Below are 144179 nucleotides of genomic sequence, written 5' to 3'. Positions count from 1 at the left end.
GAAGTCTCAGCGAGCACTCTCTATCTTCTGTGTGTACAGTACAGAGTCATCTCCCTGCTCTCACACATAGCAGAAAGTGCTCGCTAGGAATTCCTGTGCTTGCTGGAGACTAATTAGCATATGAATAAAAACGGGCTCATTAAAAAATTAATTAACATACAAAAGGTATGTGTGAAATAGCCTTTCTAAAGGCTATGCAAGTATGTGCTTAGTTAAAAATTACTTTTCCCAATGATAGAGCCCCTTTAAGGGCTGTAAAAGTCAAGATGAATGCTGCCAAAGCTTGCATAGAAAATAGAAGTCTAAAACTTTTTTCAGAGACTATACCGATACCTAATACCTAATAAGCACAGTCACAGTCTCCTATGTGGATGCTAGAGAGAAACCTGGAGTTCTTTTTTAACTTTCCTTTGTATTTTGTGTTGCACTGAACTGCTAACTATTTTCTATTATATTAGAATCAGAGTCTCCCTATATGTAAACAATTACATATAGTGATGTTCAGACGTAAAACCTGTTTTTGCACATTTACTTTCCCTTCCCTGGTTTCTGCAAGTGCATATTTTCTCTCTCCATGCTAGTAAAGTGAGCCATTTCATCTAAGTGTCATGTCATAACCACGCTGTTCTCTAAGCTTGTTAACTCTGTCACCCCTACTGCTCCTCTCCTCTAATGTCCCCCTAGCGCTAAGTTTGAAGCTGCAGCAGTGCCCCCTTGCATACTCCTTTCCTTATCCTTTTCCTCTATTTGCAGTTTAAAATGAGATTTTTTTTCATGACCAGGGAGGTCCCCTCACATTTACGGAGATCCGGCAGGCAAGGAGAGTTTACAAAGGTTAAAAATAGCTCTAACACACACACACACACACACACACACACACACACACACACACATACACACACACACACACACACACACACACACACACACACATACATATATAGATATATATGCTGTATGCTATATATATGCTGTATGTATATATATATATATATATATATATATATATATATATGCTATATATATATATACACACACACTGTATATATCTATTGTACAATATGAAATGTACAATTAATAATACTCATACAATATAACGTCACTATGTTTTGGTTACATATAAAGGGATGCTGAGAATGTATTTTTTCATGCTATAAAGATAGTGCACAACTGTGTAATTAATTGTTACAAACCATGCAAGTCAGACTACAGCCTGACATCAGTCAGTAGTTACTGATTGACAGCCTTCTCTCCATCAATATGCATATGAAGATGGCAGTGAAAAATTGGTGGGAAGAAGATCTCTAGCTTTTGAATAAGATGGACATATGACTGGCAGCTAGTGAGTTTTCATTGCGCTCAAGGATTTGCAGGTTAAACAACTATGCTTTATCTTATTATTATAAAGAGTACACTTTGCTGTCTAGTGTCCATCCATCCTGGTATAAGTATACTGCCCACAGATAGGACAGCTTGTACAAAGTGATAGATCTACTTTAAGATGACATTTGTTTCTGTAGGCGACAATATAAATCAGAGTAAGACATGTCTGTTTTCCTAGTACAGTGGACAAACAACAGTATCATTTTATTTTTTGGTGTGGACTAAGTTCTTGTGCCTCCTGGTAAGGGTTCTAATATTGCATTCATAGGGGGTACATGGGGCCTATACTGAAATTGAATATGCCTCTAACATTGAAGGGTAACTCTTTAGACGCTGCACTCAACCGAGTCTGACATAGCTGGACACAGGCTATGTGCACACAGGTCTTCTGTTAGCATCTAGCTTAATTCTTTATAAAACATTATAACTTTATAAATCACCACCAGGCAGCTTTGGGCTAACACATGTATGGAGGAACAGAAACCTAAAGAAACCTAAAGAATATTATGTTATTTTTTATTTTTGAGCACATTTAAAGTTATACAATTATGCACTTACTTGAATCCTAACCAGGTGTAAACTACTTAGGAAATCTGATGCATGCTCCTAAAAGCATCTTGTCTGTAAAAAAGGTCTGTTTGGGGGCCATATTTTCCAGACTGAACTCAGTTATATGAATATACTGTATATAGTGAGATCTGATGCTGTGTGATCTTGAATAGTTGATGTGCTGCTGTACTGAACTGACAGCTTTATGTTCCATTACGATCCATCAGTTTCGGACCTTAATGGGTCACTTTTGCCAATATATATGTTAAAACTTCCAGCACTCTGCTACAACAAGATGAAGGGATGAAGATCAGGTCTCTCATTCAGATTACCTAGGCACTATTGAAAGCCTTGTCTGTACAAGTCCCCTTCGTTCAGTTTCTGCATTAAATTTACAACTTTTATCTTTCATACTTTCCATCTTGTGGTCCAGTGCTGCACATACCATCATCCCGAATAGTTACCCACTGTGTCTGAGTCAGACACAATTATTAAAAGCTTTCATGTATTTGTTTCCATGTACCGAACACTTCTCTGGAGGAGTTATGTTACATATTGTGCTCTCAAGTATTTTATAATAGTGAGGACTTTTTTTTATTGGAACAAATATGTTCTAATTTCACAGGATATTAAATATGTTGCGCTATTATTTTCATAGAGTTAAACAAAATTAGATATTAGGCAATAGGTAACACTGTTTGTAGATTATCATTTTTTGGAGGGAACCTCTCATTTTTACAGTAGCCTTTACAAAAGCTACTTTCCTTACACACTGCAAAGACAAACTGAGGCCTGGTTCACATCTGTGTTCGGTATTCCATTCAGGGAGTCCTCTTTGGGACCCCGCAAACAGAATACCGAATGCATTAAAAAGCGGCCAGCAGAGAAACCACACAGACCCCATAGATTATAATGGGGTCCATGTGTTTTCCGCGCAGTGTCCACAGGCAACACTTTTCTCTCCGCATGATTCGTGTGCAAACCACGCAAAAACACGGACCCCATTATAGTCTATGGGGTTTGTGTGCTTTCTTAGCTAACTGCTTTTTAATGCATTCAGTATTCCATTTGGGGGCCCCCAAGCGGACTCCCTGAATGGAATACCAAACGCAGATGTGAACCAGGTCTGATAAGGAATTTGCATTGTGAGACCTACTTGGAACAGTATCTGTAAATTGCTTTGGAACATAATGGAGCTATATAAGTAAGCAAAACAAAATAAACACCCCTATTCTAAAACTAGAGACAGATACTGTAACTCTGGAAGTTTATGTTAACATTATATGACAGGGCAGCTCCTCCTTTCCCTCCAAATCACTGAGCGTACTTAAAGAGGACCTTTCACCACTTTTGGGCACATGCAGTGTTATATACTGCTGGAAAGCTGACAGTGCGCTGAATTCAGCGCACTGTCGGCTTTCCCGATCTGTGCCCGGTGTAAAGAGCTTACGGTGCCGGTACTGTAGCGCTTTACAGTCAGAAGGGCGTTTCTGACCATTAGCCAGGAACGTCCTTCTGCCTCGCGGCGCCAATCGCGCTGTGCTGTGGAGCGGGGAGGAACGCCCCCTCCCTCTGCTCACACAGCTCGTCCATAGACCAGCATTATCAGGAGCGGGAGGGGGGAGTTCCTCCCCGCTCCACAGCACAGCGTGATTGGCGCCGTGAGGCAGAAGGACGTCTCTGGCTAATGGTCAGAAACGCCCTTCTGACCATAGAGAACTACGGTACCGGCACCGTAAGCTCTTTACACCGGGCACAGATCGGGAAAGCCGACAGTGCGCTGAATTTCTTTCTGGCAGTATATAACACTGCATGTGCCCAGATATGGTGAAAGGTCCTCTTTAAAGCAAGCTTCAATAAAAGTCAATCACAGATTCTGTCTATGAAGAACATTTCTGGAATACCAATTACAGAACATCAATTAATATGGTTATCTCATAATTAGGTAAAGAATATAGAGTAACAAATATATAATCATAAATAAAGAACACATTACAAAAATGTATAAAAAGAAATGGATGCATTACCTTTAAAGATGAAAGTAATGCAGCAACAGCTGCTGCCTTACACTAAATATATAAATACTGTATATAGGATACTACTAATATTATTACAATTCTATGACAAGGTACAAGTATCATCTTTCATTGGTATTAAAAATCAGGTACAACTGTTTAACACATCGTAAAATAAACTCCTCTGTACGATATCTTCTTGTTGTCTTCATCATCTTGTCTAAGCTCATGGAAAAGTGATATGTGGCATTAGCTTATTCTGTGCACGGACAGCTACATGACATACCATATTAAGTTGTTACATTCTGCAGATGAGAGCTGGTTTTAAGCAAATCTCTAGTCATCCAAAACCAGTCGTTTATTGACCTTGTGAGCTGTATTTGTTTAAAGTTAATTTAATTCCCATTTCTGGATCTTTGTTATCATTGTCTCTACGGGTCATTGCTTTAAAGATGTTGCGATGAATTTTAACTGAATGATTGTTTTTTATGGTCTGGCTTTAACATTTCTTTTCGCAGACGTGCTGAATTTAATGTTGTATTTGCTTTATGGTGGAAAGAGTTAAATTTGTTTCTACATTGTTCTGTCTATAAAAAACAGTCCTTTCTCTGCCTCCTGGCACAAACACATTGTAGATATAATTATTGGGCATATGCTATATATGCCACATTGCAAATGACAACATTTCATTATGTGGCTTTCGTCCCAGGGCTGCTTCTTATTAATACATCCACTGTATAATATATGACGCTACATAAAAAAAGGAAATTATAAGCTCTGTTCTATAAAAATACAATTTTACAGAAAATGTTTTATTTTGCCACTGCAAGTCATTTTGAAAACTGATCACAATGAAGCAATAGAAAAAAGGGTGCAGCCAAATATCTTGAAAACAAGGAACTTTTCAACTGTTCTTGTTGCAGATTTTGATTCATTTTTTGACCCAAAGCCAAGAATGGCTTCAAAAGGAAGAATTATGAAGAAAGCTCTTATACTTTTACCTTCTGCTCAATCTATACCTGGCTATGGTTAAAAAAAAAAAAACCCAGAAAAATCTGCAACAAAAAAATCTGCATTTTCCCAACGTGGTTTCTCAGCCTTATGCCTCATTCACACTAGCACCTGCTGTCTGTATGTCGTTAATCCGCTGAAATTGCAGAAAAACTGATTGGGGACGGTTTGCAAATGGTCCACTTAGGGTCCATTCACACAGAGGAAAATGGTGACGAATTTGGTGTGGAATTTCAGCGCTGAAATATCTTTCATTCTGTCCCCTTCAGTGCTTGTGCTCCGCCTGCCTTCCTCCTCCCCGCATGCTGTGCCGCCCTCTTTTCTCCAATCTCGCTCTGGCAGTTCAAATTTTATGCCTACTGAGCAGTATGCTCAGTTCTCCAGTGAACTACACCAAAATGGCCGTCTGCGCATGTCTGACTTACTTCAGGATGTGGCTGAGTCTAATCTGTTTTCCTTGCATCAGGGACACTGTAAAGCTGAGGTATTCTGTTCTGAGTTTCGCAGATTATCCGTTGTGTCGCAGTGGAATGATTCAGCTCTCATTTGCTGTTTCCACAATGGACTCTCCAATTCCCTCAAAGATTTGTGGGTGAACTATCCACAACCAATCCCCTTGAATGAGTGTGTGAAGCTCGCCATATGTTTGGACAGACGCTTATGTGAGCATAATAGAGAGCGTTCGGTTACTGTTCCCATCTTCTCTCCAGTCTCCACTCCTGAACCCACTCTGGAGCCTATGCAACTCAGTTCTACTATGTCCCCTAAGGACAAATACAATTTCCAGAGACAGTGAGGCTTGTGATTCTACTGCGGGGAGGCTGAACATACGCTGTCTGTCCCAAACGCCCAGGGTTTGGGAAACTTCAGTGCCTAGATGGTTTTCGGAAAGACTGTCTAGCCAAACAGGTATTTCCAACCATTTCCCAGCAAAATGCCTTTGTTGCCTTTTAAAATCCTGTTTTCTGAACTTAGTTTCCAAGGTAATGCTTTCAATGACTGTGGGTCAGCCGCTAATTTTCTGGATTCACGAGTCACTCAAGAACTTTCCATTCCCTTGATTCCCCTTGTGAATCCAGTATCTGTGACGGCAAAATAACTCCACACCATTATCTCAACAGTCAGTAAAATTTGTTTCTCCTCTTATGACACTATTTATTGGTACTATGCACTCTGAATCTATATCTTTTTCGTCTTAGAGAATTTACTGACTGAAGTATTGTTGGGGTTGCCATAGTTACAGGTGTACAATCCTGGAGACTTAGAGATGTTGTTCAATGAAGTTCAGACTGCTTTAAATCCTGTATTTCTTTAAGTTTAGCTTTTGTGTTTCCTACTCTGTCTGGTTAAATTCAAGACTATTGTGCTGTATTTGTCGAGTCTGGATCAGATTTGCCTCATAGTCCTTATGATTGTGCATTCAATCTGATCCCAGGCTCAAAACTGCCCAAAGGTCATTTGTATAACCTTTAAACCTGAGAGACAGGCTATGAAGGACTTTGTGAGGGACTCACCTGATAAGGGTCACATTTGTCCTTCTGTGTCTCCTGCAGGAGCTGGTTTCCTTTTTGTGAAAAACAAAATTGGAGGTTTAAGACCCTGTATTGACTATTGTGGACTCAATAAGATCACAATTAAAAACCAATATCTCCTTCCACTCATCTCTGATCTTCTGAATCAGGTCTCGGCCGCAAAGTGGTTTTCTAAACTAGATTTGCGAGGGGCCTATAACCTGGTTGGGATTCGTAAAGGTGAGGAGTGGAAAATAGCCTTTAATACTCCAGAGGATCATTACGAGTATTTGGTAATGCCTTTTGGTTTAAGTAATGCACCTGCGGTTTTCCAGAACTTTGTAAATGATATTTTTTGTAGCTTCATGGGTCAGTTTGTAATTGTGTATTTGGATGACATTCTAATATTTGCCTCTGACTGGGACACTCACATCAAGCATGTCAGGTTTGCTCTTCAAGTTCTTCGAGAAAATCATTTATGTGCTAAATTGGAGAAATGCCTTTTTGTACTCCTCGGCCATCTTTATGGATCCTGCATTGGAGTCAAAATGTGGTCTTGTTCTTTGTAACACCGAAACTGTCCTTTACTGAAGCTCCTGAATTAGTTCAACCAGATCTCACTGGTTGATCACTGGTGCAGTGATTCGATTCTTGCTGTGTCAGTTTAGATTGTGCAGTATTTGTAGTTATTTGCCACGTCTTATTCGAAAAACATTCCTAATTTGATTTATCAGCAATGGATCGCTGGTTGAAGACTGGATCCTTCAGAAAAGCAGTTAATAACACTGACACAGACCCTCCAGTAGTAGCAGCGGCTTCAATATCCAACAGTCATGTTCAAATATTATGTTAAAAAGGTAAAATATGATTGCTGTGATTATCCAGAACCAGATTTGGGTGATACGACTTTTCAATTGCAGTGTTGAAGAGATTACTGATGCTGAAATACCCTGCTCAAAAAAATAAAGGGAACACTCAAATAACACATTCTAGATCTGAATGAATGAAATATTCTCATTGAATACTTTGTTCTGTACAAAGTTGAATGTGATGACAACAAAATCACACAAAAATCATCAATGGAAATCAAATTTATTAACCAATGGAGGCCTGGATCCAAAGGTGACTCCAAATCCAAGCCTCCATTGGTTAATCAATTTGATTTCCATTGATGATTTTTGTGTGATTTTGTTGTCATCACATTCAACTTTGTACAGAACAAAGTATTCATGAGAATATTTCTTTCATTCAGATCTAGGAGGTGTTATTGGAGGGTTCCCTTAAAATTTTTGAGCAGTGTAATTCAATTTAAGATATAGGATCCGTGTTTTCAGGATTTTTGTTGTAGCTCCTTATTTTTTAACTGACTGGAAAAGATAAAATTTTGAATAAAGTTATTAGAAAATGTAATATCTAATATCAATTTGTTAGTAATCCCCCCCACATCTTTAATCTCACTCATTATCTTTGGCACCTATTTAGGTTTTAGGTAAAATATGTTAAGTTCTCCCTACAGAATTTCTGGCCTGAATAGTGCTCCTCGACTCAAAAAGTTTGGGAAACGCTGGTCTAGAAGATAGTACTTGGGAACCTGCTCGGTCTGTTTATGCTCCGATTTTGGTCAGAAACTTCCATAGGAGATTTCCGTTTAAGCCCGGACCTGTCATTTTGGGTCCGGGGACCCCTAATAGAAGGAGGGGTACTGCTAGGGTTGTGAGGTCTGCTGTGGCCCCTTTAAGACTGCCAGTCCACAGAGATGACTTTGCCTTTATGTGTTAGGACAGTGCAGCAACTGCGGCCAAGGGGTCGGGTCGCAGCCCTTTCCTCTGTTATAGCATCTTGCCGGCTGTCACCCTTCCCCTGTTGCTGGCAGCCCTGCTTAGCAGGGGTTAATTCCTTTGAAGCTGGTGGGCGTGGTCGGTCTTTTGACTGACAGTAGTGTTAGCCAATAAGCACCTGACTTAGGCAGCTGGGCTGGCTGATTGGGACCGCCCTTCCTCCATTTAAGGAGGCAGGTTTGTCAGCCTCCCTAGCCTCATTTCTAAGTACATGACTGTGGATGCAGCACCGGTTCCTCAACCAGTAGTGTGTTTATGTGTTGTCTTCTAAGTTTGTGGAAGTGGGTCTCCCCAATTTAACCTTATCTCTTTGACTGTATGTGTGCCTGGCTAATTAAACAGTAGCAGATAGCTGCTGTTAGGTGCTGCTCAGTTTAAGAACTGAGGACACACAGTCTAGGTTGTCCCAGTCTAGCACAGGCGTTTTAGCTAGAATTTAATTCCTCTAATGGCTGCTCTGTGCTGCAGAGGCCATCTCTGTGTAATTAACAGGGAAAACTCGGATGGTACTGTAGCCCAGCAGTGACGCTAACTGTCAGGTCCGCTCACACCAGGGCAGCTCTGCGGTTCAGAGCCCAGTTGGGCTCCACAGGATATTGTTTATTTTTTTTTAAGATCCTGCTGATCATAACAGTATGCTTTAATTATTATGCCAGTCCAGGTCTTTATAATCCCCCTCCATTTGTCTCTTCCTTGCTTGCTGATGGTTTCACCCTGGTTTTGGATCTCCTTCCTGTTGCGTCCTGATCTTGTTTGTGTTTCTCTAGCTTTGATCTTTGGACCGTGTACCTGGACTTCTCTTTGGATCACGACTCTGATGTACTTACCCGTTCTGGTGTTAGACTCTGGTTATGTACATTGATCTCTCCTTCTGTCATTTGCTCCAGTACTTCACTGTTATCTCTGCTGTTGACCCTGCTCTGTGGTTTACTCTGTGTTTGCGATTCTGCTCTCTGGCTTCTGCTTGTGGCTAATCAATTTGTGGCACATTCCTCTGTGTTGTCAACTCTGGTCTGGGATTCTGCCAAGTCCATCAACACCACTAGGAGCTCTGGTGAAAACGTCCTGAGATTGGCTTTGGCTCATACTGAGTGTGTAGCAGTTCTGTTACGTTTTTTCCGCTAGCGGTCGTTAGGCTCGGTTCTTCTCCTTCTCTCTATTCTGACTACCCTATACCTGCATCTGAGCTCTTAACACCTGTTGGCCTTATGGGCTTGACTATAGATTGTTATGGTGGTCTAGGGTTGTTATCAGAAATCACCTCTTGAGAGTAGGTTGGTAGGTGACCATAACTTTTAATTATAAGTATTTATTATTGTTAAATATAAATAATATAAATTGACTTTTTGTTTAAAATGTTCCCTTTAAAATAAGTGACCTCTTTAGAACCTGTCAGGAATCTTCAAATCTGTCCTAGTTTAGGAGAACAGTCCTGAGCAATGCAAACAACACTCATGTTAATAAATCACTTTCTGCCAGCAAGTGAAATCAGCTCCAAAATAAAGTCTTCTTTATCTGTTAAAGGGAATCAAGGATATTGCATCCTTCTGTCTCCAGTATACTGAGCTCAGTAAAGAAGGACCATACTTTTAATCAGTGGGAACGTGCGCTGAAACACATCATGCTGATATGTCATTAGAAAGTGTAACACTAATTTTGTTTAAAAGAAATTCATAGAGGCAAGTAATTTAAAATGATAGAGAAAGTAATTGGTTCCAGAGGGGCTATTTTCTCATGGCTGAGTGTAAAGAGGTATCAAGCCGAATCACCTTGTCATTTTCTCTTTTCTCTGTCAGCTATTAGCAATGCACATCAGGTAAGGCAGAGACGATTACATGAATTCCAAGTAGTCTGAACCACTGAGTGCCTGGGAAATGGAAGCCATAAATCTGATGCCATGCAAATACTAAAAAGTTTAACCTACCAAGATACAGATTGTGTTCAAGAAATCATATACTAATTTGGAAAAGATATCTTGTTTTTAGGATGTTTTCCGTCATCAAATGGAAATATTATTTCTTAGCTTATTTCTGATTGGGATAAAATAATAGCTGATCCTTATTATTTCAATGTTCTTTATTGCTTGGTTGTCTAGGGATGTGGCCCAGAAAGTAAATATATTCATGTTTTTTTTCACCTATTGAGAAGTTCCTAAAGTTAAAAAATTCATGTTTCATAGTATCAAACCGCTAGGCAATATGCATATTAATACTACTAGGTCAGATTTACAAAGGGCACTTTAATATCATTTTTAAGCAAGTGAAATGAGTACATCCTAAAGGACACAAAAGTATGAAAAGACTTCTGCCCATTTTCAACTCTTTTAGTGTCTTACACAAGAAAACTTATTTTGGCAGAGGGTTCCATAGTCTCATACAATCATTGGTGGAGAAGAGCAATGAGCCTCATCACCACCATTTGTAAGGTCGCTCTCTATAGATTGATACATGGTTTTCCAAGAAACCTAAGGGTATAATCTGGGAATAATAGCCAAGACTGAATAATTCCTCCTAAAGCAGGAGGGTCACATCTGCAGACAGCTGTTTCAAGGTTGTTGCTTCTCATCAATGCAAAGCAGGGTACTGTCTGGCTGTGTGAGAGGTCTAGATGTAGGTCAGAAGGGGTAACATGTCTCATTAGGGAGAGATGGCACAGACTTATAAGTGCATGTTCTGCTAAGAATTCTGGGTAAGGAATATGAAAATAAGACATTGTAGCATTATAGAAAAGAGGAATGAACTCCAGAACTTTGGAAGGTAACTCCCTATAGATTAATGTAGATTAAAGTTTTTCAAGGGAACCTAAAGGCATAATCTAGGAATAGCTGGAGCTCATTCCTCTTTTCTTTTTTTTAAAAAAAATCCCTTTCCTTTCTGTGCCATACTATTACATCACACTGAGCATATAGTTAATACTCAGCGCTGTAACAGTAAATGTGCCTGGTATTCTGGTATTAACTCTAAGACTAGCTTCCGGATTTGGAAGATACTCAGACACCAGCAGATTAACTCCTGGAATCTCTGTATACCCCCTGCTTCTCCACTCTCTTCTGCAATGAAATCACAGGTAATAAATCACTCCCATATCCGAGGTCACATGCTTCTGTGATGTTTCAATTTCAAGCTCACCCTCCCCTCCTGTAGCAGCAGAGTGAGAGCAGGCAGATGAATCATGGGGAATGTAGTTTGTCCCCAGATTCACTGCATATAAATAACAGTGATACAAGGAGTAGTAATTAAAGTCCATTTTCCTTCATGTTAATGGACCCTTAGGCTAAAGCCCCACATTGCGGAAATGCAGTTTTTTTTGTTGCAGATTTTGCTGCGGTTTTTTTAAGCTAAAACCAGGAGTGGATTGAGCAGATGGTAGAAGTATAAGGGCTTCCTATATATTCCCCATTTCTTGTGTAGCCATTGTTGGCTATGGCTCAAAAAAGTGCAAAAAAAACCCTGCAACAAAAAAGCTGCATTAACGCAATGTGGGGCTTCAGCCTTAGACAGACAAGTGTGAGTAACTGCAAATACGTCTTCTTTGTATTTCCTGGTCAAACATGTGGCAACCATTTTATTGTAACACAGCTATTTTGGTTCATCCAAAACAAATCACTATTTGATTGGTTTCATAAAACGTTGAACAATTTGGTATATTCGGGACAAACTTGGCTCATTACGAACCAATTTGACAATTTTTAATAGGGAGTACAGACCAAAATCACACAGATAAGAAGTAAAGACAGGAGCAATAGCAATAGCAAAAATACAGGCACTTTTCTTTAGTTATAGTAAGTATATTTCATTTCACCTACATTAATGACAAAAAAAAAAAAAAAAAAAAAATAAAAGTTTTCTTATGCTTTACAGCACAATCCATTCCAATATTTTCTTTTAGATATAATTAACAAAAAGAATGCTCAGTCATCATATCCTTTCCTTGTTATTCAGTCTATTGAAGCCTCCCACTCATGTTTCCATTAAGCAAGTGCCATATCTGAAATCTGTGTGTGTCTAACTATCTTATGTTATTTAGTGATATGGCATACATTTTACTATTTAAATAAGCATTTTATTGGAAAGAGATTTCCATTAGAAAAATATCAATGCTATGGCTGAAGTGAAAATTAAACATTGCTGTAAGGGAATTGCTAGAGCAGCAATTCACCAGTAGCTGGTGGTGAACCTTGGGGGGGGAGGGGCACAATAGACAGTGAGACCTAAGCTGAATCCCCCTGCTGTCCCTACCTGCTTGCTGGTCCTATCCTAAGCAATAGGTGACAACTGTTCGACAAAGCCCTTCCTGTATAGGTGAGTCTGAAGTTGTTATAATTATGTCCTGTATATTTCTTTCTTCTTTACTTATTTTGCTTTGTCTGCCTAGCAACAGTGAGGTAGTAATGGAGGAAGAGCTGAGCTTGGAGGGAGGAGTTGCCAGCCATGATGGAAGCATGGAATAAAGTGTTCTGATCTACAAAACTAACTATCACATGGTGGACTTATTCCAGAAGACCTGCATCCTCATTACAACACTATAGTGACAACACAGAATGCAGTCAAGACAAGCAACACAAAAGGGAGGTCAGCTAGCCAAGGGTCCAGTAACAGTCGAGCAAAGCAGTACAGAATTGTAATCCAAGAAAATAATCAAGAGGGAAGCCAAGAGTCAAAGATCAGTAATACAAATAGTAGCAGAAGAGGCGTTTAGCAGAGACAAAGTCTAAGGACAAAGTCACAATAGCCTGCAAGCCTGTGTGGGAGGATGGCATGTATATAGAAAGCCCAGTACCAGCCCTAGATTTGATTGTAAGACAGGCTGGCTAGAATTAACCATTTGATGAACAGAGAGAAACAAGGCGCAGGAGATGGGTGTGGTGGAAATTCAATTACAGAGGATAGATACTAGAGCAGTGTTCACATAGTGCAATGAAAAACTCTAAGCAAAGAGTCAAACAGTACATGCCTCCTGCGCTGCAGCATGCGACCGGAGGATGGCGCAGAGACCTTACAATTGCTCTGCAAGAAGATCTTCTCATGAACATGCCTCCATGATTTGAATGGTATGATTGATGTCAACTATTGCCATCATGCCATCAATGCTGGAACAGTTACCTCACCAGATTAAACACAGTGGTATTGCAACTGTACTGTATACTATACTGCAAGAACTTGTAAACTACTAAGGAAATAGTACTTTAACAGCAAATCTTTTGTATTACTTAGTAATTTAAGGGATTCCTTCCAACAAAATGAGCAAAAAGTATGCAGACAAAGACCAGCCCCTAAACTATAGTGTTCTGCCACTTTGATATCATAAAAGTGCACCCTTACAAAAATATATTCCTTTCTATACGTTCCAGGGTACATTGACACCTATGATCAGGGGACCTAACTATCATAAAGGTAGAAAAAACAAGAGTGTCTACAATCCAGAACACCCAAGCATGGCCCAAACACAGTAATGAAGGGGTCCAAGGGACTCCATGAAAAAATGAATGATTCAGAAAAACACCACATATAAGGAAAGCATCATTTTAGCTAGACTAACTTATGGTAAATGGCAGTAGCCTCTTGGCCCCTTTATGATAGTTAGGTCTCCTGATGATAGATGCCAACGTACCCTGAAACGCATAGCCACTGTAAGGGATATATTTTTGTGAGGGTGCAATTTGTCTAAAAGTAGACCTATTGATTTCTATTGGGTGTATGTGTCCATCAAAATGGATGAATATAGAATACACTCATTCACTATTATAGCTTTAAAATCTGTTGTGATGGCCATTTTTCATGTAAGTACCCTATTTTCCAGTGTATAAGACAACTGGGTGTATAACATGACCTTTTCCAGTTAAATATAGAGTTTGGGATATACTCGCCATATAAGACTACCCCTCTTCTGCGGGGTACCTCTTCTTAATGCACACTTACCCCTTAGCATACTCTTTAATGCTTTTTTATTTGATTTCCAGTCTTGAACCTTCTTTTCTGTAAAGGAGGGTTCACACTACCGCTGCTGTCCATCCCAGGGTTTCCTTCTTAAAGCCTGTAGAAACTGGACAGGCGAGGGTTTGCTGGCGGTCTGCTTTACAACCCATTCATTTGAATGGGTTGCAGGAAGCCAGTGGCGACAGGAGCGTTACGATCCCACTCCTCCACCCCCTGCCCCACCGTATACTCGGCATATAAGACGACCCCCAACTCTCCAGAAAAGATTTCGGGGTTAAAAGTCATCTTATATGCCAGAAATATGGTACTAATTCTTCCAAAAGAAAGAGGACCCCTCTGCTGACATTTTTTTTGTCTCTAATCAGTATAGGTCAGGTTAGTATCTTGTCACCTCTTCCAGCCATTAGTAGGTGAGCAAGTGACCTGTATATAAAAATAACCAAAAAGGAAAATTATAGAGAATTTATTGACTATACTACATCTCATATATCTACAGCTGCATAAAGAGGAGGATATTTCTAGTTCATAAAATGCCTATAAAGATCAATTTCATGGTAAATCAACAACTAAATAGCAAAAACCTATATTTCATTTTTGTGTGCTTATTTGCTATGTATATTAGGTAGTAAATAGGATCAGTGTTATTATTATTTTGTGTACGTGGAACAGATAACGTACATCACACAAGATGATTGCATCTATTTGATATCTATTTCTTCCTGATTATGTAAAGGCTCTTGGGCATAATCATTATCTGCACCTTCATAGAAACAATTATACATAGGGAAAGCAGGCCTGTAGAAATGTCATTAAACTGTTTTGCTACTATGATTAAATATGCTTGAACAATAATAGGAACATGTTAAAATGTAATTAAACATAGGAAACTAAACAGCTTCTACTACCAAATCAGCATTCTGCTTTTGGATTGCGCCTGTCAAAGAAAATTGAATCAAGCAAGCAGCGGGTAATTATACTTGAAGACCTGGATCATAGAGTTTGCCTGCGTATCGTTTACTTGGGAGACAGAATTCTGCAGCAATACCAGTTTATCCACGAGCAATATTTCAATGTTCGAAACACAATAGCTGAACAACATCAACTCGAAAAAACCTTTGTCTGTTGTTTTGGTCTCAAACTCTCCGAACAAAGCGAGCACATGACAGGCAAGGAGAGCTTCAGAGCTGTCAAGGCAGACACTTTAAAACTGGAAACTGAAACCAGTGATCATACATCCTGCTAAGCTACCAATTGATTTTAGAGGTCAACATTTAAGCAATCCACAGGATGCACAAGTATCCATTAAATGGAAGCTGACGAAAAAAGCAGAAATGTTTCACAGCATGGGTTTCAAATGTCTTGCAGTCTCAGACGTTGTAGTATGGTTTGGGGATTAACCCTTATTATTGTTATCCATTGTCACTGGTCTCAGACAGGGTGGATTACAGATTAACCTCTCCTGTGGTATACTGCAAACATGAAAGACCTTTGGGACAATATGTCATATTTGCCTTTGGCATTTGCTTTTGAAGGACAATATCCATGGTCTAACTTTCCTAGTTTTTGTTGTGGCAATGTACTGGCAGAACATTTTCTTAGTAATACAAGCAGCCGTTAAATAAACACAAAAGTACAAAAGCTCAAAGTCTGGATTTTTGATCTAGTCGTGTTGAGATTTTTTTCTTTGAAAGTGCTGCGCTCTGTATATAAAAAATTACAAAAAATCCAGTAAAGTTCCAGTTCAGTGATGCAAGACTACTGGAAGGTTAAAAGTGAATTGGTTATAGTCAGAAAAATAGACAGTGATAGGTTTTTTTTTTTTTAATGCAATGAGTTGTTTTTATCCATAACTGCCGCAGGATAGGTCATCAGTAAGAAAGCATGGCCACTAAGAAACAGATGGCATGCAATGTTAACAGTAAAGAGGTCACAACACATGCTGTGAGCCTTTCAAACAGCTGATGGGGGGATCAATTAGGCCTTCAGTATAAAGGAGTTGGAGGTTTTCTTTAAAGTAATATAAAAAGTTTTATTGTAAAGATTGAATAAAGGTTTGTCCCACGAAGTAAAATCTGCAGGACCTTTGTCCGACCACACTCAACCTGAGCACAGGACTGGTAGTGGTCAGCGCACCCATTCCCTTAAATGGGAGCTTTGGAGACAAGTACAGCATTCAGCTACCTCCAGCTCTCCCATTGAAGTAAATGGGAGTGCCGACTGCCACCAGTCCCGTCCACATTCACCCTAGCTCTATTCTGCTCCAGGATGCCTATTTCTCTTTGTTTTTATTTCACTATTCTCCCTCCTCCCCTCACCATAACTTTCTCTGAAGTTCAGCCTGCTTTCAGTGAAAAGGTTTAGCAGATAGGAGAGAAGCTGCTAAAAGACAATTATACAGTCCTATGAAAAAGTTTGGGCACCCCTATTAATCTTAATCATTTTTAGTTCTAAATATTTTGGTATTTGCAACAGCCATTTCAGTTTGATATATCTAATAACTGATGGACACAGTAATATTTCAGGATTGAAATGAGGTTTATTGTAGTAACAGAAAATGTGCAATATGCATTAAACCAAAATTTGACCGGTGCAAAAGTATGGGCACCTCAACAGAAAAGTGACATTAATATTTAGTAGATCCTCCTTTTGCAAAGATAACAGCCTCTAGTCGCTTTCTGTAGCTTTTAATCAGTTCCTGGATCCTGGATAAAGGTATTTTGGACAAACAATTCAAGTTCAGTTAAGTTAGATGGTCGCCGAGCATGGACAGCCCGCTTCAAATCATCCCACAGATGTTCAATGATATTCAGGTCTGGGGACTGGGATGGCCATTCCAGAACATTGTAATTGTTCCTCTGCATGAATGCCTGAGTCAATTTGGAGCGGTGTTTTGGATCATTGTCTTGCTGAAATATCCATCCCCGGCGTAACTTCAACTTCGTCACTGATTCTTGAACATTATTCTCAAGAATCTGCTGATACTGAGCGGAATCCATGCGACCCTCAACTGTAACAAGATTCCCGGTGTCGGCAGTGGCCACACAGTCCCAAAGCATGATGGAACCTCTACCAAATTTTACAGTGGGTAGCAAGTGTTTTTCTTGGAATGCTGTTTCTTTTTGGACGCCATGCATAACGCCTTTTTTTATAACCAAACAACTCAATCTTTGTTTCCAAAATGAAGTTGGCTTCTCCAAATGTGCTTTTGCATACCTCAGGCAACTCTATTTGTGGCGTACGTGCAGAAACGGCTTCTTTCTCATCACTCTCCCATACAGCTTCTCCTTGTGCAAAGTGCGCTGTATTGCTGACTGATGCACAGTGACACCATCTGCAGCAAGATGATGCTGCAGCTCTTTGGAGGTGGTCTGTGGATTGTCCTTGACTGTTCTCACCATTCTTCTTCTCTGCCTTTCTGATATTTTTCTTGGCCTGCCACTTCTGGGCTTAACAAGAACTGTCCCTGTGGTCTTCCATTTCCTTACTATGTTCCTCACAGTGGAAACTGACAGGTTAAATCTCTGAGACAACGTTTTGTATCCTTCCCCTGAACAACTATGTTGAACAATCTTTGTTTTCAGATCATTTGAGAGCGGGCTGTCCATGTTCGGCGACCATCAAACTTAACTGAACTTGAATTGTTTTGTAGAAAGAAATGGTCCAAAATACCTTCATCCAGGATCCAGGAACTGATTAAAAGCTACAGGAAGCGACTAGAGGCTGTTATCTTTGCAAAAGGAGGATGTACTAAATATTAATGTCACTTTTCTGTTGAGGTGCCCATATTTTTGCACCGGTCAAATTTTGGTTTAATGCATATTGCGCATTTTCTGTTAGTACAATAAACCTCATTTCAATCCTGAAATATTACTGTGTCCATCAGTTATTAGATATATCAAACTGAAATGGCTGTTGCAAACACCAAAATATTTAGAACTAAAAATGATTAAGATTAATAGGGGTGCCCAAACTTTTTCATAGGACTGTATATTGCAAAATTTCGTATATGACCTATTACTTTACAAAAAAATTGAAAGTTACTACTTAAGACAAAACCTGACGCCTTTCCTAATTCATTTTCTTTGGTCCATGTTGTGCCACAACAACAGAACCTTTCTCCAAACTCAGTTTAGGGCTCTACAATGATCTCTATTAGATTCAGTTGAACCAAAGGAGGTCAGGGTTGTATGGCAGTTATTCAGATGATAAAATGTTCCCAAATTATGGCCCTGAAAAAGCAATTTTCAATGTATAAACTATATTATATCCAGTGGCGTAACTAGGAATGGCGGGGCCCCGTGGCAAACTTTTGACATGGCCCCCCCCCATTCCTGACCGACACCGAAGACCTTGACCGACCGCCCCCCCCCCCCCAAACACCGCATTCCTGCACGCACTATTATGTCCCTCAGTGGCCTCTGCACACAGTATAACACCCCATTGTGGCCCCTGCACACGGGATTATGCCCCATAATGAACACCTATGAGCAATCATTATACTCTGGGGTATTTTCAGACCCCAGAGTATAATAATCAGAGACCGAGGGGAGATACAGACATAAAAAAAAAGTTACTTATCTGTCTCCGGTTCCGCTGCAATCTTTGCTGGTGTTGGCCATCTTTAATAATGCACGGATATCACATGACATTTCATGCCCTCCCTCTATCTGCCCCCAGTTTCTTGCACCCCTCATCTCTACCCCCATTTTCATGTCCTCCCCTCCATCTCTGCCCCTAGGTTACTGTTGCTTCTCAATTGCTCCACACCACACATACATACACACTCACACTCTCCATTCTGCATCTCACATCCCCCTCCCCTTCAGTACTATACAATGCAATACACAGAGCGCCCCCTGACTACTATTAGACAGTAATTAGTAACAGCAACTGCAGGCAAGTCTGAATACAAACAATGTGTAAATTACTGATCCATCTACTGACACTGACCTCCCCCTCCTCCTAATACACAGATATCAGGACACTGTCCTCTCCCCAGCGCCGCACCTCCCATGAGGCGACCTGAAGCGACCGCTTCAGGCGGCGCTATGCCAGGGCCCCGGGGACGGCGGCATTTTTGCTGACCTAAGCCAGTCCAGGACAAGCTGTCCTGGAATGGCTTAGGGTCACCGTCACTGAGCGGTTGATTGGGGAGGCCGCCCCTCACGCTCAGGCAGAGAGCAGATCCTCTCCGTGCCTGCTCTCTGCCTGCTAAAGACTATCGCTCGGCTCGGCCCCGCACCTCCATGCGGCCCTGCCCCCTTCTGCTCGGCTCCGCCCCTCCTCCAGGAGGGGGACGACTTTCTGACATCTGCCTCAGGTGGCAGAACCCCATGGTTCACCCCTGCCTCTCCCCTCCTCCAGACCACACATACACACTCACTACATACTATACACACTCACACACAGACACACACACATTCTCCATTCTGCATCTCACATTACCCCTCCCCCTCAGTACCTATCACCACATCTCTCCTTCTCTTCATCTCTTGCAGGACTGCACGGACTATAAAGACACACCCACCTAGTCATGTGACAGCTGACGTCACACAAGGTCCTTCATCTACAGGTCCTACAAGCTTTCCCCCGATCTTATCGCAGTTACAACAGTTTGTCTGTGATAAGAGCAGGGTTAGCAGGGGTAGCGGTCCCTAATGTCCCAGGCCCTTTGGCAGCTGCCTCTGCTGCTATGGTGGTAGTTACGCCACTGATTATATCATATTATACAAATTTGCTCTCCTCCAAAAGAACAAAAGCAATGTCATACCGGAAACACCTCCAAAAGTAAGTGAGGAACTGTATCCAGGCAAACAGTACCGTGTTCTGATGAAAAATATTCCAAATTGCTATAGTATGAAAGTAACTGTGAGAACAATCAGTATATAAATGTTGCAAGAGCTTCTTAAATCCCCTTAGAACACAATGTAATATATACAAGTTCTTATGCTGTATTGCATAACAGGGGATTGGTCAACTTTAAAACCATAGAACATTTGTGAATATTAGCATTTTTTAGCACAGCATGCTTCACTTATTCTTTCCTAACTTTTTATTACCAGAACACATTTTCCTCAAATGTATATATGCTTTCTGCAATTGCTGGAACAATATTGTTTTAGCTTCAAACACCCGAGTGCAACTGTGAACAGTATGAGTGTGAATGAGCGTGTACCGGGATACGTCTGCTTGCATATATTTATACCAATGAATAGAAAAAGTCAGAATTCTGTTTCCATTGCACTACATTCCCTGCAAAGTGAAACCACTATAGGCAAATCTCATAATAAAAATCAACATTTCACAATATGGTTAATCCAATGCATGGCAACCAAAGTTCATGCAAGGTATTATGATAACTCAGATCTTCAGCCTTCTAAATAAGGGTCATTCGAGGTTGCTTTTGATGATTTTAGTAGTATGAGACGAAACACTCTTCTGATAGTAAATGTTATTTTTTCTGCAATTACTGTAGAACTTTAACTTCTGCATTTTGAAAAGTGGTTGTGTAGGCTAGAAAAGCAAAATTGAACTTTAGATAGATGGAGCACATGTTTATTTGCTGCATTGTGTGAATTCATAATGGGGAAGTGCTAGTGATGTTGATTTCCTTCATAAATGCTCTATTAGACCATTTGTGTGGGAATTGAGTTTACTTAGACTAGCTGTGCATAGTTAGAAAAAAACATATAAAAATACATTTCAAACATTTGAAGATATGTCTGTGGAAAACAAGTTTTGAATTTTTTTTTAGGATGCATCAAGAAAGGAATTGATGCTTATAGGGACATCGTTTCTCCTCCATACATCGTTGATCAGATCATGCTTAGCAAATTGAGATAGATTTGGCTCAACATGACGCTTATGTTGTGCATCTAGTTTGGGCTAAAATTTGTCAACTTGCTAGACATGTGATTGTGGATTCTCCAAAAAAATGGTTATGGCTTAAATGACCCATGATACACCAAAAATGCATCCAAAATGTGGCTCAAAGTAAGTCAACTAAAAGATAATATAAACTGGGATAGTTAATGTGGGGTAATTAGTAGAATCAGTGGTGCAGACCCAAACAGTCAAGACATGGACACAAAATATGCATTTAGAAAAAAAAAACAGAAAATAAATAAATAAACCTTGACTTCAGGCACAAAATGAGCAAAATAAAATACAGCCTTAACTTCAGGCAAAAACAACATAAAATCCTGCTCGTCTGAGCCATTAACTAAACAGAATGGATAACCTAACTATATGTGTGGCTTACTACCACCCACAAAAAGAAGCGCAAGATTGTCTCACTGGACTCAGGGTTACAGGACAGAACCATACACTTCCTTTTACCTCATGGGACTGCACTGCAATGCAAGAGCTGCAGCCTTTTTTTATGGCCCAGTAATGAGCCAAGGACTCACACCTGGGATGAGGACTACTCCAGATCCGCCTTGGACCACACATGTCAGAAACCTGGGGCTGAAATATCCAGTACTCTGCCTGTCAACTTCTCACAAAACATAGACTAGACAGTTTAAAGATATGTCAGATTTAACATTAGCGACTGTGATAAATCTCAGTTTATACTGTCTAGCTATTAGTAATTCTGGACCACTATGTACAATATTGTACACCTAACTATAAGAAAAACACATAGTTCATCTAGAGTATAAGTAGAGGAGGACATCCAAGGTACAGTAATAACTCCTTTCCGCTTAGCACCATGCTATTATGTCACACTGAGCATATAGTTAGCATTAAAGTATGGTGCTAGGATGTGGTAATTGCACAAGCAGTGTCTGTTACATTGTAGTTATTGTTTGGACTGTATTAGATATACATAAAATTCCAATTCTGGCAGAATAACATCTTACAATAGGGCTCACACTAGAATTTGTCTCTCCGTCTTTTGGGTCCACATGGGGATTCAAAAATGGAGAGCCCATCCACTTAAAAAGCGGTTACTTGCGGACACCATAGACTGTAATTTGTTCCCCCAGTTGTCTGTTGGGTTTCTCCCCATTTTATGCTGGAAATCCAGTGGTCACGTATGAGGAGATCGTTCAAGTTTTTTTCACACATCTCACCTCTGTAAAATTAAAAATAAGTATGCAAAAAGTTGCATGTGCCCCAAAAAAGACAGGACTTTAAGGCCCGAACTAGACTGTGAGAATGGATGGATCAGAGCAGGTTGTCTGACTGTTGAAGTGATGAGTAAACATGGTTTCTGAACGTTTCTCTGCAAGTACGTGTTTTGTAAATTTATTTACAGAAGACAATAATCATAGAGAATCTTTGTTGGCAACCGTCCATATTTTACATGTTCTACATTTCCTATAAGTCCTCATTCTTGTTTGGTGGAGTCAGCAGGACAAGTATACCTGCCTTGATATGGCAACTCCCTGGTGCTCAGAAACAGCATATTCATCCTGTGTTCTTATGGGGCATTTCTCACTACCGTTACTAAAGCCTGTTGCTGTCTTCCGTCATAGGATGACAGCAACGGACTTTAGTTGTCACAGAGAATGGTCACAGACTGATTCTGTGTCCGTTCCCATTGACACTAATGTAAACAACATGATGGAAGTTAAAGTAACAGAAGTTACATTACATTACAGTCTCTTCGTTGACAAAGCTTTCCAGAGACTGTAATAGTAATGCCATATTGTTAGGATAGGCTATTAGTATTTGATTGGAACATAAAGCTCAGCACTGTTCTGCTAAATGAAGCTACTACTGTGTATGTACTGCTGTGGGAGTCATATCTTGAAGATAGGACATCAATATACAATCCCAGAAATCCCTTTCTGTTTGTTTTAGAACTGATTAGTGCAAGAGGACAATGATCCCAAGCAAACCAGCAAATCTACAATGTAATGGCTTGGAAAGGAAAGAATTAAGGTTTTGTATTGGCCCAGTTTATGTCCAGACCTCAACCCAATTAAGATGCTGTGGAAGGACCGAATTTGGAGGAAACTTGAGCACCAAGGACAGATGAGTATGTTTAAAACCTACCAGTTTAAAATAATAAAATTTAAGCATGGACAACCTCTTTAAGGAGCTGTGTATCAACAAATGCCTTCAAACCTCAATGCTCTGAAGCTACATTACAAAGAAGAGTGGGCCAAAATTCCACCAGAACAATGTGAGAGACTGATATCATACAGAAAACCATTGATTCAAGTTATTATTACTAAAGGTGGATCTACAAGATACCGATTCATGGGATGTTTTCACACATGGCTTTTCCATTTTTACTTTAAAGGGGCTCTATCACTGGGAAAAGTCATTTTTAACTAATCACACACTTGCATAGCATTTAGAAAGGCTATTCCATACATACCTTTTGTATGTAAATTGCCTCAATAGGGTTTTAATAAGTCTGTTTTCATTCATTTTATTCAGCTAGCTCTCCTCTCTCTGCTGTGTGCTGTGTATGAGAGCAGGGAGGAGGAGTCAGCAGCAGCAGCCTGTGCTGTATACTCAGAAGACAGTGCACGAAGACACTTCCGGGGTGCACGGAGAAGCTAATTAGCATATGAATAAAAACAGACTTACTCAGAAACCACTGAGGCAATTTACATACAAAAGGTAGGTGTGGAATAGCCTTTCTAAAGACTATGCAAGGATTTCCAATGATAGAGTCCCTTTAAGTAATGAAGCAGTGGAATCTGTTGTGTATCGCTGTTCATCTGAGGTTGTATTTACCTACTTTGATGACCTTCTAAGGACCATATGGTTTTTCATTACGTCCTGATATATAAAGCAGTAGAATTAAAAAAAAATATTCTCATGACTCTTTTACATTCTTAAAATAGCAAGCAGATTTGTCCTTGCTTTGCTATTTCTTAATGATAACGAGAACAAGTTTTTGGAATGTACCCAATATGTTTTCACACCCCTCAGAGAAATTTTAAACTTCCTGACCTATAGCTAGTGCTTGAGATTGTGAATACCAAGTGAACTCCCTTCCTGTGGGCAGAAAGATAATGAACTTATTTTGGCAGAAGAGATACATTGTTCTAGTCTGAATGAAAACAGTATAAATGTTGATGTTTTGCTTTTTAACAGGGTATATTATACAAGAGGAAGATTATTTTTTTAACGTTTGAGCTTGAAACTCAGGGGCATTGCTGCGAGAGGGGAAAATGGAAGACATGCCACAACGCAGTGAGCAGGGGTGCTCTACACTACACAGGTTGTTTCAGTCAGTGACTAAGACAGTCAGTAAGTAGCTGATGACTTATAATGGTGTGAAGCAGTCTGCTCACTGGTTGACCCAGCTATATCTGCCCAGCAGCCTCATCTCATTTCTCCCCTCCCTTCTCTATTTGTTCCACCACTGCTCAGTCAGTATGAGCAGTTAATAAGGGCGATTTTCACTTCCCTGATCGTTGTTGTCTCCGTAATAGTGTCTTAGTGCAGGGTAGGATTCTTGTATAGTGTGTATATCTACGAAAGCTGACCCTGAGCTAAATGGTTATTATGGACTTCGGTGCTCAGGAAAAATTAAATCACTGTCTGTAACTGTTCCCTTCCTTACCACTGCTATCATCCTGTGCAGTACTGCTATTAATGTGGACAAATGTGTACAAATGATAGAAAATACAATATAACTACTTTTAAGCTAGGGACACACTGGGAGAGATCGCAGGAGATTAGCTGCCACAAACTTGTCAGCTACTAACCATTTGTAAGCCCTTTGTGATTTACAGTAGCAGCATTGTGGATGAGATCTATACAAATCTTATCCACATGCTGGGAATAAAGCTATGGGTACATGTTGTGCAACAAAAAATTGTAATTTAGCTGGAAAAACACAGTCAAGTCATAGACATGTCACAAACGAATCACAGACACATGCAACTTCCTTTGAAGTTTATAGTAAGAAGGTTGCATGCGACTTGCAACCAAAAATCAACAGGTTTGCATTTTCTGTGACTTGCTTGATGTCACAGTGCAACACCATTGTGTTATAACGAAAATTTTGTTGCTCGACTTTGGTATGAATTTTTGTTGCGGGACACATGTTGCCATGTAGCTTTAGCTGATGTCTTAACATTTTAGTTTTCCTTCTACCATGCTTGTTTGTATATTGTATTTTGCATGTAGCTTTAGCCTAAATTTGATGACCAAAGATCACTAAGCCAACACTAAGCCATCTGTGATTCCTTCAGGGTGCTCAATTTTTATGTCATTAGAAATCGCAGTTGCATTACATTGGTGAAGGAGACTGACTGGCCAGCAAAAACGCATTTCGATTATTTCATAAATAAAGAGCTTCCTGTACCAACACTGGACGGGCACAGCACAGGGGTCAGGAGAGAGTGCAGGACTGCAAACTGCCCCTTTGGATCCCAACAGTGGCGTAAATACCAGGGTAGCCGTGGGAGTAAGGCCGCAGGCCCTACAAAAACTGCTATCACTATGCTCTAGGGTCTTTTCAGACCAACATGTATAATGATCGGCGGCCCAGCGGAGGTGAGGCAACATAAAAAACACTGTTACTTACCTCACCTGCACTCCAGCAGGCTTCAGGCCTCCTTGGTGACGTGGACATGGCCGACGCCATTATGCGCTGCGCTTCATGCCTGGCTCACGTAACTTCTGGTCCAACATTGAGTTAGGCTGAAAGTAGCGGGGAGTATGATGGAGCCAGGGAGAGGAAAGTAACACAGTTCTTTATGTTTGTATCTTCTCCTAGGACTCCGATCATTATACTCTGGGGTCTGAAAAGACCCCAAAGTATAATAATTGCTCATGGGCAGTCTACAAGTGTGTACAGGGGCTACTATGGGGTATAACAGTGTGTGCAGGAATGTGGTTTGTGTGGAAAGGAGGGGGGGGACATGTCAAATGTTCGCCTGGGGCCCAGGCATCCTAGTTGTGCCTCTGGATCCCAGTACTTGCTTTTAGCATTCAATTAACTTTTAACACTTTTAAATAAAATTATTTAAATGAAATTAACTTTTAACACTAACTTCTTGCAGGTTTATGTCTTTACGACTAGTTGTCCCAGATGGAAACCAGGCAAGCATATGAGAGGGGGGTGACCTCAGATCTCTGTGACACCGAGCTCTACTGGATGGAGAAGGAACAGTTCATTTCCCAGCTTTCCAAGATGCAGAAAGAAGGGGGGCACCCTGGCAGGTGGCATGGCTAAGCACTAGCCAGGGGCTTCACTTACAAAAATAATGGGGATGTCTTAGAACTTTGTCACACTTTGAGAATGAGCAAACAAGCTGAGTTTAGGCCATATTTATTTCTTCTTCAAGCTCCATGGCAACAGAAAGACTCTAAGGTACAAGGCTCTTCTGTTTTTCTCCTATTTCTAAAAACTATTTTGGTTGTCTTGTCTATTATTTGTCCTTTTTTATATATAGCACTGAACCCCTTGGGTATCAATATGTTAAATTGAATGGTACTGTGTGTTTGCTCTATGCACCCATTACCCTTTTAAACTGTGTTTGCGTCTGACTGTTGGAGAGACGCCTGCATAGATGAGTGTCATGTACTAGAACGGTCTGGATGAGACAAGTTCTGTGGAATCTGAGCCCCTCAGAAGGACCAGGCAGTGCAAAGATGATTAAGAAATATACCAAAGGGGAGCTGACACTTGTCCAGGGAGTGAGGAAAGGTGAGCGGAGCTCTCTCAGTCACTTGTTCATGTGAAGCAGGGTACTGGTCAGCATATGGAATTTATGTCATGCTTATCAGGGATCCTAATGGATAAAATAACTATACAGTTGTGCCAGATGTTTATGTCACAAAACACATTTATTGCCTCTCTCTATCCTAGGGAATAAATGTGTTCAGTGGCACAAAATCTCTATTCTGCTTAACAACCAGTGAAAGCAATAAGAGTGACAGCCAGCATTACCTAGCTTTCCTAGAATTCTGAATGGCTATTGTCAGTAGATGTATATACAGTTGCATGACTACAATATATGTAATTGGATGCAGAGTTTTACTCTGGGAAAGCTAGGATGCAACATATATCCTTTATGGAGGAAATGAATGTATAACATAATATCAGCTTCAGTGTTCGGTCATTCAGCTTTCCTAGACTGCTGATGAGCATATATGATGTGTTATGCAGTGCTCATGGGGATGTATCACTACATCAGTAGCCAAATTTCCAGTTTGAATCTGGGAAAGCTGGGTGGCAGGAAGAAATGTATGCTGTAGTGACAAATAGTCAAATACAGTATTCCTGTAATAATCCTGCAGAGCTGGCAGGTATAATTGAAACTTCCTGCTGCTTCTCTGTAGAGGCCACTATCTGCAGGCTTACTATTGTTATGTTTGAATACATACATCACATCATTTGGGTGTGAAATGGCATTGAATTCTGCTCTCTTTTGATTCAAATCAGAATCCAAATCAATAATGATACATAATTTAGTCATGACACTTTATATAAACCAAACCCTCTTGCAACAGCCAATCCCTATTTAAGAATCATTGTAATGCAATTGTCATTTAAGAAGTTGATGTAGTGGAATTTCTTTGATAATTAAATGCTATTCCCTTTAACCAGTCCAATGCTGGGCTCTTTTCCTCTGTTTATGAGAGACACTTTTTTCAGGTGTACACATATTTGAAAGATATAACAATTTTTTCATTCACATATTCACAATTTTTGAATCTCTATTTGGTGATAAATAGAGCTTTACTGTTATGCATTTTTTTTTTAATTTTAATAATATCTGTGTAAAAGTTTGTGACATCACATCAGCAGTTTTACTTTGAGAAGACACCGGATCAGCAGAACTAGACCACGCTGGGAGGACACCAGAGCATTTTTATTAGGTTTGTAACAATATAACAGAACATGCCAAGACAACAGGGTAATAAACGCTAGCAAAAGTTAGTAATGTAGAACAAAATACATCAAAACAGGGAGACATAAAGGACAATAGACTGTAAGAGAACTTGCGTAATTCAGTAAGTATTAGAGATGAGCGAACAGTGAAATATTTGAGATTCGATATTCGTTTCTAGTAGAGCCTAAATGTTCGACTACTCGATCGAATATCGAATCCCATTATAGTCTATGGGAAAGAATTCTCATTTCAGGGGAAACCACTATTCGACTAAAGGAGAGTCACCAAGTCCACGAGTAGCAGGAGGAGAGTGTTTAGCAGGAGCACTGTGCAGTTAAAGGTCACAGACCCCATTATAGTCTATGGGGTCTGTGCGCTTTAACTGCACAGTGCTTGCAGTTGCGCTGATAAAAAGTCAGCTCCCTCATAACAGCAAGCTGCCAGCTCTCCTGACTAGCAAGAACCAGCGTTGATTTGCTGCAGGCTCATCCTTGCTAGTCAGGAGAGCTGGCAGCTTGCGGTTACAAGGGAGCTGAATTTTTCTCATAGGAATGAATTGACCAGCGTTGATTGGCTAGTGTACAGCATTCGGCCAATCAACGCTGGTTCTGCCGGAGGCTCATCTGTGAGGAGGCAGAGTCTAAGATCAGACCACAGCAGTCTCCATTGTGGTCCGATCTTAGACTCTGCTCCCTCATAACAGCAATCTGACAGCTCTCCCGACTAGTAAAGATGAGCCTGTGGCAAATCAACGCTGGTTCTGCAGCAGGCTCGTCCTTGCTAGTCAGGAGAGCTGGCAGCTTGCTGTTACGAGCGAGCTTACTTTTTCTCATAGGAATGAATTGACCAGTGTTGATTGGCCAGTGTATAGCATTCGGCCAATCAACGCTGGTCCTGCCGGAGGCTCGTCTGTGAGGAGGCAGAGTCTAAAATCGGACCACAATGGAGACTGCTGTGGTCCGATCTTAGACTCCGCCTCCTCACAGATGAGCCTCCGGCAGAACCAGCGTTGATTGGACGAATGCTGTACACTGGCCAATCAATCCTGGTTAATTCATTCCTATGAGAAGTCAGCTCCCTCGTAACAGCAAGCTGCCAGCTCTCCTGACTAGCAAGGATGAGCCTGCTGCAGAACCAGCGTTGATTTGCCGAATGCTATACACTGTATAGCATTTGGCCAATCAATGCTGGCTCTGAATCGAATATTTACTGTGAATAGCTAGTAGTATTCGATCGAGTACGAATATTTTGAATACCGTATTATTCGATTGAATACCTACTCGATCGAATACTACTCGCTCATCTCTAGTATGTATCCCAGTGGGACCAGATTACAACAAAGGCCTTCACTTTATGGTTGAGGGAGGCGGTTAGGTATTCCAGGCTGTGAACGCCCTTCATCTGTGCTATCAACTTGGGAGCCATGGGGGGCTGTTCCCTCTGCCAGTGTAAGGCAATAAGTGACTTAGCTGCTGTGCATAAATGAAGAAATAACCTAGAATGTCACACATGAAGAGTATTTTATAAGCACTACAATAAAGGTATAAACAGGGATGATTCATGGCAGTGGGTCACAGGCAGTGTATGAGGTCCTGTTGAAGTGACACCCCAAGAATTACTTTCTCTGGTGGGCCCTTGGTAGTCCAGTTCAACACAAAATGGACCTGGTTATATCATTAGGCATATAAACAAGAAAATGTATATGCAGATGTATGCACAGATATAAGCATATGCTGACGTGAAATCACATTTTGCGTCTCATGTTTTGTCACCAATAACCTTTCTACTGCTTAAGTGCTCTATTTTACATGACCTGATCTACATTTTAAAGTCAAACAGAAATACTTCTCATAATTCTCCTGCCTCGTGTAATAACAGTGATCAAGATATCAAATTTACAAGTTCTGCTAAAATCGTATTAAAATATGATTCTGTCATGTTGTTCCTGCAATAATAAAAACCTCTACTGTTTTTTTCATTTTTTGCAAAATTTATATTGAGTCTCTTAAGAATTTTATGGCTTATCAGCATAATACTTTAGATAAACATGAGTACCAAGTGTCATGCAGGATAGAAAGTCAGTCGAAACAGAATAGACAGAATAGTCTTTTTCAAGGGGCACTGCTCATTGATCTTGTTGTGTGTGCATAAGTACATATATAATGGATTTCTTTTTTTAAGGTTAGCGCAGGCTACACTGTATATTTGGGTGAACAAGATGAAATCACTTGCATATAACAAAGTTGTTTGTTTTTTAAGATTAGCACAGACTAGACTGTAAATTGGGTGAACAACAAGCAGTTTCTTGTATATAACAAGAGTTATTTGTTTTTTCCTACTTGTTTTTATAAGTTTTACTATTGCTGGAATTTTTGAATTTTATGAACTGTGCTCCCTTTATCCTAACTATGATGCAGTGAGATCGATCACAGGTCTGTTTACATGTCCAGCAACTGAAGGCTGATCTCTAGTGTTTAAGCTTTTATACACCATATGTCATCAGCACTGTAAGGCCCACCTATCACTGTCTATTAGCTGAGAGACTGTCAGACGTTATTTCCACATCACAGATATGTGATCACTACACAGATTGTCTGGTCTGTATTTCCTTGTCAAATCTGTCACAGTTGCCATTTTCTCGTATTTGTATTCAATTGAAGTGAATTGTCATTTGTTTGGTTTCATTAAAAAACTAACAATTTGGAAAATTGCTACAAACCAATTCGGCCAGCAGTATCTACTCACTCTATGCGGACATGATTCGTGTGGGCAGTGCGCGGCAAGCACATGGACCCCATTATAGTCTATGGGGTCCGTGCGCTTTGACAGCACAGCGCTTGCAATTGCGATTGTATTCTGTCCGGGGGGGGGGAATCTCCATGCGGACTCTCCCTAGACGGAATACATACGCTAATGTGAACCGACCCTTAGAGAACACTAGTAAATAAACAGCATCATGAAGATTAAGGAACTCACCAGACAGGTCAGAGATAAAGTTGTGGAGAAGTTTAAATCAGGGTTAGGTTATAAAAACATATTCTAAGCTTTGAGTATCCCAAGGAAATTTTTCAAGCCACTGTACATATATATAACAAACAATACAGAGAAATAAAAAGTCCTACATGAACGCAGTAGAATCTCTAGCCTGACCCATTTATTTCTGTGGGTCCATGCACATGACTGTGAATTACGTGGTCCCATGTTCGGGCCAACAGTCTAGGCCACAAAATATGGAACAAGTCCTATTCCTGTCAGATTTTGTGGCAGTACTTCTACGGGGCCACAGAAGCGTGGCTGGTGCATGGGTGGCACATAGATGACATCGTGTATCATCTATGTGCCGGATGTGCCATTCACAGCTGTCAGCTGTCACCATTTTATTGTAGATTTTGAATTTATGGCTCTAATAAATATTACTGTCACATAACTCCTGTGCATTATCTGCATTTTAACCCTTTAGCGATTTAACACATTTTAGCCTTGAACCAGTAACCTTATATCTCTTTCTGCGTTCCCACATTCATAACTTCTGACATTATATTTCAACGTCCGATTCAGATGTCAATTCTGACATCTGAATTGTAATGTTTTTGGCATTTATTTATTTATTTATTTTATGTAGAATAGATAATGTACTAATTTTATTTGGTGGATGTGGTGATACCAATTGTGCATTTTTTTTAATTGTTTTTTCATTAACAAGGGGAAAGTCTATTTTTACTTTTGTTCTGTAAAAATGACTTAGGTGCTGCTGTCATTATTGAGTGTAGTATATAACCACATTACGGAAGCACAGCTTCTATTGTTGCAGATTTTTCCACAGTGGAAATGTTGCAATATCAAAACTATACAAAAACATAGGTATAATAGAGACAGAAAGTCAGCAGAGAGAAACTCTTATTTTTATTGCAGCAATTCTCTGCGTAGTGCCTTAGCATTAAGGGATTTTCTGGGCCAATAGAATAGCTGTGCATATAAGGCTTGCTTGACACCTCTTTGATCTTTTTATTGCAGTATACAGTTTCTATTCTTTTCTTTTTTCCACAATGCAGCTACATGTCTGTAATTTTAGTATTATGTGTGGAAGGCAAGTACAACAGGAAGCTAGGCTTATAGCTGAAGTGCAAGAAATGATTTTCCTATGGTGTTAAGAATCAGTCGTATGCAGAACAACTTTTTAACATTCATTTAAGAAATAAGAGTGAAAGAATCAGGCTAGGTTTACACTTGTGTCGGGCTCTCTGTCATTCTGGTCCACTAGGTAACTGAACAATAGCGAGCCCATCTGCTAAAACAGCGGTTACCATCGGACTTCATAGACTATGATGGGGTCTGATGGGTGTCCATCGGGTTTGCGTCATTTTATACCGAAACACACGTTGATTTTCAGTTAAATCTACAATGTAGTCTCCTACGAGGACTCTGACACAGATGTGATCCGAGCCTTAACAATTTTGGTATGTCACAATTCCAGGTTTTCTTTACTAATGATAAACATTTACTCTGATTTTCATTGTAAAACCCAAATTTCTACAAATCTCTTTATATTGAGCAATACATAATTAAAGGAATTCTATCATTAGATTTAGGCAAATTTGCCTAAGGACATGTTGCAATCGCCTATAGAAAGGCTATTCAATCCCTATTTGTCTCTTTAGCTTTTATCCACAACTGTTTCTGAAATACAGACTTTATTCTTATATGCTAATTCTGTGCACGGAGTACAAGGGGCGTTCCTCCTGTACTCCAAGCACAGCACTGTCGTATCCAGTTTCCTGCCTCCTATGACTGCTACACGACCCTTCATATGTAGATATTCTTCTCTTTTTATTCTTCACTACGTTTGCAGCAGCACTTCTCACTCCAGTGCATGCAAATCTTGTGCATGCGCTGTAGTGAGAAGTGCTGCTTCCTCCGAAGCAAAGAAGAAGAGAAGGATCTTTACACATAAAGGGGCGTGTAGTGGACAGAGGAAGCGGGACACTGGATATGATGGTGCTGTGCTCGGAGAACAGGAGGAACGCCCCCTGTACTCCGTGCACAGAATTAGCATATAAGAATAAAGTCTGTATTTTAAAAACAGTGTCAGATAAAAGCTAAAGAGAAAGGTAGGGATAGAATAGCCTTTCTAAAGGATATTCCAACATGTTGGCAGTCAAATTTGCCTAAATCTAATGATAGAATCCTTTTAAAAGATGATATTTGCTAAAACTATGCAGTATGATATCAACTTTACCAGCTAATTTATTTTTCACATATACCACAGCTTTTTCTTTGCACGTATAAATTGCAAATGTCAAAAGTTATGTATTATTAGATTATTATTTTTGTTTATATGCATGTATCAGTATACTTATTTATTCACTCATCATAAACCATGTAAAAATGAGATGATTATTTACTATGGGAAACATTGTAAACTAATATAATTGGTCTTAATGAGACTTATTAAGAATGACTGTTTGTTAAATGTCTCTAGAAAACTAATTGTGCTATGAAAAATCATTTGTGAATATGTAATTGCAAAAAAACCAGAGTACTAATTTAAATAGCTACAATAAATAATGGACATTCTTTGCTAAATAAAATATACTATTTCAATACTGGAGCAGCCAGTGCATCTGTTTCAATGACGATTTAACTTGTTTTTCTCTGCTATAAGCAAGTCTATGAGAATAAATTTGTGTTAATATAGTTTACAGATTCAGAATCACAACAGAATCTCAATAATATAATACTGTGAAAAGAAAGTAATAGGTAAAGAAATGTAACTACATATATTAATAATCAATCATGTGACTTAAAGTGGCCATCCCTTTACCCCTGACAAACAGCTATGTAACCCCATTACATTCATATTAAAATTGCAAAAAGCCTCCTGAAACTGTCACCTTTTTATTGTAGATTTTGAATGTATGGTTCTGATAAATATTACTGTCACATAACTCCTGTGCATTATCTGCAAATTAACCCTTTAGCGATCTAACACATTTTAGCCTTAAACAGGTACCTTATATCTCTCTGTGCGTTCCCACATTTATAACATTATATTTCAATGTACGAGAGGTGCATAGAGAGGTGAGATGATCAGAAAACATTAATTCTGACATCTGAATTTTAATGAGTATGGTGTTTATTATGTAGAACAGATAATGTACTAATTTTATTTGGAGGATGTGGTGATACCAATTGTGCATTTTTTAAATAGTTTTTTTTAATTAACAAGGGGAAAAAGTCTATTTTTACTTTTCTGTAAAACAACTTAGGTTCTGCTGTCATTATTGACTGTAGTATATAATTGGTTAAATGGCAAGTATTCTTCTGCTTGATAACAGGGTGATGATAACATGAACAAAGTCAATGGTACCCCCTCTCCATTGGTCACGTGAGGTGAGGGGGGTAATCAGTGGCATAACTAGGAATGGTGGGGCCCCGTGGCGAACTTTTGAACTCCCTCCCTGATCAATGCCGAAGACCCCCTTGACCCCCCCCCCCGCATTCCTGCGTGCACTATTATACCCCATAGTAGCCCCTGCACACAGTATTTGTCAGGATACGGAGTTGCCGCGATCTCCTTGCTGCGCGGCACCTCCCAGGGAGACGTGTTAAGAGTTCTATTGGTTGTGCTTAGGTGATTAAGGGTTAATCTTTTCCTTGCTCTCAGTTCTCCATGCCATTAGCCATCATAGGTGTTGTGGGTGTGTTTTCTCTGCTGCTATTTAAACCCCACTCAGGCATGGATCCTTGCCAGCTTACTTAGTGTTTCCTGGTCTCCTGCTCTGTCAGTTATGCTGTCTGAGTGTCTTTCGGTCTGTGTTTTTGGTTATTGTATACTTGGCTTGTATTTGACTATTCCTTGTCTTCTGATTTGTTACTTAACTCTTATCTCCTGGCTTGACCTCTTGCTCGTCCGACCTCGCTTTCTCTACTGTGTTTTTGCTGGGACTTGTTGTCCTCCCTTGTTCCATGCTATTTTGTCTTTGGTTTTGCATTGCATTTTACACTGTGCTTTCTGTTTAGGTGTGACCCCGTGACTCCAGTCCCTAGCACTTTCAGAGCCTCCTCTTCCCTTACATTAGCCGCCTGGACAGTAGTGTAGGAGTCGTGGCAGGCGCACTTCAATTAGGAAGTGCATTGGTCTGCCTCATCTCAGATCTACAGCATAGTTCTAGCCTCAGGGCCTACGACCCCTTTTGTCATTAGTTGCACAGTGTTGCTTTCCCAGCTGTGTCACTTTGCACTGCTTAACCCTGACTCCGGTCCTTACAGTATTATACCCCATAGTAGCCTCTGCACACAGTATTATGCCCCATAGTAGCCCCTGCACACAGTATTATGCCCCATAGTGGCTCCTGCACATACTATTATGCCCCATAGTGGCCCCTGCACATACTATTATGCCCCATAGTGGCCACTGCACACACTATTTTGGCCCATTGTGAACACCATAAACAATTATTATACTCTGGGTTCTTTTCAGACCCCAGAGTATAATAATCGGAGACTGGGATGGGATACCAACGTAAAAACACTGTTACTTACCTGTTCCTGGCTCCGCTGCAGTCCTCGGTGATGATGGCGATCTTCAATGATGTCCAGGATGTCAAATGATCCAGGACGCAGGCTCTGGTCATGTAACATTAGGGATTCCACGGAAGTAGGCCCGAAGCCTGTCTAGAACCTGGAGAGGTAAGTAACACTATTTTGTATGTTCTCTTACCTCTGCTGGGCCTCCGATCATTATACTCAGGGGTCTGAAAAGACCCCCGAGTACAATAATAGTGTTTGTGGGGCCCACGGCGTCACTTACTGATCCCGGTCCCTGCCAGGATAAGTAGGTAAATAGGGCTCGTTTCCAGCTGGAGTAACTCCAGTCGGTAATGGCCTATTAAGGAAAAGAAAAACGCAACGGTAGCGGCTATCGCCAGGCCCCTAATGTCCCTGGCCCTGTGGCAGCTGCTACCCCGGTAGTTACGCCCCTGAGGGTAATGTGATCAATAAAAGTTCATGGTACCCCCTCCCCATGGGTCACATAAAGTGAGGGGTGGTAATGTCATGAACAAAAGTTCATGGTACCCCCCATGGGTCACCTGAAGTGACAGAGACAGGAAAATAATAAAATCATTTTCTCCTCTCCCTGCTCTGTTAGCTGCACGGATTCTCCTGCAAACTGGTTAAACTGAAAGTGTGAGCTTATGAACCTCTGTTTTAAACAGTGATATCTCTAAATCTATGGGGGCTACAGACATGATCTTAGTCTTGGTTTCAATGGCCATAGCCCCTTCAGCTCCAGAGTTAGATCTATTTAAAGTTACAGTATCATTAAACGTGCTCTTCATGGGGTGAACAGTAATGCACTTAGCTCAAGCCCCGAGTTCTGCTTGTTCAAAATTGCAGGGGGGTTAAAGGGGCTTTGACGTCTTTAGTACTCATTCTTGCAAAATGTCTGTAATGGCTGTGCATTGAAGTGACCCTTGGATTACTACTGAACTCTGTTCAGACCAATCATGCAATGATGCAGACCAAGTCACGCATAAATGTCCAATCAAGACAGACTCCTTACTGTGGATCATTTTAAGCTCCTGTTGAAACTTGGCTCACCTAACTCTATGGCAGTTTCCTCTCTGCTACATCAATGCTGGTTCATCTTAGTATGGCTGTTGCTGGATTCTCTCCAGCTCAAGTCAAGACTATGTGCAACTTGTTGGAGGAAGTCAGGAGTACGAGTACTTGCAATGGTTAGGTGGTTAAAAACTTGTCAAATTCCTTCAGCTCTCCTCCTAGGCTGGAGCAGGGCTGAGGGGATCTGCAGGGTACCTGATGGTTTTTATAATGTTTTTCCTGGAGTATGTCCTAGTTGTTGGAGCTTTTATAATCTATACATATTTATACGCCATGTCAATTTGATTTATTGTGGGTCACGTTTGATCACTATTAGATGTATGAATTGTATGTTTTTAAGTGTATACACAATGTGCTATGGTATAATGGTGAGAGGAGTTGTGACATAGATCCCCTATATAGGGGCATGATTTATTTTGTGATGTTTCTCCTTGCCTACTGTACACCTGATGAAGGGATGTGCTTACCCCAAAACGTGTTGTGACAAGAGTGGCTCAATAAAGGATTGTCTACAAGAATACCTCTGCTAAGCGTGGATATTTTCTAAAAAATACTGGAATCTTTGGTCCATTGTTTTATACATGTCCTAGTTGTTGTCAGCCTTCCTGAACTCAGAGGTTGAAGTGCCCATGATGGGCATGAAGGAATAAGATGCAGGGAAACAAAGGTTAACTAAGTATATTACAAAAATGTTCACCAAACAAGCCCTAACACTGAAAAAAAAAATGTAGAGTATTTATATGTGAGTGGTTCCTCTCTTGCTCTGCAAGGACATACCTTTAGGCCTTGCAGTTTTAAGCAGCTGCATGAAATCATTCTACTACTGCTGGAGCTCCTGTAGAGAAAGCAGGGACTGTTTATTACTGCCCCTGCCTTCCTGATCGCTGTATACACAGCAGTCAATGAACATTATATACACAGATATAGCACTTTGTGCTATTAAAGAAAACCAACTAAAAACGTGAAAAACAGACACGTTTTCTCTCCTCTTTTGTTTATATTTTCCTGGATATAACAAAAATAATCCAACTGATGAAAATCTTATAGCCCTCAAAACCACAAGTATGAAGGAAAACAAAAAATTAAGTCTGGTCCAGAACCAGATAAACTGATCCAGCACTGAAGTGGTTAACCTACCCTCCTTCAAATTAGCTTTGCCCTTTAGATTTTATTATAAATTGCAAATAACCTAGACAAATGCTACCGGATACTTCAAAACATAAAATAACTTTCTCCATTTCTTCATAGAGAAAAATTTTCTTGACGTTTAACACCTAAGGAAAATATAAAACCAACATTTAGCCCTGACCCTTGTAAGACTTTTCTGTCATTTCTTCACAAAAGTCATTAAATGACTTGTTTTGTTGGTTCTATTAGAAAGCGCTCCTCATGTAAGCACTTGACAGGTAGTCAAGAGAACACTACTATACTGACAGACATTTCAGAATTCTTGCTACAGTAACTCTCCTATTGACATGCAGCTCTCTTTGAGTTGGCAGATATTCTGGGCCAATACTGTGTGGCGACAGAGGTCAATAAGCTTGACTGATGAGGCAGAAGCTTGGTCAACGTCTGTATAGCCGAGTGGAGAAATTCTTGTATTGCATATGCTTCACAGTGGTTGTTGGCAGCCAAGAATCATTTAAGTGCCAGTCTAGTGCAGACAAGGACATTATGGCTTGATTTAAGTATTGTGAATGATTGTGTTCCTGTACAGTGTCTTTTTACAGAGATCTGCCTTTAGACTTCTTTTTAGGCAGCACACGTATATGACAAGCACATTCAACTTGTACAAAGATCTGGAATATTAAAGACACAAAATGTCTTAAAGAAACAACCGTAGGATTTTCATGGTTTCACATTCAGCATTGCCTGTGTTTTCACCTCCATACATTCAGCTTACTATACTCGCCCACAAGCCTTTATTAATACAGAATTTTAGCACTTGGGAACATAAGATAAAGAACAAAATACAAAACGCTGTTGTACATTTTCTCAGACTAGTTTAATCTGTTTTGGTCCATTCCGTCTGTTAATGAATTAGTACTATGAGTTGTTGATTCCACACATGCACATATCTTTCCAATGTGAATAGACTACTGTATACAAAATGAGGAAGGATAGGTAACACTAAGAACAAGAGCCTTAATAATAAGCAGCTCCAATACAAATGAATATCAAGTTATTAACTAATATGCAATATTATAAAATACATATGTGAAATTTTTAAACCCCAAAGTCACAGCAGAAAATACCACCCCTGATGAATCTTGTCATCCTTTGGGTATAAAAGTTCTGCTTCTTCACTACAAATTTACAGCCTCCTTCATAAATGCCATTCCATTGTATCAATGAGTGGGAAAGACACTACTCTTTCAGACTCGGACTAGCCAGTCAGAGTGCTGATGGATCCTTCAGTGGGCTCCTTTACCTCTCAATGCTGATGCCAAAGACCCATTGTGTGACCAATCCAGTTTGTCTAAGTGTCCCCCAGTCTTCACCCTTTAATCCCCGCATGGGGATCTGGAATTCATTACTTCTTGCAGTGGTCCTTATGTTTGACAGCTGACTAGGCAGGTCAGAGACTATAGTGCATTGTACCAAGGGATCAGGTAAAAGCACTGTGTGAATACAATCTGAGATCAGCAACAGTTATAAGGAGATCCACTTTCAGCACTGTATAAAGTAAAGCTTTTCCTGATTATCGCAGGTAAGTATATTTATTATAAACTCAAGGCAATGCATTTCAAGCTTGAACAAAGTTGTTTAACAATCCAATATTTGTACAACGCAAAATGTGGATCTCCAAGTTTTTATGTAACTGCTGTAGATTATCCTAACATAAGAGAACTGAGAATACTCAACAAGTGATCATATAACTTGTGCTTATTATATCTCCCTTAGGTGATCAGAATACTTTGTTTTATACCACTATATTGTAAGTGATGAACCTCCAAGTGATTGCAATTTCTCTTGCCCGTATTTTCTTTTTTGTTAAGGGCTGGCAGCACAGGTTCAATAGTCAGGAACAGGCCAAGGTCAAGCATAGATATCCAGCAGAATATAGACAGTAGGCAGAAAGAAGGACAACTAACAAGCCAAGGTTAACACAGAAATGATCAACAAATATAATACCTTTGCAGCACACTAGTGAATAGGAACTTAATTGCTCAGGTTGTGTGTGAGGGGTGAAGCAGACTTTTACATCTGCAGACTGAAAGAAATATGCTGGTGAAGATTTACTGGCACATGCGCTGACCCTTAAAGCAGAAAGGAAGCATGCATGCATCCACCAGCAGAAAAATCAGAAAGTGGATGTGCATGGTATTGTAGAGGAGCAGAGAATGGCCAGTGTGCAGAAAAGGTCATTTGTTGGTCATGCCTGTTGAGAGATGTAGTATGATGGTGGGTGTAGACCCCTGACGTTACAGGGGAGGTTCCAGCTATTGCTCTAGAATTCCCTTCCTTCTTAATTTGAATCTAATTTTGATCTTTTCTTCTTCCTTATGCATTTCTTCCATAATTTTTCTTTCCTTACTTTTTTCATACCCTTATATTTATTTTCAATATAGTATTCATTTTTCGATAACACATAAAAGAAAACTTGTCAAAGAGGATTCTTCTTCTTCCTGGCTCCAGCCTTCTTTGTTTCAACTAGGATGTGATAAAACAGTAAAACAGTGACATTGTTCTCTTATGTAGCTCTACATGCATGCTACAGGTCGGACATCACTTGCTATCAACTGTTAAATAGCACTTTCCTAACGTAGATCTGTATGTCGGAAATTTCACTGTTAATTTTCTGAACTAGCTGCTTAGGCAGTGTGATCTCATTGGAATGTGGTTTTAACACTTCCTTTTCCAGAACACACCTCACAGAAATATCACTGTTACATGTGGTTGTGATCAAAGAAGCCTATGTATTATTGTGTATGTGTTATTACTTAATCATAATATATAGTGAGAAAGTGACAGACAGAGTACTAGAGTCACAGTATATCTCCCCAGTCTGGTGAGACGATACTGTACTACTGTTTTGGTTGATTCGTGCAGCAGCTAGTAAGCCACATGTACAGTTAGTATTTTCTGTTTAGTTAGTGCTCAGACGAGCAGGTTTTGTTTTGCCCTTTTGCCTGAAGTTAAGGCTGTATTTTATTTTGCTTTTCCTGTGCTTGACATAAAGGCTTATTTATTTTGCTGTTTATTAATAAGTTGTTTTTTCTGCAAGATTTGTGTCTCTATCTCTGACTTGTTGGGTCCGCACCACTGCTTCTACCGATCTATCCTTAAGAGCCCAACAGAAACATATCTCCACGTGCTATGGCGGTTCATGTGTGTCAGTGTTATGATAAGTAAGATTAATAGTACAAAAAGAAAAGAATGTGTGCAAACAATTCAGTATTCAACAGCATTCTATTTTCATGTATATACATCAAACAAACTTAAAACCTTAAATGTCACTGACTCAGGAATAGCTTCTTATTCAGTGACTAGTCAGACACCTGTTACTTTCTATTCCTGGTCTGCATACTGATGTTGTACCGCACGTTTCCTGTCACAATACTTATTAGTTGCTATACACACCCACGTATTTAACCTGTTAATGGTTAGTAACCAGAGAAAACTTAAAGAATTGTATTATGTGCTATTTGAACAAGTAACATTGGAAACAACTGTGGAAGGTATAATTTATTGTGGCAAATCTAGTTTCCCTGAGGGTAATATGTTATATGGCATATTATTTTACTTTTTCCAACTAGGGGAAATGGCAAACATGTAGTATGAAGAGAAAATCAGAATTGTGAGTATATATTGTCCCAATGTTATTACGCCTTATATGCCTTGTATGAGCGGACTGAGGCAGCTTCAAGTGAAGACTACTTTAGCATTCTTGGCTTGATGGCTACGTGTGGTAACAATAGGTCATTCCTCATGTTGATAGCGGAAAGCTAGGCTGTATGTACAGTTTATGCTGCCTTAGCCATTGAGACTCATTACACACAACTTTAACCAATTAACTACAGCAGTTTTTATTGTAATTATTTTGTAATTGCATCAATTTGCTGCCATATCTGAAATCAGTAAAAGGCTGTGATGGCCTTGTGCAGTAGAGTGGACCTCATTCTTCAATAGATCTGCATCTGTTGGGTCAAACTATCCTGCTTGCTTGGATTGTCATGCAACTGTTCCAGTATATACAGTATATACAGTGCAATCACTAACCCACTTGTGCTTGGGTTTCTGTTCTTCAGGTCCACTTAGGGACAAAGGAGCACTCTAGGCAGAGGGAGTGCACCTTTGTCTTTTAAGCAGAATTTACATGGCACAACTTTCCCCATATTTCTTTATAGGCCATTTATATATGTGTAAAGGTTTATCAAATCTCCCCTTAAACACCTCTCCTCCATATTAAACAAATTTAACTCCTTTAGACTAAGGCCCAACGTAGTGAGCTGCAGCCAAAAAGAGTTCTGCTCTGCAGACTTTTTGTCCCTATTATATCTACATGGAAAATGCTAGCATTTCCATAGGTATAATTCATATGCTGCGATATACAAAATCGCAATGGTAAACAAAATGGTAGTACAGTGGAATTCCCTGACATGTAACCTCATTTTGGAAACTACACAATGAATTTATTCCAGGGTACAGTGAACGTTTTTACCCCCCAAGTGTTGCATTAATTTATTTTCCATAAATGAATGCACCATCAGAAGCACAAGGTGAAAATGAAAACTTTTCCAGGAATATGTTATTTCAGTGCCCAATGTGTTGTGCCTTGCTTGTGTCAGCCTGCAAAGAATACCAAGGATAACCTGCTTAGCAGTTTTTGGAGTGTATGTCTCTTCTGTCACATGCATATATCAGCCACTGAAATGGTGTACCCCTGAAAAAATTGCTATTTTAACTATTCAATGTACATTTATTTCTAGAAATTAAATTAATGCAATACTCAAGAGGTAAAAATGCTTGCTATGCCTCTTAATATATTTCTTGAGGGAAATAATTTCTAAAATAGAGGTCCATTTTTTTATTTTGTGCAATAATTCTGACGAAACCTGATGGCGTATGGACATATGTCAGCAGTATAGCATTCCTGGTTAACTGTGCAACCAAAATGACATGTCACCTGTATTCTAAGGGTTGGTGTGATTCTGGGGATAACAAATATTTTAAGTTTTATTTGCAATTTAACCCTTTAAAAAAGGCAAACTGCATAAAATAAAAAATTTCTAGGATTTGCCATATTTTGACACCGAAAACTATATTTTATTTCTGTGTATGGGGATGCATATGCATTTTTTTTCTGGCCAAATGTACTTTATTGTTCTACTATTTTGGGCAATGTCTACTGCTTTTATTTTTATTCACATTTTAATAGAGGTGAAATAGCGATATACAGCTCGGCACTTCAGCTCTTTTGAATTACAGGCTGCGGCAATCACTGTATGGGTAAATTTTATTGTAGACTGGGCACTTTTGGACACAGAAATGCCTAATGTGCTTCACTTTTCTTCTACTTTTATGTTTTTTAAGGAAAGATTAGGGTTGAGCGATCGTGTTCGGAAAAGATCGGATTCCGATCGGCGATCGAGAAATTTCACGATCGCGATCGGAGTTCCGAACACGATCTATTTAGGTGGGATCGAGATCGAGGATTATTTCCCCTTTTTTTTTTTTTTTTTAAATGTAGATTGTGAGCCCCACATGGAGCTCACAATGTACATTTTTTTTCTCCTATCAGTATGTCTTTTTGGAATATGGGATGGAAATCCATGCAAACACGGGGAGAACATACAAACTCCTTGCAGATGTTTTTTTGCCCTTGGCGGGATTTGAACACCAGGACCCAGCGCTGCAAGGCTGCAGTGCTAACCACTGAGCCACTGTGTGGCCCCTGATTATTTCCCCTTAGCCTTCACACTGAATATATAGTGTATACTCAGTGTGAAGGCTCCGCTGTGGTTCCATAGGAATGAATGGAAGCAGCCGGCACACAGCCTTAACCCCCTGCATGCCGGCTGCCTTCATTCATTCTAAAGGGAGACTAAACTAACAGGTCAGACACTCTGTACCGGCTCCCACCATCAGGGACCGGGAAATGCGGTTTTAACCGCAACTACATCTTTATTATTTTTTTTGATTGTTACATCCTCTCCTGATGATAAGTTTAACTTTGAAACGCGTTGAGAGATTCTATTATGCGCATCTTAAACCTGGATACCTGTAGTTTATCTTGAACAGGCAGGGACATAGTGAAAGTGCATAAATGTGAGAGATTCTATTATGCGCATCTTAAACCTGGATACCTGTAGTTTATTTTGAACAGGCAGGGACATAGTGAAAGAGCATAAATGTCAGTAAATTACTAAGACCAGCATCTGGTATGCACACTTAATCTGTAAAAAAGCCGCACCTAGCTTACATAGGGTGGCATGTGTGTAAGTGTGCATGAGTGTCAATAGGCTCCAGGGCTCTATGCAAGATATCAGAGCAGGGTAATGGGGGGATGATTATCCTATACAGCTACGGCAGCAGCTAGAGTAACAACCTCTTATTCTTGAACCTATAAAGTGGTGTTTACTAGCATGTGCCAGAGAGTTAGTTTACTATTCCCTGGATGCTCATTTAAATCAATATAATTGCGCCAGCAGTCTGTGGGGACACATACTGAAAGAGTGTATTGGGAGTTGCCCTAATCACGTCTGCTGGTGTGTTTGTTATTTGTTTGTTTTATTAGCCCTGGCTATATTATTTTTAGCTGATCAAAATAAAAGTTATATTTTATGCTAGTTAGAATTCGTAAACTAACATGTCTTGTAGCTACTTACCTCCAGGGATGGTTGCTCCGGTGTTCTTCTCGCTGCCACTCCACGCTGCAGTCTTCTTCGCCTCACTGCCCCGCCTCCCAGGTTAGTGTTTAAAGAGCTAGGAAGGCGGGGCTTGTGGCTTAGGAGAGTGTGGGCGGGTACAGAGTGGGGAGATGTGACGTCTCCCCTCCCAGTACCTGCCCACACTCTCCTAACCTGGGAGGCAGGGAGCAGCGAGGCAAAGAAGACTGCAGCATGGAGTGGCACCGAGAAAGACACCGGAGCAGCGGAGCAGCCATCTCGGGAGGTAAGTGGACACCAGGGGGGCTAAGTAGCCAGAGGATTAAAAAAAAATCCTCTGGCTACTTAGTGATTCATTACACAGCATGGAATCTAACAATTAAAGCGTTCAATTGTTAGATTCCATGCTGTATAGTGAATAGGATTGCTTTTAAAATCCGATCTCCGATTAATAAAAAAAATCCCATTGACTTGCATTGGGATCGGAATTGGGATCGAGATCGGGTTCGAATGAAAAATGATCGGAAATCCGATTTTAAAATCGATCCTGAAAAGTCAAGATCGGCTCAACCCTAGCGGTGATACAAATTGTTTTTTTGTTTCAATTTTTTTTTTCTGTAATTATTTTGTACTGTAATACTTTTGAACCCCAGAGGGGTCTGATCACTAATGCAATGCATTGTGATGCTAAATCATTGAAATGCATTACATTCATTAGCACTGTGTCTTTGCTGTATAATACATCAGAGACCCAGCAGCTATTGCAGCCGCTCAGCTCCTGAGTGATCACCATAGTTAAATACCTGACATCTTCCATAATAGTACGTCAGATGTCAGGAGTGGGATAAAGTGAAGCTTGGAATTTAATATAGCTGTAGTAAGTTTGTAGCTGCAGTAGTTTGCTTGCCATATGAAATAATCCTCCTATTCTTTATACATCTTTTCCATGACCTGTTTGATAAGACAGGACAAATAACATCAGTCACTGCTTTCTGGGGAAAATCAAGGGCAGCACACTGAACACGGTTGTGTTCAAGAGGCTTTATGTACAGTGCCACCTGCAGGACAATCAGTTCCGCTAATTGCAGCTTGCTGATAAAAGCTCTGGGAGTCTTGTCTGTTATCTCTCTCTGTAAACTCAAAGATAATAGAGTACATTCTCTAGAAGCATGGTAATTGTTTTATACAAACCTGTGTAATGTAATATACATTTACTGTACATATTATTCGATCCACATTTATATTAGATCTCTAGTAATCATAAAAAATTATCTCTAATGGTAAAGGCAAATTCTAAACTGTGATATCTCATAGTATCTTGTTCATCAAACTATCAAAGCTGCTCCCCGAGCTTGCTGAATAATAGAGGAAGTGAGAATAAAAAGTCAGTGGGCAAAGCTCCCGAGAGTGAAAGATGGGAAAACCCATTTAATGTATTAAGAAACTTATTTAAAAAAATATTTGTGGGGTGGAAAGTAAAAATAGCAATTCTATTGCAGTATTTTTTTGGTTTTGTATTATAAGTGTTCACTGGGCAGTAAAAATTGCACAATGGCACTCAATGACCCTGCCTTTTATCTTTATGTGGTCTGCCACTTCATGGTTGAGTTACCGTGATTCCTGAATGCTTCAGTTTTTCAATAATACCACTCACAACTGACAGTGGAATATCTAGGAGGAAAGAACTTTCATTAAATGACTGTAGCAATGGTGGCATACTATCACAATACCACATTGGAATTTACTGAGCTCTTTAGATGGACCCATTCATTTACAGATGTTTGTAAAGGAAGAGTAAATAAGTGGAAGCCAAATTTTATACACTGGTCACAATGGGCAGAATAAGGTTGGGTTTACACTGTGCTTTTTTTTTTTTTGCTGAAGAACTGTGTGCATTTTTTTAATTGCAATAAATGTGTAGAACATGTTACTATGCATGTCACCTGTATGGTAACAGCCTGTACACCAGAAGTTTTCAGTTTGCTGGTTGTTATCGTACAGTTGATGCTAGGTTCACACTAGCGTTTGGCAGTTTGTTCTGTGGTTTCCGTCTTCTGCATGCATAAGACCTGTCAGATCGGGTCTGGCCGTGAGTGGTGGTGAGCGTTTTATGCTCTCCACTGCAAAACCGTTTTTTAAAATCGGACACAGAATACTGCATGTCCGACTCTGTGTCCAGTTTAAAAAAAAACGGTTTCGCGGCGGAGAGCATAAAACGCTCACCGCTGCTCACAGCCGGACAGCTTTCAAGAGTCAAAGAGTCCTGCAGGTTTCCGTTTCCTGCCTCTGTTTTGTGCAGGAAACGGAAACCTGCAGAACAGAGACCGGACGCAGATGTGAACAAGCCCTAAGTAACATGTGTGCTACTCATTTCCCCAATTTAAAACTGCATGCAGTTCTTAAGCAAGTACCCACTGTGTAAACTGACCCTGAAATACCTGAATTCAATGATTAAGAGCTGTGCCCCATTAATATAATGTACATTTATAAACCTGGAGTCCATGCTCCATACTGGATATAACTTTATAAATCTCTCAGCTATAACATATATGGGTATATGCCCACACGGCAGAGTTTTTGTAGAAATTTCACCAACATCTGAATAGCTTTCTGCAAAAACAACTCCCTTCTGATGTATGAAACTGATTTTCAGATGCAGAAATTGTAGCTGGTGTACATTTGAGATTCTGGAATACAGAGGGCAGGAGATGTGCCTAATTTGTTATGAGACATGGGCCTCTTAGATCAGTACAGGGGAGATCAAGGCTGGCATAGGAAACGCCATTTTTGATAAATCTCCTACACTATATTTTGCATTTTCCATTTACTGTATTGTGCGTCTTCCTCAGCTGTCAGAGATCTCATATAAAATGGCACTTTCTTCTGTTCTCTATGGCACGTTGTACATTTTGTATCATCTAATTAAAATGCAAAATGTGTTGGTAGAATCAAACTGAAAAAGAGGAGAGTTTAAGCACTTACTGAAATTCTAAGTATATAGTATTTCATTTTGTGGATTTCTATTGTCTGCATCTACTACTGCGATTATTATTATCCTTATTACATATAATACAATTTCTTTATACAATTAAATATCTCAATAAATGTAGCTGTATTTCAGACTAAAAGGACCCCTTAAAAATAGGGAATTGTAGTAAACTAATCTGACACAAATGAAATAAGACATTGATCGAATAAACCTCACCACAGGAATAACAAACACTTCAATGAATTTTAATGCCAGAGCAGAAAATTAAATGGTACAAATGAGAAACTGCATTGCAAGTCCTGAATCCAAGAAAACCTCAGCTTTCTAAAGCTTTCATTCATAAAGTTCCTTAGATAAAGCAAAAATAATATTGTGCAGGAGCAGTAGGTAAAGATGTGAACTGGTCATGCAGGAGATAATGGGGTTTTGGGATAAAATGATTGATAACCTATAGGGTAGGCCATCAATATAAAATCGATGGTGGTCTGACACCCAGCACACTTTTCAATCCGCACCATCCACTTCAATCGGAGATAAGCCGCAGTGACTCAGTTTATCCACTACACAGGGAACTAAACTGTTTGCTTTGTGCTCCTTTCTCTGTGTATCAGATGATAAAAAAAAGCTGATCGGTAAAGGTGCTGGGTATGGTTGGGGCTGTCGAGGTATATAGAGTTGGGGGTCCGGTAACAATTTTTATCAAGTTTTGGATTTATTGGCTACAGTTGTATATGGGAAGACTTTTCCCTAAACTATATATGAGGGGGCCTTCTGTTACAGTTAGAGTTGACCGAGTACTGTTCGGATCAGCCGATCCGAACAGCACGCACGCATTGAAATGAATGGAAGCACCTGGTGCTTCCGGTTTGACGGCAGCTGGCCGCTTAACCCGCCGCGTGCCGGCTGCATGCATTGATTTCAATGCATGCGTGCTGTTCGGATCGGCTGATCCGAACAGTACTCGATCAACTCTAGTTACAGTCTATAGTAAGTCATATGGTTGTCACTGTATATTGGGGACTTCATGACTGTCAATGTTGGGTGGCCCTTTGTGTTGTATGGGAATTACACTGTATGGTAAAACTTGTCACTGTAAGAGCAGGTTCACACCAGCACCCGGTCTCTGCTTTCGGGTTTCCGTCTTCTGCCGAGAGAAACTGGACAGGAGACAGAAACCCGACGGTCAGTTTTTAAACCCATTCTCTTGAATAGGTTTGCAATGTGACTGCCCGTGAGTGTCTTCTACCTCTCCGCAGCGAAATAATTTTTTTTAACCAGAAACGAAGTCGGACATGCAGAATTTTGTGTCCAGTTAAAAAAAAAACAACTCTTTTGGCGCGGAGAGGCAGAAGACACTCACGGGCGGTCACTTTGCAAACCCCTTCAAGTGAATGGGTTTGAAAACTGACTGCCGGATTTCTGTTTCCTGCCCAGTTTCTCTCGGCCGAAGACGGAAACCCGAAAGCAGAGACTGGGCGCAGGTGTGAACCCGTCCTTAGTGTGGCATGGAAACAAGTATGCAAGCACAACATACATCTATCCTGTTTCGGAGGTACCGCAAAACTGCAGACACTAAATCCCTAATGGTGCACAGGGAAAATTATATAAGTATTAGCGGGAGAATATTAAAAATGATCTTGAGTCTTAAGTAAAGGGCCTAAGTGCCCTCATTGCAGCTTTGCAGATTAACACTGATGCATACTACGTAGTGAAGGAACTACAGCTATTGCGATCATTCCTCCCCCATTCTGTTTCATTATTTTTCAGCAGCATACACAGAGCAGCATGCACAATAGATCATCTCTAGGCTGCATTAACAAGTATTCCTACAAACACTTCTTCTTGATAATTAGCTTGATACAACACAGTAATGAGTCGGCAATTTTTGTGGGAACTCCAATTAATAGTAATACTGATTGTTCAATTTCATGCAATTTTGCTGTGAATAATGTAAATCTATAACAATTTTCTCATTATAGACTGCAATTGGTTTGTATTCATCACCTGGGGCACATGTGATTTAATACACCACTAGAAAGCTGACGGCTTTCCTGTTCTGTGCCCCCGGTGAAGAGCTATCGGTGTTGGTACTGTAGTTCTTCACTGTCAGAAGAGCATTTCTGACAGTCAGTCAGGAGCGCTCTTCCTCATAGCAGCGTCTATTGCGCTGTACTGTGAGAGGGAGCATTCCTTACTGCTCAGCCGTGATGCTGAGCGGTGAAGAACGCCACCCTAGTGCTCATCTATGGAAGGGAGCGTTCCTCACCGCTCTCACAGTACAGCGCTACAGACGTTGCTGTGAGGAAGGGCGTTCCTGACTGACTATCAGAAACGCCCATCTGACAGCCAAGAGCTACGATACCGGCACTGATAGCTCTTCACCAGGGGCACAGAACGAGAAAGTCGATACTGCGCTGAATTCCGTGCCCTGTCGGCTTTCTAGCGGTGTATTACACTACATGTGCCTCAGGTGCTGAAAAGTCCTCTTTAAGAACCTAAAAGACTATAGGCTAACAAATGGACATGTCTCATATTGATAATTTAAGGGTATCTTCACATGATGGAAAATGAAGAGGAATTCCTCTTCATTTTCTGCTGCCATCATTTTTGCCGTGGTCTAGCCGTGACTGGTGCAGTGCATCGTCATTCTGTCGCAGAATCCTGCTTAGTCAGCTGGGAGCCTTGAGCCGTGGACTCAGCGGCTGAATCAGCCACGAAATCCGTGGCAAGATTTAGCAGGACACTGTTTTTCGCGTCCTGCTACGATCTCTGCCTCGCATTGAAAACAATGGGATGTGGATTCTGGGAGGAATCTGCCCTGGATTCTGGGGCAAAATGTGCCCCCAAATCCACGGAAAATTCCTCCGCTCCATGTGGAAACAGTCTTAGAGTTAATTGCAGTAATATATTTAGAAAGATTTTTCAAAATAGATGATTGAAAATACTGTATATAGAGTGAAATAAAATCTAAAATCTTGCATTTCCTCCCAATTTAGTTCCTACAAACTATATAAAAGGGAAAATCATTATATTGTGGATGTTTCCCCTGTGAAGGTCTTTGAAATGTATTGTAAAGTTATAAGTACACAATTTGCTACAAGCTATTCTTCCAAGAATTACTACAAAAGTTTGCAGCCAGGGACACTTCATTTAATGTCAATGAAATTCAAGAAACATAACTTTCTGCTGTGCTGTGAAACCTCCTGTAGGCAAGATTGTTTGTGAGTGAATGGCTACAGCATCAAATGTATAATGGGCATTATGAGTAATATACAGCACGTTATGCTATTCCAAATACCATTTGGTTGGGGTTTAATGCCATGCTGTTAGCTCTTTGTAGGTAATCCCTGGGTTATCAGACAGTCTATTAATGTTTATTCACTTTGATGAGAGTTGTTCGTGTGTTTGATACCAACTATTAGGTAAGTCTACAGATAAGAATAGTAATTGCATATATTCATGTTTTAGTATTATTGAGTCTTAGAGCTATCTATAAGTATCCATGTACAAATGCATAAAAATGATCAAACAAGTCGTTGTTATGAATTCCAGTAAAAGGAAGATATAAGTCAGCTCTAACTCCTTATTCATACAGTGGCTGACAATGGTAGGACTGGTAAAGATACTAAAGACAAAAAAATCCACAAAAACTATGTATGATATGATATGATATGAAATGAGGTGGGGGAAGCTTTTTTTTTATATTTTTTTTAAATCAATGGCAATTGCTTTACTGTATACTCAGCTCTGCTACATCTCAGATGTAGCACAGTTGAGTATACGTTAAAACAGGGATGAAGCAGAAGAGTGGCAGGCTGCGGTAAATTCATAGGAATGAATGGACGCAGCCGGCACGCAGGGGATTAAGCGGCCAGACGCCGGCAAAGTCTACGTGCCGGCCGCTTCCATTCATTCCTATGGGTGCGTGCTCGCTCATCTGATACTATAGCTTTTCACACAATGATTGGCCAGTAGCCAATCGCTCAACCCTATTGGTGGGTCATGACTTAACTGCTTACAAGGGACAAGGAGCTTTGCAGCCATGACCAGATTTAATGGGTACCTCAGTTTTTAGGGAAAGTTCAATCATTTGCAAGATCTTGCTAGGCTGTTTGCTGAATGACTGGATAAACCTTCATACCTATTGTCTATAAGTTTCTCTGCTGCTAATTGTCTCATTATAGCTGCAGCACATTTTACATTTCTCAGGCAGGAGATATATACAAAAAGGAGCAGTCTGCTCCTCTCTCCTTTACTACTGCTACTGGTTTTATGAACATGTAATTCTGGCCGGAGTAACTGTAAAATACAAGACAAATGAGTTCTATAGCCTCACTGTTCTTACAGTAAAGAATCCTGTTCATGACGCCAGTGAAATATTCTTTCATCTAGATATAGAGGATGTCACCTATTCAATGTTACAGTCCGTGGTGGAAAAAGATAATTGAGGCTAAGGCCCTATGTTGCAGAAATGTAGCTACAAAATGGCTACAAAAGGAATGGGAAATATATAGGAAATTCTAATACTTCTCCCTTCTGCTCAATCCACTCCTGCGTTTGGCTCAAAAAAACACAGCAAAATCTGCAACAAAAAAAGTTGTGTTTCCACAACGTGTGGTCTTAGCCTAAAATGATTTTTATTCAGGCATAAGTGTGTTCTTGTCATGAGCATCTATGCCTCTTTTGATGCATCCCTTAAGTTTATTTGCCTTTCTCTACAGCTCCCCCATATGAAGGAATTGATAACAGAGTGAGGTCATTTACAGAAGGCCTTGGGGATGAGACCCCAATGTGTCAATAAATCAAAGCCTTTATGGAATGGAATACTTGACAGCCTCCCTTAATCACACTATGGACGCCTTCCAGGCTGTGTGGTCATCTAGGGACTCATACTGCATTCTGCGTGGTCTTTGACTCCTTCCTTTTCCCCCTTTCCCTCTCCTTTCCTACTTCCCGTCTCCTTACTTTTTGCTTAGCTTTACTTATCATTGATCTGATCGTTGTTTTGATCTATATTTGTTTGTCTGTGTGTATAAATTTTCAGAAAAAATAAAATAAAAATTACAGTTCAAGAGAGTGGTAGTTGGAGAGAAGTTATGCTTAGAGCCTTTATCATCCTTGGGCACCTTCTTAACCACTTCCGGACCGCCCATAGAGTATATACGTCCGGGAAGTGGTTGCCTAGTTCTGACAGGACGTACCTGTATTTTTCAATTTTCCACGAAACTTGGCTGGAATCAACTTTTATTTTTGGATTTCTTCATAGGAGAAATCAGCCTCAAGTACAAAAAAATAAGTGATCAGATGTCCCCAAAGGTTTCTTATCACCTTATGGGGACACAATCTGTAAAAAAAATAAAATAAAAATATAATAAAAAAGTTTAAAAAAAATGTAAATAAAATAATAAAAATAAATAAATAATACGCTAATAAAACGCCATTATTAAAGGTTATAGCCCCACCCCCGACAACACCATACAAAATAAAAATTACCGTAACGGAGAGGAAAAGCTATATTATAAAGTTTTTCAGTGACACTTTGTGTTATTAAATTAAAAAAAATAATAAATTGAAAACCAGACACAATTTCCCTCCTATTTTGTTTATATTTTCCTGGATATAAAAAAAAATTAAAACACATTCGAAAATAAAGATAACATAAAAATAAAGCCCTATGTGTCCCCGAAAAAAGACGCAAAAATCAGTTGACTGAGACGTACAAGAAAAATGTTACAGCCCTCAAAACCGCACATACAAAATAAACCTAAAATGTGTCTGGTCCTGGACCACAAATTGGCCCGGTACTGAAGTGGTTAAAGGGGCTCTATCAGCAAAATCATGCTGATAGAGCCCCACATATGCGTGAATAGCCTTTAAAAAGGCTATTCAGGCACCGCAAAAGTTATATTAAACTACCCCCCCCCCCCGTTTTAAAATTAACCTCTTACCTGAAGGAGAAAAAAATCCTTTTCCGATGGCTTTTTCCATTTGGGATACAGTTCCAGCATGATGGTAGCCTCTGCACAATCAGGGTACCGGACGACCTACCGGCGGCTTGGGATGTGCTCAATATTGATCCTATACAGATCTCATCCTGGCTCTCTGTCACCGATCAACATCTGGATTTTCCAAAACTCCCTTCAGCCGAGCAGTGGCTGAAAGTATCCAGAGGAAAGCCTGCGAAGCCCAAGAGACTGCCTCTATGAGTACTTTACCTATATTCACGGTCTTAAGATGGTTTGTTATGCATAACAAAATTATCATATGTGTTTTTATTCCTTACCACTTCAATGTTTTATCTCTCCTCCTATCTTTCCATTTTCTTAACTTTTGCATTCTTGCTGCTGTTTTGCCCTTAGTGATGTTTACCCACTTTTACTATGCAATGCGGCACACCAGGCGTTGACACTGATCAGGAAGATCATGCATAAGACATGGTCTTTATCCTCCTCCACTACCCCTTCTCCCCCTAAATGCTTTACCACAAGCGTGCAATTAGGTTCAGTTATGTTCATGTTAAACGTTTTTCCAGTTAATTTGTTTTTCTTTTGGTCCATAATCTACGAGTCCATTTACTTGCTCCCAGCTGGTTTTCTAGTACATAAGTTAGATTCTTTTCACTTTCTATATTATGGCATCACTTAAAATTACCTCCTGGAACTACTCACACTTCTAAAGAGATTTGGTACTGATATATGTTTCTTGCAAGAAACCCACTTTAAATCTTCTCGTGTACCTCAATTATCAACTCACCACTTCAAGCACTGGTTCCATAGCTGTAACGCCAAAGCATCAAGAGGGGTATCCATTAGAGGTGAGCGAACACTAAAATGTCCAAGGTTCGAAATCCGATTCGAACAGCTGCACACTGTTCGACTGTTCGAATGGATTTCGAACCCCATTATAGTCTATTGTGGGGAAATGCTCGTTTCAGGGGTACGCAAAATTCGATAAAATCATACTTACCAAATCCATGAGTGATGGTCGGGCTGGATTCTGCTTGAAGTCTTCTCCCGGCGCAGGGTCCCCGCGGGGACGCAGCGCAGAGAAGACTTCAGAAAGGTAAGAGAAGAACCAGCGTTGATGGGCAGAATGTATAGCATTCTGCCCATCAACGCTGGTTCTGCATCGAACCTTAAACTTCGAACAGCTAGTAGTGTTCGATCGAGTACAAGTATTTTGAATACCGTAGTATTCGATCGAACACCTACTCGATTGAACACTACTCGCTCATCTCTAGTATCCATCACTATTGCCAAATCAGTCCCTTTTGAACCACTAGTAGTCTGCGCTGACCCTGAGGAACGTTTCCTATTTGTTAAAGGCGGATATTTCATCCGTCCTCTAAAGATTATACCTACACTTCCTCTGTACATTCCTCCTCCCATCGTCTTGATTATTTATTTCTAACAAAAATTTATGTAACTGCACTGTCTGCGGTTGATATAGGTTCCTTTACTATTTCAGAAATTCATAAAGCCTTTATAAGAGGTGAGCTGATTGCCTTAGGGGCAAGGGCCAAGAGAGAGAGGATGTCACGTCTAAATAGTCTGTTAGCAAAAATTTATGCTCTAGAATGCACCCAGAATCGCTCTAGGGCTACATTGATACAGTCAGAACTTAATGATGTTCGGAATCAATTACGTGATCACCTGAATGTTAGATATTAGAGATGAGCGAACACTAAAATGTTCGAGGTTCGAAATTCGATTCGAACAGCCGCTCAATGTTCGTGTGTTCGAACGGGTTTCGAACCCCATTATAGTCTATGGGGAACAGATACTCGTTAAGGGGGAAACCCAAATCCGTGTCTGGAGGGTCACCAAGTCCACTATGACACCCCAGGAAATGATGCCAACACCTCTGGAATGACACTGGGACAGCAGGGGAAGCATGTCTGGGGGCATCTAACACACCAAAGACCCTCTATTACCCCAACATCACAGCCTAACAACTACACACTTTACACACTCAATACCACCTCTCTGACAGTAGGAAAACACCTTGAAACATGTGTATTTGGCACTTGCAGTGAGGAGAGCTTGTCACCAGCAGTGAATTTGGCCCTTGTAGTAAGTTGAGGTTGGCACCAACATTTGTTTTGAAAATCAGGGTGGATTGAGCCTCTAACCAGCAGAGTTTGGGCAAATTCATGGTGGAGGGAGCCTCTAAAAACCCCAGTTTGGACCAATTCATGGTGGAGGGAGCCTCTAACCAGCCCAGTTTGGGCAAATTCATGGTGGAGGGAGCCTCTAAAAAACCCAGTTTGGACCAATTCATGGTGGAGGGAGCCTCTAACCAGCCCAGTTTGGGCAAATTCATGGTGGAGGGAGCCTCTAACCAGCCCAGTTTGGACCAATTAATGGTGGAGGGAGCCTCTAACCAGCCCAGTTTGGACCAATTAATGGTGGAGGGAGCCTCTAACCACCCCAGTTTGGACCAATTCATGGTGGAGGGAGCCTCTAAACAGCCCAGTTTGGGCAAATTCATGGTGGAGGGAGCCTCTAAAAAACCCAGTTTGGACCAATTCATGGTGGAGGGAGCCTCTAACCAGCCCAGTTTGGACCAATTAATGGTGGAGGGAGCCTCTAAACAGCCAAGTTTGGACCAATTCATGGTGGAGGGAGCCTCTAAAAACCCCAGTTTGGACCAATTCATGGTGGAGGGAGCCTCTAACCAGCCCAGTTTGGGCAAATTCATGGTGGAGGGAGCCTCTAACCAGCCCAGTTTGGACCAATTAATGGTGGAGGGAGCCTCTAACCAGCCCAGTTTGGACCAATTAATGGTGGAGGGAGCCTCTAACCAGCCCAGTTTGGACCAATTAATGGTGGAGGGAGCCTCTAACCACCCCAGTTTGGACCAATTCATGGTGGAGGGAGCCTCTAACCAGCCCAGTTTGGACCAATTCATGGTGGAGGGAGCCTCTAAAAAACCCAGTTTGGACCAATTCATGGTGGAGGGAGCCTCTAAACAGCCCAGTTTGGGCAAATTCATGGTGGAGGGAGCCTCTAAAAAACCCAGTTTGGACCAATTCATGGTGGAGGGAGCCTCTAACCAGCCCAGTTTGGACCAATTAATGGTGGAGGGAGCCTCTAAACAGCCAAGTTTGGACCAATTCATGGTGGAGGGAGCCTCTAAAAACCCCAGTTTGGACCAATTCATGGTGGAGGGAGCCTCTAACCAGCCCAGTTTGGACCAATTAATGGTGGAGGGAGCCTCTAACCAGCCCAGTTTGGACCAATTAATGGTGGAGGGAGCCTCTAACCACCCCAGTTTGGACCAATTCATGGTGGAGGGAGCCTCTAAACAGCCAAGTTTGGACCAATTCATGGTGAAGGGAGCCTCTAAAAACCCGTTTGGACCAATTCATGGTGGAGGGAGCCTCTAACCAGCCCAGTTTGGGCAAATTCATGGTGGAGGGAGCCTCTAACCAGCCCAGTTTGGACCAATTAATGGTGGAGGGAGCCTCTAACCAGCCCAGTTTGGACCAATTAATGGTGGAGGGAGCCTCTAACCACCCCAGTTTGGACCAATTCATGGTGGAGGGAGCCTCTAAACAGCCAAGTTTGGACCAATTCATGGTGGAGGGAGCCTCTAAAAACCCCAGTTTGGACCAATTCATGGTGGAGGGAGCCTCTAACCAGCCCAGTTTGGACCAATTAATGGTGGAGGGAGCCTCTAAACAGCCAAGTTTTGGGAAATTCATGGTGGAGGGAGCCTCTAACCAGCCCAGTTTGGACCAATTCATGGTGGAGGGAGCCTCTAAACAGCCCAGTTTGGGCAAATTCATGGTGGAGGGAGCCTCTAAAAAACCCAGTTTGGACCAATTCATGGTGGAGGGAGCCTCTAACCAGCCCAGTTTGGACCAATTAATGGTGGAGGGAGCCTCTAACCAGCCCAGTTTGGACCAATTAATGGTGGAGGGAGCCTCTAACCACCCCAGTTTGGACCAATTCATGGTGGAGGGAGCCTCTAAACAGCCAAGTTTGGACCAATTCATGGTGGAGGGAGCCTCTAAAAACCCCAGTTTGGACCAATTCATGGTGGAGGGAGCCTCTAACCAGCCCAGTTTGGGCAAATTCATGGTGGAGGGAGCCTCTAAACAGCCCAGTTTGGGCAAATTCATGGTGGAGGGAGCCTCTAAAAAACCCAGTTTGGACCAATTCATGGTGGAGGGAGCCTCTAAACAGCCAAGTTTGGACCAATTCATGGTGAAGGGAGCCTCTAAAAACCCGTTTGGACCAATTCATGGTGGAGGGAGCCTCTAACCAGCCCAGTTTGGGCAAATTCATGGTGGAGGGAGCCTCTAAACAGCCCAGTTTGGGGAAATTCATGGTGGAGGGAGCCTCTAACCAGCCCAGTTTGGACCAATTAATGGTGGAGGGAGCCTCTAACCAGCCCAGTTTGGACCAATTAATGGTGGAGGGAGCCTCTAACCACCCCAGTTTGGACCAATTCATGGTGGAGGGAGCCTCTAAACAGCCAAGTTTGGACCAATTCATGGTGGAGGGAGCCTCTAAAAACCCCAGTTTGGACCAATTCATGGTGGAGGGAGCCTCTAACCAGCCCAGTTTGGACCAATTAATGGTGGAGGGAGCCTCTAAACAGCCAAGTTTTGGGAAATTCATGGTGGAGGGAGCCTCTAACCAGCCCAGTTTGGACCAATTCATGGTGGAGGGAGCCTCTAAACAGCCCAGTTTGGGCAAATTCATGGTGGAGGGAGCCTCTAAAAAACCCAGTTTGGACCAATTCATGGTGGAGGGAGCCTCTAACCAGCCCAGTTTGGACCAATTAATGGTGGAGGGAGCCTCTAACCAGCCCAGTTTGGACCAATTAATGGTGGAGGGAGCCTCTAACCACCCCAGTTTGGACCAATTCATGGTGGAGGGAGCCTCTAAACAGCCAAGTTTGGACCAATTCATGGTGGAGGGAGCCTCTAAAAACCCCAGTTTGGACCAATTCATGGTGGAGGGAGCCTCTAACCAGCCCAGTTTGGGCAAATTCATGGTGGAGGGAGCCTCTAAACAGCCCAGTTTGGGCAAATTCATGGTGGAGGGAGCCTCTAAAAAACCCAGTTTGGACCAATTCATGGTGGAGGGAGCCTCTAACCAGCCCAGTTTGGACCAATTAATGGTGGAGGGAGCCTCTAAACAGCCAAGTTTGGACCAATTCATGGTGGAGGGAGCCTCTAAAAACCCCAGTTTGGACCAATTCATGGTGGAGGGAGCCTCTAACCAGCCCAGTTTGGGCAAATTCATGGTGGAGGGAGCCTCTAAACAGCCCAGTTTGGGCAAATTCATGGTGGAGGGAGCCTCTAACCAGCCCAGTTTGGACCAATTAATGGTGGAGGGAGCCTCTAACCAGCCCAGTTTGGACCAATTAATGGTGGAGGGAGCCTCTAACCAGCCCAGTTTGGACCAATTAATGGTGGAGGGAGCCTCTAACCAGCCCAGTTTGGACCAATTAATGGTGGAGGGAGCCTCTAACCAGCCCAGTTTGGACCAATTAATGGTGGAGGGAGCCTCTAACCACCCCAGTTTGGACCAATTCATGGTGGAGGGAGCCTCTAACCAGCCCAGTTTGGACCAATTCATGGTGGAGGGAGCCTCTAAAAAACCCAGTTTGGACCAATTCATGGTGGAGGGAGCCTCTAAACAGCCCAGTTTGGGCAAATTCATGGTGGAGGGAGCCTCTAAAAAACCCAGTTTGGACCAATTCATGGTGGAGGGAGCCTCTAACCAGCCCAGTTTGGACCAATTAATGGTGGAGGGAGCCTCTAAACAGCCAAGTTTGGACCAATTCATGGTGGAGGGAGCCTCTAAAAACCCCAGTTTGGACCAATTCATGGTGGAGGGAGCCTCTAACCAGCCCAGTTTGGACCAATTAATGGTGGAGGGAGCCTCTAACCAGCCCAGTTTGGACCAATTAATGGTGGAGGGAGCCTCTAACCACCCCAGTTTGGACCAATTCATGGTGGAGGGAGCCTCTAAACAGCCAAGTTTGGACCAATTCATGGTGAAGGGAGCCTCTAAAAACCCGTTTGGACCAATTCATGGTGGAGGGAGCCTCTAACCAGCCCAGTTTGGGCAAATTCATGGTGGAGGGAGCCTCTAACCAGCCCAGTTTGGACCAATTAATGGTGGAGGGAGCCTCTAACCAGCCCAGTTTGGACCAATTAATGGTGGAGGGAGCCTCTAACCACCCCAGTTTGGACCAATTCATGGTGGAGGGAGCCTCTAAACAGCCAAGTTTGGACCAATTCATGGTGGAGGGAGCCTCTAAAAACCCCAGTTTGGACCAATTCATGGTGGAGGGAGCCTCTAACCAGCCCAGTTTGGACCAATTAATGGTGGAGGGAGCCTCTAAACAGCCAAGTTTTGGGAAATTCATGGTGGAGGGAGCCTCTAACCAGCCCAGTTTGGACCAATTCATGGTGGAGGGAGCCTCTAAAAAACCCAGTTTGGACCAATTCATGGTGGAGGGAGCCTCTAAACAGCCCAGTTTGGGCAAATTCATGGTGGAGGGAGCCTCTAAACAGCCCAGTTTGGGCAAATTCATGGTGGAGGGAGCCTCTAACCAGCCCAGTTTGGACCAATTAATGGTGGAGGGAGCCTCTAACCAGCCCAGTTTGGACCAATTCATGGTGGAGGGAGCCTCTAAACAGCCCAGTTTGGGCAAATTCATGGTGGAAGGAGCCTCTAACCAGCAGAGTTGTGGGAAAGCAGGGTGGAGGGAGCCTCTAACCAGCAGAGTTGGTGGAAATCAGGGTGGAGGGAGCCTCTAACCAGCAGAGTTGGGGGAAATCATGTTGGAGGGAGCCTAGTATTAGCAGAATTGTGCAACGCTTATGGTGGATGAGTATGAGGATGCGGAGGAATTGGAGAGGTTGAGTACAGACATGGAGTTTCATGTTGGGGTGCTTTACACAGGTGGGCACAAAAATGAAGGCTCTATCCAGTGGTGGTTCATTTTTATCAAAGTGAGCCGGTCGGCACTCTCAGCTGACAGACGGGTGCGCTTGTCAGTGATGATGCCACCGGCTGCACTGAACACCCTCTCAGATAGGACGCTGGCGGCAGGACAGGACAGCACCTCCAAGGCATATAGGGCAAGTTCAAGCCACAGGTCCAACTTCGACACCCAATACGTGTAGGGCGCAGAGGGGTCGGAGAGGACAGGGCTGTGGTCGGAAAGGTATTCCCGCAACATGCGCCTATACTTCTCACGCCTGGTGACACTAGGACCCTCCGTGGCGGCACTTTGGCGAGGGGGTGCCATCAAGGTGTCCCAGACCTTAGACAGTGTGCCCCTCGTTTGTGTGGACCGGTGAGAACTTGGTTGCCTACTGGAGGAACTGCCCTCCCTGCCGCCAACGTCACATGCTGGAAACATCTCCATCATATTCTGCACCAATTGCCTGTGGCAAGCATTGATGCGATTGGCCCTCCCCTCTACCGGAATAAAAGACGAGATGTTGTTTTTATACCGGGGGTCAAGGATAGCAAAGATCCAGTACTGGTTGTCCTCCATGATTTTGACAATACGCTTGTCGGTTGTAAAGCACCCCAACATGAACTCAGCCATGTCTGCCACAGTGTTAGTTGGCATGACTCCTCTGGCCCCACCGGAAAGTTCAATCTCCATTTCCTCCTCATCCTCCATGTCTACCCATCCGCGCTGCAACAATGGGACGATTCGAAGTTGCCCGGAAGCCTCCTGTATCACCATCACATCATCGGACAACTCTTCTTCCTCCTCCTCCTCCTCCTCCTCCTCCATTAAACGCAGTGAAGCGGACAGATGTGTGGACCTACTCTCCAGCTGTGACGGATCGGATGCTATCCCTAACTCCTCTGTGTGATCTGAGTTATCCCTGATGTCAATCAGGGATTCTCTCAGAACACACAAGAGCGGGATTGTAAGGCTCACCATCGCATCCTCAGAGCTCACCCTCCTTGTGGACTCCTCAAAGACCCGTAGGATGTCACAAAGGTCTCTCATCCATGGCCACTCATGGATGTGAAACTGAGGCAGCTGACTTTGTGGCACCCTAGGGTTTTGTAGCTGGTATTCCATCAAAGGTCTCTGCTGCTCAACCACTCTATTCAACATCTGAAACGTTGAGTTCCAGCGTGTGGGGACGTCGCACAAAAGCCGGTGTTGTGGCACATGCAGGCGTTGCTGGAGAGATTTTAAGCTAGCAGCGGCTACTGTCGACTTGCGAAAGTGGGCGCACATGCGCCGCACTTTCACCAGTAGCTCTGGAACATTGGGGTAGCTCTTTAGGAAACGTTGCACCACTAGGTTGAAGACGTGGGCCAGGCATGGAACATGTTGGAGTCTGGCAAGCTCCAGAGCTGCTACCAGGTTCCGGCCGTTATCACAAACGACCATGCCTGGGCCCAGGTGCAGCGGCTCAAACCATATTGCCGTCTCATCGAGGAGGGCATCCCTCACCTCGGAGGCAGTGTGCTGTCTGTCCCCCAAGCTGATCAGCTTCAGCACAGCCTGCTGACGTCTACCAACGCCAGTGCTGCAACGTTTCCAACTCGTAGCTGGGGTCAATCTAACAGCGGAGGAGGAGGCGGTGGCGGAGGAGGAGGCGGTGGCGGAGGAGGAGGCGGTAGAGGAGGAGGAGGAGGGGGGTGTTCTTCTCGTGTCCCTGCCAGGAATGTTAGGCGGGGAGACGAGGTACACCGGGCCAGTTTGGGAAGCAGTCCCAGCCTCAACTACATTCACCCAGTGTGCCGTCAGTGAAATGTAGCGTCCCTGTCCGCATGCACTTGTCCACGCGTCGGTGGTCAAGTGGACCTTTGTGCAAAGCGCGGAACTAAGGGCCCGCCTGATGTTGAGTGACACGTGCTGGTGCAAGGCGGGGACGGCACACCGGGAGAAGTAGTGACGGCTAGGGACGGCATAGCGAGGTGCCGCAGTTGCCATCAGGTCCAGGAAGGCGGGAGTTTCAACAAGCCGGAACGCCAACATCTCCTGGGCCAGCAGTTTAGCGATGTTGGCGTTCAAGGCTTGCGCGTGTGGGTGGTTAGCAGTGTATTTCTGCCGCCGCTCCAATGTCTGAGAGATGGTGGGTTGTTGTAAAGAAACGCCTGATGGTGCCTTTGATGGTGCAGGAGAAGGAGTTAAGACAGGACCAGGGGAGGATGAGGTAGAAGTCAACAAAGTGGCGGAGGCAGATGAAGTGGTGTCCTGGCTCGTCCTCTGGAGTGCATCGCCAGCACAGTCAGCAGTGGCAGTGGCAGAGGCAGAGGCAGTGGCAGAGGCAGTGGCAGTGGCGTGAACGGCAGGCGGCCTTTGTCCTGCCGTTGCTGCCTGCCACTGATTCCAGTGCTTGGATTCCAAATGACGGCGCATTGAAGTGGTGGACAGGTTGCTCTTCTCAGAGCCCCTAATCAATTTCGAGAGGCAAATTGTGCAGACAACACTATATCTGTCCTCGGCGCATTCCTTGAAAAAACTCCACACCTTCGAGAAACGTGCCCTCGAGGTGGGAGTTTTTCGGGGCTGGGTACGAACTGGAACATCTTGGGAGATTCCGGGTGTGGCCTGGCTTCGCCTAAGCTGCTGACCTCTGCCTCTGCCTCTAGCTACCCTTTTTGGTGCTGCACCTGCCTCAACATCCACACTACTTTCCCCGCTTGACATCCCCCCTGTCCAGGTCGGGTCAGTGTCCTCATCATCCACCACTTCCTCTTCCAACTCCTGTCTCATCTCCTCCTCCCGCACAATGCGCCGGTCAACTGGATGCCCTGACGGCAACTGCGTCACATCATCGTCGATGAGGGTGGGTTGCTGGTCATCCACCACCAAATCGAACGGAGATGGAGGAGACTCTAGTGTTTGAGCATCTGGACACAGATGCTCCTCTGTTAGGTTCGTGGAATCGTGACGTGGAGAGGCAGGTTGAGGGACAATGAAAGGAGCGGAGAACAGCTCTGGGGAGCAGGGACAGTTTGGGTTATTGTTCTGTAAAGCTTCGGAATTTTGGGAGGAAGGAAGACAAGACTGTTGGGTAATAGGAGGAGAGGAGGCAGAGTCTGACTGGCTGCTGGACAATGTGCTGTAAGCGTTCTCTGACAGCCATTGCAAGACCTGTTCCTGGTTCTCGGGCCTACTAAGGTTTGTACCCTGCAGTTTAGTTAATGTGGCAAGCAACCCTGGCACTGTGGAGTGGCGCAATGCTTGCTGCCCCACAGGAGTAGGCACGGGACGCCCTGTGGCTTCACTGCTACCTTGCTCCCCAGAACCATTCCCCCGACCTCGCCCACGGCCTCGTCCACGTCCCTTTCCGGGAGCCTTGCGCATTTTGAATTCCTAGTTAGAAATTGGCACTGTATACCAGTAGTAAAAATTGTGGGTGCACGTAACCCCAATATATTCTTTGAATTCCCAGTCAGACACTGGCACTATATGGCAGTAGCAAGAAATGAGGGTATTTATAACCCCAATATATTCTTTGAATTCCCAGTCAGACAATGGCACTGTATACCAGTAGTAAAAATTGTGGGTGCACGTAACCCCAATATATTCTTTGAATTACCAGTCAGAAACTGGCACTATATGGCAGTAGCAAGAAATGAGGGTATTTGTATTCCCAATATACTCTTTGAATTCCCAGTCAGACAATGGCACTGTATACCAGTAGTAAAAATTGTGGGTGCACGTAACCCCAATATATTCTTTGAATTACCAGTCAGAAACTGGCACTATATGGCAGTAGCAAGAAATGAGGGTATTTATAACCCCAATATATTCTTTGAATTCCCAGTCAGACAATGGCACTGTATACCAGTAGTAAAAATTGTGGGTGCACGTAACCCCAATATATTCTTTGAATTCCCAGTCAGAAACTGGCACTATATGGCAGTAGCAAGAAATGAGGGTATTTGTATTCCCAATATACTCTTTGAATTCCCAGTCAGACAATGGCACTGTATACCAGTAGTAAAAATTGTGGGTGCACGTAACCCCAATATATTCTTTGAATTACCAGTCAGAAACTGGCACTATATGGCAGTAGCAAGAAATGAGGGTATTTATAACCCCAATATATTCTTTGAATTCCCAGTCAGACAATGGCACTGTATACCAGTAGTAAAAATTGTGGGTGCACGTAACCCCAATATATTCTTTGAATTCCCAGTCAGAAACTGGCACTATATGGCAGTAGCAAGAAATGAGGGTATTTGTATTCCCAATATACTCTTTGAATTCCCAGTCAGACAATGGCGCTGTATACCAGTAGTAAAAATTGTGGGTGCACGTAACCCCAATATATTCTTTGAATTACCAGTCAGAAACTGGCACTATATGGCAGTAGCAAGAAATGAGGGTATTTATAACCCCAATATATTCTTTGAATTCCCAGTCAGACAATGGCACTGTATACCAGTAGTAAAAATTGTGGGTGCACGTAACCCCAATATATTCTTTGAATTCCCAGTCAGAAACTGGCACTATATGGCAGTAGCAAGAAATGAGGGTATTTGTATTCCCAATATACTCTTTGAATTCCCAGTCAGACAATGGCACTGTATACCAGTAGTAAAAATTGTGGGTGCACGTAACCCCAATATATTCTTTGAATTACCAGTCAGAAACTGGCACTATATGGCAGTAGCAAGAAATGAGGGTATTTATAACCCCAATATATTCTTTGAATTCCCAGTCAGACAATGGCACTGTATACCAGTAGTAAAAATTGTGGGTGCACGTAACCCCAATATATTCTTTGAATTACCAGTCAGAAACTGGCACTATATGGCAGTAGCAAGAAATGAGGGTATTTGTATTCCCAATATACTCTTTGAATTCCCAGTCAGACAATGGCACTGTATACCAGTAGTAAAAATTGTGGGTGCACGTAACCCCAATATATTCTTTGAATTACCAGTCAGAAACTGGCACTATATGGCAGTAGCAAGAAATGAGGGTATTTATAACCCCAATATATTCTTTGAATTCCCAGTCAGACAATGGCACTGTATACCAGTAGTAAAAATTGTGGGTGCACGTAACCCCAATATATTCTTTGAATTACCAGTCAGAAACTGGCACTATATGGCAGTAGCAAGAAATGAGGGTATTTGTATTCCCAATATACTCTTTGAATTCCCAGTCAGACAATGGCACTGTATACCAGTAGTAAAAATTGTGGGTGCACGTAACCCCAATATATTCTTTGAATTACCAGTCAGAAACTGGCACTATATGGCAGTAGCAAGAAATGAGGGTATTTATAACCCCAATATATTCTTTGAATTCCCAGTCAGACAATGGCACTGTATACCAGTAGTAAAAATTGTGGGTGCACGTAACCCCAATATATTCTTTGAATTCCCAGTCAGACACTGGCACTATATGGCAGTAGCAAGAAATGAGGGTATTTGTATTCCCAATATATTCTTTGAATTCCCAGTCAGACAATGGCACTGTATACCAGTAGTAAAAATTGTGGGTGCACGTAACCCCAATATATTCTTTGAATTACCAGTCAGACACTGGCACTATATGGCAGTAGCAAGAAATGAGGGTATTTGTATTCCCAATATATTCTTTGAATTCCCAGTCAGACAATGGCACTGTATACCAGTAGTAAAAATTGTGGGTGCACGTAACCCCAATATATTCTTTGAATTCCCAGTCAGAAACTGGCACTATATGGCAGTAGCAAGAAATGAGGGTATTTGTATTCCCAATATATTCTTTGAATTCCCAGTCAGACAATGGCACTGTATACCAGTAGTAAAAATTGTGGGTGCACGTAACCCCAATATATTCTTTGAATTACCAGTCAGAAACTGGCACTATATGGCAGTAGCAAGAAATGAGGGTATTTGTATTCCCAATATATTCTTTGAATTCCCAGTCAGACAATGGCACTGTATACCAGTAGTAAAAATTGTGGGTGCACGTAACCCCAATATATTCTTTGAATTCCCAGTCAGACACTGGCACTATATGGCAGTAGCAAGAAATGAGGGTATTTGTATTCCCAATATATTCTTTGAATTCCCAGTCAGACAATGGCACTGTATACCAGTAGTAAAAATTGTGGGTGCACGTAACCCCAATATATTCTTTGAATTACCAGTCAGAAACTGGCACTATATGGCAGTAGCAAGAAATGAGGGTATTTATAACCCCAATATATTCTTTGAATTCCCAGTCAGACAATGGCACTGTATACCAGTAGTAAAAATTGTGGGTGCACGTAACCCCAATATATTCTTTGAATTACCAGTCAGAAACTGGCACTATATGGCAGTAGCAAGAAATGAGGGTATTTGTATTCCCAATATACTCTTTGAATTCCCAGTCAGACAATGGCACTGTATACCAGTAGTAAAAATTGTGGGTGCACGTAACCCCAATATATTCTTTGAATTACCAGTCAGAAACTGGCACTATATGGCAGTAGCAAGAAATGAGGGTATTTATAACCCCAATATATTCTTTGAATTCCCAGTCAGACAATGGCACTGTATACCAGTAGTAAAAATTGTGGGTGCACGTAACCCCAATATATTCTTTGAATTACCAGTCAGAAACTGGCACTATATGGCAGTAGCAAGAAATGAGGGTATTTGTATTCCCAATATACTCTTTGAATTCCCAGTCAGACAATGGCACTGTATACCAGTAGTAAAAATTGTGGGTGCACGTAACCCCAATATATTCTTTGAATTACCAGTCAGAAACTGGCACTATATGGCAGTAGCAAGAAATGAGGGTATTTATAACCCCAATATATTCTTTGAATTCCCAGTCAGACAATGGCACTGTATACCAGTAGTAAAAATTGTGGGTGCACGTAACCCCAATATATTCTTTGAATTCCCAGTCAGACACTGGCACTATATGGCAGTAGCAAGAAATGAGGGTATTTGTATTCCCAATATATTCTTTGAATTCCCAGTCAGACAATGGCACTGTATACCAGTAGTAAAAATTGTGGGTGCACGTAACCCCAATATATTCTTTGAATTACCAGTCAGACACTGGCACTATATGGCAGTAGCAAGAAATGAGGGTATTTGTATTCCCAATATATTCTTTGAATTCCCAGTCAGACAATGGCACTGTATACCAGTAGTAAAAATTGTGGGTGCACGTAACCCCAATATATTCTTTGAATTCCCAGTCAGACACTGGCACTATATGGCAGTAGCAAGAAATGAGGGTATTTGTATTCCCAATATATTCTTTGAATTCCCAGTCAGACAATGGCACTGTATACCAGTAGTAAAAATTGTGGGTGCACGTAACCCCAATATATTCTTTGAATTACCAGTCAGAAACTGGCACTATATGGCAGTAGCAAGAAATGAGGGTATTTGTATTCCCAATATATTCTTTGAATTCCCAGTCAGACAATGGCACTGTATACCAGTAGTAAAAATTGTGGGTGCACGTAACCCCAATATATTCTTTGAATTCCCAGTCAGACACTGGCACTATATGGCAGTAGCAAGAAATGAGGGTATTTGTATTCCCAATATATTCTTTGAATTCCCAGTCAGACAATGGCACTGTATACCAGTAGTAAAAATTGTGGGTGTATATAGCCCCAATTCTATTGCTAGGGGACTTGCAGGGTATTTCTGGGGTGAAGGTGGGGGGGCACACCGTTGGAACGGGTATCGGGGTATATATCGGGTATACGGGAATACACTGACAGTGTATTCCATTCAGGATCCTGGGAAAGCTGGGTTGCGGCGATTGAGCCCGTCAGTGCCACGTTACACTGACAAGCTTCTCCCTGGAATTTAGCTCTTACAAGAGCTGTTGGTTGTCTTCTCCTTCCTATCCTAGCCTGTCCCTGCCTACCCAGAATCTAAGCCCTAGCTAGCTGGACGGAAACCTCCGTCCTCGGTGAATTGCAAGCTCAGAATGACGCGAACCTGGGCGGCGCTGTTCTTTTAAATTAGAGGTCACATGTTTTCGGCAGCCAATGGGTTTTGCCTACTTTTTTCAACGTCACCGGTGTCGTAGTTCCTGTCCCACCTACCCTGCGCTGTTATTGGAGCAAAAAAGGCGCCAGGGAAGGTGGGAGGGGAATCGAGTAATGGCGCACTTTACCACGCGGTGTTCGATTCGATTCGAACATGCCGAACAGCCTAATATCCGATCGAACATGAGTTCGATAGAACACTGTTCGCTCATCTCTATTAGATATGCTAAAAGTTACCAATACTCCAAATTTGAGTATTACGCGCATGGAGATAGGGGAAACTAAATTATGACACAGATGATTAAGAAACAGAAAGATTCTGCCTTCATTAATAAAATAAGCGGCATAATAATAGCAGAATATCCCATGCATGTATTCAATGGAGAGACACAGATATAAAAATCAGGCAAACAGTATTAGCCTGTGTTAGGTGTTATATAAATGCCAAACATCCCTACCCTATATATGTTTTGCCAGTATAGGCTCCGGGTTCTGTCATTACTACGGGAGATTTATAGGACCCAGTTGATTGACAGTGCTGGTGTCCAATAGACTATGGTAGATGTAAGCACACCAAGTCAAAGTGAAACAAAGTATTTCTATAAGTTAAATATACCAAAGGATTTATTTAACCATACCAAAGTATAAATCAGGATAGTTAGAGGATGTGTACCCAAGATCTAAAAAATTATATAAAAAAAACCCAAACAAAATTAAAGCTATCATTCAGACCATTGGGCTTGATAGTATTACATTTAAGGACTCCTCCTGCAGCAATCTGGTATCTGAATCACCACCTTCAATGTCACTCTTAAGATGTCATATACACCAACCTGTCAGATCCTTATAAATCAGATGATGTATCTCTTTAAAACTTCTAGCCATTGGTGAGTTAAAAATGGATTTTCAATTTTATTTAGCTTAATTTCCCTCGGTGAAAAATGTGTTATGCTCAGGATATGTTCTCCGATTCTGATCTTCAATTGCCATTGTGTTTTACCCACTTAATAAATATTACAGGAGCACCGAAGAATAAATAACATCTTTGCTAGAGCAGATAATATAGTCATGGATGGTAAACTGCTCTCCATGTGCGTTTCTTAATTGAGTCTGTTTATGGAGAAACTGACAAGCCACACACAATCCACATGGGAAAATATCTGGAAATTTGTCACAATTCCTGGCAACGGTAGATTGCACAAAAGTGACTGTGAACAAGATAATTGCCAATGGTATTGGAATTCTTATATCTGGATGATACATGAGGATCCAAATGTTTTTCAGGTCGGGATCCTACAATAGAATACCGCGATGACAATTCAAAATAGTCTGAATGGTGTCCCATTGGGAATGTAATGTAAGAAATCGAACTTTGTCTGTTGCATTTGACCTTACCTGGGGTTCCAATAAGGTGGAGCTTTTTTGTTCCGAGGGCATAATTATTTACCATCTTGAAGGCTTTGTTAGAATAACGTCTTTCAATTAGGCGTTACTTTAACTTGTATGCCTGATGTTTAAAATCTTCGAAGCGGGAACAATTCCTCCTCAAACAGAGAAACTCTCCTTTGGTAATCCCTCTGATAATGGGAGATGTGCACTTCTCGCATCATGCAAGCTATTTGTTGCTGTATACTTTTTATGTAAATCAGTGGGAATACTGTCCTTAGAATCAGTCTTGATTAAAATGTCAAGTAAAGGAACATGGGCAGAACTAAATGTCATCTTGAGTTTGATGTTATATAGATTGTCATTAAGTCTGTCAATGAATTCAATCAACTCTATTTCTGTACTGTCCCGTATAAAGATAATATTGTTAAGTGTTGATATGTTGTCTGTACATAGTTAGATTGCTGCCAAAAAACACCACTTCTTCCCATCACCCAAGGAACAGATTGACATGGGTCTGGGTCTGTAGAAAGAAGCAACTATATCACAAAGTCCATTCTCAAGAGTATGTAGGCAGAGTCACTGAATAAAATGTATTCAAATGCTGCACATTCCAAATGGTGACTAATGCTGGTATATAAGATTTCTACATCACAAGTCACCAATAATTCACCTGGGATAAGATGGCAGTTATCTAATTCTTGAGCATTGCATCTCTTGTGTAAGAGAGTAAGTTTTATACATAGCCCCTTAGTTCATGGTCTAACCATTGGCTGCGTTTTTAGTCAAGAAAGCTTATCAAGATACAATTTGTCTGCCTGGAGGTTATTCCAGTTTATATGGATTTTGGGAAACAACTGGATTGTTAACTGTAAGAAACTTATGATTTTGCCAGGTGATGGCCCTATCTACAAATTCCAACTTGTAATCTTTCGATAAAGGCTCAGTGGGATCCCCCAAAGCACTTTATAGCAACTCTTATTATCAAGTAGGGTTGAGCGATCGGGATAGGTAAAGATCAGATCCCGATCAGTGATTGAGTAAATTTCACGATCACGATCGGGTTCCGATCCTGCCTAAAAAAGATTGGGAATGGAATTCTGATCTGGATCGCTCAATCGACTTACCTGCACAGAACCGCTGCTGCTCCAGGAGCTCCAGGCTGTTCTCTCCTCATCTCTCTCTCTTTGCACGCTGGCAGAGCACTAGGCTAGTGTTACTGCTGGGAGTAGGCGGGGCTTTTTGTGGCTTAGGAGAGTGTGGGCGGGTACAGGGAGGGGAGACGTAAGTGATACACTCACGTCTCCCCGCCCTGTACCTGCCCACACTCTCCTAATCCACAACAAGCCCCGCCTTCTCCCAGCATCAGTCACACTAGCCTGGAAGGCGGGCGAAGAGAGAGAGGAGAGGAGAGAACAATGGCTCGGAGCCCCGGGGAGCGGCGTACACATTGGCGTACACAGAGAAGGCAGCAGCAGTTCTGTGCAGGTAAGTGGGGGGGGACTAAGTAGCCGGCGGATTTTTTAATCACTATACAGTGTGGAGGCTTCAATTTTTGGACTCCACACTGTATAGTGAACAGGATCGTTTTTAAAATCCAATCTTTGATCATTAAAAAAAATCCCATTGACTTACATTAGGATCAGAATTGGCATCAAGATCAGGTTTGAATGGAAAATGATCGGAAATTGGATTTTAAAATCGATCCTGAAATCTCAAGATCGACTCAACCCTATTATCAAGCTGTCTCTTGGCCTATTCAATATGTCTTTTGGTGAGATTAGTATATTGACCCCCTTATCAGACTGTTTGAACACTACTTCGTCCCATTTCTGGAGTGTCTGGAGTATTTTTTGCTGCTTATCAAACATGTTAAGAAGACCCAGGCTGTCCAGTATGTGGCATAAATCTGCCAACACCATTTCATCAAATCTTTTTACATGCAGCCACAAATCCATTGGGGAACTTGAAGTAGACTTAGGTTTAAGTTTATGTTCAGAGCCATCTGGATTGTCAGGGGGTGGAGGTGGAAATCACTCTGAACATCTCCCTCAGACAAAAGTGATTACAAAATTTCAATTGCTGTTCTTCTCTAGTGGAGATGGGAACATGTTCTTTTTGAGAGAGATTTTTTTTTTTTATAGTACACTTATGGAGAAAAAAAAGATATGGACCTCACATCCCAACCTTATACATTGATCTAGTGCTTTTCAGCAAAATTTACAAAAATGAACATGAGGTTCTTAGTATACATATTGATCAAGGTACATGAACCCAAAAGTCACTTCATGGTGACCTCTGTATAGTGGGTCCATAATCTACTGGGTGCAGTGCTGCACAGCAACCACCACCACTACAATGCAGCACCCACAGGGGGAGCGAACCAGTGGTCCAGCAGCACCCTTGCCACCAGACCAAGCCCCAAGGTTCTGGATTAGCCCACCCCACCCCACAGACATAGCATTACAGGAGAGGCAGATACCATGCAGTGCTGCACCATGTGAACAGATCTTAAAAAAATCACCTCACCATATTTCCCCAGTCAGAGGACTGAGAACTAGTAGGTGGGTCCCTTTTGCAGTCTCCTGCTAATTAAAAAAACCTGGGCCAAATGGGGGGAGTGAAAAACCAAAAAAAAAATGAGGGGACAAACCATAGTACATTTATGGAGAAAAAAAGATGTAGACCTCACATCCTAATCTTATGCATTGCTTTTCAGCAAAATCTACAAAAGATGGCTAGTGGGCTTATACACTTTGATCAATATGTATACTAAGAACCTCAGTATTGTAGATTTGCTGAGAAAATCAATATACAAGCTTGGGATGTGTGCACCATGTCTGTTTTTCTTTTTCGTTAAAGATATTTTTATATATCAGTTTATGCTGAAAAAGAGATGAAGATCCACAATGACCCTTAATTTGTTTAATTGAGGATTAAAATTGAATGAGAACAAGTCAGACAATGATGTGACAAGTTAACAATGTGCAAGGATTGTGAACCTTCTAGTGTAGTTTTCTACCTCGTGCCCTGGTGTTGGACCAATTTGGATAACCCCATCTCTACCTGTCCTGTGAAAATATTTTGGTTGATGTTGTGGAAAAGGATTTGTATGTGTATCATTAATGCTGGAGTAGTGAACGGGAAGTATCTTATTTCCAACATTCAGCTTAGAGACACGGTCAGCAATGTCAGACTCTGAAATTTCAGATCAATATTTTGTCTCTGGGGTACCTTGTCTTTGTTTGCCCCTTTCTTTTTTGTTAGAATTATGTCGGAAGCGGCCGTATTCCTAAGTGATTTCTTGGTCTAATCATAAAAATCGTCTCCTTTACAGACTTTCTGATCCCTGATGTACTTTCGTCTTTTCCTATCCTTGATCTTATTCTCAACTTTATCATTATGTTGAACAGTGAGCTGAAATTTATCTTCAAAGGAAGGGGTGTTGTTGTAAGTGCCCAAAACTTTAAGTTTTATCCAATACTTTTTCAATACTGAAGTCTCCGAGGTAGCCATAAATAAGATAAGGTCATCAGCATATAGACCGATATGGTCTTCTCTATCACCTATATCCATTCCTCGATACACCGTGTCTAGTTCTGGGTCTAGAATTGTGTTGCAGTCCCCTATCCATATAAGTCTAGCTCTGGGAAATTGTGTCGAGAATATGGCTGCCTGATGTAATATGGAAAGGCTGGCAGCAGCAGGTATAAACAGGCCTAGAAAAACATAGGGGACACAATTAATTAAAGCATGGGCAAACATGTAATGTCCCTCCAGGTCTGATATGTTCTGAGTGATTTTCCTGTGAGTTATAAGGGACACGCCTTTATACTAGTATGTGTTTGTTGAGTGTTTCAACCACTGTATCCAGGGTTTATTCAAATATTTAACAAGGTCTGGGGTCAGATAAGTTTCTTGCAAACATACAATTTGGGGTGCACTTTGACCATATGGCGACCTTTGCCTAGGATGTCCCATATCTCTAATATTTCAACCAAATATTTTCAGATTGGTCATATCTATAACCAGGTGCATGGACTTTAGGATAATAGCCATTAAGTGGGTCTTTATGCGAATACATCAAGCTCCAGTACCATGTCCCATCAATTTCCCCCCCCTCAACCATTATGCAATGATATGTGCAAAAATTCAAAGCATCAAACAACAACGTAATCATCAAAAAGTGTGTCATGGTAGACATGAGGTTGCATGTGTAGCCAAAAATGGTGTAAGTTTCAACACAGATAGAGACAAAATAACCATAATATTGTCTGACATAGCAGGAGCACTTAACATAACATTAGGTTCAGCTAAACAATCAAATATAAATAACATTTAGTATGAAGAAGATAGACCTCCTATTGTTAAAGGATTTGAATAGTAAAGGACAAGTGTCCACTAAATTTGTTAGGAGTTTTTCACCACTTTTTGTATATTGGCACAATATTTGTTATGCACCAGTTTTATGGGTTATATCCTGTTTCTAGAATATTCTGAAATATTTATTTGGCCTTTTCTGGCTGCCTTCTTTGGAACTTCCCTCTCTATTGAAAAGGGTATATATCTGAATGTTATATATTACTCAAGCTTGTTACTTTTTGTTTTGCTGTAGATATAATTGATGTGACAAATCACAGCTGGTGATTGATGGTTATTGTGGAAATGAATGGGTGGAGGTGAAGGTGGACTTGCTCATTGGGAGTCAGATGGCGGGCTTCAACTCCTGGGATAACTTTATATGATATGCTCATGATTTTAATAGTTGAACTTTAAATAAAAGCTGTGGTTGACCCTCATCCAACAAAATAATTCATGTTGTGGTTTGTGTTATCCATCATTGGTTTTTGGTCTGCAGTCTGGTATTACTATGGGTATTTTGTTTCCACTACTAAGGGTATTGGGCACGGCACAGTGCTATACATTTGGAACACTGCGATGGTATTTCTTTGCTGGTTAAGCTAAAACATCACAATGGATTCATCGTTGAGGCAAGAGTCCAAAAAGTTTGAGAAGACCTGATGTAGAGAATAGTAAGCCTACAACTTATAATTTCCAAAAAATATAACATTGATGTTTTGGTGAGTAGAAGTTATGATCACTTTAAGTCAATGTTCTTTTTCACTTTAGTCTTCTGCATGGATACCTCACAATATTCTAATTAGCTATTATTATTTTTTTATTACAGGCTGTCTTAAAGGTGCTTGATATTGAATTTGAAGAAGGCAAATTGGGAAATTGTGAACAGGTATTGGAGAACATACAGATGTAGCAGAGTTGACCTGCACTTCTGCAATTGGATAAACTGCTGCAGCAAATCTTGTCGAGTTTTTCAATGAGTTTTCATAGTTTTTTTGTTGTCCTTTGTGATAAGAAGTCATGCCGCAGCAGATTAGCCAATTGCAGAAGTTGAGATTAGCTCTGTTACATTTATAAGTAAAAGGTTATTTTATAATTGTATAGATGGCATATCACTACACATGTACCTTATATTCGTTTAGCCTTGAGTTGATAAATGACCCCACAAAATGTAGGTAATATGTCAGTGTAAATGAACAATGAATGCCATAAAACCAAAAGCCATAATGAAAGTGGCACACACATTTCTTTTTCCATATTACACCCACATCTTTTTTTTCAGCCTCCTAGCTAATTTTATCTTGTTACTGCATTGGTGAATTTAACTAGCAGCCAATTGTTGGGGTTCAAGGACCTGGGTACCCCAATTATGTGATATTGATTCCTATCCCAAAGAAAGGCCATCACAATGAGAAGTCTGGGAAACGAATTTCACGCCTTGTGTATGCTTCTATTCTAGCGAACAAAAATAACACTTGAATGTTTTACTCTGACCAGTACTTGTGATCTTGTAATTTATTGATAAGCATGACTTTATTAAATTCTCTATTTTTTTGAGGAGTCTATATGTAGTAATGACGACTCTGACACTGAAGCTACATCAGACACTAACACTGAAAAAAATGTTCAGACTGTCAGAAAGAAATGACCCAGTAAATGTTTAATTATCTTGTAACAGTACATTGATGCAGAGTTCATTGATGCAATCATTGTACTACATATTTTATTGGATTCATTTTTGTAATATATTTTATAATAAATATTTCATCTTGGTTTATAGGTACCATGAAAAAATGCTTCTCGAAAGAACTGGAATGGGAATCTGCAGACAAAATTCACGTTAATCTGGCCATCAATGAATTGGAGATACAACCTTGTGCAAATGTGGAGAATGTATTGCCCTGAGAACCAGAGATAAGAGCAAATGCTGCCAACAGGAGGAAGCTTCTGTTGGCAGCATTTTAATATGGTCAACATTTGAATATGTTTTAATATGAGTATTTCTTATGTGACCAAATTTTACCAAATTGAGGCTCAAAGCAATAAAATTTACTGGTGATGATATAATACGGTGGCCAAGTTTCAAACACACTTATTGTAGAGGATTTTGACACTGAAAACTGCATAAAATCCCTACTTGAAAAATTCACAAAGTTTCACAGCAATTAACTGCTTTTGACATATGGGCAGATGGTAGTTCATCCCTTCTTGTGTTCTTTTCCATCAAAAGTGTGTACCAACTGTCTGTGCCCACAGCATCTAAAGTAGGTGGCAGTTGTAATATTCATCAATAATCCTGATGTCTAATAGATCATATTTGCCTAGTATCCTATATGGATAAAATGGAACAGTAATGGGCAATTGTGAAAATAAGGATACTAAAAAAAACCCTCCATGGCTAACATAGCTTAATAGATTGTCTGTCGTTAGTATCAATAGCAATAATGTTTTTAAATATAGCAATCTCTATGTATTATTTTTATTTAGTTTACCTACTGTGGGGAAGTTAGTTCGGTAGAAGCAGTGGTGTGGACCCAAACAGTCATGACAGGGACACAAAAATATGCAGCAAACTGTTTTATTTAGAAAAACAGGATAATAAATGAACCTTGACTTCAGGTACAAAAACAAACAAAAAGTGGAAAGTCCTAACCCACTGAACCAAAGGGTATACGTTAAAATGTATAACTTAATAAGTTATTAATTACTTAATTAGTTATTCCTTTTAACGTATACCCCTTGGTTAAGTGGGTTAGGACGTTCCACTTTTTGTTTGTTTTTGTTCATTCAATAGGGGTCACCATTTTCCAATTTTGATTGACTTCAGGTACAAATGAGCAAAACAAAATACAAACTTAGCTTCAGGCAAAAATAATACAAATTCCTGCTCATCCGAGCGACTAACTAAATAGAAGTAATAACCTAACTATACGTTTGGCTTATTACCAGCCACACCAAAAATAAGCACAATATTTGTCTGACCAGACTCAGGGTTACAAGACTGACCCATCCACTTCCTCACTTCTTGGATCTGCCTTGAAGTGCAGGCTCTGCAGACTTTTATGGACCAGTAACGAGCCAAGGACCCGAACCTTGGGATGAAACCTATTCCAGACCCGAAGTGGACCACACATAAGTCAGGAATCTGGAGTTGATATAGTGGGACTCTTGCACCTTTCCTGTCACCTTCTCACATTATCTAGTTCCATCATATTTCACAGTGCTTTATAGATATTGCCAACACTCTCCCATAAAAGCAGCATATTCCGCAGTGCTTTACAGATAACACTATCCGATATAGGGCTTACAATCTTACAGGTGTTGTCCTTGGCTGGATTCAAACACAGGACTCCAGCACTGCAGGGCTACAGTGCTAAGTTTTGAGTGACTGAAACATAGCAAAATAGGACTGGCATCACTGGAATCAAAATGTTGACAAAAAATGATGGCTCAAGAAATTTGCTAAGATAAAGAATATAACAAAAAAAAAACATCTCCAATCTCAAAAAAATGATAGTCTCAGATGGAATTTTCCAAAACCATGTTGGTGTTGATGTTTTGGATTCTTCGTAAGTTATGGGAGACAGACAATCATTTTTATTTTATTTTATTTTTTTTAGAGGATGCTGACAAAGGCAAGTTACAGAACCTACACCTATCTCACTCACAGAAGTTTGGGCCCAGGAAAATGGATACCCAAATCTTTGGGTGTAGTAAATTTGTTCCATACCTGTTACCCTGACTCACAAGGCAAATATAGTTTTTCTTTTCTAGAGAATGAATATCTAGCACCCCATCTGAATTCTGTGACTTCTGATGCTCATAATATTTTAAAATAGCTGAAACAGTTACAATTTATGGAAATGTCACATTTTTAGCAAATTATATGGAATTTTTCTTTTTATTCCTTAGTATAGATGGTTGGTGTAAATGCATGAATTACAGTTAGATTGGGGTGTGCATCATTACATCGCATTGCTTTGCAATTGCATTTGCATTGCATTGATTCACATTCACATTATAGTGATCATTGATGAATTCAGTCACAATGTAATGGATCTGCACCTGTTATTATATTAATATTTCAGTCCATTGTTCCGATCCAGTGAAGGATCAGAGCAAAGGTAGACAATGAATCTGATGTGAACTTGAGAGTGCTATTGACAGTAGCGTGTTCGATCCAGGGGACACATTATGTCAGCAGGGCAAACGTCCCAGGCTAATAACAGTTGCTGAAATAGCAGCATTGCTAGGGTGCTGAACAGTCACCTTTTTGTCAAATCATTGCAGCATTGACATTCAAAAACACATATTAAGGTAAGTCTACAAACCATTTTGATATGTTTTTTGTAACCAAAGTGAAGAGTGTATTTATCAGATGGGAGAAATATAAGTGCCACCATGATATTTCATATTCCTTTTGAAGCCATTTATTTTTAAGCTTTTTTATGTAGATTGTGAGCCCCATATAGTGATCACAATGCACTTTTTTTTTTTTTTTTTTCCTATCAGTATGTCTTTGTAGAATGGTAGGAAATCCATGCAAACACGGGGAGAACATACAAACAACTTGCAGATGTTGTTCCTGGCGGGATTTGAGCCTGGGACTCCAGTGCTGCAAGGCTGCAGTGCTAACCACTGTGCCACCGCATTGCCCCTTTTATTTTTAAGCTTTGGCTCAAAACATTGTTACAAAATGTGCAAAAAAAAAAAGGCAGCACAGCAAATAAAACAAGTGTACATGCTTAAAAGAAGCCAGGGACATACACTCAGCATCAGTGCTCATCTTAAAGGGGTTGTCCAGGAATTGGGGACGCTTTGGGAGGTAAATAACACTTTTGTTTATTTGCCTCCACTCATTTTACTCTGTGGCCTGAAAGGACAGCTGATCCAGACAATGCTCAAAGACTATAAATTTATGCCCTTTAACTAATTTCAGATAATAAGTCAAATTTTTATCGTTTTTTCATGACAATGATTGTTCTTAATATCTGTGTTCTCATCTGAGCATGTGGCTGAGTCATCAATGTAAGAGAAGTGAAATGTCAAATCTTAGTACTCGGAGATCTCAACCCACTTGACAGTAACAGCCTGAAGTTTTCATCACCAACATGTGGAATTGGAGACAGTGAGATATCATGAACACAATACTCTACTGTTGTCAAAATTGAATCAATGAATGCTAGGACATTTGCTACTGTGTTGAGATTTTCAATTGTCTGTACGTTCAGAAGAAAATTTCTCTAAGAAAATTCATATGTATGGGCACAATTCCGGAATATGGAATCTGCAATGGTTGGGCAAAACTGGACGTTAAGACATTAAGGGTAAGTTCACACGATGTAACGTGCCGTGTGATGTGGGACATATATGGCGTGTGAGAGTTTGTGCGCCGTAAACGCTCCCATTGATTTCAATGGGCGTTAGGATCGTATATGCCACGTTATTTTGCGGCTGTGATTTTGCGGCCGTTACATCACGCGGCACGTTACATCGTGTGAACGCACCCTAAGACTTTTTAGAGCTAAATGGCAACTCTAAAAAAGTTTTTCGACAAAAACTTATACAAATATTTTTGCTTGTGCAACTTGTTTGGAACTTTCTGTTGCATGACATGTTCCCCTGTAAGCTGTAACCTGGGAATAATACAATTTAATCTTTTAATATGAGGTCTGATTTTCTTTCCATTATTTTTATATATTACCTATAACCTATAGCTTTTATTTTGTAACCAACATTGAACATAACTTATTCGATACCTAGTATTCAGTACAGAACATAATTTTTCAGAATACTATCTATTTCCTAATGAAGTTACACTTGAAGATCTTATATTTAGTGTACAGCATTTTACTAAGCAACAGATTAGTTCAGTAAAGAAAAAATCAATAGATTTAACATGACACCTACTGGGAAATGCAGGCTCATGGTATGGTATGATCAATAGTCTATTACTGCACTGCTAGTGTTGCAGCTCACAGACCTGATCAATGTGCATTGCTGTGACATGAAACTACCACCCTGCACAAAGATTCTAAGTTTAAAATGGAACCAGCTAAAATACTTTACAAGATACCTTAAAGGAACACTAAAGTAAAAAAAAATCCAATGTCAATTACCATCATGACAACATTATCAAATTTAACCAAATATTAAAAATTGTTTAGTTTTTAACAAAATTGAGTAATTGGCAATTCATGAATGATGAACTAAAATGTCCGGCGCTACATGCATTACAGTAAATTATTATACTCTAGGGTTTCTTCCAAACCAAGACTATAATAGGTGGAGGCCCTGCGTAGATGAAAAATAACTAAAAACTGCATTATTGGCACAGAGTTTCCATGTGAACCACTTCTCTAGATATTCCACTACTGCATGGATGAGGGTTTGGGGGAAGGAACTAGGAAAGCTTCTATGCCATTGTTGGTTCATGCCATTTGGTAGCAGTGCGATGCCTTCTTCATCAATGGCTGAGTCTCAGGTTCCATCAGAGAGGAGACTGTTGGAACAACATAAGCATCTGTTTTAGCAATGGAGTGTAACAAAAGCAAGTGTACCAAGAAAAGATTTATTTTACAAACACTGCGATCAACTGATACATCCATTCACAATGACAAAATGGTATCTACTAGAACAACTAAAAGGTAGACTTAGGGTGGGTTAGGAGCTGGGTGCAGGTAGGTGAGGGATTACTGGAAAGATATGTTGGATTGATACTTGTTCTAATATTTCTATATACTATTCTTGTGTATATGTTAATATGTCTGTCTGTCAGTCAAGTAATACTGTGGGGTGCATATGGGTTTGTCTGGTCCTGCTGTGAACTATCAATTACATGTGGCTTCTTTTTCAATGATTCCATATTCACACCTAGATGAAAATAAATTATCATAGCAGATAAGAATGGTGGAGGTGTCAAAGGGTAAGGGTATTGTATTACTCCAGGACCACTACATAGCTAGATGGTAATTTCATCAAAGAGACAGATTTTAGGAATGGTAAACCTGAAACCATTTGGGAGACAGTTTAGAGTTGTGGCAGGATACTTTGGTGATGACATGTTTATCACCTTGTCTCCAGTGAAGGATTATTGGGGGGTTTCCCAAATGACCTGTTGGCAATTGAGAACACACAGAACAGTATTACACATTTGTATTGCCTGGATCCATTTTTCAATGTCAATATACTACTGTGCACCGATTTTATATATATATATATATATATATATATATATATATATATATATATATATATATATGGATAATGTCACTCCTTACGGAGAGACCACCTTTTCAGGTGTGTGGAGACTTATACAGCCATAGCCATAGCCTCTCACTTTTACCAAATCTGTTCTCTCTAGGCTGTGCTGATGAAGTCCAACCAGACAGAAATGGTGCCATCTGTAGCTGAGAAATTGATTTGGTTATAACCCCGCATCATGCAGCAAAGGCTTCTGGGAAGTCGGGCATGATGTTCAGGGTTCTTCCCATAGAGGGCAGCATAACAGAGGCACTGTCTCCCTGTTTACATCTTGGGAGACAGATTTGCATATTCTTCCTATATATATATATATATATATATATATATATATATATATATATATATGTGTGTGTGTGTGTGTGTGTGTGTGTGTTCTAATATGATAGACCAGCAGTTTTTCTTTTCTTTCATGTGGAATTTCAAGAACAAGTTTGAGGAGTGGATCAGAAGATCACAGAAATCTGTAACCAAGGTGAGCCCCTGACGCCCCTTCTACCTCTGACTAAGATAGGTTGGCTGCAAATCCAGGAATGCAGGAAAAAAACGGATTGGGAAACTTTACCTAACTGATTCCCTGACTGAGCCTGCTTAGCCTCTGGGTAACGTCCTTACAATGATGCCCCTCACCGAAACCTATAATAGATTCCCTATAGTTAGCCTAACAGAGGATTGGGAAGAGCAAAAAGGAAATAAAATAGAAGCAAGACAAGTATTACTAGTTGTGACTGATAACAGAGAGCAATAGCAGAAAAGTGTGGTCAAGCAAATCCAGTGGTAGATATCGGCGAGCAATAGAATACAAAAATAAACAGGGAAACTAAACAGGCAGAGAACAGGAAGGGAAAACAAAGCTTAAAGGGGTTGGACAATTTCATATTGACAAACAAATGTATACTAAAAAGATATACAATTTTCCAATATACTTTCTGTATCAATTCCTCGCGGTTTTCTAGATTTCGGCTTGCTGTCATTCATTTTGTTACTTCTAGAGGATAAAAGTCTGACCATGGTCATGTGACTTACGGTCCATGGTCATGTGATGAGGACACAGGTGCCGCTCGTTATAGTCACAGCACAATAATCAGACATCTGCCTGGTAACGAGCTGTGCACCTGTGTGCTCATCACATGACCATGGACTGTAAATCACATGACCGTGGTCAGACTTTTATCCTCTAGAAGTAACAGAATGAATGACAACAGGCCGAAATCTAGAAAACTGTGATGAATAGATACAGAAAGTATATTGGAAAACGGTATATCTTTTTATTGTACATTTGTTTGTCAATATTGGTCTGAAAGTGGCCAACCCCTTTAAGGGCTGGAGTTGGAGTACAGATAACAGTTAGAAAGAACCTGTAAGCTACAATCAAGGCTGAATAGCTATAGAAGGCTCATGAACTTGGGGTGGGGGGGGACCTAAATAGGAGCAGAGATATGAGCCCCACCCTTCACAGATAGGAATGACAGGCTAGACAGTCTGCCAGTCAAACAGGCACCAAGGAAACAACTTAATGCAACTAAATATAGCCAGAGGATTCTCTGGCACACTTCCGGGGCAAGCGCCACATAACAGGAAGACCGCAGCGTCCCAGAATCCTGACAACAAGTTGGTGACATTTGTTAGTTCATAACATGTCATACTATGGAGATATTCTTCTCTGAAAGCATCAGCAACAGCTCAACAAGACTTCTGATTTCAGTTAATGCAGTTACTCACATGGATGATATTGCCTTTTTTTTTTTTTTTCAATTCTAAGTTTATTAAATTTTTTACAATTTTACAAAGTAATGTTCACATCGGAGCATGAAAAAGTGTGTAACCTCAATGTTACATTAACAAACATAATAAACATGTATCATAACCATTTTGAACAAGGAGAACTAGAGAATATATTGGTAAGTAAATGTTATACAAATATCCTATTTCAGGTGTTGGACAGGGGGAGCGCAACCGGTGTGAAAGAATAGCCTATATATGCTACTTATCTGAGATGGGTTCTACACATTTGAGGGAGAGGGGGAGGTGGGAGGAAAGGTAAGGTATGGGATATTGCCGTTTGTCACAATTATTTTCAGTACTTGCTATGTGTAGAAATATCTTTAGTAAATGTAAAATGGCCATTATTGTGAAACAAACAACATGGAATTAGCTTATCATATATCATTCTGTCTTTCCTTGGCAATAATTTGAGTGCATTAGTGCATAAAGTGTCACAATGGAAATTAATTGATATATCTCAATTTATTTTTCAAAGAAATCAATTATCTTTAATATGCGATATTCTTTGTATGTTTGCCTTTCCTATATTCCTACATATATTAGGGTGACAACGCGCTCTAAAGTCTCACCCTCTATAATTCTTACAAATAATGATCTGTAATATCCTTTAAAAGATCATTTCTTTTGGTTGTGTTCAAAAGGTTGTTCGATGTCAGCCTTTGAACATGAAATAGCCGTTAAAATAAGATTTGGGTAGTTTTAATATTGAGCAGCAATAAAGGTCCCACCGCTCCAATTTACTTATTTGTAATGTGTAAAGAATATTTTATATTATCAATATTAGCTTATTTTTCATGTTTCAAAGTAAACTTGCTGCATTTCAAACAACATTCAGTATTATTCACTGTTTTAGGCCTGGTTCACATCTGTATTTGGTATTCCATTAGGGAAGTCCGCATGGGGACCCCCCAAATGAAATACCGAATGGATTGACAAGCGGTGAGCTTATGAAAGCACACGGACCCCATAGACTATAATGAGATCCGAGTGTTTTCCACGCAGTGTCCGCACGGAATATGCGGAGTGAAAAGTACTTCATGAACTACTTTCCTCTCCACATGATTCGTGGGGACACCGTAGGGAAAACACATGGACCCCATTAAAGTCTATAGGGTCTGTGTGCTTTCATTGCTCACCACTTGTCAATGCGTTCGGTATTCTGTTCGAGGGGGTCCCCAAGCGGACTCCCTGAATGGAATACCGAATGCAGATGTGAACCAGGCCTTAGTTAATAATTTCTATACATTTATGCAGCAGCCTACATCGTTCCCACTATGTGTCTGTTACTGTGTATTTCAATTTTTGCCTGAAATTCACTTAGGGTGCATTCACACTGAGTAAACGCTAGCTTATTCTGAACGTAAAACACGTTCAGAATAAGCGGCGTCTAAAGCAGCTCCATTCATTTCTATGGGAGCGGGGATACGAGCGCTCCCCATAGAAATGAATGGGCTGCTTCTTTCACTCCGTGCAGTCCCATTGAAGTGAATGGGGAGTGCCGGCGTATACGGCAAGCTCTGCTCATGCCGGAGCGTACACGCCGGCACTCCCCATTCACTTCAATGGGACTGCACGGAGTGAAAGAAGCAGCCCATTCATTTCTATGGGGAGCGCTCGTATCCCCGCTCCCATAGAAATGAATGGAGCTGCTTTAGACGCCGCTTATTCTGAACGTGTTTTACGTTCAGAATAAGCTAGCGTTTACTCAGTGTGAATGCACCCTTACTTTAATTTATAATAGTAATTTTCAAGTTTTAATGATAAAACCAAGTTTTCGGCTAAAATGGAAGATAATGGAATGGAAGATAATGGAAGATAACATAGTTTAGACTAAGCTAGGTCCTCTTAAGGAGTATCTAGTTGAATTTTCACCAACCAGCTTACACAATTCCATCCGAGATGATTACAATTGTTAACACTGGCACTCCTGTTCCTTGGTTCACCGGCAAGCCCAGACGTACACATCAACACTCCAGATGCCTGCCATCAGGCCCGATGGATTGCCAAACTGATATACGTTCTTAATATCCTCATGTTTCATCATCAATTTCATTTCACTGTGACAGAGTTAAAAAGATCTCCTTCAATTTTGCACTTTTACTGTCTGCTTATACTTGAAGGCTTGGTACCTTTGTCAGATTCCAGTCACATCACCACAAAATGACTTGACATTACTGCAAGAACTTGTTGCTTACGCTAGGTTCACACCTGCATTCATGTCTCCGTTCTATGGTTTCCGTCTTCTGCATGTCAGAAGATGGAAACCATAGACCGGGTCCGGCCGTGAGCGGCGGTGAGCGTTTTAGGCTCTCCGCCGCGAAACCGGATTTTTTAATCCGGACACAGAGTAGTGCATGTCCGACTCTGTGTCCGGATTATAAAACCCGGTTTCACGGCGGAGAGCGCAAAACGCTCACTGCCGCTCACGGCCGGACAGCTTTCTCACCCATTCAAATGAATGGGTGAGAAAGTCTCCTGCAGGTTTCTGTCTCCTGCATCTGTTTTATGCAGGAAACGGAAACCTGCAATAAGGACAGATGAACGCTGATGTGAACGAGCCCTTACAAAGAATCAATGCGCCTGTTGCTGAGGCAACAATAAAAACTTTCAGCAGACACCTGCGATACCTCAGTGAAATTGTGGTGCCTCTGGCTTTTTTTTTGACAGTGATGTTCTAACTGCAGAAAAGGTTGAGATGGTACTGGCTCTGCAGAAGGAAGGCAAAGATGACTGCTCAACTTGTATGCATCTTGCCGGGGACCTTGCGTCACACAAGAAGCTTCATCAGTTCGTATCATCCGACACAAGAAACCTGTTTGTTGCATTGGAAATAAACCAAGATTTTCTTCATCAAGTTATATCGATGCATCCTCAAAAGTTGAAAATTGTGAATCATGCCGCAGAACGCTCTATTGCACTCATGAGTATATTCAATTCGTCACTGAGCGCTCAAAAAGACCAGAAACAGTTTATTCTCCAGTATGCAGAGAAGCATCGCTATGACTATCCTGAACCAAATAAAGTATGTTTTGCAAAAAGAAAAGTGAAATTGCTTTAAAATTGTTCCTTTACTTTGTTGCAATACATTCCTTATAAATAATTGTTAGTTTTGTTATGATTGAACCACCAGTAAACAATGTTGCAATAATATGAAATTTTGTTTCTGTTACAATAACACCAAAGGTAATCATTCCCAGTGGTGAGACTTATAAATCTGCAGAATTTCTTTTGACTGTCACCCTAGGACGCATGTTCGTTTACCTGCTGGTGAGCTTTTCCCTGCCAACTTCACTATATATATATATATATATATATATATATATATATATATATATATATATATTATTTCATGCATGCTAGAAAGGCATCACTCTTTGCTAATATTATTGTATATTGATCTTATACCGTTATTGTATAAATTTAAAGCAATTTAATAGCGCCAATAACCCCTAAGAAAAAAAACCCTCTAATATCTACTATGAAGAAAGATTTAGGCATGCCAGCTGGGGAACTGATTTATATTTTATATATATATAGAGAGGGCAACTGGCACAAAACCTACTCTTGCCTGCCAGGAACTCTTGTCATTGTTATGTACAGTCTTTATTAATATGGCCAATGCGGAAAGTATCTAATGAAAGTGCTCATTTATTGTGAAGGAATAACAAAGGACTGAAATGTTCTCCCCAGCTAATAAGTCGGTTGATGTGCCAAATTGAGGAGTAAAGTCCAACATTAATTTGTATAAATAAGTAAAAAGAAGTAGATTTATTAGCACCGCTTGGATTCAATGTATATGTAACCTTGTTTTTTACTGGTCTTTCGTATTATGCAAACAAGAGCGTGTATAATTCACATTGAACTTTCAACCACATCGTTGCAATGTCAATCTACCTAGGATATAAAAGTGTATAGAATAAAACAATTTTTCCAAGGAGCCATTTTTTTGGACTGGATTCTGAGGCGGCCACCTCGTCAAAATCCAGTCCAAAAAACTCCCTTGTGAACCCGGCCTTATAAAGTCTTTTGACTTTCATTGAAATGAATGGGAGTCATTTTTGCAAGTGGAATTTGAGGCAGATTCTGCGTCAAAATCCACCGGCAAAAAACTCAGTGCGAACAGACCCTAAAAGTGCCATGTACAGTCATATTGCAGCTATATTAATAAAATCCTTTTCTGCTCCTGACTCTCATACACTCTCACAGGTTCTCTAACAGAAGAATGATGTAGTAAAAATGTGTGCCATACAGTCCTGAATAAAAAGTGAAACCTGTTTGAGACGACCACCCAAAAATGCATTAAAAAGAGGTCTTCTAGGTGGTGGTCCTTTCAAAGAAGATGGTTTATATGGAAGACTGAAAATCCATCACAGGAAATGTGGTCTGGGTAACGGGGTGGTCTTCCCCAAGCAGTAGAGTTTTGGAGAGGTTTCACTGTATCTGGGAAAGATGTGTGACTATTTCTTACTCTCTGCCTATACTAATGAATATCTTGGTTCATTATGATCAGAACCTCTCAAGACACTAGAAGTGACAGGAAAGCACCAGATCAAATAGAAAAGACATGGGGTGGGATTGCATTAAAGTAAGCCCTCTAGCATGGCATCTTCTATTATCATTAGAGATGAGCGAACAGTGTTCTATCGAACACATGTTCGATCGGATATCAGGGTGTTCGCCATGTTCGAATTGAATCGAACACCACGTGGTAAAGTGCGCCAAAATTCGATTCCCCTCCCACCTTCCCTGGCGCCTTTTTTGCACCAATAACAGCGCAGGGGAGGTGGGACAGGAACTACGACACCGGGGGCATTGAAAAAAATTGGAAAAAGTCATTGGCTGCCGAAATCAGGTGACCTCCATTTTAGACGAATAGTGGATTTCAAATCCGGGTCATATGAGAATGTGAACTTTGTGACTATGAGACAGGGATAGCTGTACAGGCAGGGATAGCTAGGGATAACCTTTATTTAGGGGGGAATGTTATTAAAAATAACTTTTTGGGGCTCTATCGGGTGTGTAATTGTGATTTTTGTGAGATAAACTTTTTCCCATAGGGATGCATTGGCCAGCGCTGATTGGCCGAATTCCGTACTCTGGCCAATCAGTGCTGGCCAATGCATTCTATTAGCTTGATGAAGCAGAGTGTGCACAAGGGTTCAAGCGCACCCTCGGCTCTGATGTAGCAGAGCCGAGGCTGCACAAGGGTTCAAGCGCACCCTCGGCTCTGATGTAGGAGAGCCGAGGGTGCACTTGAACCCTTGTGCACCCTCAGCTCTGCTACATCAGAGCCGAGGGTGCGCTTGAACCCTTGTGCACACTCTGCTTCATCAAGCTAATAGAATGCATTGGCCAGCGCTGATTGGCCAATGTATTCTATTAGCCTGATGAAGTAGAGCTGAATGTGTGTGCTAAGCACACACATTCAGCTCTACTTCATCGGGCTAATAGAATGCATTGGCCAGCGCTGATTGGCCAGAGTACGGAACTCGACCAATCAGCGCTGGCTCTGCTGGAGGAGGCGGAGTCTAAGATCGCTCCACACCAGTCTCCATTCAGGTCCGACCTTAGACTCCGCCTCCTCCGGCAGAGCCAGCGCTGATTGGCCGAAGGCTGGCCAATGCATTCCTATGCGAATGCAGACTTAGCAGTGCTGAGTCAGTTTTGCTCAACTACACATCTGATGCACACTCGGCACTGCTACATCAGATGTAGCAATCTGATGTAGCAGAGCCGAGGGTGCACTAGAACCCCTGTGCAAACTCAGTTCACGCTAATAGAATGCATTGGCCAGCGCTGATTGGCCAATGCATTCTATTAGCCCGATGAAGTAGAGCTGAATGTGTGTGCTAAGCACACACATTCAGCACTGCTTCATCACGCCAATACAATGCATTAGCCAGTGCTGATTGGCCAGAGTACGGAATTCGGCCAATCAGCGCTGGCTCTGCTGGAGGAGGCGGAGTCTAAGATCGCTCCACACCAGTCTCCATTCAGGTCCGACCTTAGACTCCGCCTCCTCCGGCAGAGCCAGCGCTGATTGGCCGAAGGCTGGCCAATGCATTCCTATGCGAATGCAGACTTAGCAGTGCTGAGTCAGTTTTGCTCAACTACACATCTGATGCACACTCGGCACTGCTACATCAGATGTAGCAATCTGATGTAGCAGAGCCGAGGGTGCACTAGAACCCCTGTGCAAACTCAGTTCACGCTAATAGAATGCATTGGCCAGCGCTGATTGGCCAATGCATTCTATTAGCCCGATGAAGTAGAGCTGAATGTGTGTGCTAAGCACACTCATTCAGCACTGCTTCATCACGCCAATACAATGCATTAGCCAGTGCTGATTGGCCAGAGTACGGAATTCGGCCAATCAGCGCTGGCCAATGCATTCTATTAGCCCGATGAAGTAGAGCTGAATGTGTGTGCTAAGCACACACATTCAGCACTGCTTCATCACGCCAATACAATGCATTAGCCAGTGCTGATTGGCCAGAGTACGGAATTCGGCCAATCAGCGCTGGCTCTGCTGGAGGAGGCGGAGTCTAAGATCGCTCCACACCAGTCTCCATTCAGGTCCGACCTTAGACTCCGCCTCCTCCGGCAGAGCCAGCGCTGATTGGCCGAAGGCTGGCCTTTGCATTCCTATGCGAATGCAGACTTAGCAGTGCTGAGTCAGTTTTGCTCAACTACACATCTGATGCACACTCGGCACTGCTACATCAGATGTAGCAATCTGATGTAGCAGAGCCGAGGGTGCACTAGAACCCCTGTGCAAACTCAGTTCACGCTAATAGAATGCATTGGCCAGCGCTGATTGGCCAATGCATTCTATTAGCCCGATGAAGTAGAGCTGAATGTGTGTGCTAAGCACACTCATTCAGCACTGCTTCATCACGCCAATACAATGCATTTGCCAGTGCTGATTGGCCAGAGTACGGAATTCGGCCAATCAGCGCTGGCTCTGCTGGAGGAGGCGGAGTCTAAGGTCGGACCTGAATGGAGACTGGTGTGGAGCGATCTTAGACTCCGCCTCCTCCAGCAGAGCCAGCGCTGATTGGCCGAATTCCGTACTCTGGCCAATCAGCACTGGCTAATGCATTGTATTGGCGTGATGAAGCAGTGCTGAATGTGTGTGCTTAGCACACACATTCAGCTCTACTTCATCGGGCTAATAGAATGCATTGGCCAGCGCTGATTGGCCGAATTCCGTACTCTGGCCAATCAGCACTGGCTAATGCATTGTATTGGCGTGATGAAGCAGTGCTGAATGTGTGTGCTTAGCACACACATTCAGCTCTACTTCATCGGGCTAATAGAATGCATTGGCCAGCGCTGATTGGCCAGAGTACGGAATTCGGCCAATCAGCGCTGGCTCTGCTGGAGGAGGCGGAGTCTAAGATCGCTCCACACCAGTCTCCATTCAGGTCCGACCTTAGACTCCGCCTCCTCCAGCAGAGCCAGCGCTGATTGGCCGAATTCCGTACTCTGGCCAATCAGCACTGGCTAATGCATTGTATTGGCGTGATGAAGCAGTGCTGAATGTGTGTGCTTAGCACACACATTCAGCTCTACTTCATCGGGCTAATAGAATGCATTGGCCAGCGCTGATTGGCCGAATTCCGTACTCTGGCCAATCAGCACTGGCTAATGCATTGTATTGGCGTGATGAAGCAGTGCTGAATGAGTGTGCTTAGCACACACATTCAGCTCTACTTCATCGGGCTAATAGAATGCATTGGCCAATCAGCGCTGGCCAATGCATTCTATTAGCGTGAACTGAGTTTGCACAGGGGTTCTAGTGCACCCTCGGCTCTGCTACATCAGATTGCTACATCTGATGTAGCAGTGCCGAGTGTGCATCAGATGTGTAGTTGAGCAAAACTGACTCAGCACTGCTAAGTCCGCATTCGCATAGGAATGCATTGGCCAGCCTTCGGCCAATCAGCGCTGGCTCTGCCGGAGGAGGCGGAGTCTAAGGTCGGACCTGAATGGAGACTGGTGTGGAGCTATCTTAGACTCCGCCTCCTCCAGCAGAGCCAGCGCTGATTGGTCGAGTTCCGTACTCTGGCCAATCAGCACTGGCCAATGCATTTCTATGGGGAAAAGTTAGCTTGCGAAAATCGCAAACTGACAGGGATTTCCATGAAATAAAGTGACTTTTATGCCCCCAGACATGCTTCCCCTGCTGTCCCAGTGTCATTCCAGGGTGTTGGTATCATTTCCTGGGGTGTCATAGTGGACTTGGTGACCCTCCAGACACGAATTTGGGTTTCCCCCTTAACGAGTTTATGTTCCCCATAGACTATAATGGGGTTCGAAACCCATTCGAACACTCGAACAGTGAGCGGCTGTTCGAATCGAATTTCGAACCTCGAACATTTTAGTGTTCGCTCATCTCTAATTATCATGTACACACAACATCATTTATTGTGAAAATGCTCTTTATTTCCCTAGATCTAGCCATCTATTGAGATTCTATCAGGATTTTATTCTTGCTCTGTGCAGTCTGTGCTATAGAGCGTTTTCCATATTTATGCTTTCATGAATAATAAAGTAAGATAAATGAATATGTTAACTTCCATCAATTCAAATATATGTTTACACATACATAAAAGCCCATGGATGTTGCTCATATATTCACTTCTGTGTTTTGCATTGCACTCACAGATGGTATTCATGCGAGAATAGTCTACATTTCTGTTTGTGAGTTTACTAAATTGTTGACGAATAATTTTGTTTGTTAGAGAAAAACAGACAGGTGTAGATCCATCTGTTTGTCCAAGAATGTCAGCCATATCTTTTCTTGTAGCTTATAACACTATTCCATTTGATTTCTTATGACTTTTCTTGTTTCTTGACATATCTTATGTACACGGTTTTTATTCTCTGTAACCTTTACGAAGAGAATCACAACAAGTGGCACTGGCATCTCTGGAAGCAGAAAACTTAACATTTGCATTTCATTTCAAAGCTATAGAAAAAGGAGAAATAATAAGGTGTTTCATTGAGGATGCAATGTTTGCCGCTGGACAAGGTCTAGTTACTTATGCTGTCCAAATAAATATACTCTACATATATCAGGAGGTGCCATACTGTAAATCATAGGTGGAATGTAGCCAAGCAAGTCACTGTGCCTGTCTTCTTTCTGGTCTATATTCAATCACAGTCCATAACCTTATATAGGGATTACTATAGAAATTCTGCACAGTAAAACAGTGGCTTAATCTATTCTGCATTACAAAACTATCAAAATGAAAAAGACAAACGTCTGTTACTTTTTCCTTCTGACATTTGATTGCAATTTTACTAACTGAAATCAGGCTAGGTTATGAAATAGCAATAATTCTAAGTCTTACATAATGTAGCAATGTAGCACACTTGATATTTTCATTAGGAATCAGAGCAAAGAGCATTTTTTACAAAGATGTAAGTAGCTTTAATGGCCCCTTCACACAGAGGATACGCTGGCTGATTTTGAACGTGTAAACGTTCCGAATCAGCAGCGTTTAAAACAGGTCCAAACAGGAGCCGGCATACGCGCGCTCCCCATAGAAATGAACGGGAAAAAGCAGCCCATTCATTTCTATGGGGAGCGCACGTATGCCGGCTCCCATAGAAAGCAATGGGACCTGTTTTAAACGCTGCTGATTCGGAACATTTACACGTTCAAAATCAGCCAGCGTATCCTCCGTGTGAAGGGGACCTAACAGTATGCACAGCAATGTCCACCTCATCCTACTAGAGGTACAATTCCTGTTTCCTTTCTAGTAGTTTTTTCAATAAGAATTGGATGTGTTTGCCTAACTACAAAGACTATTTATCATCTGCCTTTAGTTACAGTTCCAGAGGATTTTCGGACTATTTTTAAGTTAGGGAATTTTTAGTTTTGCAGTTGCAGGTTTAGTTTGGTAAGATACCTGTCACACACATTGTATGGTTTATGCAGAAGTATATAAGTCATATAATAAGCATAAACAGTGCTATTCCTCATATACACTCATAGCAACCGATCCTGTAATGTCACCTGAAATGACAAGTTTATTTTAATCTTTATATTGATTTGTGCCCATAGATGTTCCCACGCTGCCATCTTTTACCTAATAATACCCTGCCCATAACCTACCATGACCAACTGTTTTTTTTTCCCTTTTTCTTTTTCCAGTGTCCTCTTCCTCATAGCTCTCTTATTTTACAGTATCCCTGCTATCCTTCTTTTATTAGGAGGTGATTCAAAGTTATGTCTTAAATGGAATAATGTTCCATTCTGTTTCTGTAATTCTAATAAAAAACAAACAATAATTCCCAAATTAAGGTGTAAAAACCACAACCTTCAAAACTACACTTTTTCGTTTTACATTTTGTACAGTTTTGTGAGATTATGTGGCAATCCTACTCATTTCCCACCCTCTATCTGGTAACCTATTATGTACATTTGATAGGAAACTGAAGAAGATGTTTGAAGGGCACATAATTATTATAAACTCAATGAGATATCAGAAGGTAGGAGCTGTCACCCTGAGCATTTTAATGTTTTGTTTGTATGTGTTGAAAGAAATTAGGGTACACCAAACAAGTGGTGGGTAACCCTGCATAGTATACAGCACAGAGACCTTGTACCCAGAGAAACCACAGTGTTACCACCCACTTTATTAGTATACCCTAACTTGTATCATCACTAAAAGGACTTCTAGTTTTGGAATAGCTCAATTCATTTGGTACTGTGTTTATCCTTAACAAATAATGCATGTATGTTTCAGACCTGGTGACAGGTTCTCTTTAAGCAATTTTTTATAACCTACCATAGTGTATGTTTGGTAAAAATGGGTGTGGAAAATTGAATGTACCTCATGTTTGCATGGTGATTTCTTTTAACTGTAAGTGTATAAGGGAATTGCAATAGGAGCAATTCCCAGTAGCTACTGGTGAACACTTGGGGAAGGGGCACAATAGACAGTGAACCCTAAGCTGAATTTCTCCCACTGTCCCTTCCTGCTTGCCAGTCCTATCCTAAGCAATAAGCAGCAACTGGTCGACGGGCCCTTCCTATATATGTGACAACACAGAACGAAGACAAGACAAACAAAAACAAAGCAATGTCATCTACCCAAGGATCCGGTAACAGTCAAGAAACGCAGAACAGAATCAAAATCCAAGAGAGTAGTCAAAGGGTAAGCCAGAGATCAGAGGTGAGCAATACAGTAGTAGCAGAATAAGGAGCTAACGCATCACACCCAATCTCCGTTTTCAGGTTTCCGTCTTCTGCTGACAGAAGATGGAAACCTGACAGACCGTGTCTGGCTGTGAGCACTGGTGAGCGTTTTGTGCTCTCCGCGGCAAAACCATTTTTTTTTTTTTTTTTTAACCGGGCACAAAGTCCTACATGTCCGATTAAAAAAATATGGTTTCGCCGTGGAGAGTACAAAATGCTCACTGGTGCTCATGGCCGGACACTTTCCAAACCCATTCAAATGAAAGGGTTTGAAAAATGACTGCAGGTTTCCGTCTCTTGTCCAGTTTCGGACAGGAAACGGAAACCTGCAAAACGGAGACCGGGGTGCAGATGTGAACGGGCGCTTAGCAGGGACAAAGTCTAAGGACAGAGTCTCAATAGCCAGCACTTCTATGAAGGCTAATCTCCAGTATATAGGAAGCCCAAGACCCACCCTAGGCTTGATTGGAAGACAGGCTGTCAATCATACAGGGAAGGCTGGAATGAATTATTTGATGGACATAGGGAAGAAGGTGCAGGATATGGGTATGGTGGAAACTCAATTACAGAGATAGAGAAATGTTCTCACATTGCATGAAAAACACTAAGCAAGGAATCAAACTGAACTTGCCTCCTGTGCCTCAACGTGTGTGTGTATGAGTATGAAACTTTTTATTTAATGTTAGCTAAATAAAAAGAAGGGCAGAACAACTGGAGCTGCTTTTTTAGGCAAATGGTGGTATGGTAGGTGCTGCCATGATGGCAGATTTGCCAACTGCTTTGGAGCTCCAGGCATCTTCAAAAGTATAGTAGTCAAAGCAAAAAGAACCTGAAGAGGCAAAATCCCTCTCCATCTGTCCTTTCGACCTGTCAGGTGTTGTTCCAACATAATTCCTTTATATCTTCTGAAAGTGTAATATGTTTTTAGCTACACCCTCATTATCATACACCATATGCATATTATGAGATTGTGTATAGTGTAGAATGATGCCAAATGAGAGGTAAAGGGCAGGGTTTTAGATAGATATAGATACATTATAGATTCCAAAATGTATTGTAATTATAGGTATATATCAATGTATATATATAGCGAGAAATACAACATCTACATTGCATATTACTGAGTACATATTTGTATATGTAAAGAAGATTTCTAGGAAATATCTGCTCATCACTAAGTATAAGCGACTCTTTGCGATATATATTTTGGTCAGTGTCATATCTAGATTTCATACTGGCATCAAAATGAGAAAATAGTAGCCCACAACCTACAATAATAAAAGAAAGATGTTTGAGAGTTCAGTAAAAGGATAACAAAAATAACATAAAAAACATTTATGAACCATGTACACATGTAACAAAATTTAACTTGATGAGAGAAAAATTATAAAGTACAGATGCTCACTTTTTCCTCTTTTATTCCAGGTACTCTTGGTTTTCTCTCCAATAACTGCATCCAAAAATATGAACATACAAATACACCCTTAGGCTAAATTCACACCACAGTGAGTACTGGCTAGACTGAAGGGACTTGAACCTTATTTTATTCCTTTATGATGCTGGAAAGGAATAAAATAAGGAAATCTCACACCAAAGTAATGGTATGTATGTGGGGATGGCCACAGCTTTTATTAAGGGGTTTTCAGGGCAGATTTTTTTTTTTTTAGAAAGGTCTGTTAGAGCTAGTGATGGGTTAGCTTTAGCAGTGTTTGAAAGTTCTACAGTTACCACGATGGAGAAAAGCTCAAGCAATATTAAATGAGCTGTGAGACCTAACTGAAACTAACCCACTAGCCAAAGGGACCTGCACCAGGAGTCCTCGAAAATAGCCCTAAAACCATCCAATCCTGTTGCATCGGTAAACAGGAACAAATCACAACTGCTAATTTCTGTCAACTGCCAAACAGACCTTCCATTATAGGTCTGAAGAAATATTTTCCAAATCAGAAACTCGGTCAACTGCAAGTCTATTTCCATATCAAGGAACAACAATACGGTTGACAGGCCTTTCGTTTTGTCTTCGGCCAAGGGAACCCCAATCCTACCAATCAATGACCTAAATACCTGTAGCAACTGACTTCAGACTCAGGAATCCTTCAAACCTCCTTCGAGGTCTCATGCACGGAAATGTTCGGTGTAGATTTGGAAGAGTCTATGTTCATCCTGTGCCAATCACTGTTGCTCTGATGACCCTGCTGGTGTGACTTCCTCTTTTGCCCGCGATGCCACCCCCTACAGTCATCCAATAATGAACTTGTGGAAAACAAAGGAGAGAGCTGGACAACACCACCCTCGCCTGCCAAGGTAACCTGAACAACAGGAGTCATACTACATGCTGAAATTGATCTCCTGACCTCAGGGTGCATCATGACTTCCTGTGCCTGTGGACATTTAGCAGCACCCACTGTCCTTCTGGGCCCCTTAGTGATGCCTCCTGCACAACTACTCTTAAAGCCTCCTGCTGCTGCACCAACAGTTTCTCTGCTATCAGCAGGAACTCCCTGAGACACTCCAAGTGACTGACCTGCACTTTCCAGGTTAGTCTGCAGGCATAAAGGAGCAAGTTGTGAAGAGCACGCAGCAGCTCGAATCAGTCTGCCAGCAGGAAGTTTTGTGTGCTGTGCTTCTCTGGTTCTGACGCTAGAAGCACTCGGAGATGACAGAAACCTTGAGGAGGGAGGAGTGAGAGGAACTAAGTCGGGATACTTCCACAGAAAGGTCTTCAGCATGGCAGAGGGTACTACTACCCCTCTTCTCCTAACTCTTCCTTTTCTATCTTAAAACCCACATCTTCCTCCTCTAAATCTCCAACCACTGCTTGGCACCTTCCCGCCACAAAACACCAACTTATTAACCCTTTCCCTGCAGTCCTTGTCCGTTTCTCTATTCCCTTCAGGACCTTCTATTCACAAGACTGTTGTTTTGATGGTGAGTTACCACTAAATGTATATTGGATCTTCGAAAATGGGTGACCCTCAGGGGCAAATGGCCATGAGAAACTTTTTTTTCACAGCCCTTTTGTACCTCTTTAATGTGACTCTACCATAAATGGACTCTTTAAAATGGCTATTCAGTTATTTTTACAGTGTAATATCCTGTTATAAGATTCAAGATTCAGTCTTTGCTACATTTTATTTTTATGTATTTATTTAGCTTACTTATATATATAGTGTCATCATATTCCTTGTCAGTCACTGTCCCATATAGGGCTCACAATATACATTCCCTATTAGTATGTCTTTGGAGTGCTACACTATATATATTAGAATGCTCATATAAACTCCAATATATCAAAAGGACAATGCAGAGTCTAAGGAATCACCTAAATCAACATAGGTTCAATATTGCAAATGGATATGTAAAACATAGCATCTCCTGACATGTAGCCTTAGCACATGACTACGATTTATCTAAATTTATAGCAACTCCCACAGAATAGATAGCCACGCTGGCTTTTGATAGATTTGAAGGCCTAAAGTGTAGGGAAATTTATTGGATTTTCAGATTAAATTGCTTGACCCTTTGAGATTGAATGAGTGTCTAGAATACATAAACAATTGAGGAATCATTCAGAAACCAGAATGAAGTATCTATGGATTTTAACTGAGACTGTGTGTTCTGAGACTTTTTTCTGTTATTCTATACTGTTGCTAATGGGCCAATAAACATAAAAAATACTCACTTCTCCCCAGTCACCTTTTTTTGCAGGGCCAGATATACTTTTTTACTTATATCATCTTGAGGAATGTCTGATGTTTTGATCACTTTTTAATTTTTTTAGTGAAGCTACACACCGAAAATACAGCGACTTGGCCCCATCCATTATAAACCTGCTCCTAGGAGGTGTTCTTGTACAAGATGTGTGCTTGTTCTATTCTGCTTCAGAAAACTTTGCTATGGTGCTGCCAGGACCCAGATTCCCAGGAGCTGCATTAGTTACCAGGCAAGTATAATGTAATTGTAATTATAGTAACTGTGTGTGTGTGTGTGTGTGGGGGGGTCTCTATTACCTGTATTACATTACTAGTGCACCCCACAGTTAATAACATTCCGTGTGTGTGTGTGTGTGTGTGTGTGTGTGTGTGTGTGTGTGTGTGTGTGGTGTTGATGGGGGGAGACTTTAGGGCACTATTAGGGCACTATTACAGTTATAGTGCCCCCCCCCCACAGTTTACATTACCTGTGTATAGGAGAGGGAAACACTATTAGTGACCCCCCCAGGTAATAGCCCCCCCCCCACAGGTAATATTACCTGTGAGGGCACTTTGTCAATAATGTGATGGTGATGGTCCACCCTGTCCTACCTATACTTTATTAGGGGAGCTGTTCATGCCATCAATATGATATGAATGATATGGAGAGAGCTCTACCTTAATAAAATTTAGGTAAATCTATAAACGTAATCATTAATTATACACTTTGTGTTTTCTTATGAGCCTTCCAATCACACCAACTCTGCCCCACCAACGAAAACCCCACCCCAAACCCTGACCCCACTGGGGCATGGGAAAATTGGCCTAATGAAAGTGGTCCTTGGCACAAAAAAGGTTGGGGACCGCTGGTATAGAGGATCTGCTGAATTCCTCCTGTTTTTACCAAAATAGTGAGAGATATTTGAACTTTTCAACTACGCACGTTATCCCTATTTAGAAGGGATGTAGTTTGGGAATAACTAACAATGCATCCACTGCAGTTGTAAGTACGCTGGAGGAAAGCATGTTTCTATACATCTAAAATATAATGTTTCTTAGTATAATGATTTATGAGAAGTCAATTTGTACATGTGGATGTCGCATTAATGAAGTACATACAGTACATGCACAACGGCATGCAATAAGTGTGCTAGGGTTACTTAGATTCATTGAAGCAAACAAAATATTCTGAAGAACTATATGACTCTTACATGTTATACCCATTCCATAATAAAACTTTTATTTTGAAAAGTAAAAAAAAAAAAAGCTGTGTGGGGGCGCTGTAGGACGGGGGACGTTCATATAATTGAAACATCAAAAGAAAATGTTATTTCTAATAATGATTTATGCTGTGAGAGCCAAATATCTCAGTGAATACCCTGGTCAGCAAGCTATGGACTGTGAAAACGATGGCATACAATTATCTGCCCACGTATCCGTAACTTGGTACACTAAATTCTGTAAGTGAATTAATGACTTGACAAATATCTTAAGAAAATGAGTGCTTTAGAAAAAGTTCTTACAAGAGAAGAATGATCAGAATTATAGTATATACTTTCATCGGCTTGCGAAAGTCTGCCAAAGTCATGTAATATATATTAACACTATATGTTCTTTACTGCACTTTCATAACATGTAATGTAAGTGAGCCAATATTAAAAAAATCATATAGAGCCACGAGGAAATATTCTTGTAGATTGCTGTATGAAGTATGTACTGCCAATGGAGGTATCACGCTATCCTATACCCCTAAGAGAACATGCTACATGTATGGCACTTATGTCATCCCTACATGTTCCTGTCATTCTTTTGTCACTATAATTGCTAAATAAAGTTTTTTCCCAAGGCTGTCATCTCTTTTATCCAACATGCTCTGTAAGTGACCGCCATAGAAAGATGTCAGTTTCATGCCATTATGGCAAAGGACGAAAAACTACGTTCTGTGAATTTAATATAAGATTCTATCTGAAGTATATTTTTAATATGTATCTTCAACCTTCAGATGAAGAAGCGAGCTGCCCTTTCCTCAGATGTGGCGTCCGCCTCGTGACAGCGAGGAGCGGAAAGCCGCAACGGCATGTTGGCACCGACATCCCGTCACAGCCGCGACGGAATGTGCACACACGGAAGCCCTATGTGAACTAGCCCTAACAGTCTTTCAGGATACTTTTTCTTTCTTTAGAATTCACTGACTTTGTCCCAAAAAATTGGATTCAGCCCCCTTACACACAACCGTATGAATGGTCTTTGTGCTATCTGGATTTTTCCCAGATTGTGCACTGACCTATTCATTTTTAGGGGCCTGTACACATAACTGTGAATGACACAATCCCATGTGTGGGCTGACAGTCCAGGCCCAATTATGGAACAGGTCCTAGTCCTGTCCTGTTTTGCTGCCCTGCTTTCATAGCTCCTATTCATTGAATGAAAGGGGACACGGAAGCATTGGCAGTACACAGGCAGCACATAGATGTCATCTGTGTGTCCCCTGTGTGCCGCCTGTGCTGCTTCTTTTGTTGCAGATTTTGTTGCGTTTTTTTCAGCCAAAGTCAAGAATGGCTACAAAGGAATGGGAAATACCTAGGAAGATCATATACTTCTGCCTTCTGCCCAATCCAATTGGCTTTGGCTCAAAAAACCACAGCAAAATCTGCAACAAAAAAGCTGCTTTTCCGCAATGTGGGGCCTCAGCCTAAGGCTGCATTCACACAGAGTAACGCCAGGCGTCATTTGTGTGTAATTTGTGTGTCTTTTACGGCCGTCATAAAACGTTTACATAGAGTTCTATAGGAAAAGACGTCCGTAATTTACTGTCGTCATTTACGGCCGTCATTACAATGACGGCCGTAAATGACGGCCGTAAATGACGGCCGTCTTTTCCTATAGAACTCTATGTAAACGTTTTATGACGGCCGTAAAAGACACACAAATTACACACAAATGACGCCTGGCGTTACTCTGTGTGAATACAGCCTAAATCTGACACAAAAACTGCAAGTGTGATTTCAGCACGTTGCAGAAAAGCTGATTTTTTTGTTGCAGATTTTGCTGCAGGTTTTTGAGCCAGAGTCAGTAGTGGATTGAGCAGAAGTGAGATGTATAAGCTCTTCTTTTATATTTCCCATTTCTTTAGTACCCATTCATGGGTTTGGCTCAAAAACAACAGAGCAAAATCTGCAACAAAAAAGTAGCTTTTCCATAGTGTTGGGCATCAGGCTTAGGGCTCTATGCCCCAAATTTTATTAAGCGTTTATAAATGCTTGTAAAAAAAATAATAAAAATTAAATTATCTTAATTATATTAATAAAATTGTACAGCCACTATAAATCAGATGCCATGTGATGTAAATAGTGATGGTGTCACAATGGCTGTGCAAGCACTGTTGTATATTCAAATATCTGATCAGTGGGGGCCCTGGGCATTGTACCTTCACTGATCTTTTACTCATAACCTATCCTGAAGATAGGTTATCAATAGCAAGGAACTGGCAGACCATTTTATTGGTGTCATTCACAGTTCATCGCTCCAGCCTCATGACAGGGGTCAAGGAAAGACTGATATCCCAACCACTGTCTACTTTGAAATGACAATAAATCCCCGGCAGCAGAGATTGGTAATCGTCTCTGCTACTTGGACAGTTCAGTACAGTGACCCCTACTGGCTGCAGAAATGAGTGTTAATCTTTGCTGCGAGTGATGTATTGCCTTTGCAAGGGATACAGGGGTTGGATTATCATCCTTTACCCTACTGCTGTCAGGATACTTTGGGACCCCAGTTATTTCCAGCTGTCTCATGTCCCTCTGGACTCATTCAATTGTTATGCCCTTGTTTGCAGTGACAGAAGTAAATCTGCATTAATTTTATTAGTAGTGGTAGAGTGCATGTAAGGGGGGAGGAGGAAGGGAAAGACACGGCAGCCGACTGGCTACCGGGGCTCTTGCAGGAACTTTTAGGATACAGCGGTTCCACGGACAGGCACAACCACACCAGACACGAAGTAAGAAATATAAATTTTACTTTATACCCTTTTGGGGTGAACTCCAGGCTAACAGGCCTGATGAAATCAATAATTACAAGACACTCAGCCGAGGGCTGAGACCCCTGAGTGACACTGCACCGTGACCTAATATGTCAGAACTAGTGAACTATGCCTTTAACTAGCGGCTACATATATATAGCAGCTGCAATTTACCTATTAATACCAAGCTAACAAAACAATGTAAGTATGCAGAGGAAGATCACCTGCGGTGTCACACTGGGGTTAACAATATCACAGTTTACTATTTAACTTACCCACTCCCCAATATCCACATTTCAACACACTACCCCAACCCTGCAGGGAAGACTTCAGCAACCGGTTTTGTTTTATCAGAAGTTGGTGCTTAGCTGCACAAGTCTTAGTGAAACAAATAACTCCTCTTATGACATACTTCTGGTACTATAATCCAGGATATAGTGTCTCTTTTGAATAGCAGGACAACACGTGCTGTATCTCCGTTTGGATAGAACTCGCTTTAAAGCAAAATGGCCGGAACCAGTCTATGCTAGGTTTTTGGCGCCAAAAAAAAAAAAACTATTTACTGCGTGTATACACTATTCACCCTTATGAAAGGTGAATCGGAGCTCCGCTTACCCGGGTTAGCAAGGGGGCGAACAGTCAGATGGACTTTCCGAAGGAAACAGGAATTTCTTTGCCTCCAGGTAACTGGAACACGGTGTCACAAGGGCTGGTCCTTCTTGTCATCCGCTCCGCGGCGTCTGCACAGCAATCGTCTCCAACTCTCCTGACATGGGAACCAGCAACAGGTTCGGGCTTCTCCAGAGCTGGCCCTGGCCTGAAACAAGCGTTGCAGGGCAGCGGATGGCAATGGATTGTCCCTCAGATCTCTCACTGCTCACAGCCAGCTTCTTCTCCCCCACTACTGCAGTCCACTTCCTGAACTCGTCACTTCCTGGTTTTTCCTTTACCTAACACAGCGGCATCTTGTGGTCAAAAAGAATTACTACAATAGAATTTTTCATTACAGAAACATCTCCTTTTACCACTGCTATTATCACATCACACACTTGTCAGTGAAAAGTGTTCTGAGACTGTATAGCATTAGTCACCCCGTGACACACCACCCCACTAGAGGTCGGCGTCCTCGACAGACCTCCCCAGACAAACTCATCCTGGGCGTATCGCTGTGGGGGAACCCCAGCATTAGACCTTGGCGTTCTGCGTAAAGTCGGGGCATCAGTCACTTCATTCCCACAGGTCGGCTCAGGTTCCTGTACAGGAGCAGCCATTAGTGTCGTCCCCTCCCGTGGAGGTAAGATCACCACGGCTGGAACCGTTTCAGACATGGGAACTGGTACATCCCACCACTCATCGGGATCAATCTGTGCAGCAGGTGTGAAGGTTGGGGCTGTCGGATTCAACCGATGCACCTCAGTCTCCGTTGTGGGAGTCTCTGAATTACAAGGTCTGAGCATATTACGGTGAAGAGTCCGGGTAACTCCTTCACCCCTTTCAGGCTCTATCTCATACACTGGTCCGTCAGGGATGACCCTTCGTTTTACTCGATATGGCATTGCCTCCCACCGATCATCCAACTTTCCCGAGGGTCTCTTGGCCCTTACTAACACCCTGTCCCCAGGTTGGAAGGGTTCATGTTGAACCGGGGTCTTGTCTGGGTGACTGGACAGTCGGGTTTTGTCAATCACCAATCGGTGTATGGTCTGCAGTTTTCGACGGTGTAGTTCTACCCAGTCATCGGGCGAGCGAGCGCCCTCTCTCTCAGGATTTGTCAAGTTCAATTCTTCAATCTCCCGTCCGGGATGCCCAAACAGCATCAGGTATGGCGTGTAGCCGGTGGTACTATGGACCCGATTATTATAGGCCCAGAGCAACTCAGCTAAGCTCTCTGGCCACCGAGCTTTTTGATCTTTCTCCAACGTTCGCAACATCTGAAGGAGGGTGCGATTGAATCGCTCACAGGCCCCATTCCCCTCTGGGTGATAAGGAGTCGTCCGGGATCTGTGGATACCATACACCCGATACAACTCCGACATGAGCCGCCCCTGAAAACATGCCCCCTGATCTGAGTGAATACGAGTGGGGCACCCATACACTTGGATGAAGTGCTTACACACAGCCCTGGCGGCAGATTCGGCAGTCTGATCTTTCGTAGCTACTGCTACTGCAAACTTGGTAAAGTGATCGGTCATTACCAAACAGTACTGATGTCCGCTGTTGGAGTGTCCTATCAGGACATAATCAATCATCAGCACCTCCAACGGCGCAGTGGTCCTAATCGTCTGAGTGGGGGCCCTTTGTTCTGGGGGTTTAGCGAGCTCACAGGCCCTGCAGGCTTGGCACACGTCCTGCACTGTCTGCTCAAGACCAGGACAATAGACAAATCGCTGGAGCCACTTGAACGTTTTATCAGGACCAAAGTGGGCCCCTCTCACATGAGCCTCACGGGCAACTTCCCTGGCACTGGTACTTGGTATTACTAGTTGCCATCTCACCTCCAACTCAGTCTCTAAATATACTTTACGGTACAGTAACCCATTCTCACACTTCAGTCTATCCCACTGTTGCATTACTCTTGCCCCCATAGGTGGCAAGCGTTTGCGCTCCATCGGGGTAGGCCACTCCTTTGCCATCACCCACTGCTTGATCTTTCTTAGGGTCACGTCATCATTCTGAGCATATACCCAATCTCCATGGGTTTTCCCAAGCAACACTGGTCGGTCTGTCACCACCCCACTTGTCCGTGCCAGTATCACAAACAAGGGTATTCTACCCAAGTGGGGAACCTCTGAGTCTTCCAACTCTCCATCCTTATCTCGTCCGGAGTCATCCGGCGTCACTCGAGACAGGGCATCCGCATTTGCATTTTCTCTACCGGATCGGTACTTGATCTTGTACTTGTACCTGGACAACCTGGCCATCCATCGCTGCTCCAAAGCACCCAACTTTGCATTGTCTAGGTGCGCCAAGGGATTGTTGTCGGTCATAACAGTCACTTCCGCTCCTGTCAAGTATTCTGAGAATTTCTCCGTCATGGCCCACACTAGGGCCAGTAGTTCCAGCTTGAATGAACTATAGTTGTCCCTCTCTGTCTCCCTCAGAGACCGGCTTCCATAGGCTATGACCCTCTCACGGCCATCTTGTTCTTGGGCGAGCACCGCACCTAGGCCATGGAGACTCCCATCTGTGTATAACATGAAGGGCTTGTCAAACTGCGCATAGGCGAGTATTGGTGCACTCGTCAGGGCTTCCTTCAACTCCTCGAACGCCTGTTGTTGTTTCTCTCCCCATGGAATGGGCTGGTTCTTTGGCCCCCGGGAGGTCCCCCTCAGCAATTCGTTCAGCGGTCCTGCCTTCTTTGAAAAATTTCTTATGAAGCGCCGGTAATATCCAGCTAGGCCCAAGAATGCGCGAAGTTCCCTGAGGGTTCTTGGGACAGGCCAGCGTTGTACCGCTTCCACCTTGCTGCTTGCCGGTTGCACCCCCTCAGCAGAGACAATATGCCCCAGGTACTCAATCTGTGTCTGGAACAGCTGGCACTTCTTGGGCTTGACCTTGAGCCCATGCTCCATCAGGCGCTTCAGGACTTGTCTCAGCCTCTGAAGATGTTGTTCGAAGGACGATCCGAAGACCACAATATCGTCCAGATAGATGAGCACTGACTCAAAGTTTAGGTCACCAAGACAATACTCCATGAGTCTTTGGAACGTGCCGGGGGCATTGGACAATCCAAAGGGCATCCTTCTGAACTCATACAAGCCCATCGGCAAGATGAACGCTGTTTTCTGTCTGTCTTCTGCTGCCATTGGCACTTGCCAGTATCCGCTCGCCAGGTCTAGGGATGAGAAGTATTTCGCCTTTCCCAATGCGGATAAGGATTCCTCGATCCGCGGCAAGGGATAAGAGTCTCTCACTGTCTTTGCGTTCAGCTTCCGGTAGTCGACACAGAAGCGTAAGGTGCCGTCTTTTTTTCGGACCAGCACCACCGGGGCAGCCCACGGACTCTGACTTGGTTGTACCACGCCATTATCCAACATTTGATGTAACATCTCCTTCACTTCTTGGTACATGTTTGGTGGGATCTGTCGATACCTTTCACGGATTGGGGCCGTGTTCCCGGTCGGTATTCGGTGCTCGATAGCAGACGTACAGCCAAAGTCTTCGTCATGCCTAGAAAATGCAGCTTGGAACTCCCATAGGGTCTCTTCCACTAGCCGTACTTGGTCTGGACTCAAAGAGGGACGGTTTATTCCCATCATTTCCAGGATCTTCCTCCCATTCCACTCGGGCGTGGGTTTTTCAGGTTGATCCATCTGTACCGCCAAGGTCCAAACGTCCCCTCTCTCTTCCCTAAGAGTAAAGGGTCTTCTCCGGGCTGTCTCACCCTGGTGTAGGAAGACTCTGGCGACCTTGACTCTCCTTGGTAGGGTCACTTCATGATCCTGTAGATTCACGCACCGCACCGGCACTCGCCCGATTCGGACTGTGGCCACCACTCGCCCAAACATCACACCAGTTATCTCTTCACACCACTCTACCGGTTCCAGCTCGACATCCAATCCGTCCACATTCAGATTGGTCCCCACAGGCAACATCAATGTCCGTTCCTGCCGGGGAGGTATTTTTACGGGCGCACCATTCGGGGTATACACCGCCCCCAGCCGGTGGTTTTCAGGGAGTCCCTTCTGGATTCGGCAAGTCTGGACAATTTGCCGGAAAACTTGCTGTGTTGGCCTATGTGCCGTAGTCCGCTTCCAGTACTCCGGTCCTTTCTTGGTGAAAAGCACGTGGTTCAGGTCTCGCAACACATTCATGCCTAGAATCACCGGGACCTCCGGCAAGTAGGTAGACTTGACAAGGATAACTCCCTTGACTCCTAATTCTTGGCCACAGGCCCGAAGCCGCATCCAGACTACCCCATGTACAGGGATAGTTCCATTATCTGCCGCTCTCAGTCGGATAACCATTCCGGTGTTTGGTCGCATAAGGTGGCCATGATGCCGTTCAAAATAGTCTAAGGGCATTGTTGTCACTTCAGAACCCGTATCCACTAGGCAGGGGACCTTCTTTCCCTCAAAACTCACTTCCAGCACGGGGCTTTTTGCGATCAAATCATGTGGGCTTTTTGGAGCACTTGGGCCCCCTGATACCCCCGCGGTGCGCCCTCTTATCGCGGAGGTCTCCCGTTTAACGGCGGTGAGTTGCTGGGCCTGGCCCTTCTCGGTCCTGGGCAGTTCCTTGAGATATGCCCGAACTCTTGACATTGCCAACATTGAACATTGCTATAGTCCCACTCCCGAGGTGGTGGCCTTTGTCGCAGTTGGGGGTCAGGAGGAGAGCGATACCACGGCCGTGATGGAGATGGCCTTCCCTGTGGTTCCTCTGTTTGCCACATGGGGGGTCTTGCTGAGCATTGACATGGGGGCCCGTCTGAGGGAGTTGGTAACGGGTTCCCAGCAGCAGGAGTCTGTACCCTACTCTGCACCTGGCTCAATTGTTGGGTTAGCGCATCTATAGTACGCTGCATTTCTCTCATCTGGGCCTCTGTCTCACCCCCTACAGCATTGGTCATCACCCTTCCAGCTCTCTGCATGGCGACCTGACCCACCTCTGGCTCCTCCATTTGAGTCCTGGCGATGGTCTCCTCCAGAATCTGGACAAAGGTCAGGGTCTTGTCCGCCAGCACGCGGTTCTGTAGTTCCCGCCTCACCGTACTCAAACATAATCCCCGAATAAAATAGTCCCTCAACAGCTCGTCATCTTCCTCAGGGGCACGCTGGGCGTGGGATTCGGCCCTCCGGACATCAGCTAACAACCCCTGTAGTTCATTAGCATACTCAGGGACGGTCTCCCCCTCCCTCTGTCTCCGATTAACAAACCGGGCAAGTAAATCAACTGACGGGGCACGGTTCCCGTAAACCTTCTCCAACCTGTTTACTATGTCTGTCACCGTACTCCTCTGGGACTCTGGCAGTAATGTGATTGTCCGTCGGGCATTCCCTTCCAGAGCATTTATCGCTACCTCCGGTTGGAGTTCGGGGGCTAGATTACACAGTTTAATCGCACTCCTCAGTCGTTCAGTCCAATCGGTCAGCAACATGTTATGTCCGTCAAATTTAGTCAGTTGGTTTAAGATGGCACCTGCTGGTAAACACCTGACTGGGGCTGTCGGTGCAAGGGTAGGTGCAACAGGCGGGAGGACAGCACCTACAGCCACCCCGCCATTAGGCACACGGTCCGCGTCCACCAAGGGCGCGTCCCCAGATGCGTTGTCCATGTCCATGGTGGCACCGTATCCTGCCGACTACGCCAAAAATGTAAGGGGGGAGGAGGAAGGGAAAGACACGGCAGCCGACTGGCTACCGGGGCTCTTGCAGGAACTTTTAGGATACAGCGGTTCCACGGACAGGCACAACCACACCAGACACGAAGTAAGAAATATAAATTTTACTCTATACCCTTTTGGGGTGAACTCCAGGCTAACAGGCCTGATGAAATCAATAATTACAAGACACTCAGCCGAGGGCTGAGACCCCTGAGTGACACTGCACCGTGACCTAATATGTCAGAACTAGTGAACTATGCCTTTAACTAGCGGCTACATATATATAGCAGCTGCAATTTACCTATTAATACCAAGCTAACAAAACAATGTAAGTATGCAGAGGAAGATCACCTGCGGTGTCACACTGGGGTTAACAATATCACAGTTTACTATTTAACTTACCCACTCCCCAATATCCACATTTCAACACACTACCCCAACCCTGCAGGGAAGACTTCAGCAACCGGTTTTGTTTTATCAGAAGTTGGTGCTTAGCTGCACAAGTCTTAGTGAAACAAATAACTCCTCTTATGACATACTTCTGGTACTATAATCCAGGATATAGTGTCTCTTTTGAATAGCAGGACAACACGTGCTGTATCTCCGTTTGGATAGAACTCGCTTTAAAGCAAAATGGCCGGAACCAGTCTATGCTAGGTTTTTGGCGCCAAAAAAAAACAAACTATTTACTGCGTGTATACACTATTCACCCTTATGAAAGGTGAATCGGAGCTCCGCTTACCCGGGTTAGCAAGGGGGCGAACAGTCAGATGGACTTTCCGAAGGAAACAGGAATTTCTTTGCCTCCAGGCAACTGGAACACGGTGTCACAAGGGCTGGTCCTTCTTGTCATCCGCTCCGCGGCGTCTGCACAGCAATCGTCTCCAACTCTCCTGACATGGGAACCAGCAACAGGTTCGGGCTTCTCCAGAGCTGGCCCTGGCCTGAAACAAGCGTTGCAGGGCAGCGGATGGCAATGGATTGTCCCTCAGATCTCTCACTGCTCACAGCCAGCTTCTTCTCCCCCACTACTGCAGTCCACTTCCTGAACTCGTCACTTCCTGGTTTTTCCTTTACCTAACACAGCGGCATCTTGTGGTCAAAAAGAATTACTACAATAGAATTTTTCATTACAGAAACATCTCCTTTTACCACTGCTATTATCACATCACACACTTGTCAGTGAGAAGTGTTCTGAGACTGTATAGCATTAGTCACCCCGTGACATGCATAAAGTGAAGAATAAGACAATTCCTAGAGAACATAAAATAACAATTATGGTCTCTACAAGAAATTCTATCTATAGAAGAAATGCGTAGAATGGCACACACCCTTCATAACTATCTAGCTTTTGACTCATGATTTATGTGTACTTCAGTTGCCCTTTTGCTCTTTTATACCTTAACTTGTCTTTGTCATTTTTATTTTCATACCAAAATATTTTTAAATGTCTGTGATGTGATACCTGGAAATGATCTTGTTTGTGTAGTTGTATGGCATGTAAAGGGCATCACGTCATCTACAAGAGCTTCTAATGGTGCAAAGAGAGTGGTTACACAGCTAAAATGTAGGAAACATAAAATGTGACTTAAATTTGGGCCACAATAATTTTATAGCAGTGGCTCTATGATCGCCCTTTGGGGATGCAGCTGGGTAGATACTCAATTTGGCTTATTTTTTGTTTTTACTGTATATGAAAGAATTATATACAGACCATATACTGTATCTGTATATATCTGTAATTACATAACTATTTACAGGCCATAAACTACACACAATTCTTACATTTGGTTTGTAAATCACTCCAACCTCTCTCTGACTTTCCATTTCTGCACACATCATCTGCACGCTCTACTTACCCTCATCTAGAACATTCCTAGAGTATCCTAATATACCTGTGTGACAGCCCCCCTCTTTCTGGACCCCCATATCTGCAGCAGCCATCACCTTATCACCCCCGCAATTTGACTACCAATAAAATACAGTGCAAAGTAGAGATCTCATATAACATTTAAGGGAATAGAGTATGCAAATGAATCATCCTTTGTGGAAAAGGAAAACCTGATCTAATATAATCTTTTGTAAGGTAGATCCCTACAGATCAAGGTCTGGTTTTCCAGAAACCTAGTGGCAAAATCTGGTATTAAAGTAAAACCAGAATATCTCCTTCTAGAGAAAAAGAGACAATTTTGTAGACAGCTTTAGGATTATTGCCCCTCATTAGTGTGAAGCATTGTACTGGTGAGCTAGGTGAAAGATAGACTTGGGTCCAAAGGGGTGTGCCCTTAAAAAGATTACCTTTGCAAGCCACCTTTCAGTATATAGAGCATACAGTCCTATGAAAAAGTTTGGGCACCCCTATTAATCTTAATCATTTTTAGGTCTAAATATTTTGGTGTTTGCAACAGCCATTTCAGTTTGATATATCTAATAACTGATGGACACAGTAATATTTCAGGATTGAAATGAGGTTTATTGTACTAACAGAAAATGTGCAATATGCATTAAACCAAAATTTGACCGGTGCAAAAATATGGGCACCTCAACAGAAAAGTGACATTAATAGTTAGTACATCCTCCTTTTGCAAAGATAACAGCCTCTAGTCGCTTCCTGTAGCTTTTAATCAGTTCCTGGATCCTGGATGAAGGTATTTTGGACCATTTCTTTCTACAAAACAATTCAAGTTCAGTTAAGTTTTATGGTCGCCGAACATGGACAGCCCACTCTCAAATGATCTGAAAACAAAGATTGTTCAACATAGTTGTTCAGGGGAAGGATACAAAACGTTGTCTCAGAGATTTAACCTGTCAGTTTCCACTGTGAGGAACATAGTAAGGAAATGGAAGACCACAGGGACAGTTCTTGTTAAGCCCAGAAGTGGCAGGCCAAGAAAAATATCAGAAAGGCAGAGAAGAAGAATGGTGAGAACAGTCAAGGACAATCCACAGACCACCTCCAAAGAGCTGCAGCATCATCTTGCTGCAGATGGTGTCACTGTGCATCGGTCAACTATACAGCGCACTTTGCACAAATAGAAGCTGTATGGGAGAGTGATGAGAAAGAAGCCGTTTCTGCACGTACGCCACAAATAGAGTTGCCTGAGGTATGAAAAAGCACATTTGGACAAGGCAGCTTCATTTTGGAAACAAAAATTGAGTTGTTTGGTTATAAAAAAAAGGCGTTATGCATGGCGTCCAAAAAGAAACAGCATTCCAAGAAAAACACATGCTACCCACTGTAAAATTTGGTGGAGGTTCCATCATGCTTTGGGGCTGTGTGGCCAATGCCGGCATCGGGAATCTTGTTAAAGTTGAGAGTCGCATGGATTCCACTCAGTATCAGCAGATTCTTGAGAATAATGTTCAAGAATCAGTGACGAAGTTGAAGTTACGCCGGGGATGGATATTTCAGCAAGACAATGATCCAAAACACCGCTCCAAATCCTCAGGCATTCATGCAGAGGAACAATTACAATGTTCTGGAATGGCCATCCCAGTCCCCAGACCTGAATATCATTGAACATTTGTGGGATGATTGGAAGCGGGTTGTCCATGCTCGGCGACCATCTAACTTAACTGAACTTGAATTGTTTGTCCAAAATACCTTTATCCAGGATCCAGGAACTGATTAAAAGCTACAGGAAGCGACTAGAGGCTGTTATCTTTGCAAAAGGAGGATCTACTAAATATTAATGTTGAGGTGCCCATACTTTTGCACCGGTCAAATTTTGGTTTAATGCATATTGCACATTTTCTGTTAGTACAATAAACCTCATTTCAATCCTGAAATATTACTGTGTCCATCAGTTATTAGATATATCAAACTGAAATGGCTGTTGCAAATACCAAAATATTTAGAACTAAAAATGATTAAGATTAATAGGGGTGCCCAAACTTTTTCATAGGACTGTATATATACAGTATATACTGTACATGTATATATAGATATATAAATATAGAGCATATATGTTCTGCTAAGGAGACAAGAATATGAAAATAAGTCCTCCTTGGGAGGAAAAAGGAACATTTGCTCTAGCATCACTTGTAACGTAGCTTTCTTTCCAGAAACCTAGTGGCATGATCTTGGATTAAAGCCAAGCCAGAATATCTTTCATGTGCAGACATCTATGGCAGGATTATTGCCCCTCATTAGCGTGAAGCAGTTAATGACCGATTAGGCGACAGGTCATAGATGTTGATCAGAATGGGTACTATGTCTCTCCACTTACACACAACTTTTCATAGATAAATAGTGAATTTCAATGTAAGAAAATGGGCAATATATATGTTTCCTTTCACACTTGTTATGTGACATTTCTTTTTCTTATCTTCAAACAGACTGGTATTTACAAAAGATTCTGTCTCTGTACCCATCCTTACACATAGACCCCTATGGAGATGGAAGGGCTTCAGGAAAAGGCTGCTGCCGGCTAGTTAAATAACTTATTGCCTAATTCTGTGAATTGGTAGCCTGTTATCTACAAGCATAAAAGTGTTAAAAGAGCACAGCGTGCTATTGTAATGTCCCAGTCCTGCTTGTGCTCATTCCCTTTCATAGTCCTTGCAGACCGAGATGGTATGGACATTTGCATATAAGGTAAAGAGGTTCCTCCCCCATTCCTTCTATATTAACAGTACTAGCTGGTACCCGCGACTTCGTCTGCGGTGATTATAGAAGTGGGTATATACAGGCGTGGGTAAGGTTTTCGTAGTGTGTATAAGGTATGGGATATGAAATGTAAGTTTGTATCTTGTTTTTGCTGTAATTCAGAGAATACGTGAGACTTTTGTGTTGAAGTTAATTTGTATTTGAGCTGCTATACGGTGTTGTGAGAAACTTTACATAGTGACTTTGGGACAGAAGTATTTGAAGTTAACCCTTTCCCACCGATGGCATTTTTTGATTTTTGTTTATCGTTTTTGACTCCCCTCCTTCTAAACCCCATAACTTTTTTATTTCTCTGCTCCCAGAGTCATATAGGTCTTAATTTTTGCGGGACAAATTTTTCTTCATGATGCCACCATTATTTATTCTATATAATGTACTGGGAAGCAGGGAAAATATTCAGAATGGGGTGGATTGGACAAAAAAATGCAGTTCTGCGACTTTCTTGCGGGCTTCGGTTTTACGGCGTTCACTGTGCAACCAAAATGACATGTCCCCTGTATTCTGTGTTTCGTTACGATGCTGGGGATACCAAATTTATATGGTTTTATTTACATTTTGACCCCTTAAAAAAATCCAAAACTGTGTTTAAAAATTTTTTTTTGAAAAGTCATCATATTCCGACAGCCGTAACTTTTTTATACATGCGTGTATGGGGATGTATAGGGCGTCTTTTTTTGCGGGACTGGGTGTACTTTGTTGTTCTACTATTTTTGGGAAATGTTATTGCTTTGATCACTTTTTATTCAAATTTTTATCAGAATCAAAACAGTGAAAAAACGGCGGTTTGGCACTTTTGACCATTTTCCCGGTACGGCGTTTACCGAACAGGAAAAATATTTGTATAGCTTTGTAGAGCGGGCGATTTCGGACACAGGGATACCTAACATGTATGTGTTTCACAGTTTTTCACTACTTTTATATGTGTTCTAGGGAAAGGGGGGTGATTTGAATTTTTAATCCTTTTTATTTGTTTGTATATTTCTTTTACTTTTTAAAAAAAAATTTTTTTTTGCATTTATTAGACCTCCTAGGGGTATTGACATGGGTGGGCGGTGTCTCAGATTGTCAGAGCGGTGGGGGTCGGCAAACATGGTTGCTCTGGAGCGTTATAGAGCGCCTCCTGGAGTATCGTTAAGGTGAGGGGCAAAGTGGTAAAGTATATGTATATGTGATTGTGTGGGGTTAGGGGCTAAGCTGTAGAGGGCAATATGAATTTTGTGGCTTGCTATGGTCCAAAGTGTGTGAGATTGCAGAGAGGGTGGTGTGAGTTTGGGTTTTGTGGGGGTCCTGGCACAAACGTATGTGCGCTATTGTGACAAAAAGTAGCCTATTGCGCAATCGAGTGTAGTGACTATGTTTGTGGAAAATTTCAGCCAAATCGGTGGAGCGGGTTTTGCTTGATTGAGGAACAAACATCTGAACATCCAAACACACACAAACTCACAAACCCACAAACATTCACATTTATAATATTAATAGGATTTCTATTTCACCAGAGCCAGCACACAGGGGGGGGGGGGTCTATTAATGCGCCATCTTGTGGATGTTTGTGAACTACACCTGCCTATACTTCCCATTGTAATTTATGTTGCCAATGTAAAGGAGTGTCCAGTATGATCAGGTGACCTTAAGGACCCATCAAGCTTCCTTGACTGGCCTGGAGGAGGAGGAGTTACAGCCCTCTCTAGAGGGGGGTTGGGAACCTTTTTGTGTTCCTTTGTGTGAAGAGATCTACACATGGGGAGCTGAAAATGGCAGCCAAGCATCAGGGAACTGCAACCAGAGATGTCTTCTCCTCTGTGCTCAGGATCCTCCTAAGAGAGTGTTTTCCTCTGTAGTTCCAAGTCTACAAGTACTAAAGGATACGGGCCTGCTTATCCATACATCTGGGAACCTCACACGTATCTCTCTATTCAAGTAAGTCTTTGGGACAAATCCATATTTAAGAAGCCCATAGCTAGTCTGACAGAATTCGAGTGTGTCCCACTGTCAACACCCCTATTTCCTCTCCTACATACATGTACCCAGTGTGTTGAGGACTAACCCCCTGGATGCAGGCCATCTTTACAAGTATATACAAGTTTAACTACCCAAGCAACTACTAATTAAACTATCCAAAGCGTTCCTGCCCCAAGCTCCATCACCTGCTTGACTGGACACTATCTACAAAGATCACTGTATTGTATGTGAAGAATTACTCCATATGTACATTTGTATTACCTTGTCCTGCTAGTAAAAGAGCAACGACTACCCCTGAGACCTGGTTGTCTGTTGTCATTGTCAGGTACCACGTGGGGGTGGGTAGTCGGGGACATCAAAAAGGAGATTTTGTGCACATTTTGGGACCCAGGGACTCCCTACAAGCCGGCCACATCTGATATATTACCCGTGATAACAACCCTTGCCCTCCTGAGTGTTCCACTATTATTTGAGCGTCTTTTCTAGCAGCTTTTTTCTCTCCCCCTTCATAGATTACTATGTAAAAAGTAATTCTGCCTAAAAAGTGGAGACGAAAATAGATCTCTTGAATAAGACATATTGCAAAGTTTCTTATATTCACCTGTACTATTCATCTATGAACAGTTATTTATAGCTGAAGGTACGCTTTAGGATGATTTCCAGTGACAGGAACCCAGAGGGCCTCACACAATGTGGAACCATTCACTGGTGTGAAGAACCTTAACACATAAAGGGGAAAAATTTCTGATGTTGAAGAACAATTTTTATTAGCAGATCTCAAAGATGATGCGTTTCGAGGTACAGAGACCGTTTCACAAAAGGTAACTATAAAAGTGGTAACTATAACAACGCCCTGGTATATGATTGGGAATAGGGATTGTAAGACTGTGCTCATTTTCTTTACGTGCTATTAGTATTGTGTCTCATTTAGCACAGTTCTTGAAGGTGATCCTCCAGTTACAGTTTCATTGCCTGGCAGCGTTCTAACTGTTGCGATGATATTTCCCTATGAGCTCTTTTTTGTGTTCCTTACATGTCTCCTTCTGGCCCTTTCAATATTTAAATCACAGTGTTTGATGGAAATCAATGCATTCACTATGGCTCCAAATAGCAGAGCATTATTTAAAGTGACAGGTTGACCATCACCTTACACTTCCAATACTGTACCTCATATGAAGTACATGACTCACAGTGCTGCAGCCATCATTACCTTTAAAGGGGAAATGTCATAAAACATCAACAATGCACACAATCGTCACCAACATCTTCAATAAAATCTCAGGCAAAGGTAATATAGCAAAATGGCTTTATTCAGACCTAACATGACTTGTACATGCTTGGGTATAAAATAGTCTGGATTATTGGATAGAAACGTAAAATAAAATAAATGCTTTGTTCACATCTCTGAATGACATTTGGCATATACGTTGGAAATACTTTGCTGCTATATATTGACATACATTTTTTAGCTGTACAGGACACACTTCCCAATACATAGGGATCCCTTAGGGAATGTAAAGGAATGTTAACCATGCTGTATAGATTTTGTTTTGTTTTAGTGTCAATTATTTCATATCTATTCATCAGCACATTTACAATTTGCATGCCAAACACAATGTGAATAGAGATGAGCGAACAGTGTTCTATCGAACTCATGTTCGATCGGATATTAGGCTGTTCGGCATGTTCGAATCGAATCGAACACCGCGTGGTAAAGTGCGCCATTACTCGATTCCCCTCCCACCTTCCCTGGCGCCTTTTTTGCTCCAATAACAGCGCAGGGTAGGTGGGACAGGAACTACGACACCGGTGACGTTGAAAAAAGTAGGCAAAACCCATTGGCTGCCGAAAACATGTGACCTCTAATTTAAAAGAACAGCGCCGCCCAGCTTCGCGTCATTCTGAGCTTGCAATTCACCGGGGACGGAGGTTTCCGTCCAGTTAGCTAGGGGTTAGATTCTGGGTAGGCAGGGACAGGCTAGATAGGAAGGAGAAGACAACCAACAGCTCTTATAAGAGCTAAATTCCAGGGAGAAGCTTGTCAGTGTAACGTGGCACTAAGGGGCTCAATCGCCGCAACCCAGCTTTCCCAGGATCCTGAATGGAATACACTGTCAGTGTATTCCCGTATACCCGATATATACCCCGATACCCGTTCCAACGGTGTGCCCCCCCACCTTCACCCCAGAAATACCCTGCAAGTCCCCTAGCAATAGAATTGGGGCTATATACACCCACAATTTTTACTACTGGTATACAGTGCCATTGTCTGACTGGGAATTCAAAGAATATATTGGGAATACAAATACCCTCATTTCTTGCTACTGCCATATAGTGCCAGTTTCTGACTGGTAATTCAAAGAATATATTGTGGTTACGTGCACCCACAATTTTTACTACTGGTATACAGTGCCATTGTCTGACTGGGAATTCAAAGAATATATTGGGAATACAAATACCCTCATTTCTTGCTACTGCCATATAGTGCCAGTTTCTGACTGGTAATTCAAAGAATATATTGTGGTTACGTGCACCCACAATTTTTACTACTGGTATACAGTGCCATTGTCTGACTGGGAATTCAAAGAATATATTGGGAATACAAATACCCTCATTTCTTGCTACTGCCATATAGTGCCAGTTTCTGACTGGTAATTCAAAGAATATATTGGGGTTACGTGCACCCACAATTTTTACTACTGGTATACAGTGCCATTGTCTGACTGGGAATTCAAAGAATATATTGGGAATACAAATACCCTCATTTCTTGCTACTGCCATATAGTGCCAGTGTCTGACTGGGAATTCAAAGAATATATTGGGGTTACGTGCACCCACAATTTTTACTACTGGTATACAGTGCCATTGTCTGACTGGGAATTCAAAGAATATATTGGGGTTATAAATACCCTCATTTCTTGCTACTGCCATATAGTGTCAGTTTCTGACTGGTAATTCAAAGAATATATTGTGGTTACGTGCACCCACAATTTTTACTACTGGTATACAGTGCCATTGTCTGACTGGGAATTCAAAGAATATATTGGGGTTATAAATACCCTCATTTCTTGCTACTGCCATATAGTGCCAGTTTCTGACTGGGAATTCAAAGAATATATTGGGGTTACGTGCACCCACAATTTTTACTACTGGTATACAGTGCCATTGTCTGACTGGGAATTCAAAGAATATATTGGGGTTATAAATACCCTCATTTCTTGCTACTGCCATATAGTGCCAGTTTCTGACTGGTAATTCAAAGAATATATTGTGGTTACGTGCACCCACAATTTTTACTACTGGTATACAGTGCCATTGTCTGACTGGGAATTCAAAGAATATATTGGGCTTATAAATACCCTCATTTCTTGCTACTGCCATATAGTGCCAGTTTCTGACTGGGAATTCAAAGAATATATTGGGGTTACGTGCACCCACAATTTTTACTACTGGTATACAGTGCCATTGTCTGACTGGGAATTCAAAGAATATATTGGGGTTATAAATACCCTCATTTCTTGCTACTGCCATATAGTGCCAGTTTCTGACTGGTAATTCAAAGAATATATTGTGGTTACGTGCACCCACAATTTTTACTACTGGTATACAGTGCCATTGTCTGACTGGGAATTCAAAGAATATATTGGGAATACAAATACCCTCATTTCTTGCTACTGCCATATAGTGCCAGTTTCTGACTGGTAATTCAAAGAATATATTGTGGTTACGTGCACCCACAATTTTTACTACTGGTATACAGTGCCATTGTCTGACTGGGAATTCAAAGAATATATTGGGGTTATAAATACCCTCATTTCTTGCTACTGCCATATAGTGCCAGTTTCTGACTGGTAATTCAAAGAATATATTGTGGTTACGTGCACCCACAATTTTTACTACTGGTATACAGTGCCATTGTCTGACTGGGAATTCAAAGAATATATTGGGCTTATAAATACCCTCATTTCTTGCTACTGCCATATAGTGCCAGTTTCTGACTGGTAATTCAAAGAATATATTGTGGTTACGTGCACCCACAATTTTTACTACTGGTATACAGTGCCATTGTCTGACTGGGAATTCAAAGAATATATTGGGGTTATAAATACCCTCATTTCTTGCTACTGCCATATAGTGCCAGTTTCTGACTGGTAATTCAAAGAATATATTGTGGTTACGTGCACCCACAATTTTTACTACTGGTATACAGTGCCATTGTCTGACTGGGAATTCAAAGAATATATTGGGAATACAAATACCCTCATTTCTTGCTACTGCCATATAGTGCCAGTTTCTGACTGGTAATTCAAAGAATATATTGTGGTTACGTGCACCCACAATTTTTACTACTGGTATACAGTGCCATTGTCTGACTGGGAATTCAAAGAATATATTGGGAATACAAATACCCTCATTTCTTGCTACTGCCATATAGTGCCAGTTTCTGACTGGTAATTCAAAGAATATATTGTGGTTACGTGCACCCACAATTTTTACTACTGGTATACAGTGCCATTGTCTGACTGGGAATTCAAAGAATATATTGGGGTTATAAATACCCTCATTTCTTGCTACTTCCATATAGTGCCAGTGTCTGACTGGGAATTCAAAGAATATATTGGGGTTACGTGCACCCACAATTTTTACTACTGGTATACAGTGCCAATTTCTAACTAGGAATTCAAAATGCGCAAGGCTCCCGGAAAGGGACGTGGACGAGGCCGTGGGCGAGGTCGGGGGAATGGTTCTGGGGAGCAAGGTAGCAGTGAAGCCACAGGGCGTCCCGTGCCTACTCCTGTGGGGCAGCAAGCATTGCGCCACTCCACAGTGCCAGGGTTGCTTGCCACATTAACTAAACTGCAGGGTACAAACCTTAGTAGGCCCGAGAACCAGGAACAGGTCTTGCAATGGCTGTCAGAGAACGCTTACAGCACATTGTCTAGCAGCCAGTCAGACTCTGCCTCCTCTCCTCCTATTACCCAACAGTCTGTTCTCCGCTCCTTTCATTGTCCCTCAACCTGCCTCTCCACGTCACGATTCCACGAACCTAACAGAGGAGCATCTGTGTCCAGATGCTCAAACACTAGAGTCTCCTCCATCTCTGTTCGATTTGGTGGTGGATGACCAGCAACCCACCCTCATCGACGATGATGTGACGCAGTTGCCGTCAGGGCATCCAGTTGACCGGCGCATTGTGCGGGAGGAGGAGATGAGACAGGAGTTGGAAGAGGAAGTGGTGGATGATGAGGACACTGACCCGACCTGGACAGGGGGGATGTCAAGCGGGGAAAGTAGTGTGGATGTTGAGGCAGGTGCAGCACCAAAAAGGGTAGCTAGAGGCAGAGGCAGAGGTCAGCAGCTTAGGCGAAGCCAGGCCACACCCGGAATCTCCCAAGATGTTCCAGTTCGTACCCAGCCCCGAAAAACTCCCACCTCGAGGGCACGTTTCTCGAAGGTGTGGAGTTTTTTCAAGGAATGTGCCGAGGACAGATATAGTGTTGTCTGCACAATTTGCCTCTCGAAATTGATTAGGGGCTCTGAGAAGAGCAACCTGTCCACCACTTCAATGCGCCGTCATTTGGAATCCAAGCACTGGAATCAGTGGCAGGCAGCAACGGCAGGACAAAGGCCGCCTGCCGTTCACGCCACTGCCACTGCCTCTGCCACTGCCTCTGCCTCTGCCACTGCCACTGCTGACTGTGCTGGCGATGCACTCCAGAGGACGAGCCAGGACACCACTTCATCTGCCTCCGCCACTTTGTTGACTTCTACCTCATCCTCCCCTGGTCCTGTCTTATCTCCTTCTCCTGCACCATCAAAGGCACCATCAGGCGTTTCTTTACAACAACCCACCATCTCTCAGACATTGGAGCGGCGGCAGAAATACACTGCTAACCACCCACACGCGCAAGCCTTGAACGCCAACATCGCTAAACTGCTGGCCCAGGAGATGTTGGCGTTCCGGCTTGTTGAAACTCCCGCCTTCCTGGACCTGATGGCAACTGCGGCACCTCGCTATGCCGTCCCTAGCCGTCACTACTTCTCCCGGTGTGCCGTCCCCGCCTTGCACCAGCACGTGTCACTCAACATCAGGCGGGCCCTTAGTTCCGCGCTTTGCACAAAGGTCCACTTGACCACCGACGCGTGGACAAGTGCATGCGGACAGGGACGCTACATTTCACTGACGGCACACTGGGTGAATGTAGTTGAGGCTGGGACTGCTTCCCAAACTGGCCCGGTGTACCTCGTCTCCCCGCCTAACATTCCTGGCAGGGACACGAGAAGAACACCCCCCTCCTCCTCCTCCTCTACCGCCTCCTCCTCCGCCACCGCCTCCTCCTCCGCTGTTAGATTGACCCCAGCTACGAGTTGGAAACGTTGCAGCACTGGCGTTGGTAGACGTCAGCAGGCTGTGCTGAAGCTGATCAGCTTGGGGGACAGACAGCACACTGCCTCCGAGGTGAGGGATGCCCTCCTCGATGAGACGGCAATATGGTTTGAGCCGCTGCACCTGGGCCCAGGCATGGTCGTTTGTGATAACGGCCGGAACCTGGTAGCAGCTCTGGAGCTTGCCGGACTCCAACATGTTCCATGCCTGGCCCACGTCTTCAACCTAGTGGTGCAACGTTTCCTAAAGAGCTACCCCAATGTTCCAGAGCTACTGGTGAAAGTGCGGCGCATGTGCGCCCACTTTCGCAAGTCGACAGTAGCCGCTGCTAGCTTAAAATCTCTCCAGCAACGCCTGCATGTGCCACAACACCGGCTTTTGTGCGACGTCCCCACACGCTGGAACTCAACGTTTCAGATGTTGAATAGAGTGGTTGAGCAGCAGAGACCTTTGATGGAATACCAGCTACAAAACCCTAGGGTGCCACAAAGTCAGCTGCCTCAGTTTCACATCCATGAGTGGCCATGGATGAGAGACCTTTGTGACATCCTACGGGTCTTTGAGGAGTCCACAAGGAGGGTGAGCTCTGAGGATGCGATGGTGAGCCTTACAATCCCGCTCTTGTGTGTTCTGAGAGAATCCCTGATTGACATCAGGGATAACTCAGATCACACAGAGGAGTTAGGGATAGCATCCGATCCGTCACAGCTGGAGAGTAGGTCCACACATCTGTCCGCTTCACTGCGTTTAATGGAGGAGGAGGAGGAGGAGGAGGAGGAAGAAGAGTTGTCCGATGATGTGATGGTGATACAGGAGGCTTCCGGGCAACTTCGAATCGTCCCATTGTTGCAGCGTGGATGGGTAGACATGGAGGATGAGGAGGAAATGGAGATTGAACTTTCCGGTGGGGCCAGAGGAGTCATGCCAACTAACACTGTGGCAGACATGGCTGAGTTCATGTTGGGGTGCTTTACAACCGACAAGCGTATTGTCAAAATCATGGAGGACAACCAGTACTGGATCTTTGCTATCCTTGACCCCCGGTATAAAAACAACATCTCGTCTTTTATTCCGGTAGAGGGGAGGGCCAATCGCATCAATGCTTGCCACAGGCAATTGGTGCAGAATATGATGGAGATGTTTCCAGCATGTGACGTTGGCGGCAGGGAGGGCAGTTCCTCCAGTAGGCAACCAAGTTCTCACCGGTCCACACAAACGAGGGGCACACTGTCTAAGGTCTGGGACACCTTGATGGCACCCCCTCGCCAAAGTGCCGCCACGGAGGGTCCTAGTGTCACCAGGCGTGAGAAGTATAGGCGCATGTTGCGGGAATACCTTTCCGACCACAGCCCTGTCCTCTCCGACCCCTCTGCGCCCTACACGTATTGGGTGTCGAAGTTGGACCTGTGGCTTGAACTTGCCCTATATGCCTTGGAGGTGCTGTCCTGTCCTGCCGCCAGCGTCCTATCTGAGAGGGTGTTCAGTGCAGCCGGTGGCATCATCACTGACAAGCGCACCCGTCTGTCAGCTGAGAGTGCCGACCGGCTCACTTTGATAAAAATGAACCACCACTGGGTAGAGCCGTCATTTTTGTGCCCACCTGTGTAAAGCACCCCAACATGAAACTCCATGTCTGTACTCAACCTCTCCAATTCCTCCGCATCCTCATACTCATCCACCATAAGCGTTGCACAATTCTGCTAATACTAGGCTCCCTCCACCCTGATTTCCACCAACTCTGCTGGTTAGAGGCTCCCTCCACCATGAATTTGCCCAAACTGGGCTGTTTAGAGGCTCCCTCCACCATGAATTGGTCCAAACTGGGGTTTTTAGAGGCTCCCTCCACCATGAATTGGTCCAAACTGGGCTGTTTAGCGGCTCCCTCCACCATTAATTGGTCCAAACTGGGCTGGTTAGAGGCTCCCTCCACCATGAATTGGTCCAAACTGGGTTTTTTAGAGGCTCCCTCCACCATGAATTTGCCCAAACTGGGCTGTTTAGAGGCTCCCTCCACCATGAATTGGTCCAAACTGGGCTGGTTAGAGGCTCCCTCCACCATGAATTTCCCAAAACTTGGCTGTTTAGAGGCTCTCTCCACCATTAATTGGTCCAAACTGGGCTGGTTAGAGGCTCCCTCCACCATGAATTGGTCCAAACTTGGCTGTTTAGAGGCTCCCTCCACCATTAATTGGTCCAAACTGGGCTGGTTAGAGGCTCCCTCCACCATGAATTTGCCCAAACTGGGCTGTTTAGAGGCTCCCTCCACCATGAATTGGTCCAAACTGGGGTTTTTAGAGGCTCCCTCCACCATGAATTGGTCCAAACTTGGCTGTTTAGAGGCTCCCTCCACCATTAATTGGTCCAAACTGGGCTGGTTAGAGGCTCCCTCCACCATGAATTGGTCCAAACTGGGTTTTTTAGAGGCTCCCTCCACCATGAATTGGTCCAAACTGGGGTTTTTAGAGGCTCCCTCCACCATGAATTGGTCCAAACTGGGCTGTTTAGCGGCTCCCTCCACCATTAATTGGTCCAAACTGGGCTGGTTAGAGGCTCCCTCCACCATGAATGTGCCCAAACTGGGCTGTTTAGAGGCTCCCTCCACCATGAATTGGTCCAAACTTGGCTGTTTAGAGGCTCCCTCCACCATTAATTGGTCCAAACTGGGCTGGTTAGAGGCTCCCTCCACCATGAATTTGCCCAAACTGGGCTGTTTAGAGGCTCCCTCCACCATGAATTGGTCCAAACTGGGTTTTTTAGAGGCTCCCTCCACCATGAATTGGTCCAAACTGGGCTGTTTAGAGGCTCCCTCCACCATGAATTTGCCCAAACTGGGCTGGTTAGAGGCTCCCTCCACCATGAATTGGTCCAAACTGGGCTGGTTAGAGGCTCCCTTCACCATGAATTTGCCCAAACTGGGCTGTTTAGAGGCTCCCTCCACCATGAATTGGTCCAAACTGGGTTTTTTAGAGGCTCCCTCCACCATGAATTGGTCCAAACTGGGCTGTTTAGAGGCTCCCTCCACCATGAATTTGCCCAAACTGGGCTGGTTAGAGGCTCCCTCCACCATTAATTGGTCCAAACTGGGCTGGTTAGAGGCTCCCTCCACCATGAATTTGCCCAAACTGGGCTGTTTAGAGGCTCCCTCCACCATGAATTTGCCCAAACTGGGCTGTTTAGAGGCTCCCTCCACCATGAATTTGCCCAAACTGGGCTGGTTAGAGGCTCCCTCCACCATGAATTGGTCCAAACTGGGTTTTTTAGAGGCTCCCTCCACCATGAATTTGCCCAAACTGGGCTGGTTAGAGGCTCCCTCCACCATGAATTGGTCCAAACTGGGTTTTTTAGAGGCTCCCTCCACCATGAATTTGCCCAAACTGGGCTGGTTAGAGGCTCCCTCCACCATGAATTGGTCCAAACTGGGTTTTTTAGAGGCTCCCTCCACCATGAATTTGCCCACACTGGGCTGGTTAGAGGCTCCCTCCACCATGAATTTCCCAAAACTTGGCTGTTTAGAGGCTCCCTCCACCATTAATTGGTCCAAACTGGGCTGGTTAGAGGCTCCCTCCACCATGAATTGGTCCAAACTTGGCTGTTTAGAGGCTCCCTCCACCATTAATTGGTCCAAACTGGGCTGGTTAGAGGCTCCCTCCACCATGAATTTGCCCAAACTGGGCTGTTTAGAGGCTCCCTCCACCATGAATTGGTCCAAACTGGGGTTTTTAGAGGCTCCCTCCACCATGAATTTCCCAAAACTTGGCTGTTTAGAGGCTCCCTCCACCATTAATTGGTCCAAACTGGGCTGGTTAGAGGCTCCCTCCACCATGAATTGGTCCAAACTTGGCTGTTTAGAGGCTCCCTCCACCATTAATTGGTTCAAACTGGGCTGGTTAGAGGCTCCCTCCACCATGAATTTGCCCAAACTGGGCTGTTTAGAGGCTCCCTCCACCATGAATTGGTCCAAACTGGGGTTTTTAGAGGCTCCCTCCACCATGAATTGGTCCAAACTTGGCTGTTTAGAGGCTCCCTCCACCATTAATTGGTCCAAACTGGGCTGGTTAGAGGCTCCCTCCACCATGAATTTGCCCAAACTGGGCTGTTTAGAGGCTCCCTCCACCATGAATTGGTCCAAACTGGGGTTTTTAGAGGCTCCCTCCACCATGAATTTCCCAAAACTTGGCTGTTTAGAGGCTCCCTCCACCATTAATTGGTCCAAACTGGGCTGGTTAGAGGCTCCCTCCACCATGAATTGGTCCAAACTTGGCTGTTTAGAGGCTCCCTCCACCATTAATTGGTTCAAACTGGGCTGGTTAGAGGCTCCCTCCACCATGAATTTGCCCAAACTGGGCTGTTTAGAGGCTCCCTCCACCATGAATTGGTCCAAACTGGGGTTTTTAGAGGCTCCCTCCACCATGAATTGGTCCAAACTTGGCTGTTTAGAGGCTCCCTCCACCATTAATTGGTCCAAACTGGGCTGTTTAGAGGCTCCCTCCACCATGAATTTGCCCAAACTGGGCTGGTTAGAGGCTCCCTCCACCATGAATTGGTCCAAACTTGGCTGTTTAGAGGCTCCCTCCACCATTAATTGGTCCAAACTGGGCTGGTTAGAGGCTCCCTCCACCATGAATTGGTCCAAACTTGGCTGTTTAGAGGCTCCCTCCACCATGAATTGGTCCAAACTGGGCTGGTTAGAGGCTCCCTCCACCATGAATTTGCCCAAACTGGGCTGTTTAGAGGCTCCCTCCACCATGAATGTGCCCAAACTGGGTTTTTTAGAGGCTCCCTCCACCATGAATTTGCCCACACTGGGCTGGTTAGAGGCTCCCTCCACCATGAATTGGTCCAAACTGGGTTTTTTAGAGGCTCCCTCCACCATGAATTGGTCCAAACTTGGCTGGTTAGAGGCTCCCTCCACCATGAATTTCCCAAAACTTGGCTGTTTAGAGGCTCCCTCCACCATTAATTGGTCCAAACTGGGCTGGTTAGAGGCTCCCTCCACCATGAATTGGTCCAAACTTGGCTGTTTAGAGGCTCCCTCCACCAATAATTGGTCCAAACTGGGCTGGTTAGAGGCTCCCTCCACCATGAATTTGCCCAAACTGGGCTGTTTAGAGGCTCCCTCCACCATGAATTGGTCCAAACTGGGTTTTTTAGAGGCTCCCTCCACCATGAATTTGCCCACACTGGGCTGGTTAGAGGCTCCCTCCACCATGAATTGGTCCAAACTGGGGTTTTTAGAGGCTCCCTCCACCATGAATTTGCCCAAACTGGGGTGTTTAGAGGCTCCCTCCACCATGAATTTGCCCAAACTCTGCTGGTTAGAGGCTCAATCCACCCTGATTTTCAAAACAAATGTTGGTGCCAACCTCAACTTACTACAAGGGCCAAATTCACTGCTGGTGACAAGCTCTCCTCACTGCAAGTGCCAAATACACATGTTTCAAGGTGTTTTCCTACTGTCAGAGAGGTGGTATTGAGTGTGTAAAGTGTGTAGTTGTTAGGCTGTGATGTTGGGGTAATAGAGGGTCTTTGGTGTGTTAGATGCCCCCAGACATGCTTCCCCTGCTGTCCCAGTGTCATTCCAGAGGTGTTGGCATCATTTCCTGGGGTGTCATAGTGGACTTGGTGACCCTCCAGACACGGATTTGGGTTTCCCCCTTAACGAGTATCTGTTCCCCATAGACTATAATGGGGTTCGAAACCCGTTCGAACACACGAACATTGAGCGGCTGTTCGAATCGAATTTCGAACCTCGAACATTTTAGTGTTCGCTCATCTCTAAATGTGAACAGATCCATACTAATTTCTGGCTTATTGTTCTTTTACTTGTAACACACAATAGCTACTGCTTCTCATATAATGTATCTCTACAGTATGTCTGCATAGAGATATTAATAATTACATTGTGATACAGATGTCTACCCCATAGGGGTCAGTAGTTGTATAGGCATCTTCTGGAAAACTACATAGGGAAGTGGAATTACATCAGAGAACATTAATTACTATAGGCCTTCTATAATACACAGGGATATTTGCATTGTGGTGTCATCATGTTGTCAATGATGGGAGTCCATCAGAAATTAAATTACTTATAAACCTGATCACAGTACATTGTAGAGATGATTCCACAGTTTCCGAATATGCCTCTGTTATTCAGCTTTGGATCCATAGTTTCATGTAAATGTTTTATTCATAAGCAAATGAGGGGGGAAAGTGCTCTGCTTGGGAATCTAGTGCTAGTGCCAAAACCCGGGCAAGCAAAGATACGTCCCAAAGCACCTTTCCTCATGTGTGCATACAAATAAAACAAATAAAATCGATTTACATAAAATGGGACTTCATAGCTGAATAACAAGATACTGTGATTAGGTTTATAAGCAATATACTGCTGACAAACTGCCTTTAAGTGACCATGGCCTTCATCAAAGATGTTCTGCAGTAGTTAATATAAGCCCTGGAAATAGGACTGATAATGAAATTAATGTTACAGCAATGTACCTATTAGGGTGCTTTCATATCTACATCATTTGATTTCTTCTTCTAGTTTGCTGGAGAACCGGAAAAATGGATGAAACAGTAAAGACGTTCTGTATAATGATGGACAACAATGAATCCAAGGTACCTCATTGTCTATAATGGCATATGTCACGTATCCATTGTTTACTCCCTATTCTCCCAGCTTGCAGGACTTTTTCATCCGTGATTATAGATGGCCACGGCACAGATGTGAATGTAGCTTTATTAGGACCTCCATGTTAGCCAACTTGGTTAGATAGTCTGACATGCTGGATTTTCTAGATTTGTGGGCATTCATGTGTCGATTAATAAGATATTACTGTTTATTGTAAAAGGTATAAAACTGAAATCTGCCTTTGCTGTATATTCTCTGTGAGATTCTCAGTGTAAATATAAGAAATATTTTAACATCTGTGCCATTGTTTGTATGAAGAAGACTTCTTTTTAAGTAGTTTCTTTTAGGCTATAAGGATCATTATAAGAGTACTCTTAATGGAATCACTTTAACATGAAAATTAAATAAGACACATGCAAGTTAATAAAAAGCAAAGAATGCTGAGATTTTTTTTTGTGTCATTCAACATCACAAGTTAAGACATTCATGAGAACCATCTGCTGATCATATTTGTAGCCTCGTTCTAAATAGCTACTTTCATTGCTATCCAGTTGAAGCATTTGCCTAGCATTATCTGTTAGGATGACATGCATAGATTGTAAGACGTTCAAATGAATGATCATTTAACAAATGAATGTGTATTACACATAACACATCACTTGGAAGGAGTGTAGCATCGTGATGCAGGGGAAAGATTTGCGGAGAATGAAATGTTCCGCATTTGAAATAAAGTATAGGTTATGAAATAACAGGGCAGCTGTTTGTGTCAGGAAACAGAAAACATACAATACAACAACAAAAGTCCACCCACTCTTTTGTGATGTGAGACCATCCCTTCAAGGACAGCGAACATGTGAGTGCCAGAAAGGAACTATGTGTGATGCAGGAGGAAAAGGCATAATAGCATAACTATAAAGCCTGCTGACAAATATCTCCATCCGCTTGTGATTAATGGGTTACTGACAGACAAGACGGATATATTGGTGCAGGTGTTGTCTAGATAGAAAGGACAATCCTCCAGGTTTGAAGAAAAAAAGGCACAAATAAAAACCAGATGGAAACGTAACAATCTGTTCCAAGTTCTGCACACACAGACATTTCTAAATTGATACTTACAGAGCTTTTCAGGGATTGACAATTTCTAAAACCTAACATTATCTAAGCTAAGTAAGTGCAAAATTATACTGGATGGTATGACACACATTCACCAATTTTATCTGCATCTCTGCAATTTTAGGGTGAATGAAGGTATTTTCTTCGGTTTCAAACTACAAACTTTGAATATCTAAAACATTCAAATGTTTCTACAGTACTTTGTGTTAATATGTCTACAAACTGTCCATTAAACATAACTAATTGAAACACTGTCATTGTTCGCTTTAGCTGTTTTCAGAACTGAGACTCTTATTATTGTGTACTTTGTAGAAAAATAAAGAAGAAGGCATGTCAGCTCATTTGGTAAAATAGAATTGGCAGTGGCAGGGAAATGGAGCAAGATTAACATAGTAAAGTGGCGCCGATTTTAGCATGAGAACTCGCGACAAAATCAGCGCTGATAAAAAGACTCCCATTAAGTTCAATGGGTTCCGTCTTCCATGCGGTTAAAAAGCCTCCCATTGATTTCAATGTGTTCCATGAGGAAGACCGAACCCATTGAACTCAATGGGAGTCTTTTTATCAGCACCGATTCTGCTGTGAGTTATCGTGCCAGAATCAGCGCGACTTTACTCCGTGTGAATGCCCCCTTACTAGAGATGAGCGAACAGTAAAATGTTCGAGGTTCGATATTCATTTTGAGTAGCCCCTCAATATTCGACTACTCGAATTGAATATCGAACCCTATTATAGTCTATGGGGGGAAAATGCTTGTTTCAGGGGTAGACAACGTTCAATCAAGTTATACTTACCAAGTCCACAAGTGAGGGTCGGGCTGGATCCTCCGTGCAGTCTTCTCCTTGCACCGTCCCCACGGTGTCTTCCGGCTCTTCATTCACTCTGCCAGGCATCGGGCCTGGGCAGAGCCGACTGCACATGCCTGCACTACAAGCGGACATACACAGTCGGCTCTGCCCAGGCCCGATGCCTGGCAGAGTGATGAAGAGCGGGAAGATGCCGCGGGAAAGCTGCACGGAGAAGACTTCTAAAGGTAGGAGAAGAACCAGCATTGATTGGCCGACTGTATAGCATTCGGCGAATCAATGCTGGTTCTGCATCGAACTTATACATTCGAACAGCGAGTGGTACTCGATCGAGTACGAGTATTTCGAATACCGTAGTATTCGATCGAATACCTACTCGATTGAGTACTACTCGCTCATCTCTACCCCTTACCCTTTCTCGCCAATATCATCCACACCTAGCACATGGTCATGGTCATCACCGTCTGCTTCTCCTACTACCTCCACTCCAATATCAGGCAACCACTACGGGAATGTGTATCCAGGAAACAGCAATTTGCGCCCAGTCATCTTCATGTTCTGAGACACCTAGCCAAGTTGCTGACTGTATCATTGCTGAGCTGTCCTTGCCTTATGTAACCAGGTGTTGGAGAATGTGGGCTGCTCCTTGGATATGTCAGCGTGGGGAAAGCTGAAAGCCACCTTTGACACATAGAGCAGCAATTACCGTCAGAGACAATACTTGGCTTTAATGGCTTGCTAGGTTAGCACTTTCAGTGGCAGCAGCCACAGTCCAGAAACACAAGAAGGCCAGGTGCAGACCCAGTTACCTTTGTTCAGTGTGCCTCCTCTTCTATGGAAGCTAAAGTAGCAGGAGGAAAATCAGCAGCATCAGCAGCTATTATCTGCAACATAATGATACTTCATAGCATCAACAGATTGACCCTAGAGATGGGTGAAACGATTTGTTATGAGTTGCGCATGACCCATATATTCCAAATAGTTTGTCTTATAACAAAACTGAATAAATGGCGATTCGCCACAGATGAGGTAAAATGGCCAGCGCCACTTGTGTTGTGCTAGAAAAATACAGAGAGACGTGTCTTGTAAGTCACTGTAACATTATGGCGCTACCTGACATCAGTTGACAGCCTCTGATAGTCAGTGGCACGTGGACACCTTACAGTACTCATGTTATACACAGTATATATAAGGTTGTATGGGCTAAATCATGAGGTATTTTACTGATGGTGAAAGTAAGGGGTGGGTGTATTATTCATCTCACTGCATGATACAGAGCACTGTTATTTTTGCAATAGCACTAAAAGGACGACTTTTCTTTCTTTGTCGGGCGGACACCACAAGCATACCTAAAGAACAAAGACCCAAGTGCAAGTGTGAACCTAGAGTTAGCCAAAATAATCATCTGTATGTTCGCCAGCCTGCTCACTCACCTGTCTTATCAGCTCACAGGGTGGAGAATCTTTATATGTTGTGTTTCTGTGACATATGGGAAATGTTTAAATATGGCAGAAACAGACTAAACACTAAGTACATTTCTGAGGAATATGCAAGTAATGTTTCCTTGATGGGAAGAGAAAACTCATGCCTCTACAACTACCTATTGGGAAGCACTTATATAGATAAGCTTTGTGACATGACAACTCACCTGGTTTTCCTAGAAGTCTCCTGGTTTTCAGGACCCCTCACCCAGTCAACACACTCTTTCACCTGGCTGCCAGCTCATGCGTATTCACTACACATGACGTCAGTTCAGTGCAGTGAATATTAATAAGGAATCATTCTAATGTGTATGTAAAAGGGCTAAATGTTTATTTTTGGGATTTAAACCCACAGCCTCTTATATAGCAGGCAACAACATAATGACAGTCTTATAGCTCCAGTAGAGATGGATAGATTGGTTTATAATGAACCAGATTCAATTTGAATATTGAAAATTGTTTTTTTTTAATGAAACTGAACAAATGGAGTTTTGTTTCGGTAGAACTATATTGACTGCTGCATCTCTTCAATTGGGCCTCAGCACAATTCGTGAATCACCCTGTCAGGGGCTCTTCCTGGTTGAGGTCTCTAGACTTGGCATATAAGTCAGACCAGAAAATGTCTTACAAAAGGAAAGGACTCCAAATGACAGACTGCTGTTTCAAGCTTGGTTATAGGTCATTTAATTGGATTAGGAGACCTACTTCTTTTGGACATTGCCTTTGCAAGTGTTTAGAGTCTTAAAACCAAAGCATGCACTGATAGGAATCCTGACTAATAGGGCCCCTTCACACTACTGATACGCTGCCTGATTCTGAATGTTAAAACACGAAATGAAATGAATGCGCTGCTTTTTACTCTACGAGCGCTCCCATTGAAGTGAATGGGAAGCGCTCACGTGTACGGCTCGGACTGAGCCGAGCACCGGCCTCTTCACACGGCGAGCTGTACACGTGAGCGCTTCCCATTCACTTCAATGGGAGCGCTCGTAGAGTAAAAAGAAGCATACATTTCAATGGGGAGCGCTCGTATGCCGGCTCCCCATTGAAATGAATGGGATCTGCTTTATACGTGCTGATTCTGACTGTGTTTTAACGTTCAGAATCAGGCAGCGTATAAGTAGTGTGAAGGGGCCCTAAGAATATGCAGGATTCCTTGACAGAGAAAGCAGAATTGCTTCTAGCGCCATCTATTTGAAAGTAGCTTCTGTGTAAGAAAAATGTATCTTTGTACCGTATTAGCCAGTGGATATGAAATGTAAAGATTGAGAGTCCTCAGTAGTTTAATGCACAGTGTTTGATGCACTTTCCATCATTTGCACATTCCTGTATTCCTGTATAAATGTGCTTGCCTTCAGATATTGTGTTATTCAAGCCTGATGAAGGAACCATATAGCAGTTCCGAAAGCTCGCAACATGTCATCATTTTTTGTTAGCCATTAACCCCTTCCCGATATGCGCCGTAATAGTACGGCGCATGTCGGGTCTGTAACTATGGCGACCGCCCGGGAGCCGGCTGGCCGCCATAGCCGCCGGGTGTCTACTGCTTTAAGCAGTAGACAACCGGCTCTAATGCCTCCGATCGGTCCACGGACCGATTGGAGGCATTAACCCCTCCGGCGCCGCGGTCAAAGGCGCCGGAGGCGCCATTTTCCCGGCGGTGCATGGGCGCCGCCATTTTGGCCGGGATCGCCGGCTCCTGGAGCATGCTCCAGGGCTGACGTCCCATTGCCATGACAGCCGGGAGCCTTGTACAGGCTCCCAGGCTTGTCTGCAAATCCTTTCTTTTGCAGGCTGGTCTATGCAGCCTGCAAAAGAAAGGATGCTTTTTTGCAATGCATTACAATGCATTAGCATTGTAATGCATTGCATTAGTGATCAGACTCCCTGGGGTTCAACACCCCTAGGGGGTCTAATAAATGCAAAAAAAAAAACTAAAAAAAAAAAAGTTAAAAAAAATATAAAAAAATATAAAAAGAATTAAAAGTTCAAATCACCCCCCTTTCCCTAGAATACATATAAAAGTAGTTAAAAACTATGAAACATATACATGTTAGGTATCCCCGCATCCAAAATCGCCCACTATACAAATCTATAAAAATATTTTTCCTGTTCGGTAAACGCCGTAGCGGGAAAAATAGTCGAAAGTGCCAAACCGCCGTTTTTTCACTGTTTTGATTCTGATAAAAATTTGAATAAAAAGTGATCAAAGCAATAACATTTCCCGAAAATGGTAGAACTAAAAAGTACACCCGGCCCCGCAAAAAAAGACACCCTATGCATCCCCGTACACTTACATATAAAAAAGTTACGGCCGTCGGAATATGGCGACTTTTAGAAAAAAAAATTAACACAGTTTTGGAATTTTTTTTAGGGGTCAAAATGTAAATAAAACCATATAAATTTGGTATCCCTGGAACCGTACCAAAACACAGAATATAGGGGACATGTCATTTTGGCTGCACAGTGAACGCCGTAAAACCAAAGCCTGTAAGAAAGTCGCAGAAATGCATTTTTTCTTCAAATCCACACCATTCTGAATTTTTTTCCTGCTTCCCAGTACATTATATAGAATAATTAATGGTAGAATCATGAAGAAAAATTTGTCCCGCAAAAATTAAGACCTCATATGGCTCTGGGAGTGGAGAAATAAAAAAGTTATGGGGTTTAGAAGGAGGGGAGTCAAAAACGAAAAACGAAAATCAAAAAATGCCATCGGCGGGAAGGGGTTAAAAAGCTATCAAACTACTGAGGACTCTCAATCTTTTCAAAGTAGCTTCTGTAAGTCAGTACTCCGTGTTCAAGAATTTTTTTGGAACAACTCGACAGCTATTTCAGGGTTTTTTGCCCTCATCAGTTCGGAGCAGGGTACTGGTTGGCTGAGTGACATAACAATAGGTTTCGGGAATGACTAGAACGGTACAGAAAAGTTGGGGTATAACATATAGCATATACATTAGAATGCAAGTCATGATTTCCCATCTTTACTGCTTCTTTGTACTTAGTAACTGTACAGACCATTAAAATCCAAGCTAAACAGCTGCATGAGTGTGACACGATAAGGATGATGTTATGGCAGAGTTTATATCAGAAGCGTATTGATAATGATAAATGGGAGCTGAGTGCCTGTGAAAATATATATTCATTTATATATAATATATCCCTTTCATTTCTAGTTAAGAAACTCAATAATGCTTAAAAAGAAGAAGATGCTTTATTTGTTAGCATAAAAAGGAAATTAAATCTATTCAAGCTGTGCCATATTCATGTATACATTGGAAGACAGAGGTAACAAAAGTAGTATAGAAATGGCCAGACTGATGAAATGCACAGATAGGTTACAACTAATAATAACAAGTAATACCACCCCAGGCTGTGACATTTCACGGGGTATATGATTCCCAGTCTCATATAACTGACTTCTTGATGGATTGGCACTATACAATAACATCATGATCTGTTGTGATTTGAGATAATATAACCTGTGTGATGAATAGGTTTTATTGTTTCGGAGAAAAATAGAGAGTGGTTGTTGTCCTTGCAATAACTAGCGGCGGGGATGCTGCCACCCTTCAAAGCTTCATATCAGGCTTTAATTCCACGCAGCAAGAAATTTAGTGGAAGACAAAATGATGCCCTGTGACAGCTAGAATCATGTGTTTTCTACAGATACCATCAAGACCCTCTTTATGCATCAATCCTACACTGTGTACTGTGTCACACGTAACTGAAGGAATGATTTATTGTACTCTATACTTATTTCAGAAATTGACCTCACTGATTTGTCAGTAGATATTCGGATTGTGTTATATTCAGGCAAATATCATGATGATATGAGACGTTTTTTTTATTCATGTTTCATGTCGGTAAATTGTGATAAAATGGCATTAGGAAGAGTCTTCTCATAATCCAAATGTTAAAACTGAGAGGTGGAAGAAAACTGTTGCTTCTCAAATGTAAATGTATAGAATAGAAAGCAAGCCTGATGAAATGCTGGGTGCATGAAACGGTCGTTGCATGATCTGCTACCATCTCTCCCCTGACGTTTGGGAGATTTTTGAAGATTATGCAATAAAGGATTGTTGTTTTTTATGAACTGCTCTGGTGAGTGCCCTGCTTTTCTTCTATTGTTTTGGACATTTATTTCACTATTGATGCAGTATCTGGATACCATAGTTAATGGACTGAGCAGTGTTTTTGTTTCATATGACCCGTTGCTGTATGCTAAGACTGGATGATAACAGAGAGAACAGCTCCTCGTATAGAAGTGCCGCTTATTGCTTTTTTTTTTCCTGTTTTGTGACTGTTTTAAATGTATAGAATGTAAATATAAATGTCAGGTAATATTCAAAAGTAGTTTCACCATGATGTTTGTTTCTTTAAAAAAAAGTCATAAAAATGCTTTGGGTTCTTATTAGCGATGAGCGAGTAGTATTCGATTGAATACCTCCCCTGCATAGTTATTGGTGTAATTGGTCGAATACCACGCGGTAAACACAGTAAAAATTCGATTTCCCTCCCACCTTCCCTGGCGCTTTTTTACACGAATAACTATGCAAGGGAGGTAATCAATCGAATGCTACTCGCTAATCTATAGTTTTTATGTTTTTTAGTCTCTTTGCTGTTTTTTTTATTCACACAGCAATTTTTCCCTAGTTTTTTCTTCCTATAAAAATATCAATAGGAAAATGTCTTAAAACAAGTCCAGAAAGTTGGAAAAAAAGAACAAGAGGCAAAAAACCCCTACCTGAAATGTAAAATAATAAGCTTTCCTCTTCCGACTTTCTTCTTTAGTTATACCTATACGGAAAACAGTAACATTTCCGTAGGTATAATTGACATGCCGCTATGTTTTTTGAAATCGCAGAACGTCCACTGTGGATATTTTTCTGCAATGTGTGGATGGGATTATCCAGAATCCCATTCACTTTGAAGGTGTTGTTTTTGCCGCTGCGTTTCCACTACGTGGGTCCCTGGCCTTATGTATTTTTGATGCTTCACTATGAGCTTTGCATTTAAATCTTTTTTTTTTTACATAAAGAATAAAGCTAAAGAATGTCCATTTTTTGTAAATATATACATGAACTGGTTTAATTCACAGTCTGGAATTGTCTGTCTGACTTTATCATCATTTTTTCTATAAATGCTGTAAGGCAAACAAGCAGACAAGCCCTTGCAATCCTCTAAAGTCAGACACTCTAGTCCCAAACCTAGGTGGCATTTAACAAATCTGGACCTGCTTGCAATGACAGATTTATTATTTCATTTCTACGTGATAGAATTTTGCATAGTGAAATACAATATCTGATAATAGAAAGTCTTCTTGCTTCAGTGATATTCTTATTCTGAGATTTCTGGATCATTTCTATGGGATCATTAGCTTAACCGAAAGGTAAAACTGAACCTTTTTTCAATACTTTACAATCCAGTACAAAATAAATACATGCGTGTTAAAGGGGTTGTCCGGAATAAACTGATCTTTCTAATCTAAGCAACCCCCCGCATACCTTCTAAATTATTTAGTGTACCAAAAAGCTAGATTTACCTAGATTGCAAGGGTTGAGTTAGTTAGGAAGGGCTAGTAGTGAGTGAGCTAGCTAGGGAATCAGGGAGGGGGTGTGAGAGAGAAAGGGAGAGAGAGATCGTGAGAGAGGGAGAGGGAGGGAGTGAGCTCTGAGTGAAGCAAAAGGCATCGTGATAGTAGTAGGAAAATAGAACAGGAAGATGTTTGGGGATGTTACAGGCTCTCCAATTAAGTCCACAACTACTCCTCCTTTCAATGCCACTCCCAATCTAGGATGTTGGGGCTAGTAGTGGAACAGGGAGTCTTGACAGGGATCTGGTTACCTGGATACTAGGCCCGAATAGGTTCCTCCTGTCAGAGTCCTCCAATGTACCCTTGACTCAGGGCTGTCTCTGGATGAGCCTGGGGCAGAAAGTGGTCCTCCTTTGGACTGTAATGGCTGACCATTGGCCCAGAGTTCAGTAGCTGGGGTGCATAAAAACCTGCATAAAATACAGGTGACATGTTATTTTGGCTACACAGTGAACGCTGTGAAAAACAAAGACCGTAAGAAAGTTGCACAAAAGCAGTTTTTCTCCAATTCTATCCCATTCAGAATTTTTCCCAGATTCCCAGTACATTGTACATAATATTAAACAGTACCATAACAAAGTGCAACTTGTCCCACAAAACTTAATAGTTCTCTGAATAGAAAAATGCAAAAGGTTATGGCTTTAGGAAGACTCAAAAATGAAAATCGAAATATTGTTGTGGCAGGGAGGGATTAAACTGTAAGTTACTTGGTTGTTCCTTCCAACAAAATAGCCAAATTCACTGTATAGACAAAAAGTATGCAGCCTAAACCCCCTCCCTAAATTTCCTGGCTCACATGCACTAGCATTCGAGGGGAAAGGGATGGGGAAACATGGCTACTGCAATAGAGAAGAAAACACTGCTTTTCTAATTTATTTTTCATGCTCTGTAATTATGATATAAGAGAAAAGAAGAGCAAGAAAAATTAGAAGATACTGTGACATGTCATATAGGGAATTATTTATTCTTGTATTGTGTTGGATTCCGGCCTTTCACTTAATGGAAAGGCCAGAATTTGTAGATTGCTTGTTGCATAGTCATCTTATAGAGTAACATCCAAGAGAGTTTTGTTTCGCTCAATATCTAGTGAGTAAATTTTAATACAACAATTGCAAGAACTTTAGGAAAAGTAAGATGGTGATAAGTGTGACAGCATGAAGCACTTTCCTTTGTAAAATAAGTGTTTTGTGAACTGTTAGCCTTAGGGAGTAGTCTACATTACCAGATGTGCATGCCTACTAAACTATGTAGAAATCACTAGAGAATGTTTGACTATGTAAGCAATATTATGAACATGGATGATACAAGCTGAGAATCCTGAGAAATTTTCTGTTCAGGTTAATGGTTCCTGGTTAGAGGTTGCAAATATTGTTTGAGTCTCACACATATGCTTACCCATGAGGGCAGAGGAAATAACAGTACATTACAGAAGCAGGGCACTATACATGTATGTTTATTACAACATAAAAAAGTAATACTTCAGCTCCACAATTGAACTTTTTGTTACTAATTATCATAATAACTGAAATATCACGTTTTTGTGGGCTAATAAACCTGCATTCATTTTTGGTTGGATCTAACATGAGTGATGTATCTTTTTTCCTAGTTATGAAGTACCTACGCTCTTGGATCAGGCAGCAACTTCTTGCACTCACCACACATTGCTATAGAGCAGGGAGGGCATTATTGACGTGTGAGGCACTGAGATGGAGCACTTTAAAGGGAACATGTCAGATGTTTTTTTCCACCAAAAACTGGCACATCATATTCAGGATAACATAATTCCCTTTTCATTGGTGCCCTTCTGTGATTTTTCTGTTGGAGCAAAACAAAGTTATAAATGTCTGAAAGCATAAAAAGTAATATGTAAATTAACCTAAATAGTCACAGTCAGCTAGGAGAGGCTTCGGCCTAGTCATGTTGTCCGCTTACTAGTCACACTTCCTTGACTTGGTTGACATTCACTCATGATGTCAGGGAATTACAGTGACTGTGATGGGTGTTTAAGTAGCAAATGTTGCAGGCACAAGATGTGGCTGTAAGGAGTGTTTATGGAGGTACAAGAGTAGAGGACAGAATAATATTGTGTTCATGGAACATAGTGTGTTGTGCCTGGTGCCTGGGTTAATAAAGGCATATGGAGGTAGAAGAAAGCATTGCACATCAAGGCTTATACACATCGCCATTATACTGTTTTGTGCAGAACCTGTCCCATAAGATATATCCAGAAAGACTGGATAAAATAAGGTTTTACTGGTCATAAGATCCGATCCTCTCACTTGCACTAAATATAGCTTCTGTAAAAAGCTATAATATGACTACACTCACAGATACTTAGTGTAAAAGGTATAACTTTTTCAGAACGTGATCAGAATCAAAGATAATAGTTCATTTCAGTTTCTCTTCATTTTCTCTTTTTTAAAGGACACATTGTTTCAATGTGTTTTGTCACTCTAAACACTTTTTCTTTTTTTAGTATTCTTCTTTGCTATTGTTGGTCTTAAAAACTATGGCACCTCATGTTTGTATTGGTGCATCTACAGTGTTGGCCAAAAGTATTGGCACCCCTGCAATTCTGCCAGATAATACTCATTTTCTTCCAGAAAATGATTGCAATCACAAATTCTTTGGTATTATTATCTTCATTTAATTTGTCTTCAATGGAAAACCACAAAAAGAATGGTCAAAAAGCCAAATTGGATATAATTCCACACCAAACATAAAAAAGGGGGTGGACAAAAGTATTGGCTCTGTTTGGAAAATCATGTGATGCTTCTCTAATTTGTGTAATTTGTCCTTGTGTGTACCACATTGAGCATGGAGAAAAGAAAGAAGACCAAAGAACTGTCTGAGGAATTGAGAAGCAAAATTGTGAGGAAGCATGAGCAATCTCAAGGCTACAAGTCCATCTCCAAAGATCTGAATGTTCCTGTGTCTACCGTGTGCAGTGTCATCAAGAAGTTTAAAGCCCATGGCATTGTGGCTAACCTCCCTAGATGTGGACGGAAAAGAAACATTGACAAGAGATTTCAACGCAAGATTGTGGATAAAGAACTTCGACTGACACCCAAACCAGTTCAAGCTGCCCTGCAGTCTGAGAGTACTACAGTGTCAACCCGTACTATCCATCGGCATCTGAAAGAAAAGGGACTGTATGGTAGGATACCTAGGAAGACCCCACTTCTTACCCAGAGACATAAAAATGCCAGGCTGGAGTTTGCCAAAACTTACCTGAGAAAGCCAAAAACGTTTTGGAAGAATGTTCTCTGGTCAGATGAGACAAAAGTAGAGCTTTTTGGGAAAAGGCATCAACATAGAGTTTACAGCAAAAAAAAAGAGGCCTTCAAAGAAAAGAACACGGTCCCTACAGTCAAACATGGTGGAGGTTCCCTGATGTTTTGGGGTTGCTTTGCTGGCTCTGGCACTGGACTGCTTGACCGTGTGCATGGTATTATGAAGTCTGAAGACTACCAACAAATTTTGCAGCATAATGTAGGGCCCAGTTTGGGAAAGCTGGGTCTCCCTCAGAGGTCATGGGTCTTCCAGGAGGACGATGACCCAAAACACACTTCAAAAAGCACTAGAAAATGGTTTGAGAGAAAGCACTGGAGACTTCTAAAGTGGCCAGCAATGAGTCCAGACCTGAATCCCATAGAACACCTGTGGAGAGATCTCAAATTGGCAGTTTGGAGAAGGCACCCTTCAAATCTCAGGGACCTGGAGCAGTTTGCCAAAGAAGAATGGTCTAAAATTCTAGCAGAGCATTGTAAGAAACTCATTGATGGTTACCGGAAACGGTTGTTTGCAGTTATTTAGTCTAAAGGTTGTGCTACCAAGTATTAGGCTGAGGGTGCCAATACTTTTGTCCGGCCCATTTTTGGAGTTTTGTGTAAAATGATCAATGATTTGACTTTTTTTTCATTCTCTTTTGTGTTTTTTCATTGCAAGCAAAATAATTGAAGATATTAATACCAAAGAGTTTGTGCTTGCAATCATTTTCTGGAAGAACATGAGTATTATCTGACAGAATTGCAGGGGTGCCAATACTTTTGGCCAACTCTGTACACGTATTAAATCTATAATGTTGGAGACTGTTGAGGTTTCTCAGAAAATGTTTCCATGCCTGTACAAGATGATTTCCATCATTGATATGTCATTGAACCTTGTATCGCCATATAGATTATATAAATGGTACAGTAAACATCCATGTTCTGCACTGATTGTTTATGGTCATGACACTACAATCAGCTGGATCATAAAACTCTTGCTTGCCTCTAGCGTTGCAAATACCTTTAAACGTTGTACATTTCCCAATGGATCTTCTCAAGCTAACTGTCTGTGAACTACATCACTTGAATCATGTTTTACAGGTTTAGTAATAGACCTTTACCCTTTGTAATCAGTGTCTTGGTAGAATAAAAGCTGTTACTTTATATAGCCTTGCGAGTGACTTTTAGTGACAAGACAAGTCAAGAGTCATTACATTTACTTTGTATATGAATTTACGTATTATTGTTACTTGTTAGAATTATCCACTATTGTTATGAAGTTTTAAAGGGGTTTTCAGGTATAATTTTTGTGATGACTTATTTTTGGGATGCTTGGTTTGGCTTTGATACAGCAGGTGATCCCTCATACTAATGGTCACAGGAGGCAGCACCACCTACTGAATCCACGACACACCTGATTTAAACTGCTCCATTCTAGATTCTTCTATGACAGAATGCATCACAATTCAAGTGGCTGAAAAGAGAGTCTTCCTTTTTCTGCAAAAACAACACTACTAAAGGTTTATCCTCAATACAAAGAATGGTACTGAGCTGCATTAACAGACTCAGACCTTGGACTAGTATTCCTGCATGTTCCAGTTTCTTCAGATCATTGATATCTTTCTACAAAATTGCAGTATGTCAAATATATATATATATATATATATATATATATATATATATATATATGATAGCCTGATTTTTATTCACATGTTGTCAATCACTCCCCCACCCTTTCTTTGCCAATGTTGTTATTTCATTATATTATCTCATGGATTGGTGCAATTAAAGGGATCCTATCACTCACACACAATTTTTTCTAGGTACCATGTCGGAATAGCCTTAAGAAAGGCTATTCTTCTCCTACCTTTTGTTGTCTTCTCCACCATTCGCCTACAATCCTGGTTTCTTTCGGTGTGCAAATTAGCTCTATCGTAGCACTGGGGGCGGGCCCCAGCACTCAAACAGCACTGGGGGCATCCCCAATGCTGCGAGAGAACTCTCTCTAGCGCCACCTCCATCTTCGTCAGGAGCGTTCTCTTCCTCTTCTTCTTCCGGCGGTGGCTTATACAGTCCTATGAAAAAGTTTGGGCACCCCTATTAATCTTAATCATTTTTAGTTCTAAATATTTTGGTGTTTATAACAGCCATTTCAGTTTGATATATCTAATAACTGATGGACACAGTAATATTTCAGGATTGAAATGAGGTTTATTGTACTAACAGAAAATGTGTAATATGCATTAAACCAAAATTTGACCGGTGCAAAAGTATGGGCACCTCAACAGAAAAGTGACATTAATATTTAGTAGATCCTCCTTTTGCAAAGATAACAGCCTCTAGTTGCTTCCTGTAGCTTTTAATCAGTTCCTGGATCCTGGATAAAGGTATTTTGGACAAACAATTCAAGTTCAGTTAAGTTTGATGGTCTCCGAGCATGGACAGCCCGCTTCCAATCATCCCACAGATGTTCAATGATATTCAGGTCTGGGGACTGGGATGGCCATTCCAGAACATTGTAATTGTTCCTCTGCATGAATGCCTGAGGATTTGGAGCGGTGTTTTGGATCATTGTCTTGCTGAAATATCCATCCCCGGCGTAACTTCAACTTCGTCACTGATTCTTGAACATTATTCTCAAGAATCTGCTGATACTGAGTGGAATCCATGCGACTCTCAACTTTAACAAGATTCCCGATGCCGGCATTGGCCACACAGCCCCAAAGCATGATGGTACCTCCACCAAATTTTACAGTGGGTAGCATGTGTTTTTCTTGGAATGCTGTTTCTTTTTGGACGCCATGCATAACGCCTTTTTTTATAACCAAACAACTCAATTTTTGTTTCCAAAATGAAGCTGCCTTGTCCAAATGTGCTTTTTCATACCTCAGGCAACTCTATTTGTGGCGTACGTGCAGAAACGGCTTCTTTCTCATCACTCTCCCATACAGCTTCTATTTGTGCAAAGTGCGCTGTATAGTTGACCGATGCACAGTGACACCATCTGCAGCAAGATGATGCTGCAGCTCTTTGGAGGTGGTCTGTGGATTGTCCTTGACTGTTCTCACCATTCTTCTTCTCTGCCTTTCTGATATTTTTCTTGGCCTGCCACTTCTGGGCTTAACAAGAACTGTCCCTGTGGTCTTCCATTTCCTTACTATGTTCCTCACAGTGGAAACTGACAGGTTAAATCTCTGAGACAACTTTTTGTATCCTTCCCCTGAACAACTATGTTGAACAATCTTTGTTTTCAGATTATTTGAGAGTTGTTTTGAGTAGCCCATGATGCCACTCTTCAGAGGAGATTCAAATAGGAGATCAACTTGCAATTGGCCACCTTAAATACCTTTTCTTATGATTGGATACATCTGGCTATGAAGTTCAAAGCTCACTGAGGTTACAAAACCAATTTTGTGCTTCAGTAAGTCAGTAAAAAGTAGTTAGGGGAATTCAAATCAATAAAATGATAAGGGTGCCCATACTTTTGCACCGGCCAAATTTTGGTTTAATGCATATTGCACATTTTCTGTTAGTACAATAAACCTCATTTCAATCCTGAAATATTACTGTGTCCATCAGTTATTAGATATATCAAACTGAAATGGCTGTTGCAAACACCAAAATATTTAGAACAAAAAATGATTAAGATTAATAGGGGTGCCCAAACTTTTTCATAGGACTGTAACTTCTAGGCCTCGGGCCTTGGGCAGAGCAGACTGCGCATGCTCACAGGCCAAGAGAAAATGGCCGCTTGCATAGTATTGT

Source organism: Leptodactylus fuscus, chromosome 3 (genome assembly GCF_031893055.1).
Source record: "Leptodactylus fuscus isolate aLepFus1 chromosome 3, aLepFus1.hap2, whole genome shotgun sequence".
Taxonomy (NCBI): domain Eukaryota; kingdom Metazoa; phylum Chordata; class Amphibia; order Anura; family Leptodactylidae; genus Leptodactylus; species Leptodactylus fuscus.
This window is presented reverse-complemented; position numbering follows the sequence as displayed.